At 41.4% G+C, this 130,000-nt stretch overlaps 4 protein-coding genes across 7 annotated transcripts; 3 read left to right on the top strand and 1 right to left on the bottom strand.

Moving 5' to 3' along the window:
- The first annotated feature begins 36,873 nt into the window (after positions 1-36,873).
- acvr2aa (activin A receptor type 2Aa) lies at positions 36,874-50,837 on the top strand. The gene is made up of 11 exons (XM_026376315.1): positions 36,874-36,928; positions 38,725-38,953; positions 40,306-40,436; positions 40,936-41,069; positions 43,455-43,598; positions 45,247-45,390; positions 45,840-45,985; positions 46,076-46,190; positions 46,551-46,689; positions 49,416-49,546; positions 49,627-50,837. Exons 1-11 carry the CDS (start codon positions 36,874-36,876, stop codon positions 49,819-49,821), a joined length of 1,563 nt encoding a protein of 520 aa, XP_026232100.1. The 3' UTR covers positions 49,822-50,837.
- Positions 50,838-53,577: 2,740 nt separating this feature from the next.
- epc2 (enhancer of polycomb homolog 2 (Drosophila)) lies at positions 53,578-70,251 on the top strand. Of its 3 annotated transcripts, none has more exons than XM_026376411.1 (14): positions 53,578-53,933; positions 55,108-55,267; positions 57,296-57,441; positions 57,530-57,736; positions 57,907-58,055; positions 58,240-58,369; positions 58,789-58,992; positions 59,096-59,179; positions 60,735-60,868; positions 61,516-61,805; positions 64,073-64,203; positions 64,518-64,665; positions 68,446-68,674; positions 69,629-70,251. In XM_026376411.1, the coding sequence occupies exons 1-14, from the start codon at positions 53,781-53,783 to the stop codon at positions 69,696-69,698; spliced, it is 2,235 nt and encodes a 744-aa protein (XP_026232196.1). In that variant the 5' UTR covers positions 53,578-53,780; the 3' UTR covers positions 69,699-70,251. The 3 variants fall into 3 exon arrangements, with proteins under 3 accessions (XP_026232196.1, XP_026232197.1, XP_026232195.1); XM_026376412.1 differs by having other exon boundaries at positions 64,070-64,203; positions 68,446-68,706; XM_026376410.1 differs by having other exon boundaries at positions 53,579-53,933; positions 64,070-64,203.
- A 1,223-nt stretch (positions 70,252-71,474) lies between these two features.
- LOC113172917 (kinesin heavy chain-like) lies at positions 71,475-103,263 on the top strand. 2 transcript variants are annotated; one of them, XM_026376000.1, is made up of 26 exons: positions 71,475-71,781; positions 74,295-74,382; positions 75,992-76,065; positions 76,164-76,268; positions 77,011-77,059; positions 77,152-77,207; positions 77,349-77,436; positions 78,010-78,134; positions 80,537-80,641; positions 81,221-81,369; positions 81,579-81,727; positions 82,621-82,790; positions 82,907-82,975; positions 83,088-83,294; positions 83,461-83,607; positions 83,805-83,993; positions 87,050-87,167; positions 91,202-91,278; positions 91,943-92,052; positions 92,255-92,356; positions 93,008-93,068; positions 93,146-93,217; positions 93,800-93,904; positions 94,739-94,955; positions 95,193-95,345; positions 101,008-103,263. In XM_026376000.1, exons 1-25 carry the CDS (start codon positions 71,650-71,652, stop codon positions 95,336-95,338), a joined length of 2,910 nt encoding a protein of 969 aa, XP_026231785.1. In that variant the 5' UTR covers positions 71,475-71,649; the 3' UTR covers positions 95,339-95,345; positions 101,008-103,263. The 2 variants fall into 2 exon arrangements, with proteins under 2 accessions (XP_026231785.1, XP_026231784.1); XM_026375999.1 differs by having other exon boundaries at positions 71,650-71,781; positions 97,878-103,263.
- Positions 103,264-103,399: 136 nt separating this feature from the next.
- Positions 103,400-121,486, bottom strand: arhgap15 (Rho GTPase activating protein 15). The gene is made up of 13 exons (XM_026376001.1): positions 121,383-121,486; positions 117,423-117,597; positions 117,283-117,348; positions 113,927-114,070; positions 113,754-113,843; positions 112,662-112,760; positions 110,033-110,165; positions 109,196-109,330; positions 108,711-108,809; positions 108,453-108,530; positions 105,940-106,074; positions 105,074-105,179; positions 103,400-103,719 (listed from the first exon to the last, which is right to left on the bottom strand). The coding sequence occupies exons 1-13, from the start codon at positions 121,394-121,396 to the stop codon at positions 103,536-103,538; spliced, it is 1,458 nt and encodes a 485-aa protein (XP_026231786.1). The 5' UTR covers positions 121,397-121,486; the 3' UTR covers positions 103,400-103,535.
- Positions 121,487-130,000: the final 8,514 nt, after the last annotated feature.

The raw sequence follows: 130,000 nt of genomic DNA, 5'->3' as shown, positions 1-130,000 counted from the left end.
ACCAATGGCCCTGTTTGGTCTGGACTTGTTCCTCTAACATAGGCGTGTCAAACTCACAGTGGGCCAAAATTAAAAACTGGAACGAAGTCACAGGCTGAACTTTATATATACTGAAAAATTTAGTTTTCCCATCTCTCCAGATCTGTAATGTTGAACCTTTTCGAACGTTTTCCGTAAACATTGAATCTGGAGCAAGTAAAGCTTAATGTTATAAACAAATTAGAAATTTAAAATAAAACACATCAGTGGTATTCGCTTCTTATTTAAATGAATAAAATAAATTATTATGTCTGTATCTGTAGTCTTTCCAGTTCTATTTTAATGAAAATCTTTTCTCACAGGCCAACAACAAAAGAACAAAATAATAATAATTTACTTCAATCTTTCAACTATTACCAGTCCATGTCTTGGAGTAGAAAAAGTGTTAAGACAGCATCATTCAAACTGTGTTTGCTTCACTCTGATGCTCATTGGATCAAGTCAGATACCTGGTATCTCTTTTTAGATGTCTGGGGTTTGGCTCTGAGCTGATTTGAGTGAAGGTGTTCATCTTCATCAACATACATATGTAGAGAGCATTTGAGCACCTTGGACACGGAGTTGAGGAGGAAACATGGAAACTGGTTGGTTGGTGTGCTCTCCTTCAAAGTCGGCAAATTGCCGGTAAACTCGGAGAGGAGTACCCTGAGTTTTTAGAGAACTGAGCACTTGGCTTCTTTCATTTGAGCATTTTTGGGGAGGGGTGGATTTCGTTTGTCCAATGTGACTGGTTGCATGGATGCTAATGATTGTCAACAGAAAAGGAGGGGGTGCTTACCGGTCTCGTCTGACGAGCCAACGCACTAACAAAACATTCTGGGATTTGTAGTTTAAGCGGTGTGTGCGCTGTATACTGGGGGTCCAGCTGTAAGTTGAGTTTGACACCTCTGCTCTAACACCTGAAGTTACACCTGCTGCTCACATCATCTGTCTGCAGACAGCACGTGTGTAAAGACCTGGACACCTAGGATCAAAAACTGACTCCAAGGATCATCTCAACTCTAAACTAAGCTCCTGCCCATAGTGACTGTGACGTCACAGACTTCAGAGACAACAAACAGGTCTGGACTTTAAAACCATCCATCCATCCATCATATAGAGACTCACACAAACCAGAACCGGAACCTGTGAAGACACCAGCGTTTAAGCAGCAGTGAAGGAGTTGATGGAGTCGGTCTGAAGACGTTTTAATAACACAACACTTTGTTCGTCCAATTTTTAATCCTGAAACTTCAGAAACGCAATCAGAGAAGAAAGATTGAGATTCAAATTGTTCTGTCAATCAACCTGTTTGCAGCAGAACGTTGCTGACTCAGCAGAAACAACAGGACTATGGTCCAACTGTGGTCCTAATCAGGTCAGAGTCACGTTATGGTGGACTGGGAGTTTTTAAGGAGGCAGAACAGGACTCAGACCGAGTTTGTGGAGACTGGATCAGTTTTATTTAGTTCAGAACCATCAGAAAATCAAATCTACAGAAAAACAGCTACAGCACTGATTCAACTGTCAAAGGAAGGCGGTGTAGTCAGGGTCTCAGAAGACACGTCCTGATCTGTGGTGGGAACTTCTCTACAAACAGGTGTGTCTACAGGTAAACACAGGTGCAGCCCCCCCACTACATGTTCATCATGAGAGCTGACAGTTCATCAGCTCTACCTCCTGTCAGATATCTCTGATCCAATAATCAGAAATCAGCGAGCTGCTGCTGATCTGTGTGTCACATTGTGCTGTTTCCTGTGTACAGATTATTTCTGCTGGATTAACCCCTGGTGTCTCTGCGGGAAGTGAATACTGTGATGCGGCTGCAGGAAGACAATAAAGCTGCAGAGCTCTTTGTGTGAGCGTGTTTACGCCTGAGGAGGAATTAGAGGACGGTCGGAGGAGGAGGAAAGCAGGAGGTGACAGAAACAACAAAAACACAGCATTACAAAAAAACTGCTGATGGGTTTCATCCAGGAAGAAAAGACATAGAAAAGACCTCACAGATCAAACCCACACACAGTGATCCACCATGATATCAGCACTATACATTACTCCACAGTACACCACAGTCCTTTCCAGGGTATCACGGTGCAGCACACTCTACAGTGCACGTCTGACATGTGTGTACTTTTCACTCAGCTGATCTCCATTTGACTGATTGCGAGACTTTCTAAACTGACTCCTCTGTGTTTTCGCATATTGTTTGAATTGGTTTAGAGGTTTTTGTCATAAAACCATGTAGCCAGAAAAGAAAAATGTCCATGTGGACGAATACTTCTACTGTACTGTATAGTCTGAGTTTACTAAGTTTCCTATGAGGGTCAGCTGAAATCCCAAACAAAAACAGACTGTCCTGTTGCTCAGCTGCTGACGGCCACATGAGCACAATGAAAAATACCCTTTGAGCTAGTTACGGGTCTGTAGCTGCGGGGCTGTAGCTGCGGGTCTGTAGCTGCGGGTCTGTAGCTGGCTGGATCTCCAGGCTTCACCTGGTCTCACCTGTTAGCAATTTGGTGAAAATTCCCAAATCTGCAAATTAAACTGCAGAGAAATTTCTGCAGGTTAAAGGTCGGCGTCTGTCCCCACTTGACCATCTTCAACCCTGAGAGATGTTTGAGAAGAGTATGAAACTCATCAAGTGCCTGAAAAGAAACTGAACTGCAGAAATTCAACATGGAGAAGGAAACTCTCTAACAGCTGTGGATCATCTATCTATACATCTGTCGATCTGTCTGCCTGTCTATCCTTCTGTCTGTCTGTGTCTTTATTGATCTGTCTATCGATCTGCCTGTCTATCCTTCTGTCTGTCTCTTTATTGATCTGTCTATCGATCTGCCTGTCTATCCTTCTGTCTGTCTCTTTATTGATCTGTCTATCAATCTGCCTGTCTATCCTTCTGTCTGTCTGTGTCTTTATTGATCTGTCTATCGATCTGCCTGTCTATCCTTCTGTCTATCTCTTTATTGATCTGTCTATTGATCTGCCTGTCTATCCTTCTGTCTGTCTCTTTATTGATCTGTCTATCGATCTGCCTGTCTATCCTTCTGTCTGTCTCTTTATTGATCTGTCTATCGATCTGCCTGTCTATCCTTCTGTCTGTCTCTTTATTGATCTGTCTATCGATCTGCCTGTCTATCCTTCTGTCTGTCTGTGTCTTTATTGATCTGTCTATCGATCTGCCTGTCTATCCTTCTGTCTATCTCTTTATTGATCTGTCTATTGATCTGCCTGTCTATCCTTCTGTCTGTCTCTTTATTGATCTGTCTATCGATCTGCCTGTCTATCATGTCTCCACCCCTTGTGTGTGTTGGACTCTGGGTCCAGGTCCCGCTGACTCACCTTAGGTCTGCCTGGCTGTACTTGTAGCAGTGGTTCAGGCTCAGCTGCAGCTGAAATTGTCCAGCAGCTTATTGGTGGAGGGCTTCCGGTCTTCCTGGCCCGGTGTGTCTGTGGTGCTGCCATGTCTCACCTTGTTGCTGTGACAGGTGGGGAAGAGGTGGGAAACAGGGACTTGGGAAACAGCTGCTGGACTCAGTTTGTGTTGATTCAAAGTGCAGACTCAGCAGCTGTCAGCACGTCGTCTGTTGGCAGGTAACTCAAACTGTCAGTGAAGTGGCAACCGAGACTTTCCCTCCAGTCTAGTTTTGATGCTGCACATCCAGGAACGACTTTCACTTACACTGATCAGCAGTGGCCTGAAAGGGCCAGGATCTGGCCTCCACCCAGACTCTTACTCCCTGGTGACTCAGAGTGGACCACTGCCTAGTCAAAGATTGACGGATCAATGTTAAAGACCTAAGGCCAGAGTCCAGCTGCTGATGCAGGGACGCAGGGTGTCAACAACCTTTAACTAGATTCTGCCAGACTAGAAAACTAAACTCGGCATGCAGATTTGCCCTTTTAAGCATCAGAAAGATCAGACCCTACCTGTTGGACCTACCATAGTTCAGTCTTAGTCTCAGTTTTCAAAAACCTGCTGAAAACAGAATTCTTCGGAATCTTTCTCTGCACGTGACTAAATGTAAAAAAACTACTAAACTCTGACGTTGTGACTGATGCTCCTGCTGCTCCTACAGTTATCGTATCACTTCCTGTTGCCAACACTAGCTTGTTAAACAAATTCACGTTAGCACTTTAACTCGTTTTACCACTAAATACTAATATTTATTATATAGCGACTGAAGTAAGAGCCGTAACATCTGCTTGTGTTACTCCAGAACCTGTTTATAATTCTGTTAAATTCAAAATAATCTTGTTCTCTGAGGTCTGCTAGCTTATCGTTTAACTAGCTCTTCAGTTAGCCATGGTTTCTTCTTCTTCTCCCTCAGCTTCTCCTGCTCTCACCTGCTCTGTGTGTCTTATGTTTAGTTTCTCTTCGGCCTCCTTTAGTCATAAGGGGATCTGTAATAAATGTAAGTTATTTTCAGCAGGTAATGATTACATTACGACAATCAGAAGTCACTAAAATTACATTTACATTTAGACGTTTTTATCAAATGCAACTTACAACCATGCCAGCCAGGATCCTGTAGTTGTGGTTCCTCCTCTCTGTCTCCCTCTCTCTGTTCTCGTCTGCAGGTATCCTCCTCCTTGGAGCTGTATATCTCCAGAGTCCAGTTACTGATCCAGTTACTGGTCCTACCAACCTGTCCAGTGTTTTTGTTGCTTGTTGTTGTTTTTGTTGCCTGCTGTTCTTTTCTCTCTCCTCTTTCCACTCACCTGTCGTGGAAATGCCTCACAAGAAATAAAAACTAAGACAACAGCGTGAGGATTCATTTCAGGTTTACATGCAGCATGGAGAGAAGACATCGTCAGTGTTCTCTGACTTCCTGAGATCCTGAAGATCTGGTATCTCATGTCACTGATCATCCGTTACATTCTTAAGGGTCGTAAATACACAGATGGTGTTTTGAGTATACCTGATCAAAAGGTTGTCCTTTCTGTGACTTTTCTTTCCCTGGGCTAGTTTGTTTGTTGTCTCTTCACCTAACAAAACATTTTCACCACATTCCCCCCTTTTGACACGAAGTGTCAACCAAATACAACAAAGACAACAAAATAAGCAAATGAAATGTATACAGAAGTAATTCATTCATCTCTGTCACTTTCACTGTAAGAGTTTCCCATTCTGAAATATCATCCAAGAGTGTAGGAAAGCTGAGCGGAGATGGAAGAAAACCGGATTTCAAGTGCATTATGAAGCTATGAAAGAAGCATTACTCCACTACAGTACGATGGTAAAGAATGCCAGATCTAAATACTTCTCAGACCTGATCACTGCTCACTGCCATAATCATAAATTTTTATTTCAGACTGTTGACAAGTTAGTAAACCCAGCCCCTCCTAGCATCCCAGCTGAAAGTGATGCAGATTGTGAGAAGTTCTTAACCTATTTTAATGATAAAATAGAATCAATCAGAGCTTCTGTCATCCCCAACTCCTCACCAGTCATAGTTTCACACCCTTTTAGAGAATGCACTTTAAGCCAGTTCCCTCCCATGACCGTATTTGAGCTACTACAAACTGTCTCTAAAATGAAACCATCTTCCAGCCCAGTTGATGTCATCCCAACTAAGTTCTTAATCTCGATCATTGATTCGCTTGCTCCCTCTCTCCTTAATATTTTCAATACTTCTCTGTCCACTGGGATTGTGCCAGATTATTTTAAAATTGTATCTGTGCAACCTCTTTTGAAAAAACCTGGTCTAGATCCCTCATCCCCCGAAAACTACGGACCAATCTCCAAACTACCCTTCATATCAAAGATTTTAGAAAAGTACGTGTCTAAACACTTATTTCTAGCTGCAGACAACTATAACATCTTTGACGAATTGCAATCTGGTTTTCGCAAACACCACTGCACAGAGACCGCCCTACTGAAGGTAACCAATGACATTCTGTTGGCTTCTGATGCTGGTTTGTGCTCTATTCTTGTCCTCCTTGATCTTAGTGCTGCTTTTGATACAGTAGACCACCAAATTTTGTTAGACCGGCTAAAGCACTGGGCTGGAATAGAAGGCACTGCACTGGACTGGTTCTCCTCATACCTGTCCAACAGATCGTTTTGTGTTACAGTTAATAACCACAAGTCGTCTTTTTTCCTGTAAAGAGTCCCACAAGGTTCAGTGCTGGGGCCAATCTTGTTCTCTTTGTATATGCTCCCTTTGGGACATATTATTCGCAAACATGGTGTTTCTTTTCATTGCTATGCTGATGACACTCAGCTGTACTGTCCCTTTAAGATATCAGACCACGGGGGACTGAGTTCCTTACATGAGTGTATAAATGAGATAAAAAACTGGATGGCTCAAAATTTCCTGCAGCTGAATTCTGACAAAACAGAAATAGTTGTCATCAGTCCACAACGTGTAGCCAGACACATTCTGCCCTGCACAGATTCTCTCTTAGATAATTCTAAGCCCACTGCAAAAAGTCTTGGTGTTTGGTTTGATAGTAAACTTAACTTCGAGCATCATGTCACAAAGCTTGTCCAGGCATGTTTTTATCATCTTAGAAATATCTCCAAAATACGTTCAATTCTTTCTTTTCATGACACTGAAGTAATCTTACACGCATTTATTTCCTCACGCCTTGACTATTGCAACAGTCTGTTCACCTGTCTCAGCCAGAAATCTATTAATCGGCTCCAGATTGTTCAGAATTCAGCTGCAAGACTCTTAACTAGAAAAAGAAAATACGATCACATCACTCCTGTATTAGCTTCCTTACACTGGCTGCCAGTATGTTTTAGGATTGATTTTAAGATTTTATTAATAACTTTTAAAGCTCTGCATGGCCTTTCCCCCAGCTATTTATCCCAGCTTTTAAAGCCTTATGAGCCTGCACGTAGCCTGAGATCCTCTGGTAGAAATCTTCTGTATGTCCCTGATGTCAGAATGACTACTAGAGGTGACAGAGCCTTTTCAGTTAGAGCCCCTAAACTCTGGAACAGCTTACCCGAGGATATAAGATCAGCTGACTCAGTAACATCTTTTAAAACTCTCCTTAAAACATACCTCTACCGGCGAGCCTTTTGCGATCTTCTGTAAGCTAAAACAAATCTGTCCTTGGGAAGACTCTCCATTAGATTACAATGTCTTTACGTTGGAACTGGTCTCCCCAAGGACCGATGTGGTAGTTGTTTGTATTATTGTTTTGTTTGTATAACTGTTTCCTGCTCCCCAACCGGTCGAGGCAGATGGCCGTTTAACTTGAGCCTGGTTCTGCTGGAGGTTTCTTCCCCTTAGGGGGAGTTTTTCCTCTCCACTGTTTGCCTAGTGCTTGCTCAAGTTGATCTTGTTGGGCTACATGTGTTTCTTGTCTGTCTTGTGAAGCACTTTGTAACATGTGTTTAGAAAAGTGCTCTATAAATAAATGTATTATTATATTATTATTAATTCTACTTGAGCTATCTCTAATGAATCAGGTGTTTTTACACACAGGGATGTTTGATCACCTCCCTTGATTCCCAGTCAGTGTTGTCAAATAGTTGTCTTTTCTGTTTTAAATAGACTTGTCCTTTGTGACATGTGATGTCTTGTCTTCTGTCTGATTTCCTGGTTTCGTTCTTTGCTGTGACGATGGATGAAGATGTATAGGAGCCGTTGTTGTCTCCTTGATGATTTTGTTCTCTCCTTTGCACCATAACGCCGGTTATTATGATAATGAAGGTCACCAGACACGTCCATCGTAGTATTCTCTCAGTCCCCAGCCATCGTTGTAGTGGAGGCATCAGGTGGAATAGGTTTACAGAAGGATGCATGAATTCACAGATCCCTTTCTCCTACCCGGACTGTGGTGGGGATGGTCAGCAACACCTGGTATGTTCCTGTCCACCAGGGCTGCTGCCAATGCTTTCTCCTTAGGTCCTGTACCACAATCCAGACACCAGGCAGGACGTGGTGGATCTGCCCCACTGCAGGCTCAGGAAGGGCAGCTTTTCCCTGGAGAAAATGCTCTTAAGAGTATGGTTAAGTGCACAACAACATTACATCTCATCATCAATGCCTGTCAAAGTCAACCTGTTTGGGGAAAGGGTGTATTAGTCAGTGGCATAGGCAGACCAGTAAATATTTCATATGGAGGGAGTCCTTTTGTTTTAGGTGGGTGAACCCTCATCAAATTTTGGGTGTGCTGACAACAGCATCTTGGTTGTTCTGCCAACATTATTTGTAGCAGAAATTATACATTTTTTACAAAGATTTTTAGCAAAGACTGAAAACCCTGGCGCATACCACAGTCTATTTACAAAATCCGTCATCCCCCCTTTTTACACATGGTCAGGACCATGAGTCAACTTTGTTAAGAAAGGGAAAATGGATCTTCGTAGTACTGGGAGACCCTTTGGATCTACTCAGACACCAAAGGACAAGGTTTTGCAACCCTTCTTTTTCCAGGATGCCTGTTCATCAGCATCAGTCCCTGCTTGCAACAAAGAGACATCATTGAGGAAAAAACATCATCCTGGAAAGAAACGGGCATTAGCAGAACTGGGGAGACAGGAGAGAGATTGACGTTTGCATACTGCTACTGATGTAGGAAGCAGTAATGCAATCCACAGGTTAATGACAAGAACTCAGCTATGGGTTTACCTGTAGAAATTAGAAAACTATGTTTTTAGACAAGTTATGACACATTAAAATCATATTGTGAACCTGTGTACACTGTGATATTTTTTCCAGCTTCTGGAATGAAAACACGAGTTAGGACAAACAACTCAGCTGCCTGAGCAGACAAATTAACAAGCAATCTTTCAATGATCTCCATGTTGCTAGATATGGCAGAAGCAACACAAGGTGAACCATTTGAGTGATTCCTCATTGCGATCCATCTACAAAAAAATACAGTCAGGATTACACAAAGGTGTATCAAACAAGTTATTACATGGAGTTGTCATAGTTTTACAACGTCCATACTTCCATAGGAATGTTGTTCTCCATCAGCTATGGAAAGAGAGTTGAAGGATTAAGAACAGTACATCGTTTAGTGTGACATGAGACATGGTTATGAAGACATTTCCCACTCAGTAGCCTAGTGGGTGTTAGATGAACATTTGCTTGAAGAATTGGTTAGTGAATTTCATGCAGAACATGCACTGTGAGAGGACACATAGCAGCAATGTTAGTTGTAGCTAGAACAGCTTACATAGCAGCTGCTACTGCTCTCAAACATGCAACCATACCTCTCTCTGTTGTTGAGAGGCGTTTAGAATAGTTCCCTACAGGTCTTTGTTTGTCATCCTGAGATTTTGTAAGAACAGTTGACATGAAGCCTTCACATTCAGACAAAAAATTCAATGGTTTGGTGTGGTCTGGAAGTCTGGTGTGCAAGAGCATGTTTCAAGTCATTAGATATAGTCTCTGTGTCTTTAGTCCAAGTCAGATTGTCAGTCATGGCCATATGTTTTCCCCCATTTGTGATGTCTTACAGGGGTTGGGAGATCTCCGCATAATTTCTGAGTCCATGGACAGCAATAGCCTACTAGGCCTAAAAATTAAAAATCTTTAATTTAAATTTTTTTCACAATTTTACCACATCCATAATTTCTTGGATGCATTAAAAACCCAATTTACCCTACCCGGAGTTTATTAATTGGCCAAGATAGCGCACAGATTACGAGACAAGTTGTCTTTAGCAACATTGTGGCCGTTTTCTGCCAGAAAACTAAATCACTGACCCACGTCTATCACTTACCATTGAAAATGAAAGCAAACCAGAATTGGGAATCAGGATAACAGGAATACTAAAATATGCATTTGCCAGATCAATGAAATAAAAACCAACAAGCAGTTCCTGGGACTTGACACATTGTTGGAGCCGAATGTTGAACTGCTTAATTTATAGCTCTTGGACTGGCCTCTATGACCCATTCAGTTTTTTTTCACAGACAATATGGGGGTGTTGCATTGTGACTGAGGACATTCCACTATCGCACCTTTCTCTATTAGTGATTGAATGATAGAAATACCTGCACCTGAATCTACAAAAAACATCACAATTTTTCCCCTGTATGTTGAGATTTAATCTTTATGGTGTTTTGTAATCTGATGTCAACTGCAAATACTGACTATATGTTATAACTGCCTTATCCTTAAAAGGTGTGTCTGTGGGTATGTCAAAATGCTGCTTACTGCTCTGACCTGCCCCCTCTGTCTCCCATTGCTGGAACGAGTTGAATCCTGGTGAATGCACTGCAATGCCCTGGGGTGGTGCATATCGCCATGACTCCTCTGTGGTGCTGTCTTGATGGCTATTTCTCCCTCTACTTCTCGTTCTTCCTCCAGTCCCTCTGTTTTGTAGAGGTCTACGTCCAGGACCCTTTCCAATATCCATCTTCCTTTTGCTGGATATTGTGAATCTCAGGCCAGCAGACTCTCAAAGGGAAAACAACCTTCACAGCATCACACAGGGTGTCCATCATAGTGCTGAATGCTAGTGAGGCCACTGATGCTGTAGTTGCCCAGTTAGCAGGTTGGAGTTTTGTCCACCAAAGCTTGAAAGACCAGCCTCTTGAGGATCAAGTAGCTCCTCAGCCACCTCTTTCAGTTCATTCTGAGTTGCCAAGGTCTGTACACCAACACCTCTGGATTCTAGTTAGCCTGTGCGTGAGCACCTTGGAAACATCATCATTGGTATTTGATTTACTTCTCTACTGCCATCTTGGCATCTTGTGCCAATAATCAAATAAAGCTGCTAGCAGAGACAGGGTTTTACTAGAAGAAGCAGATAGAAGTTTAGTGTCTTTCTTAAACAGTCAGTTGATGAAACAGGAGTCTTTTTTTTTTTTTTTAAACAGAAGAAAGGTCAGGGTAGATCTTTCCTTGTTCCTCCTCTCCTGAGTCCTCCTGCGCCGGGGCACTTGCAGAGGCTCCAGCCTGACTTGATGGAGGAGGGGCAACAGGTATGGTGACAGCATATGGTGGGGGCAGGACTCTATCGCTTTCCCTATGTTTCTGTTTTCCCTTCTTTTTCTCCTCTATACTTTAATCTCCCATTGTAACCACTACTCTAACTACTCTAACTACTCTCTTTCCCATTTTTTTTTGAAAACCTGTCAGTTTTATTCTTCCCTACTTACTTTACTTTTCATTTCACTTACTCTTTCCCCTCTTCTTATACAATCCTGCAGCGGTCTAAACAATCTGTGTAACATAATGCCAGAGTGGAACATCCTCAACCCCGCTCTGTCCCCATTTTTCCTACCATTAATTTAGTAGGGCCTGTAAAAAGGTTGGCCAATTTAGCTAGTTTTTTTCTGTTTATTCCCCATGTTCATTAATGTATTGGTACTGGTGCTTATACTTTCAATGGGCTTATCAATCACACACAGATAATTCATTCACACTGATCTTCCCATCTCATCGTATGGTCGATCTTATCACACATTCACTAACTCTGGACGACCCTTTCAGCCAGACAGTCTGTACGACACATTCGTTCTGTGAGACTGTCCTATGGAATGCAATTGATGCAAACTGGACACTGAAGTGGTCGTCACAAAGCTTATTTTCAGTTATCAGTTTGTTTGTTTTTTCAGTCACACGCCCATTTTATTCACGTGGGGCCTAAAACTAGACTGTTATATATGTTTCGTTAATTATTCAAGTATCTATTTTCTAGGATGATATTTATAAATAGTATACAAGTATATATTTTCCCCTTTTTCCTTAATTTTCCTATTTTCTCATAAGACATAGACAAACATATACTCAGTCCACAACCGGCATTACGCGGATCCGATTCAGTTCACTACCAGGCTTTACGCGAACAACATTGTTACTGTGATGCCCACAACTGTGTGATCACATTTATGTGAATAGGAATAGATGATATAGTGTTTTCTTTGGTAAAGACCTATTTTCCTACAAAGGGTTAAGTGGTATAGTGTCTACGCAATTTAGTAGTTACGACAGGTGACTGTGGTTTACGGCAAAGGTCGCAGCCTCTAGCGTGTCTCGCGCCGTCTTTCCTCATAATGGCGGAGAGCTCAGCGGAGGAAAGCCACGTCTCCCTGTCTCACTAATTCTTTCCTGTATTACAGGTCAGTAACATGTATAAACTATGCAAAAGTTCAGATTAACAATGTACAAGACATGATGGTGATGAACAGTTTGTTTATTTGCATATATGAGAACTAGTATTTACCGCAAGTAGTGGCAATAGCGGCCGCACATGTTTAATCGCTAGTTAGCATGCTAGTCGGCGATAAACGATTAGCTTGGGCCACATGTCAATGCTAATAGTTGTGTATTTACACAGTGATTACGGCTCCTTATTATTATATATATTCATTCTCATGTTTGAATTCAGTTGTGTAAAGTGTAAAAGTTTGAACATGGTTAAGATTTGTTTATGAATACTGTGTACATGTCCAGGTAATACTTAATAGTATTTTTGTTGTAATGCCTGTAAGAGGTAAATAGAGCCAAAAACTTATTTGGATAGCTGAGAAATGGAAAAGTGAAAGAAGATTAGTTCCACATGAAGTTATGATTCAATTGTGTTTGTTTTAGGAATATGGAAAATGTATAAAAATACATAATGTGCAGTGAGAACACTGACAATGGACAAAATGTACAGTGTTAAGTGAGAAAGTTGTATGAATAAGTGTGTGTAAATAAAGATAATGGCGGAGAGCTCAGCGGAGGAAAGCCACGTCTCCCTGTCTCACTAATTCTTTCCTGTATTACAGGATATATATAGCTGCTTACAGGTGCTGCAACCTGGTACCTGTAACATTACTACCAGGCTTTACGTAACATAACTTGTTACAACCAGGCTTTACGCATTCCCATTCAACACTACCTGGCTTTATGTAACTTAACTTGACACTACCAGGCTTTACGCATTCTCATTCAACACTACCTGGCTTTACGCGTCCACCTAGGAACATTACCACTCCAGAAATGAATCATAACGCTGTACTCACTTATCAAGTTGAATGGAGCGTCTGCTGTCCGTCGCCTGTTTCCAACATCAGTCGGGATCCAGTCTCCGTTTGTCGGAGCTTCCCTGGGCCGGCAATAACCTTCAGTCTGGATTCAAGCGCCGATCAGCAGAACGTCCATCTCGGTGGGACCTACAAAAATGTCGTGGAAATTTCTCACAAGAAATAAAAACTAAGACGACAGCGTGAGGATTCATTTCAGGTTTACATGCAGCATGGAGAGAAGACATCGTCAGTGTTCTCTGACTTTGTCTTCTACAGTTCCACTTTTATAGGCACAAAGAAAACAACCCCCACACAAATACAAATACTTATCACATGTCCTGAAGATCTGGTATCTCATGTCACTGATCATCTGTTACATTCTTAAGGGTCGTAAATACACAGATGGTGTTTTGAGTATACCTGATCAAAAGGTTGTCCTTTCTGTGACTTTTCTTTCCCTGGGCTAGTTTGTTTGTTGTCTCTTGACCTAACAAAGCATTTTCACTACACACCCCAACCAGTCGGGGCAGATGGCCGCCCACCCTGAGCCTGGTTTTGCTGGAGGTTTCTTCCTCTAAAGGGAGTTTTTCCTCTCCACTGTCTCCTGGTGCTGCTCAGTGGGGTTGTTGGTTTTCTATATAATACTGTATACAGTTAAATTTCCCTTGAGATGACTTCTGTTGTGATTTGGAGCTTTCTATAAATGAACTGGATTGAAAGTTTAATTGAAATGTGGCACAACTTAATGGAAAGAACAGCAGCAGTGCAGAGTTTCTCAGGTTATAAAGGTCATCAGTGGTTTGGAGTTTAGAAATGAGCTTGACGTTCAATGACATACAGGAAACTTTCCACAGAGAACTTTTCATCTCTTTATGGATTTCTATCAAGTTAATGACCTCCATAAGCCCCCCCTAGAGTTACAGCTCTGCAGCTTTGTCTCTGTGCAGCAGCAGCAGCTGGATGGAAACATCTGTCTCCCTCTCAGCAGCTGTCACGCCTGATTGCCTTCCACCAACAGGCCCACAAGGAGGGCTGGGCAAGCACCACCTCACACCTCCCTGGGTGAAGAAGTTGGGTGGAGTGGCTCTGGCAGACATGTTAGCCGGTGTCAAGTGGATCCAACCTGCAGTAGAGTTGATGCTGTGTGCAACGTGACCGTAAATCTGCAGCTATCAGAAAAAAACTGGACATTGACATGACAGCTGCAGCATGTTCAGCTCCAGATCCAAACTCCAACTGTGTTTACAAGATTGAAGATTCAAAAAACTTTATTAATCCCAGAGGGAAATTGTTGCCTTATTAAATTTGCTCTCAGCTCAGACAGAAAGAAAGGGAACTACATCCAGAAAAGATCCACACCAACACAAATACAAAATAACATCACTACAGAGAACTCAGTATATACATAGAATATGTCAGAAGGATGAAAACAGGTCAATAATTAAAGTACAGGGAGCAATGACAACGATTGATTGAAGACGGGGGATGAATTGTAAAGTTTGATGGTCTCAGGTAGAAAGGACCTCCTGAGGCGTTCTGTGGAGTAGTAGTCAAGCTCAGGGTGAAACTGAACTTTGTTGCTGTGCGGCCCGTCTCATGTTGCTGACTGTGTTGCTGCGAGGCCTGTCTCATGTTGCTGACTGTGTTGCTGTGAGGTCTGTCTCATGTTGCTGACTGTGTTGCTGTGAGGCCTGTACCATGTTGCTGACTGTGTTGCTGTGTGGCCCGTCTCATGTTGCTTACTGTGTTGCTGTGAGGTCTGTCTCATGTTGCTGACTGTGTTGCTGTGAGGCCTGTACCATGTTGCTGACTGTGTTGCTGTGTGGCCCGTCTCATGTTGCTAACTGTGTTACTGTAAGGTCTGCCTCATGTTGCTGACTGTGTTGCTGTGAGGTCTGTCTCATGTTGCTGACTGTGTTGCTGTGAGGTCTGTCTCATGTTGCTGACTGTGTTGCTGTGAGGCCTGTACCATGTTGCTGACTGTGTTGCTGTGTGGCCCGTCTCATGTTGCTAACTGTGTTACTGTAAGGTCTGCCTCATGTTGCTGACTGTGTTGCTGTGAGGTCTGTCTCATGTTGCTGACTGTGTTGCTGTGAGGCCTGTACCATGTTGCTGACTGTGTTGCTGTGTGGCCCGTCTCATGTTGCTTACTGGTTTTTATTGCCTGCTGTTCTTTTCTCTCTTCTCTTTCCACTCACCCCAACCGGTCAAGACAGATGGCCGCCCACTATGAGCCTGGTTCTGCTGGAGGTTTCTTCCTCTAAAGGGAGTTTTTCCTCTCCACTGTTGCCTAAAGCTTGCTCAAATGGGATTGTTGGGTTTTCTCTATAATTTTTTGTATAAATATTTTCTGTAAGGTCTTAAACCTTACACTGTAAAGTGCCTTGAGATAACTTCTGTTGTAAATTGGCGCTATACAAATAAAATTGAATTGAATTGAATTGAATTGAATTGAATTGAATTGAATTACTGTGTTGCTGTGAGGCCTGTACCATGTTGCTGACTGTGTTGCTGTGCAGCCCGTCTCATTTCGCTGACTGTGTTGCTGTTAGGTCTGTCTCATGTTGCTGACTATGTCCATCTAAGATGGCGGCGCACAGTGTTGCAGCGGCTCGGTGCTCCTCCAGTCAGTGCTTTTTCGTGTTTTTGTTTATGTTTGTACTATTTTTGTCCATTAGACCTTGCTATGCAAGAAACATCTACTGTCATCAAGATCTCCTTAAAATAGGAGTTTGTTGCGACTGGAGTTTTACAACCGAGTTTCTCCATTCACAAAATATCCCGGAGGACATCGCAAGGAATCCCGGCCTAAGGTGGTTTACGATCCCCACGGCGAGGAGGCGAAAGCGGAGGGACAGGAAACAAAAGAGAGGTTGCAGAGCCGGAGCGCTAGCTAGGCTAAGGAGGCGACCACAAAGACCACCGCTTCCCAGCCTCTTTCTGACGAATGCCAGATCACTCGTCAACAAAATGGATGAACTGAGACTAAGGATTAATAACAATTTCCTAAAGGACAGTTACATTTTGTTGATCACAGAGACCTGGCTTCATCCTCTCATCCCAGACTCTGCTACCCAGCTAGCAGGCTACACTGCTCAGCGCCACGACAGGACAAAGGACAAGCAGGTAAGAGCAGATGAGGGGGGCTCTGTGTTTATGTCAACAATAACTGGTGCACAAATACCGAGACTGTAGAGAGTCACTGCTCTGGACCTAGAGTTTGTGACAGTTAGATGCAGGCCTATCTACCTCCCGAGAGAGTTTACTGTCGTCATGGTCACGTCTGTTTACATTCCACCGGATGCTAATGCTAACTCGGCTATTGGACATTTACACGGCAGCATTAGCAGGCAGCAGAGCAGGTATCCCGACGCTGTGCACATCATAGCAGGGGATTTTAACCACACGGACCTAAAGCCAGTGCTTCCTAATCTGCACCAGCATGTTAAGTGTACCATCAGAGAAGCAAACACTCTGGACAAGGTCTACACAAACATTAAGCTAGGCTATAGGGCTAGACCACTACCTCACCTGGGCCAGTCTGACCATGTGTATCTGCTTCTAATCCCTGCATACGCCCCCCTTAGGAAAACTGCTCTTACAATCTCAAAAATTGTAAAAACATGGCCTGATGATGCCACTCAGCAGCTGCAGGACTGTTTTGAGAGGACCAACTGGGACATATTTGAAGATCCAGACCTGGAAGTGTTCACAGATAGTGTGCTATGTTACATTAAGAACTGCATAGACACTGTTACAGTGGACAAGCACATCAGGGTGTACCCTAACAGGAAGCCCTGGATGAAGTGGGAGGTCCAGCAGCTACTGAGGGAGAGGAACACTGCCTTCAGGTCTGGCGACAGGGCTCTCTACAGCTCGACACGAGCCAACCTGAAGAGAGGCATCAGGAAGGCTATACTGGATTACAAGAGGAAAATTGAAGGCTGCCTGGACAGCAACAACAGCAGGGAGGTGTGGCAGGGAGTCCAGCATCTGACCAACTACAGGACGACCCTCTGTGCCGCCGAAGGCGACTCCTCGTTGGCGGAGGAGCTGAACCTTTTCTTCACTCGCTTCGACATAGAGCAACCAGACACACCCACACAACCACATCCTGCAGCCCACAGTAGCCTCAGCCTCACAGTGAAGGAGCACGAGGTGAGGGGAGTACTGAGGTCCGTCAACTCGAGGAAGGCTGCTGGTCCAGATGGTGTCTCTGGACGAGTACTGAAGGACTGTGCGGACCAGCTGGCTGGAGTGTTCACCAGGATTTTCAACCTGTCCCTGGCCCGGTCTACTGTCCCACCGTGCCTGAAGTCCTCCACCATAGTCCCCCTGCCCAAGAAAACGCACATCACCAGCCTCAATGACTACCGGCCAGTTGCACTCACCCCAGTGATGATGAAGTGCTTCGAAAAACTGGTAAGGGGTCATATCACTTCACTACTCCCAACTTCCTTCGACCCACACCAGTTTGCGTACAGGGCGAACAGATCCACAGAGGATGCCGTAGCCACTACCCTCCACACGGCACTGTCCCACCTGGAGCAGCAGGGGAACTATGTGCGGATGTTCTTTGTGGATTATAGCTCTGCATTTAACACAATTCTTCCCCACAAACTAGTTAACAAACTGTTGGACCTAGGACTCCCACACTCCACCTGCTCTTGGATCAAGAGCTTCCTCTCTGATCGCAGTCAGAGGGTGAGAGTGGGCCCACACACCTCCAAGGTCCTTAGTCTCAGCACTGGCTCCCCACAGGGCTGTGTGCTGAGCCCCCTGCTCTACACTCTTTACACCTATGACTGTACTCCGGCTCACCACAGCAACACTATCGTCAAGTTTGCAGATGATACCACAGTGGTGGGACTCATCTCAGGGGGAGATGAGTTTGCCTACAGAGACAAGGTGGAACAGCTGACATTGTGGTGCAGGGGGAACAATCTGCTACTTAACACCTCCAAGACAAAAGAGGTTGTCATTGACTTCCGGAGGACGAAAACTGAGGTCCCTCCACTGTACATTGGTGGGGACTGTGTTAAGAGGGTGTCTGACTTACGCTTCTTGGGGGTCCACATAGAGGAGGATTTAACCTGGGGAGTACATACCTCTGAGCTGATAAGAAAGGCCCAGCAGAGACTGCACTTCCTAAGAGTACTTAGGAAGAACAACATCTCCCAGAGACTGCTGGTGTCCTTCTATCGATGCTCTATTGAGAGCATCCTTACATACTGTGTTTCTGTGTGGTTCAGCAGATGTACAGTGGCTCAGAGGAAAGCTCTCCAGAGAGTGATCAAAACAGCACAGAGGATCACCGGTTCCCCTCTCCTCCCTCTAGAAGAACTTCACAGTTCCCGCTGCCTCAAAAAAGATCAAACCATTCTCAGGGACACTACACACCCTGGACACTCTCTCTTTGAACTGTTGCCATCAGGGAGAAGGTTCAGGTCCATCAAAACTAGAACTGACAGATTTAAAAAAAGCTTTTATCCCATTGCAATAACTACATTAAACACTGTAAAGAACGGACTATAGAAACTAGTACTGTAACTGTGACAGTATGCTCACTTGTGGGAGTGAGAGCTGGTCCGGAGCACAATGTGATGTTCTTTCTTCTTTCTTATTCCTTTTCATTCTATATATATATATGGCACAGACTGGTTGGCACCTTAATCTCGTTGTACGATATTGCAATGACAATAAAGTTTATCTTTATCTTTATCTTTTATGTTGCTGTGAGGCCTGTCTCATGTTGCTGACTGTGTTGCTGTGCGGCCCGTCTCATGTTGCTAACTGTGTTGCTGTGCGGCCTGTCTCATGTTGCTGACTGTGTTGGTGTTAGGCCTGTACCATGTTGCTAACTGTGTTGCTGTGCAGCCCGTCTCATGTTGCTGACTATTTTGCTGTGAGGCCTGTCTCATGTTGCTGACTGTGTTGCTGTTAGGCCTGTCTCATGTTGCTGACTGTGTTGCTGTGCGGCCTGTCTCATGTTGCTGACTATGTTACTGTGAGGCCTGTCTCATATTGCTAACTGTGTTGCTGTGGGCCTGTCTCATGTTGCTAACTGTGTTGCTGTGCGGCCTGTCTCATGTTGCTAACTGTGTTGCTGTGAGGCCCGTCTCATGTTGCTAACTGTGTTGTTGTTAGGCCCGTCTCATGTTGCTGACTGTGTTGCTGTGCGGCCCGTCTCATGTTGCTGACTGTGTTGCTGTGCGGCTCGTCTCATGTTGCTGACTGTGTTGGTGTGCGGCCCGTCTCATTTCGCTGACTGTGTTGCTGTTAGGCCTGTCTCATGTTGCTAACTGTTTTGCTGTGCAGCCCGTCTCATGTTGCTGACTGTGTTGCTGTTAGGCCTGTCTCATGTTGCTAACTGTGTTGCTGTGAGGCCTGTCCCATGTTGTTGGCTGCCTGGACTGGACTGGATTCAGTGATAATCTGTTCCAGGAGGGAGGAGGTTGCTGACTCGCTACATCCCCCAGAGGACGCTGGGAATGAGGAGAGAGAGTGCCTCCTCCACCCTGTTTCTCTCTTCCTCAGTTGCTCTCTTTGTTGCTGTCTCTTGCTCATGTTTGTTTGCAGAGACGGGAGCCAACCACAGCCTTGATCCAGCAGAGTATGGAAGACCAGAGCTGCCTGATGAAACGTCAGGAACAATAGTTAAAATATTTGTGTAAAGTCTGAATTTTACTGTGAAATAAGATGAGAATAATAATAACAACTAGTTTGTGGAAAACATTTTTGACTTTGAGTTAAGTTTGTATTTTTGTAGAAATTAGAAGTCAACATTTTGACATGAAACATTTTGGCCTGTTCAACATATTTTAAGTCAAACACATTTTATCGTACAACGCGTTCCTGTTCCTTTAGAAACAACAGAATTGATCTTAGAATTAATGGAAGTGATAAAAACCTATTTAGAAAATATGAACATAAAATGAAACATTTCAAGTGAAGAACCTTGTCTCCTCTACCCTCTCCTTGTCTCCTTATCTCCTTGTTTCCTCTCTCCTTCTGTATTTCTATTCTCCTTTTTTACTTCCTCTAGCCTCATCTTGTCTCCTTGTTTCCTTGTCTCCCCTCTCCATTCTCTTTGTCTCCTTGTCTCTCCTTTTTCTTCTTTCTTCCTATTCTCCTTCTCTATTCTCTCATCATCTTGTTTCTATGTCTCCTCTCTCGTTGTCTCCTGGTCTCCTCTTTCATCATCTTGTCTCCTCTTTCCAATCTGTCATTGCCTCCTCAGTCTGACTGAAGAAGCTACTTGGATGAGTAACGAAACGTTTCAACTAACTAAAGGAAGTCCAGTTGCCATGACTCAACTTCCAGATAACTTCACCTGGACGACCGAGAATCTTTACCGACATATTGCTGTACATTTTGGGGCATAAACCCTCAAGTTGGTGCGGGAATATGAAAGGACAGCTTCTCCTTCTCTACTCTCTCATCATGTTGTTTCCTTTTTTCCTCTTTCCTTATCTCCTGGTCTCCTCTCTCCCTCAGGACTGGTGCTGGTTTCCTGACACTAAAGATCTTCCATAGAATCTGAGAAGAATAGGAGACGTGAGGAGGTGATGGACCAGTTTGCTGTGGAGGAGAACAGCTCCACCTTCAGGACAAACACATAATCTCTACATTCATCTGAAAACGTTAACGTTTCCTGCTAAAACTTCAAACTCTGCCTTCTCAGTATCGAAGGAAACTCTGGACAGATGGAGACTGTGGACAGGGTTTCCCCTGTTCTAGTAAAGATTTGGTTCTTCAGTGTTCTGTCAGAGTTCCGCTGGACTCCAACAGATTATTTCTGTTCAGTCTCAGCAGGTGGAGAGTCCTCCTCAGTCTGATCCAGGTTCTGTTTTTTTGAGTCCTGATCCTCCCCAGCTGTAACAACAGGCAGAGATGACAGTACTAAAATCTGTAATCAACAGAAATTACATCAGCTTTACGAGCTACAACTAAAATCAATTAAAATTTACAGAGGCACAAAGTGAAGACAATGACATCTAAATTAATTAATTATATCTTTAATAATTTATTTAAATGTATATTTTAATTGTTCAAATAATACATTTATAACACTGTTGATAAATCATAAGTAAATTAGTGATCAGAGTTTTCTATAAAATATAAAACTACATAAATATCAATGTGTAGAGCGTCAGCTTTGTACCTGCGTGTTGGGGGGATTTAACTCTTCTCTCATCAAATCCTAACCAGCAGAAGACTGAGCTGTTTATGTTCCCATGATGCCATTAACCTGGGGGGGGGGGGGGGGGGGGGGGGTTGTGTTAATCTGGTAAAAGGGTCAGATTAGGTGGAATAAAAATGTTTTGAGCTGCTGGATTAGAACATTGTTAGGGGGTGAGAGGCAGAATGGGGGGGGGGGGGGGGGGGGCTTACAGAGATACATACATTTACAACTGCAGTAGATAAAGTAGAAACAGAGTCATTGTCAGTATATTCATTTTAAATGAGAGGTTTTTATCTGTTATATTCAGGTCCAACACTCGTCAGCTGCAGATTTTATCCAGACCTCATTAGAGGTCTGTCTGTCTGTCTATCTGCCTGTCTACCTGTCTGTCTATATGTCTATCTGTCTGTCTGTCTGCCTGCCTATCTACCTGCATTTCGACATGTCTACCTGTCCGAACCTCCGGAAGTACTCCAGGACAGTGTTTTGGATCCACTTGATTATTAGTGTTCGGAATCTGAATCCAGTTTCAGATCTAAACTTCTTAACTACTTGAGTCTGGATCCAGTCTAGGCTCCACCGGTTCAGTATCAGGGCTTTATAGTGACTTGTCACAATGAAACATTGTTTGTAAGAACATGTTGCTAAAGAGCAGCAGAGCCTCCTGTGATCTAAAATCCAGCTTCCACGCTGAGGCTGGCCGTTCAGACGCTAACCTCCTAATTAAAACCTGCAGGGAGCCTCGCTCCAGCTCAAACGGGACCAGTTGCTCTTAAACTGTTTCCAGGTTAGCTCCAGGTCTGATGAATTTATTAAACTTCACTCCACACAGTTCATCCTCGCTTTAATTGCTACCTGGTTCTGGGCGTGCCCACTGATCTGAAAACTCCTTCCTCTGCCGTGGTTTTGAAAGTGGAAATCGATTTATTGGAATTTCCCCACTTCCCACCACTTCCCACCACATCACATGGAGAAGCTGCAATCCTTATCCCGAGTTTACAGCTTTAGTATCCTGCAGGTTTGCTTTTTAGTCATGGTCCAAGTTCACACCTTTTTAAAGTGAGCATCTACTGTGGAGACTGGACCACTACAGTAATCAAACAACACAGACCAGACCAGACCATTGGGTGAATTCAAATTTGACACATTGGTTCATGTCAGAAGGTCAAAATGAGAAGAAACGAGCAGCTGCTGACATTTCAGGGGCTTCACACAGAAGATAAATGTTTAGCAGCAATCACAGACCTGCTCCCATTGGTTGGTGGTTTTCCCTTTGCAGGACACAGAGCCTTATTGTCAAATCAGCATCACACTGAGTTTCCTCCAGCTGCTGCAGACACATGAAGGATAATCCGGTGTTAAACCCTGGTCTCCAGTGTGTGCAGATAAAGACCCGCTCATACCTCAGGATCTGGCTGAATGGATCTCATCCTGAGGTTTCATATCCACTTCACTGTCAGGTTCTGAATTCAGAAGTTCCATTTATGAATTTCAGCATCTTGAATTCTGGACTCAGGCAGTCACAGTAGTTCCGAACCTTCTCTCCCTGTCATTGGATTAGTGAACGAAGGTGAACTCTTTCTGGATGACGCCTTTGAGTCTGGTTCATTTCTGAGCTGCGACACTTGTTGGTTCATGCAGTTCTGACATCAGATGATTGACAGCTTTGACTTACTCTATTGTGAACCCAACTGGACAAGTGCTAATCCTGAAACCTCATCTCAAATATACCTAGAACAGTTAGAGCTGATATCTGGATCACTAGACCCGATCCAATATGTGGTGGACCAAGGCAGACTTGAGACTACTGAATATATTCTGGACTAGGATCCTAGGTGGGCTCTAGGTTTACAGAGGACCAGTATTATGGTTTGAGTCTGCAGAATGAACACAGGCCACACTTGGATCAGTCCTGGTCTTCAGTCCACACAGGAGACAATTTTGGCCCCAGAGAGTCAGAGGCTAAGAGCAGCTTTCAGTATATTAGAAACACAGCCCTTTCTGCTGTCTGAAGGTGTAATAACCATCTGTCAACATGTCCTGCAGGCGCCCTGCTGGGTGAAATCAGCCATCACACTCCAACTAGCAACCTGTAATCCATCGGCCGCCTTAAAAAGCCCCTGAGTTTATTGTAAAGAATTGGAGAATGATACAGGGATCTGACTGGGAAAGCAGGGAACTCAAGAGACACGTAGCAAAAATAAGTTAACAAAAGGACATGGTTCAGTCCAAAACGAGAAAAAAACAAAAAAATGCACAAAGTGGCAAACAAAACTCCAAAACCAAGTAACTAGAATGAAAACTAAGGACGCGATGTAAAACCAGAAAAGTACCGACAGAAAATCACTGCCAATATGGGCAGACTAAACACTCACAGAGGCAAATGTCCGAAATCCAAGGCCTGATCCAAGAGAGAGCTAAAGTCTGAAAACACTGCGCAGGCAAAACACACAATAAGTCAACAGACGACCTGCAGGGCTGCAGAGCTGGGTGTAGAGAGCATGGCCAGCATGGAAACTGATTCAGGGATTCAGGTTCAGACTAACTGTGAGTCAAACTGTGAATTATAAGTGAGTCTGGATCCTGTCTGCTCTTGTTTGGCCCATTTCTTTGGTTCTGCCAGCACCTAAAGCCTGAGCTGGGTGGTCAGAAGCTTCAGTAGCAGTTACGTGACTGAACAGAAGCAGACACTGATCTGAGGCCAACCAGAAACTTAACATTAAAGAGAATGAACTAATTTCACTCATCTCTTCTGCAAAATCATCAACTTGTACATTAGACCCTATACCGACACACCTTTTAAAACAGATAGTGCCAGAAATAATAGAACCCCTGCTGAAAATCATAAATTCTTCACTCAGCAGTGGGTATGTCCCAAAGTGTTTTAAATTAGCAATTATTAAACCGCTAATTAAGAAACCTGATCTCAACCCCTGCCAGTTGTCCAATTACAGACCGATATCAAACCTCCCCTTTATCTCCAAGATTCTCGAAAAGATAGTAGCGGGGCAGCTATGCTCGTATCGTCATCGACCTCAGTGCAGCTTTTGACACCATTGACCATAGTATTCTCCTTCACAGACTAGAAAATGTTGTAGGAATTAAGGGAACGGCCCTCTCCTGGCTTAGATCCTATTTGACTGATCGTTATCAGTATGTAGATCTAAATGGCGATTACTCCACATGCTCTCCCGTGGAGTTTGATGTTCCACAGAGTTCCGTTTTAGGCCCACTGCTTTTTTCCCTCTACATGCTTCCTCTGGGCAACATAATCCGTAAGCATGGTAATAACTTTCATTGTTATGCTGACGACATACAGTTCTATGTTTCATCAAAACCAGATGAGATCAAACAGCTTAATAAAGTTGAGCAATGTGTAAAGGATATACGAGACTGAATGTTAATTAACTTCTTTCTGCTTAATCCTGATAAGATAGATGCTGTCTTCCCAACTCTCACTGATCACTCAGGTTTGTTGATGGTGAAGTGTTCGGTTGCTCTACATCCCAGGGAGCCCTCATGTCTGTGTTTCCTTCTGGCTCACCCTTTTAGTTAGGCTGTCATAGTTAGTCCTGGCAGAGTCCCTGCTGCACTCTATACTAAATATACATTCACCTCAAACTTTATCTGACTGTGATCATAACTAACTGTTATCTCTCCTCTTCTCTCTTTTTCCCTCTTCCTGTCTCTCTGTCGAGTTACACTTAGTTCCACCCTTTGCCCTCTGGACCTGTCTGACTCGTCCTGGTGCCCAACTTCTGGTCGGCGATCTCGTCACTTGGATCCCCCGTATGGCCCCTATGGGATGCGTGTGGTGACTGGAGTTGGTTACACGCTACTATGAAGTCGGTCTTGGCCTCGGCGGACATGGAAAGCTGTTTCTCGGAGGTTTCAACTCAACACTGCATAGTCCAGGACTGGAACAAGTCTGCCTGCAATAACTAACTGGACTCCACATTAACTTATAGACATGAACTGTTATACTGGACTGCCTGCTGCCTACACAGCATGTAATCACCCATATGAGGATGGGTTCCCTGTTGAGTCTGGTTCCTCTCAAGGTTTCTTCCTGTTGCCTTCTCAGGGAGTTTTTCTTTGCCACCGTCCCCCTCGGCTTGCTCATCAGGGACAATCTGATTATTATGATTTATACACATTCACTGTTAATGTAAACTTTGGTTGTGTAAAGCTGCTTTGCGACAATGTAAATTGTTAAAAGCACTCTACAAATAAAATTGAGAATTGAGTACAATGTTAACGTGTCACCTCCGCACAGCTGTGAGTTCAGAGAATCTCACACACCAACGATGAACTGTCTCCTCTGCTTCCTTTAATCTCTCATTATAAACAGATCCATCTCTGATTGGACAGAACCACAAAGAGTGTCTCGTCCTGCAGTAATGAGGCTCTGATTCACATCAGCTGGGGACAATGGGTTTGGGATGGGGGGGTCAGCAGGTCATTGATAACGCCTTTGTGTCCAGGCAGTTCAGGAGGTTATCAGAGTGTCTCTGAGAAAAGGCTTGACCTTCGAAGTCGCCGTCCTGTGGTTTGAGTCCTGCAGCAGTTTGTCAAACACTCTGCATTTATTCTCTGATAAGAAGCAAAATGGAGAATCAGGTCTCACAGAAAAAACAGTTTGTATCAGCTTAGAAATGTTGCTTTGGTTTGTTTTATCTCAACTTGACACAGAAAGAGTCATTAGGGTTTTACAGAAGGGTTGGACTGTGACAGTTCTCCCATAACTGACCAAGTTTGTCCAGGAATCTGCTAATTTGAACTACAATAAAAAGAATGACCACATCATCACATTGACTCCCTGCTTAATTTATAAACCCTCATATCCAGACTGTTTAAATGAGGATCACTTCAGACCTCTGTCCCTTAACTAAGTCACTGCTGGACTCCTGAATAATGAAGAGACAGACAGATTTAACCTGGTTGTTGTCCTGTTCATACAGAAAATGAATCATCATCAGTTTTGCAGGACTGAAAGCAAACTCTGTTCTGACTCAAGTGTGTTGATCACGTTTTTCTTCTTGGTGGAGCAGATTTAAATCATCGTTTCAGCAGCTTTTAATGATCAGACTCGTGTTTCCTGAACCCTGCAGGCTGCTGTTTACAGGCCAGATTCCTCTTTATTCTGGAACAAAGATAAACCAGCAGCAAGACTCAGACAGGAGCAGAAAAGCAGAAAGTTTGTCATAGAGAAACAAAGACAAGCAGCAGATGGATGTTTAAAGTCACAGTGTGCAGTTCTCTGACTTGGAGCCAGTCGTCCTCTGGGACAAAGGCTCCACATGATGTCCTCTCGCTGCCAGCTCTGCTAAACAGACACCAGGTCACTTCTTTTCTCCTGACTCACGAGGAGGACAGTGTTAGCAGCTGAAAGCTAACTAAAGATCCCCCTTAGCGCCTGGACACGGGAGCAGGAAGCTGCTCAAAGTCAAGAATCAGTGTTTACAGAGCCCTCAGTGCGTTTGGTTTTAATGTTGGCCGCAGAAGCCGACGGACGGCGGGGAGGAGACACTTCCTCAGCTAAGGCACCATCACTTAGCAACAGCACCTTTTAGTAGGACCATATGAAAGCTCAGGAAGTCCCCGGACAACAGGACAGACCAGAACCAACATTCAACATTCAATTCAATTTAGTTTTATTTGTATAGGGCCAAATCCCAACAGAAGTCTTCTCAAGGGACTTCACAGTGTTTAAGGTTTAAGACCTCATTAAATATAACTGTATACAGAATTATATAGAAAACCCAACAACCCTACTGAGCAGCACCAGGAGAGAGTGGAGAGGAAAAACTCCCTTTAGAGGAAAAACCCCCAGTAGAACCGGGCTCAGGGTGGGCGGCCATCTGCCTCGACTAGTTAGGGTGAGTGGAAAGCGGGGAGAGAAAAGAACAGCAGGCAACAAAAAACTACAACGAGCAGCAAAAATACTGGACAGGTTGGTAGGACCAGTAACTGGACTTTGGAGATATACAGCTCCAAGGAGGAGGATACCTGCAGAGGAGAACAGAAAGAGGGTGACAGAGAGGAGGAAACATGTATTAAGGGTTAACAAACTAAACTAAGTTGTAATTTGTTGTTGTAATTAACTAACTGATTAGTGATTAATAACATTTTAATGTGATGGGTTCTGTATGGTATGGTATACTTTTCTAGCTAGCTGGTATTTCTTTACACTGTGTTTCCTTCATACATTTGAGCACACACACTGGCCGATGGCAGAGCTGAGTCTGCAGTTGACCTGACTCACCTGGGGCAAATTGGGATTAAGTTAAATTAAGTCAAGTCAAGTCAAGTCAAGTCAAGTCAAGTCAAGTCAAGTTAAGTTAAGGGAGTGATAAGGGCATAAATCATCAGTGATAAGAGCTGCAGTAGGATCACACGTATGTCTGATGTTCGTTTCGAAGAGAACCACCATGTCCATGGTTACGTCAGCCTCCTGGTCCTGGTCTCTGCAAGTGGACAGGCAGGTGGATGGATTAATATTAATGGGCAGTTAAACCTTTATAACCCTGAGATTACAAAGAAGTCTCAGTTTACAGTCTCGGTCTACAGTCTTGGTCTACTATCTTCGTATAACCAAGGCTTCAGGTCTGTAATCCAACTAAACAAAACATGAATAAATGACAAAATAAAAGCCTCCGCATGAAGCCGGGGACAGAAAACGGCCTCCCAGTGGTTCCCACAGTGCACTGTGTCATAATGTTGGCACCTTCAGACAGTTCAGCTCACAGTCACAGCTGGACACTTCCTGTCAAAACATCAACCAAATATCATGAAAACACCAGTTCTGGACAGGAGCCAGGCTTTTATTTTGAAGGAGCAGAAAGGGAGATAAATACTTCATGTCAGTGTCAGGTTACATCAGGATTTCTCCACTAGCTGATTCCTTAGTATCGTGTAAATGAGGAACATGGTTTCTAGAGTCAGGGTAGTGGATCAGAGAGACCGGTTTCCAGTTAAATTTTTTGTAGAAAATTCGGGTGTCTCTGCTACGTTTAGATAACCAGGTTTCTATAGAAGTCTGCAGACAGACAGAGTGTCAGAGTGGAGCAGGAATCACCTGTCTTTCTCTCACTGAGCTGATTCTTGGGCCATTCTGTCTCCCCTCACTCCATTATCAGGAGTAATCAGATTGCTGCTACCAAACCTCAGATGATGACGTTTTCTTCTGATCATGTTCTGATGCTGTGTTTCTAAACACAGAGTGAGAAGGAGGTGGTTGTAGAGGATGGGGGGGTTGAGACCTGAGTTTGACTCCTGCATGAACAGCACTTTGATTAAGGTTGGGGAAAGATGGTGCTCCAGTTTAAAGGGGATACACTTAATATTTATGTCTCTTAGGGAAAATCAAGTCCGATCTATGTATGTGAATGTAAGGTAAATGTAGATCTACAGCGTCTTAAAATCTCTGAGCACATTTTACTGATCCATTCTGTATCATTTTGACATGTTCGGAACCTGTCATGGAACTGTTAAGGAACCCTGATAATCTTCATAGGTTCTCGATAGATAGATGTCTTCTGATCATGTCTTCTATGTCCTGGATTTTGATTGTGTGCTGCCTGTCTGTTGTTTATTGTTCATACAGCTGACAAATACAGACCTGTTGGATGATGAATGATGCTGTCTCCTGGTTTCTGTCGAGGTTCCAGGGTTTAATAGGAACCTCTGGACTTTGAGGTGGGTCCTGGTAGTTGTCGTGTGGTTTAGGTGGTGTTTCTGTAAATCATCACTGAATCTGTTATTAATCCATTAAAACAGGAGATGTGCTCTGATTGCAGTTGGTCTCTAAAGTCCAGTTTTTATTTCATCCACACTCCCTGCTCACCTGAGATCTGTGCTGTGCAGCTCAGGCCGTCTCTCAGCTGAGGTGTGATGCTTTGACTCCCTCTGCTGGAGAACCTTCACTTACACAGTTCCTTTACACAGCAGAGTATGGGGATTTACGGGGACAGGGATTCAGGTTATTAAGTGGTCAGCAGACAAAGAGGTCCACTAGGAGGTAGTAGTTATTTAAGGAGTTAACAGTGATCCAAAATGAGAACCTAAATGAAGGGGTTTCTGTTGATCTATTGGATCTCTCTCTCCTCTGTACCTGGCCGTCAACCTTCCGTCTGTATGTCAAAAGTCTTGTTCCATCAGGAACAGGTCTGTAGTTCAGTGATGATGTAGGGCAGGAGGTTCAGGTCCACTCTTCATTTTTTTACAATTGTTAACATTGTTCAAAACCGAAACTACATTTTCAAAACTCAGTCTGCATTCCAGTGAAACAGTTTGTCTCACCTCCAAAAGTCTCTGTCATCATACGTGTGTCAGGATAAACTCATTCCTCCACAACATGACAACAAGTCTCAGTGACAAACCAAACAATCACACACAAAGCTTTTTTTTTTCATTTAAATCAGTATTTCATCACAGAATAAGATCTTTGCACTTTATTGTGTGTATTTCTGTGTTTAATATTCTATTGTGTATTGTAAAAAAACAATAAATCAGCATTGCAGCATTTTGCTTCAATTCTATTTATAGATTTTGTTGTACGTTGCTAGTTTGGCTGTAGCCTTAAACCGGCCTTGATTCACCACATGATCAGTAATTGTGGCCCTTATCTAATCAGAGATCACTGCTCTTGGTCTTCCCCTCCCTCCCTTCTTCCTCTCCCTGACACCCTTGTCTCCCCACAAACTTGTCCTCTTTGATCCATATTTCTAATAAGGTCATTCAGAAGCCAACCCCTTTTTTGTTTTTGCTGCTGGTTGTTTATTGCCCCCCCTCCCAAGGAAGAACTAACCTTCGTCATATTTCCTCGTCTTAGCTTTCGGGTGACTTTCGTTTCTCTCATTACCTCTCTCTCTTTCTTTTCATCCCCGTTAAATATTTTTCGTGCTGTCTCTTGAGGGTTTGTTCACTACTTTTCTTCAAACCTCCCGCTCTGTGCAGTATGTGCGCATGCAATAACACGATAGAGTTAATACTCTCTGCGCACACTCGGACAATCAGAGCACCACTGCCATCTACTATGCTGGATGTGCAATTACACTTTATTCATGTACAGCCAAAAAGCATGTTTCCTGGGTTCACACGCGCCCCCCCCTACCCTACCCCCCCCCCCCCCCCCCCCCCCCCCTAGTGTCACACCCCAATATTTGAGAAGCACTGCTCTAAAAGAAGTTTTTCCTCGCCTCTGTCTCCTGGTGCTGCTCAGCGGGGTTGTTGGGTTTTCTATATAATTCTGTATACAATTATATTTAATGGACACTGTAACACTATAAAGTGTGTTGAGATTACTTCTTATAATGTATTGCTATATAAATAAACTGAATTGAATTGAATTCTGTTTTCATAGTAGGTGATGGGTCTTGGACTGAGAGAGGAGGTCATGAATTTTGGTGATGGTCGTTACTGAATGAATTTAGTGTAAAAAATTTAAAAAGTGATTGACAGTTTACTTCCACATTGATGTCTCTTCTGCCTACTGTGTAAAGAGGTTTGATCAATGCTTGTTAGCAACTGAAAAAAAAAACAGTAATGTAACTGTTTTCTCAGTTTCTGCTCCTCTCCTGATTTTCTTCTTTATTTTGGTCTCCGTCAACTTGTTCCTAGTCTCACCTTGATCACTTTCACCTGTTCCTCCTTGTTCTCCTCTTCCCTTTTCAAGCCCTTCCTCACCCAGTGCTCTCCTGACAGGTTGTAAGACCTTGTTCTTCTCTCCAGCCTTGTTTTCTTGTTAATAATAAGAAACCAGTTTTTTTTTTTTTTTATTCATTCTCACTTTGTTTTTTCATAGTTTCATTTTGGGAGAGACCTCTTTCTGTTCCTCTTTGCTCTTGATTTGTGGTCTAACTCTACAATGCCACTTATTGCCATGAGGAGAACGCCAAACTAGCATCTAGCATCTTGCACAGTGGTACCTACACTTTCCAGAGTTCATCGAAACCAGCCATCACTAATCAAGTAAGTCTGCACAGTCTGAACCATTCACTTTTACCATTGACCTTGATACTAACACTCCTCTCGCCTCTCCTCCTAGATCCCCAGAGCAGATCACCTAGCTTGCACCTTTCATCTCTTGAAAAATAAACTTCTTTTTTAAGCAACCTCTGGCTTTTTAATCTGGTCCAGTTTTTCCAATCCAAAGTATTTGGATTTTACATTTACATTTACATTTAGTCATTTGTCAGACGCTTTTATCCAAAGTGACTTACAAGTAAGGAACAAGGCAAAAATCTAAGTCAAGGATAAAGTGCCATCAAAAAAGTGTTTCTGTTTTATGAGATGCAAGTATAAGAGAGCCGAAAAGTTTTGTTTTTTTGTTTGTTTTTTTAGTTGCAAAAGATTGTCGGATTTGCAGGATCTCAGGCCTGTTATAGAGGTTCTCACAACCACTGGGGCCCTAGATTGGTCAAAATGTTCCTTTAGGGGGAAGGAGGTTAAATTCTAGCAGTCTTTAGGGTTACGGTCAGGGTCTAATTCTTGTAGCAGATTCAATTGGGCTACATGTGCTCTTTTAAGACACTGTAGTAGCAATACAGAAGGTTCCAATGTCACTTTATTGGTTCTACTGGACATTTTTGAAGGTTTTGTGTGGAGGTTCTGCTGGTGATTTAGATTGGGTTCTAAAGCCTCCTTTTCTTGTTAAACTCCTGAGTTCAGTCAGTGAAGCTATGGATTCTACTGATCTTAGACATGCTAATGTTGCAGACTCTTAGACAATGACATAGTAGTGTGTTTTTAAACTGGAGCAGAACCATTAAAAGCTCGCCCACTCTCTCAGTGGGGAGACACGCAGCAGGGAACCTGTCAGAAAATTCACTTAACTAGTAGCAGAGTGTAATCCAAATGGTTCATTCCTCCACTAGTCCTCTGTCTTTCTTTAACGTCTCTGTGCTGACAGCTGATGGGTTTTATGTTTCAGGTGGAGCAGGCAGATAGGGATGTTGTCAGTCCATCTATAGCTTCTGTCATTTACCATTGATTTATTTGTACCTTAAAGAAAGACTTACTCTGGACTATGGCTTTGAATTAGTTAGAATGATCATCTAATATTCATAATTTCCTTAGAAACCACAAACCAGAGAGGCTACAACTACAGGCTACATTCTGAATCATGTTTTTAAGTTTTCTTCCATATCACAGTAAGTAACAGTGATGTGAACACCCATGATACACTGCAGACAACAGCTGATAACAATTAATAAGTGAGTTTGGTCAAAAGTGAACAAACAGGATAAATAAGTTATAGCCCAGAGCTAACATGAATTCACAGCAAATCACATCTCCCCAAAGTGTTACAGTAAGACCTCCACCTCTCTTTGTTTGATTAAAAATTAATGAGCTGAGGAATGTGGAGCAGCTGCAGAGATACAGAAGCTGTATGTTCCTGTTGCATCTAACCCAGCTCCTCCCACAGCAACTCCCACTCTAACATGCTGCTGCACCCATAGTACATTTACTAACACTTTACTACATGAAGCTGATAATGCTTTTATACTTTTAAATGGGATTATTTGTTACTGCAGAACTTTTCTTTGTATTTTAGATTGCAGTGTGAATATTTCTCTGGCCAATGTCTATCTGTACTTTAGTGTTACATTTACAGCTCACTGTCTGCTCTTTATTCTGTTTATTATCACTAAAACTGTGCCTTCAAGAATGTGGATTTCTATCCATTATCCTAACCATGTTTGTAAATGTATGGCTTGAAGTTGAATGTGCTATAGCAAGAAATGTGCATAATACCATTAGTGATACCATTAGGCATAGTTAAACTGTTGGAGCGGAGGTCTACACTGTCTGAATATAGTCATTGTACAGGGTGATGGCTGTTGGCAAAATGACTTTGTGTACCTTTCCTTATGACAGCTGGAGAAGTCTCTGACTAAAGGTGCTCCACTGTTTGACCAGCAGTTGTGGAGAGGATGTGAACAGTTCTCCATGACTTTTAACAATTTGTTCAGCATCCTGCTCTCAACAACCTAGTCCAAGGCTTCCAGTGAAGTCCCCAGCACAGAGCCAGCCATCCTGATCAGTTTGTTTATAATAATGCATTATGTGGTGTTTTTTTTATAAAAACACTGTATCAGCGTATCCATCTTTCTTTGGATATGTTATATAGACAACATATCTAAAGATCTGTCTTTGGATATGTTGATACAATGGACATTACTGCATGTACACAAATAAGACAAAACCACTAATAAACAGTAGGTTACACTGTTGAAGCACTGAACATTCATTCTGGATTTAGAAGTTGTAGTTGGTAGCCCATCTAATCTAAATCTAAATCTAATTTCAGAAGGCACTCCAGTTGAAATTTCTAACTTTGAACTTGAACATTCCAAATCAATTCAAAAAGAACACAGAATCTGTTCTAAAATGGGCTCAAGAAGTCCTGGATTGTTTAATTATTTTTACATTTTCTGTGTAGGTACTGTAACTCTGGGGAATGTTGACCAAAAACCCCTTTTAAATGGAGCCAACTAGACAAATCCATTTGTGAGTATTGGTTGTATTGTATCCACTCCATCCAATCTGCAAACCACCTATTCTTGTCAGTTGAGACACTTTATGTCAAATTTAGTTCTACCACACAACAGAATGTTGAGTTTTTGAGAACTATTGATAGTGTGCAATGCTGGAGACCAGCTGGGCTACGGATCAACTAGGGCCAACCTAATGAAACCAGGCCATCAGGCACAAACAAACATACATACAGCCAGAAAATCACTTTTAGGAATACCAGATGCAAATGGCAGTGAATCCAAACTAAATTTCTCCTCCATCATGCAGTGACAACATCAGCCTCCTAAACAGGCTCAATAGCTAGTTTGGACATTTTGATGCATGAAAAAACACACCTGCCACCAAATCCACTCCACACCGCACTGACCAGTATGTCTGAACCAAACTGATGTAAAGAGGAGCCTGAACAGGATCAACTCATAGAAGGCTGCAAGCTCTGACAATATATCAGGTCACAGACATTTACAACACCCCCCTGAGCCAGAATGTTGATCCCTAATGCTTTAAGGCTACAGCCATCGTAACAGTGCCTAAGACATCAATGATGTCAAATGTCATATCCAGGCTCGTCAGAAACCAAATAATCTCTTGCCTGCCTTCCTCACTGAAATAATTTCAATTTGCATACCACCCAACCCGTTCTACTGAGGATGCCACAACCTCTGCACTACACCTGTGTTTAGCACATCTGGAGGAAAAAACACACATATCCGAGAAAAATTCAGTTCAGTTTAACCCGATCATTCCCCAGCACCTGGTAAGCAAGCTGAGCACACTGGGCCTAAATACCACCATTTACAACAGGACTCAAGATTTCCTAACAGACAGATCCCCTTGGAATTAATTACTGGTTGATCTCCCCAGGCAGCAATAATCCTAACCAGGCGCTTCCTGTAGCTATGATTCAGACCTACACATTGTTCAGGAGGAATTTTAGCTCATTCTTCCTGCAGAACTGCTTTAGCTCTGTCATATTCTTTGGATGTCTCGTGTGTGGCTCTCTTCAAGTTGTTTCATAGCATCTCTATTGGGTTGAGGTCTGGGCTCTGACTTGGCCTTTCCAAAAGGTGGATTTTGTTTTGTTTTTTTTTCTGTTGTGGACTTGCTTTTGTGTTTTGGGTCATGGTCCTTGTAGCATCACCCAACTTCTACAGAGTTACAGCTGATTTACAGACATTCTCACATTATGCTGAAGAATTTTTCAATACACTTGGGAATTCATCTTCCCCTCAATCACTGCAAGCTGGCCAGGCCCAAATCATGATGTTTCATCCACCATACTATGATTCGGATGATGTTTTCATGATGATGTGCAGTGACCTTTTCATATCAGATGTCAATATAGTTTCATCAGTCCACAAAACATTTTGCCAATATTGCTGTGGAGTATCAATGTGCTCTTTGGTAAACTTCAGGAGCAATATTCTGCATTATTCAAGACTCAACCCACCCCCAATGTGGACTGGATGACAAGCAGGAACGCAGCATCCGCAAAAGAACAGTGATTCCACAGATGCTTTCTTCATTAAGCTATCAGACTTCTAAATTCATTTAAACGCATAAACTTACAGTTTAACTTTGATTTCAAGGACAATATATTTTGCACACAAAAACTAAATTTAGATAGGGTTCATTTGTATCCATTCTACTGAACCACTGTTGTGTATATATATATATATATATTTATTTCATTTATTCATTTTATTTCATTTTTTTTATTTCATTTAAATGTAAATGTAAATGTCATTTACATTAAGTAGATGCTTTCATCCAAAGTGACTTACAAGGGTAGGCAGGGTAAGCCTAAGGAGGTCTTGCTTAAGGAGCCCTATTGGAGGTAGGCCACAGCTGGGATTTCAACCCCAGTCTCCCACATGGAAGGTGGTGATCTTACAACTACACTAACCAGCCAACATTTTCACTTTTTATTTCTATTTATTTTATTTTTATTATTTTATTGTCTTATAATGTATATATAATATATAGATATATAATTTCATTCTACCATGTATAGGCCTGAATGACAATACACCTGAACCTGGATTTAATGTTTGGCTCCGTTCAGTGGTTAATCCGGGTTTTCGGTGTGAAACTGTCCGGAGCAGCGAATCCGGATTTTTCTGACATTCCAGCAGTCCTGCGTCATGACGCCGCCCGGGATTGGTGGAGAACAACGGGACCTCGCTTTTTATTGGTTACCGCTGCTGTCCGTCACGTTGCTATGACAGTCGACTTTGGAAGAAGGTGAAAATATAAAAACACTCGGAGCTGGCGGCCATCTTCCCGGGGAGCGCTCCGGCAGGGACAGAGTGGAGCAGAGGACGGAGGCAGCCGAAGCGGGGAGGCCAACCCGGCTGTTTGCCTTTATTGATTCCGGGAAAATTTCCACGACAGGCCACCGCAGCCCTGGGAAAAATCTACATGGTTGTATTTGCAGTCTGCGGTTTTCCTTTCTCGGTTCTTAGGGAGGAACACGCTCCTGTCAAACCAGCCGGACTAGTTCCGGAGCTAAGCTAACGACTAGCCGGGCCAGCTCACTATTCGGTGCCCGAGCCGAGATCCCCAGTGGCGGATACTGTGGCCGCTCGTGGAGGGCTGCTTTCCCGGCTTGGACTGTAATCCCCGATCACACCACCAGGACGCTGTTCGCAGCCAAATGCTTGTGTTCGTGTACATAGACATGTTCGGGTTGAAGTTGTGCTTAGATGAAACTGTCAGTCTGGAAGAAAGTGGAAGGTTTTGTGTATAAAAGGAGTTTGGAGCGACTTCACCGCTAGCTAGCTAACGTTGACGCTAACGCTAATCCCGCTTTGGACGGTTGTGAACCCAGTGAGGGGATCAAAATCTGTGTCCCTGCTTGGTTTTTAGCCAGATGGACCTCATGCACGCCAGACACAGCCATTTAATCACACTGTTTTGATCCAGATGAAGAGACCTGAAACCCGGAAAATATCCCCCGCTGTGTCGGCGGTGCAGCCCCTTCTCTGACCGGGCCTGTCCTCTGATCTGCAGCTCAGGGTTCGCGTCAGTTCTTGGTGGTTAAATGTGTCATATTTTAACCACGGTCCACCGTTAATACCCGAACAGTGTCACGTCTTTAGACCGGAACATGGTGGCGGTTCTCGGTGCCCACCGTCCCATTCGGAGGTAGTTTATTCTTGGTTTTCTAAGGGATTATAGCTGTTCACGATCCACAATGGAACCAGCGTCCAAATTGGCTTTGAGTGTTTTTCTCATCTCCTGCTCCTCAGGTGAGTGTGCTGTCATCACAGGTAACACTGTCTGCCACAGATTAGAAGCATTCATGATTCAAAGTGTTTATTGTCAGGTTCACAGTGAGGAAAACATGTTTCTCTGTACAATTAAATTCTTCATTTGCTATCCACAATGAATGATAAAAATATTCAAGCAATTAAACAAGATATAAACTAGTTAATGAACAATAAGAAAGTGCAGAGCTATACTGAAATAAAAAAGGGACTATGTAAAACATGCAAAGAGAAACGGACATGATTGTTCAAGCAATAGCAGCAGCAGTAGTATTAAGTAATATGCAAATTGTAACTAGTCGAGTAAACCACATGAGAAGGATAATAGCAGCAGCAGAAACATTAACAAATGTGCAAATTAGGAATTCTGTCCAACTGATCTGTGGGATAGATAAAGACAGTCTATGTCAACTGGCTTCTTGTTTAAAAATCTAATATCTTTAAAAAAGAATTATGAATATTTTTAATTGTATTAATTACAGGAGAAATTACAAAAGGGAATTTCAATTACAGCATAATTAAAGCTATAGTGGTGGAAATGATGTTTTGGAATCATCTGTCAGATAACGATAAAAATAAATAATGAGATAACACAGTAAACCAACAAATAAAATAAAAGAATAATAAACGTAACAAGTTTATTTACTATTTTTGCTATTGAACGATTAACTGGTGATTGTTGATCGATCAGTTGATTGTTCATCTGTAAATTTAAAATAAAATGACATAATTTTGACATTTAAGTAACCAACATGATCAATTTTGTGTCAGCAGAATGACTCAGTATTGATTAATCAGCCAAATATATATTTGTTGTGGATCAACAGTCGAAAGAGTCTTCGGACATCAGACTTCTTCTGTCTTCTTTAACATCATATTGAAATGCTGGTACAGTCCATGAAAAGCTGCATTCACAAAAAAGCTGTAGCTGTTTAATTCATACAGCCTGCACATTTTTCACAATAAAATAAAGATCAGGCTTTTAATCTGACACAGTGTGTATTAACTGTGTGCAGTCTGAACATCTGGACATGTGATGCTGCCGTAGGAAAAACATCTGTAAGAGAAACGGTAGCTTCATGTTCTGCTGCATATTTCGGTCTATAATGCTGTGTGTGAGTGAGATCATACATGTTTGGTAAGACAGCTCACAAAGGACAATTCCTCTGTTTTATTCCTCTGCCGAGTGCAGGTTGAAGTGTGACAGGTGTCTTTAGGGGCCATATGTCAGACCCACCTGTGTACAAACAGAACACCTCCAGGTGGAGACAGCAGAAATTCATCTCAATCTTAATTTTGTATTGATGCATCATAGTGTAACAGTCACACAGCAGATGTTTCTGCACTGACTACTTTTACTTGATAACACTTACTGATATGTTCAGTGCACAACTTTTACTTGTATTCGAGTACCTATACAGTGTACTGTTAGTACTTTTCCCGAAGTAAATGATATAAGTAGTGCCTCCACCACTGATACTAAAACTCTTGTGTTTTCATTCCTTTAAGAATCGTTGTAACTCATGCAGATAATAATAATAATAGTAATAATAAATTCTACTAATAATAACAATAATAATGGTGTAATACTGAGATATTTTCTGACATGGCATATTATATTCATGTGTATAGTACTGTGAAACTTATACTGTGATACCATAGTATCCATATTATTATCGCATTATAGAGAATCAGACATCCTGTCGCAGGTCTGTGACACAGCTGCAGTTGTCATGGTGACTTTGCATGTGTTTCTCACCTGTCTGTCTGCTCATCAGGTGCCATCCTGGGCCGCTCAGAAACTCAGAAATGTGTCCACTACAACTATAGCCCTTCATCCTCCTCATCATCAGTGGTGGATGACCGGGGCAATGTCAGCAGGGTGGTAACCTGCTCCGGAGAGAAAGACAAGAGGCTGCACTGCTTTGCCACCTGGAAGAATGTGTCGGGGGTGGTTCAGGTGGTGAAACAGGGATGCTGGCTGGATGATGTCAACTGCTACGACAGGTAAGAGCACCTGGTTTTGATATTAGACACACTAACATCACAGCACATGCTGGTTCACAGATTTTAACTGTATGGAGACAGAAAAGCAGAGTAATTCGAGTTCCCTGGAAGAAATCTACCTGTGAAATCTACCTCTAATCCCCTACCCCAATTTCAGAAACCAGCTTCCTGTTTACTTAAGAAATCAGCTTAGTGGAGATAGTTAACTGTAAACTGGTAACTTGATTGTGAGTAAACACACTAACCGACCCACTACAGGACAGTCTGATTCTGTGTGTGTCCTCCTCACAGTCCTGAAAACACAGGTGTGAAACACGTTGGTCCGATTCAGTGTGATTTCACTTTCCTGATGACATCATTGTCTCTGATGTCTCTCTACAATAAAGCACCAGAAATCAGAGAAGATGGGCTGCAGAACCTCATTCAGAATCTTCCTAACTTTAAGATTCACAGCAGGCGGGAGGTGATCAGCTTCAGCTACTGATAATAAGATTAACTGAATGTGAACCAGATAAACTACACAGAGCTTGTTGCAGGTTGTGTGTGTAAATCTGTCTGTAGCTGTTGGAGCTCTCAGTGTGATTTCATGTTAGCTACCTTCAGGTGGGTTGGTGATGTTTGTCCCCTTAGGGCAGGTGGATTCATCTGTGCAGCTCGGGTTGGAGGTGCTGGAAGTGTGAACAGTTGGAGAGCAGCAGACAGATGTTGTGACATGTTTTATATTCAGTCTACTCAAACTTCAAACCTCCCCTGTATCTGCCTGCAAGTCGTCATTGTGTGGGATGTCAGGGTCAGCATGTTTTTACCTGCCCCACCTGCCCCCGCTCAGTCTGTGCTGTAGCGTGACAGCAGAGTGTTTCCTGTTTCTGCATGTTGTTGAACCCGTTTACCTGTACCTCTGCTGACGTGATTCTGCAGTAAACAAGTTTAGGTACAGGAGCTGTTCACATTAACCATTTATTGCTTGTCTCTGTGATTCAAAGTTTTTACTATTTATCAAACCCTCACAGTGTCATCCTAGAAATACGAGATAAAAACATTTTAAACATCATACAAAATGTATCTGCAGTTCCTAAAGTGAAGACAGATGTTGGTTTTAAAATGTCTCTTGTGTTAATCTGTAGTAATAAGGGACGGTATAGCAGCTCATCCAGTGCACTGACTGGATGTCTGGAGATTTGTCTCACTGGGATGATAATCCTTCAACCAAACTGCTGTGCACTTCTAAGGATAATATTAATTCAATTTAATTAAATTTTATTTGTGAGAGGCCGGAGGAACAAAACTAAAACGAGCCAGGTCTCTAAATGACTTGTAAAAGCTGCTGTGTGTTTCTGTTCTCGTTCTGACAGGAGCGAGTGTGTGGAGAAGAAAGATGCTCCAGAAGTTTTCTTCTGCTGTTGTGAAGGACGTTTGTGTAACGACAAGTTCTCCTACAGCCCCGAAAGCTACAACTGCACCATCAGCCAGCCACCGATACTCAGTAAGACTCACCTCTGTTCATCTGTCTGTGGTTACGTCACCTTTGAATTAGTTGTTTATCGTGTATCTTGTGTATTCTCAGAGAGGAGTCTTTTTAAGAACTAAACCCAGTTTGACACCAGTTCAGTTGACTCTATTACTGTACGGTACTTTCTCTGAAGTCACGGAGCAAGAATAAAAACTGCTCACAGAATTAGAGACTAAGATAAGTGTTCAAAATCTGTCACAGAAGCAGAAACCAATTTTTACTAATGTTCCCAACATGATCATGCATTATCTTAGAGTCTTTATCATACTATGTATTTCTTTTTTTGACTTTTTTATCAAAATAACAACTGAATTCTCTAGACATGTTGAAGTTAACACATCAAGACTTTGTGGTGAAATTATCAGTTTTATCCAGTATTTCTGTGGATTAGTAATGTTATTGATACTTAATTAGTGTCTTTCTGAGTTTATAAATTGACGTTTTTGTCCCTGTGTGTTTCTTGTGTTAACAGCGAAGCCTCCGGTGCTGACCACTCTGATGTACTTACTGGTTCCCATCATGGCCGTCATAGCTGTTGTCCTCTTTTCCTTTTGGATGTACCGACACCACAAACTAGCCTACCCACCTGTGCTGGTGCCCACACAGGTGAGAAGCACTCAGTGTTCTTGTGTTTCTGCACAGAAGTAGCTTCATATCCAGCTAAAGCTAACAACCATTTATTAGCTGCTGAATAACAAACAGACTCAATGTTAATTCAGCTCATCACACTGAATGTATCTGTAGATTCATTCATTCATCCATTCACCTGGCATGAACGAAGGTTTGATGTAAGCAGGGAGGCTGTGACTGTGATCATTGCTCTGGTTGCAATAATCTGCATTTTTTTAATCAACAGTGGTGAATTATTATTATTAAACTAATTTTACTTTCTCTGAGCCTCAGAGATTATGTCAGAAATCATAAATGTCGTAACAGGTTCTCTTCATATTTACATTTATTAATTTGACAGCTGCTTCTGTTTAAAAAGCCCATATTATGCTAAATCCACTTCTATAATGCTCTATGATGCATGTAGACACTAACAAGTATGTGAGGAGTTATTTTTTTGAGTTTTTTTGAGTTGCAGATTTTTTTCTTTTATGGAAATCAGTCCTTGATCGGTCTATTTGAAAGTTGTGCTTGGAGTGACATATTGTTGAGTCTTAGCGACCCAGTGGAAGCTCCACCTCAAAACTGGTCACTTTAGAGAGGGTCTGTTAGCACACATTTACCGACTTACGGCTCACTATAATCTACACTGCTTTTCAGTATTAAAATGTACTGTACATATACAGGCACACTTTGGGGATTTCAGGGTCCTGTTTTTCAAGACCCAATAGTGGTATAATATGGCAATTTTAAAATGAATAAAGATTGTGAACTTAACATATGATGTCCGCCCTTAGTGCTTTGGACATGTTTGCCTCTGTAATAAAGAGGTATGAGGTTGAGTGTCCTACAATAACTGTAACAGTAACAGTAAGTGCTTTATTAGTTTATTGGTTTTCCTCTCAGTCTGTCTCTTTCCGTTTCTCCTGCTGGTCTATGACTCTGTGAACTTTCTCTCTGTGTCTCAGCACGCTTTTCATATAATGGTCGAGGTAAGAAGATCAAACATTTAGTTATCTCAGCTTCATCTCTGCTTTTATTTTTTCTTCATTTGGGTGTAATTTAGCATCTCGTAGTTCTTCTCCAACCTGAGAACCTGTCTTTAAACTATAAACTTTGTTTATACACTGATACACAATGATATTAGTCTGTCAGAAACCAGGCCGTCCATGACGTCAGGACCAGACTGTGACAGAGTCCCAGCGGTCCAAGCACCAGTTTAAAGTGGTCCCGTTCCCCTCACAGAGAACAGATCACCTTATTTAGAGTGGTCACATTTTACTAGAGAATCACACTTTCATTTGAATGTGAAGAAAATTAAATATTTTAAGTGTAATGAGCAGTTGGAAGTAAAAATCCTTAACAGGTGACAGGAGAGTTGGTGCGTCTTCAGCACTGATATACAGAACTGCGAACTGAACCAGAAGGCAAAACTCAAAATTGACTATGTTCCAGCTATCACCTGTGATCCTTAGATCCGGGTTGTGACTGAGTGACTGAAGTGGAGAGCACAACCAGTAGTGTCCTTTGTAGGGGTTCTAGCCTTACCCTTAGAGATTGAGTACAGGGCTCGGAGTAGAACCACTGCTCCTTCATGATGAAAGAACAAGTTGGGGTGGTTCAGGCAACTGATCTAGATCCTGCTGGGTATCTTCCACTGGAGAGTTGCTACATATATTACCTGGGAACTCCTTAGAATCCCCCAGGAGCAGCTGGGAAGAACAATGTCTGAACTACCTTACTGAGTCTGGACTCTGGAAAAAGAGTACAAAATAGATGTAAGATCTCAACACTGAAGTCAAATGTCTTAGAGAATTTTACAGTTGTGTCTAGTCTCAGAACCTTTAAAATATCAGAACATGAGTAGGATTAAAGCTGCAATAACTAATATTCTACACATTATCCAAGAAATTTAATGAATGGGGCAAGATGCTCAAGTCCATTTAATGTTTTTTAGTTAGATACAGGCCTTCTGTTTTTATTCTGGTGATGCTGAGTTTGTTATTGTTGATACTGTTCTCACCTCACATCGGCCTTGTCTGCCACCGAGCGAAACCTCTGAAAAGATTAGGCCCAAGTGCTAATTCTCATTTTGAATGAAAATGGAGGGAGGAAGTCACAGAAAACCCTGCTGCAGCCACACACAAGATGGAGTAAGAAACAGACAAAACCTAAAATGAAAGACTAGGCTAGGGGCAGATTTGTACAGGAGACTGGCTATGTAGAGGAAACCATTACAGAAACAGGACAGGAGGGGCAAAGAATGGCAGGTGTTTGTTTAGAGATACAGGGCCTTTAAATGCACATTTTTCGACATATTCAGTTGCAGGAGCAGAAGCACCATGTTCTTTACTTTTTTTGTTGTTTCTGTGTGTTCTCCAGGACCCTGGTCCACTGCCCCCGTCTCCCATCCTGGGCCAGAAGTCACTGCAACTGCTGGAGATCAAGGCCAGGGGGTGCTTTGGCAGCGTGTGGAAGGCTCAGCTGCTACGAGAACACGTGGCCGTCAAAATTTTCTCCATTCAGGTCTGTTACAAAGTGCTTTGTTATTCAATTCAGTTGAATTTTATTTGTACAGCACCAAATCACAACAGAAGTCATCTCAAAGCACTTTACAGTGTGTAAGACCATACGAAATATAACTGTAAACAGAATTATGTAGAAAACCCAACAACCCCACTAGGCCGCACCAGTAGACAGTGGAGAGGAAAAACTCCCTTTAGAGGAAGATATCTCCAGCAGAACCAGGCTCAGGGTGGGTGGCCATCTGCCTCGACCTGTTGGGTGAGTGGAAAGAGGGGAAAGAAAGGAACAGCAGACAATAAAAACAACAAGCAGCAAAACCCCTGGACAGGGTTAGGGTTAGCTAGGGCCAGTAACTGGACTGGAGATATAGAGAGAGGAGGAAACACAACTACAGGAGAGAGAAGACACAAAGATGACTTTGAAATGGTAGAATTAGAATGGATAGAGGAGAAAGGAGAGGAGCTCAGTTTAACCTAACTAACTAACCTATAGCAGCAGAACTAAGAGATGCTTCAGAGTCACCTAATCCATCTGTAACTATAAGCTTTATAAAAAAGGAAAGTTTTAAGTCTAGTTTGTAGAGAGGGTGTGTGCCTCCAGAACCTGAGCTGGGAGCTGGTTCCACAGGACAGGAGCTTGATAGCTAAAGGCTCTGCCTCCCATACTACATCTGGAAACTCTAGGAACCACAAGTAAACCTGCAGCCTGAGAACGGAGAGTTCTGGGGAAATACGAAACTATGAGGTCTTTAAGATATGTTACTACCTTTTCTATCTGTTTCCTACCCCTAACTTTTCAAATCTGTGGTTCCACGATGGTGGAACGACCTACCCATCTCGGCACACTCAGCTGCCTCACTCTCAAAGATTTGCTGAAAACAGAACTCTTGCACAACTTAAAAAACAACACAACACAATAACAGAAACAGTGTAATTTACTAGTTCTTCTTCTTGACTTAGATATTTTGCTTTGCACCTCACTTGTAAGTCGCTTTGGACTAAAGCGTCTGATGAATAACTAAATGTAAATGTTTCTCCTCACTGATGTTTCTCAGGTACCAGTCACTGAGAGGAGTTTATTGCTATTTTGTTAAATCTCACCATTGTTTCTCTTCCTGGAGGACGAGGATCTCTCTGGTCCTGGTCCTTGATCCAGGTTCAGATGCATGAAAAACATCATATTTCAAACTTATTGTGTTTCTTGGACATTTGATGTGGTTCCAGTATGGAACCAGTAGCAAATATTAAATACCTTCCCCACTCCTCCCAGCTGTCAGAGCATGTTCAGACTTTAAGCTCAGAGCTTTAACCCCCTGCAGGCTGACGGTGTCCTCGACCAATCAGCAGCCAGTAAACCCCCTTCTGACCTGGATTGAACACTGATTCCAGAGGTTTCAGTTTGTGGATCAGTTGTGGAACTGAATGAAGCGGCGTCACTAAAACTGAAATGAGAGCAATAAGGCCAGCTTAGAGAGAACAGGAACTGACTGTCTGATGGTCTGAGGTCTTTTTCCATTGCCTCAATTTCACCTGAAACTCGCTGAATAACATTTGTTAGTAAAATCAGCCTGAACCTGTTCAGATCTCAGCGTGTAACTGTCATGACCTCTGATTTCTGTATTTACCCGTTTTCACCTGTGCATGTTCAGAATAAGTCGTCATGGCAGAACGAGTATGAGATCTACACCCTCAATGGGATGAGACATGAAAACCTGCTGCTGTTCATTGGAGCTGAGAAGAGAGGAACCAGCTTGGACACGGAGCTTTGGCTCATTACAGCCTACCATGAGAAGGTAACATTGCCCACTGCAGGCTGGAGGGGAAACTGCAGCGCACAGTCACTGAACTGAACAAAGATCGACTGGAATTTATTTCTCTTAAATGTTTTATCTATTTTATCCTGTTGTCTCACTGTTCGGTCTTTTAATAATTCAAACTTAGATTCATGTGATTTGTTAAAATGATAATGTGGATAAAGGTTGATTGGGGGGGCAGTAACTCAGGTGGTAGAGTGGTTTCCTTCAAACCCCAGGGTGGGTGAATCAATTCCAGGTTCCTCCAGGCTACTTGCTGAGGTGCCCTTGGACAAGACACTGAAACCCCATAGTAGCGCTGACATGTCTGACTGACTGTCTGGCAGCTGTCCAACCACAATTTCCCAAGGGAATCAAAAAGTATTCATGTTATTATTATTACTATTAAATATTAACAATCTGTAATCTAACTTGTTCTTTATGTTCAGGGTTCACTGACAGACTACCTGAAAGCCAACACGCTGTCCTGGTATGATCTCTGTGTCATTGCTCAGTCCATGTCTCGCGGTCTTGCCTACCTGCACGAAGACATACCTGGGCACAAGGACGGACACAAACCTGCCATTGCACACAGGTACACGCATGTACACATGTACACAGGTACACTCAGGGATCCCAGATAGCATGTTGTCAGAGAGGAGGTGTCACTGTGTTTGTTTTTCAGAGACTTTAAGAGTAAGAATGTCCTACTGAAGTCTGACTTGACGGCCTGCATCGCTGACTTTGGCCTCGCTCTCAGGTTTGAGGCTGGAAAATCTCCAGGAGACACACATGGACAGGTGAGTTCACCTGAGATAGAACACTGTACACCATTATAAAAAAATGACTAAAAAAAGAGAGAAAACTAGCTTTCCTTGTACCACTCTGTGAAGCCACATATTCTTTAAGCCGAACGTTTGTGTATACTTAAGCTTATACTGTGTAAACTGTCAGAGTTCAGTGAAGTAAAAGTATACATTAATATAAGTACTTAAGTTGTACCTGCATACAGATATTTAGTAAATGTTTTTAGTTTCTTCACACATCAGGTAGGAATATTATTAGATCTGATGAAGAAAGACCTGTTTAATGGACTACTTTCTAAATACTGCAGACTGACCGATCTGGGTTTTAAACATGCTAATGTTTGGGTGTGTCAGGTGGGGACTAGGAGGTACCTGGCCCCTGAGGTCCTGGAGGGGGCCATCAACTTCCAGAGAGATGCTTTCCTGAGGATAGACATGTACGCTATGGGTCTGGTTCTGTGGGAGCTCATGTCCCGCTGCAAAGCTGCAGACGGTGAGAAACATGTCACAGACTCAAACATGCAGCTTGTGGTGCTTTTTACAGAGCAGCACACCCAATGATTTAACCCAGAGGTGTCAAACTCAGGCCCATCATATCAAATGTGTATTAGAGCTGGCCCCCCAGTATACAGCGCACACGCCACTAATACTACAAATCCCAGAATGATTTGTTAGTGCGTTGGCGCATCAGTCGAGACCAATCATTAGCATCCATGCAACCAGTCACATCGGACAAACTTAATCTACCCCTCCCCAAAAATGGTCAAATGAAAGAGGCCAAGTGCACAGTTCGTTAAAAAACTCTTGAAGTTTACCGGCAATTTGCCGACTTTGAAGCCCAGAAATGCAGATTTGAACTGCTCAGTAATCCATTTGCTGTTGATGTGGAAAGCTCACCAGCCAACCTCCAAATGGAGCTGAACGCCAGTGTAGCAACACGCTCAAGTCAAAGTATGACTCTGTGGATCCTGCACAGTTTCCTTGTTTCCTCCCCGACACACTGCCCCAACTCCGTGCCCAAGCTGCTCAAATGATCTCTATGTTTGGCAGCACATATCTATGTTGAGGAAAACACCACTCAAGAGTCGTCTCACTGATGAACACCTTCACTCAATCTTGAGGATTTCCTCAGCTCAGAGCCAAACCCCCAGCGTTGATGCATTTGCATCTAAGAAGAGATACCAGGTATCTCACTTGAACTAAGGTGCATCAGAGTAAATCAGAGTGTAGCAAACCCAGTTTGAATGATGCTGTCTTTATGCACTTTGTCTACTCCAAGACATGGACTGGTAATAGTTGAAAGATTAAAGTAAATTATTATTATTTGTTTTTTGTTGTTGGCCTGTGAGAAAAGATTTAAATTAAAAAGGAACTTGAAAGACTACAGATACAGACATAATTTATTTTATTCATTTAAATAAGAAGCGAATACCACTGATGTGTTTATTTTAATTTAATTTCTCATTTGTTTATAATATTAAGCTTTGCTTGCTTCAGATTCAATGTTTAGGCAAAACTAAAGTTTGTTTCCTTATGAAAACGTTCAACATTACATATCTGGAGAGATGGAAAACATGCACAATTGCAGTTAATTTTTCAATAAAGATTGAGTTTGACCCACGATTCTTTCCCAGTTTTTAATTTTGGCCCACTGCGAACTTGAGTTTGACACCCCTGGTTTAACCCCTTTGTTCGCATTTCAGACTGAAATCATCTGACTTCAAAACAATAACGGTAAATAGTAAATAGTTTAGCTTAGTTTGTTTCACTATAGAGTTGATATGTAGCTCACATTCATAGATACTCATCAAAATCTCCCCAAGAAACGGGTCCAGTACTGGTTACAGTTCTTAATTTTAAACTAGTTCTTTGTGTTTTAAAATAATCTGCTAGGAAAACTGGTTCCAGAGTGGAACCAACTCTTTGCTGGTCTAGAACCAAGAACTGCTTGTGTGAGGGGCTGAAGGCTCGACTATTGTGACCAACAAGATTAACTACAATGTTGTAAACATAAAAAACAGTGTGATTTTTTTATGTGCTTGTGTGTGACAATTACTTGTAAAATGGTGAATGGGTGAATGAGATGCAGTGTAAAAGTGCTTTGAGTACCAGTTAGGTAGAAAAGCTTTGTATAAGTGCAGGACATTTACCATTTAAAGGCTAAAGCTAACATAGACATATGGACACGTGTATACTGATGTAGCATGTGTAATGACGTGGCTCTATGGTGGCTCTGTAGCCTGTGGAAAAGAAAACCGGTTCTTAGGTTTTCAAATTGAACTCTGACTAGCACCAAGTTCACTGTAGTTAAAAAGGTAACAGAGGCACAGAGTCTGATCTGAAACCTTAATGCTGCATTAGTGTTAATGAAGAGTTAAAAACATGCTAACAATGTACTATGACAACAATGTAATAATAACAATTAACTATGTGTTGGTGTTAATGTTGTGTTAGATTTGACATAATCCAGGTTCAAGTTTAGTGTCCAAGCCATCTCTGGTCTAGAGTCACTGTCAGGAAGCCAGGTTTGTCAAAGAAAATGGTTTTTAAAAATGAGAAATTGAGAGTCAACATGTGTGTGATCCTGCTGCTAGCCCTGATCCTGGTCTCACGTCCTGCTGCTATCCTTGAACTTCTGACTGGAATTAATAAGAGAGATCATATTTCTCCTGCGTTAGCTTCTCTCCATTTGCTCCCTGTAAAATCCAGAATTGAATTTAAAATTCTTCTCCTCACTTATAATTCACTTAAAAATCAGGCTCCATCTTATCTTAAAGACCTCATAGTTCCAAGCAGAACTCTCCGTTCTCAGACTGCAGGTTTACTTGTGGTTCCTAGAGTTTCCAAATGTAGAATGGGAGCCTTTAGCTATCAAGCTCCTCTCCTGTGGAACCAGCTCCCAGTTCAGCTTCTGGAGGCAGACACCCTCTCTACATTTAAGACTAGACTTAAAACTTTCCTTTTTTATGAAGCTTATAGTTACAGATGGATCAGGTTTCTTCCGTTAAAGGGAGTTTTTCCTCTCCACTGTCTCCCAGTGCAGCTCCAGTGGGATCAGTGGGTTTTCTATAGAACTCTCTGGACAGTTCTGGTGTTTAAAGTCTTAAACCTTAAAAACAGTAAACACCTCACCTCACAACTTATCTCAGTAAATAAACTGTATTGAGTTTAATCATAGACTCAGTAGTGAACTCTGACGCCCCCACTCTCCTGATCCAGGTCCAGTGGATGAGTACTTGCTGCCATTTGAGGAGGAGGTGGGTCAGCATCCGTCTCTTGAGGACATGCAGGATGTGGTGGTCCACAAGAAGCTCAGACCAGTTCTTAGAGAGTGCTGGCAGAAACATGCAGTGAGTCAGACTACAAAACCCATGATACAATGCTTACATTAAAAGAAACCTCCCCCAAAATACTGTCCTGGTTTCTGCAGGGTCTGGCTCTGCTCTGTGAGACCATTGAGGACTGCTGGGATCACGAGGCAGAAGCTCGGCTGTCAGCCGGCTGTGTGACCGAGCGCGTTGTACAGGTGCAGAAACAAACCAGCGTAGCAGCAACTGACGACATCATCACTGTTGTCACCATGGTAACAAACATGGACTACCCACCTAAAGAGTCGAGTCTATGACGAGGACCAACAAAGACACAGCAGGGAGTCTTCATCTGTGAGCACAGACTCAGATCCCAGACTCAGTGACCTCAGTGACCTTCAGGCTTCAGGTGAGTCTCAGAGTGAGTGACTCTGCAACATGGGCGTCAACATGATGGACCCAGTCTCCCTTCCTGTTTTTTTACTGCAAAATAAAAGACTTTTTGTACGATACTGTGAGGATAAAGTGTAATTTCAGTATAAAAGTCAATAAGCTTCTAAATGTCTGTGTCACTGCTGTACATTTACACGTTATTACTACTATTACTGCAATACACACATACAGTGTGAATACTGTCACAGAGCCTGATTATCAGTCATTGATGAAGGAAAAACTGGTCGCGCCTCATGATGATTGAGACGTTTCACAGAAATAAAGTTAAATTGACCTTTTCTTCATCTGAAAAAGTGAAGATTTAATGTTTATTCAAAGGAATTGTAAAGTTACCAAACTGCTAAATTAAATCTGTTAATTAATTAAAGAAAGAAAGTGCTGATTGATTAAGTAATGAGCCTACAAACAGTTTCTTTTTTAGATTTTGTTCTCATTTTAAATCTGACTCAGAATATGGTTTACTTTTGAGAACATCTCTGTAGTCATGGACCAGTTTATCTATAATCAGTAACTGATCAGCGCCTGAGAATTGAACTAAACTTTTTCTGTTTTCTGTGAGTCCTCAGTTGAAAATAAAGTGAAAACACTTCCCCCGTCTGTCTGCAGTGAACATGTATTTTAATTTCTCCTTCCTGTTCCTGTGGATAGAGCTGCAGAGAAATCTGTTCTTTAATGAAGAAGGAAAAGCAAAACACTCAATATGGTTTGATAGACTTTACTACCCAGCATGACTCTCTCGGCTCGGCCACGAGTTAAATTCATGTCTCGTTCACATTTTTTCTTTCTGTTAAAATATTAGAGACAGACTTTCAGTTTGTTCAGACTTGGTTTAATTGTGCTGGTTTTCCTTGTTCTGAGACAATAAAACTTCATCTCGAAATTTGTTAATAAATGTTATTTCGCAAAGTGACTCTGAGCCAACAGAACATTTACTGTGGTCAATAATCACATGGTTTAAATTGATAATTTTAGAACCAAAGTAAACATATTTTAGAGATGAAAATGCAGCCTCGTTAAACATTTAACGTTATATTATAATTCAACACACATACAGAAAAACATCAATACATAAAACTCGATATATATACAGAATATGTAAGATGGATGAAAATAGGTCAATATTAATAGACCGAATAATGATACTGATAATAATCAGATCAGTTCCCCCTCCCCTTACAGAATGGAAAGGAACTGTAAAGTTTGTAAAGTTTAACGGTCTCAGGCAGAAAGGATCTCTTGAGTTCTCTGATGTTAATAAGTCTCTGGCTGAATGTGCTCCTCTGACAAGCCAACACACTGCAGTGGGTGGGAGGGATTGTCCAGAATTGAGAGGAGTTTGGACAGCATCCTCCTCTCAGCTACAACATGTAGAGGGTCCAGCTCCACCCCCAGAACAGAGCCAGCCCTCCTGATCAGTTTGTTCAGTCTGTTAGTGTCTCCACCTTCATGTTGCTGCCCCAGCAGACCACAGCATAGAAGATGACACTGGAACCACAGACTCATAAAACATCTGCTGTATGGTGCTGCAGACGTTGAAGGACCTGAGTCTCCTCAGAAAGTAAATCAGACTCAGCCTTTTTGTACAGTACTGATGAGTTCTTAGTCCAGTCCAGTTTGTTGTTCAAGTACACTCCCAGGTATTTGTACTCAGATACGACCTCCACCTCCTCCCCCTGTATAGAGAGAGGGATGACAGGACTCTCAGATTTCCTGAAGTCCATCACCAGCTCCTTTGTTTCTATTGACGTTGAGTTGAAGATGGATCAATCCACCACTCCCTGGTACTCTGCGACTTCTCCACCCTGAATACATCTGACAACTGCAGAGTCATCAGTGAACGTCTGAAGATGACAGGACTCTGAGTTGTACCTGAAGTCTGAGGTGTACAGGGTGAAGAGGAATGGAGACAGAACTGTCCCCTGTGGAGCACCTGTGCTACAGACCACAGTGTCAGACACAGTCTGTCAGTGTTATTTGATCTCTGAAGGGTTCAGTCAGCTGCAGATCCATTTACCTGGGGTGTGTTTGATCAATATTGACCAATCAATAACTACTGAATAGCTTGTAGAGAAACAACAGAAGCAGCACTCTGTCATCACTAAACTAAAAGCTGAGTAAGTGTGTGTGGCTCTGTGGAGGGGATGGCAGCTGTACTTCACTTAGTAACTGATGTAGGAAAGGTCAGACGGGCTGATTAATGGAAATCCTGTGATTTTACCAACAACCAATTTATAAAATGTGTGGTGTCAGGCTAACAACCTGATCCTGAACACCACTAAGACCAAGGAAATCATCCTGGACTTCAGGAAGCGCAGAGCGGACCCACCTCCACTCTACATCAACGGTGACTGCATGGAGAGGGTCCACAGCTTCACCCTCCTGGGCACCACCATCTCGGCCGACCTCACTTGGTCCATCAACACCAAGACTGTCATCAAGAAGGCACAGCAGCGCCTGTACTTCCTGAAAGGGCTCAGGAAGAACAATGTAGGTCAGGAGCTGCTGGTAACCTTCTACCGCTCAACCATCGAGAGCATGCTGTCCTACTGCATCACAATGTGGTTTTCCCACTGCACTGAAGCTCCAGAGGGTGATAAAGACAGCGCAGAGGATCATCGGCTGCCCTCTCCCCTCCCTGAAGGACATTTACCTGTCACGCTGCCTCAGCAGAGTGGCTAGTATCACCAATGCCTCCCCCCGTTTGACCTGCTACCCTCTGGCAGGAGGTACAGGTCCATCAGAACCAGGACAAACAGAAACAGCTTCTTTCCACAAGCAATCACCATACTGAACACACACATACACTAACTACACCCCACTCTGACTTGACTTACATAAACCTCTACATACTGCACTATACGGCAGGACTCATTCTACACCCAATGGACAACTTCTGTGTGCAATAACTGCAATGTGCAATACAGCTCTACCTTCATGCCATACACAATATTTATATTAATGTTAATTATGTTTTTCTCCACCTACTGCACCTTATTCTATTCTATTCTATTTTTTTATAAGAATAATTTTGTTTTTTATTGTATACTTGTACATATTTAGTTTTAGACTTATACTACCACCACTCCTAGGCTGCTACAATTTCGTTGTATTCTGTACAATGACAATAAAGGCTTCTGATTCTGATTCTGAAAAGAAGTTCTGTCCAGCACTTACCTTGTCAGCAATAGTTCTCACTGAGCTGCTGCTGAACACAGCATGTATTATGAACGTATCCACAGACGGTAAGATGACAACAGATCTACGTCAGTTACTAAACTGTATAAATAACAGCTCAGCTCCCAGGTTACAGTCTAAACGTGTGTACAGCTACAGCAGTATTACAAAACGTAGCCTGTAAATCCAGTTAAGTTACTAACTAATATCACTTCGATCCGTTTTTACTGCCACAGTTACGGTACTGATGGTTTGGAAGTCGTCAGTCCTCTTGGTAAAACGTATGTGTTCACGTTTGACGGAGTTGTGTGACGTCAGCACATGACGTCAGAGCTGTAGTTCACTTGGGACAGAGTTGCTTCAAGCGCGCGCACCTTCGTGTTTCGCGTGTGCCGCGGTGGCTGCTGGGATTGTTCCGCCGCTGTATGTGGACATGTCCGCCATGTTTTTCGCAGAGCAGGGAACAGAGCAGCCCGGAGGAACGGCCCCCACATCTCGCTAAACGTGCTCACTGATGAGTCGTCCCGCTCGTTACCGGAGCAGCGGACACCGATGAGGTCTACGGTGGCGGACACAGTCGCGTCCGGAGCGGATTCTCGTCTGTATTGGTGCGGGTTTATGGCGCTTTGTCGCTGATTAGGCGCAAACAATGAGTAAACTCTCGTTCCGGGCGCGGGCGCTAGACGCCGCCAAACCGCTCCCGGTTTACCGCAACAGAGACCTGCCGGACTTGAGAGACTGCGTGTCCATTAACCGGGCCGTCCCGCAGATGCCAACCGGGATGGAGAAAGAAGAAGAGCTGGTAGTAACATGTTTTCATTTAAACTAGCTGTTAGCATTAGCTACGGGTTGGGGCGGGATTCACAACGTTTCTACGTACAATTCTTTACGTAGCCAGGCGGCCGGAAACGTCAATATACGCAGTGTACGTAAGGTTACGATTGTATACGCTGCTAACGTAGCGCCAAAGACGTTTTTAAAGGTTGTGACGTTAGCCATCGTACGTAATTCCCATGGAAACGGGTGATTAGCTAGTCGCTAGCTGCGTTAGCTTCAGTCCGCTGCAGTGAGCAACATTTCTCTGCTAATTATTCATCATTAATTAAACAGCGTTACCAGGCTAAGATTTTTAAGCTACCAAGCAGTTCACACTAAACAAGGTGAACTGGAGCAAACGAACATAAAAACGATCTAATTAAGAGAGTTCAAACCAAATTCTAACAAAATATAAAACAAACGCATCACTCAGTGTATAACTAAAAGTAGAAACCAGAGTCCAGGTGGGTTTACTGCACTTGTCTGTCTTTGAAACCCGAACTTGTGCATGAACAAAACAGTTTTTCACAGGGATCCAGTCACAGGAGAGTAGTATTTTTTTGTCTGTTTTGTCTTTACTCACAACAACTAAAACTGCAAAGGAAAACATATCAAACTTGCACCTTTTAGACATTTTACCGGCTTTTGCACTGAACTAAAAAGGTGAGCCAGTTGTACTCATCCATTCCTAACATTTAACAGTGTCAGTAACTAAAATGTTTCATGTGTTTAACATGTGGTCAGAAAAAAAATCAGCTAAAATTTCTCATGTATGAAATTCTTCAGACTCTGCTCTGGCGCCAAATTGTGCTCAGCTTCATCGTGTTGGCTTTAATTTTTAATAATTTGAGATGAGTCTACAGCTTTCCTTGAGTCCATCTATGGGAAAAGACCAAACTGTTAAAAGACTTTACTGGAACCTCCAGGAGTCTTTTTGGAGTCAGCCAACTCTAGGAACTAGATATTGAACTGCGATTTCCAGTGTGAGGACTGTAGTCATGTGTCGGTGCTTCTCTAGCAGTGAACCGGCTGTGACAGATTTCTTAATTACCTGCTGCTATAACCCTGACAAAATCTGAGTCCAGAAAGTTTCCAGGTCCCCAGTTTTTCTAGGACCAGGCTTAACTTATGGTGTTAATGTGTTTATGGTTGTGTTTCAGGAGCACCACCTGCAGAGGGCGATCTCGGCCCAGCAGGTGTTCAGGGAGAGGAAGGAGAACATGGTGATCCCTGTACCTGAAGCAGAGACTAACACCACCTACTATGACCGTCTGTACAAGGGAGAAGTCAAAGTCCCCAAACAGCTCATCCACATACAGCGTAAGTACGCTGTATACTGGGCTGTACTCTTACTATGTGCACCAAATGCGTACTACGTCTCACAGTGCTGAATTAGCTCACCCAGTCTTCACATGACCACATCAAGTATGACTCACTGCAGACCATTATTCTTACTAAGAGTTTGATCGTCACAGAAGGAGGTTTGATAGTTCAGAGAGTTCATAAAAACAAACGGCTGAATGTTTGTACCTTTACGAAAAATCGGGTGGTAACTGAAACCAGATTTGTTTTATGATTTATAAAGACACAGATGACTACTTCCTAGTAAACAGTAGTAATTCCAGTCTTGTTTAGTTGTAAACAGTAATATCCAATAGTGAGACTGGAAGAAACTGAAACTGGTTTTAGAATACCGAAATATGTTTTGTGCAAGGACAAGGATAATTTGTGTGTGCTTAGTTTTCCAGATTGTGTTAAAGTGTTAAAATAATCCTTTGCAAACCGGTCATATCTGAAGTCAGTATCAGATTAGTGATAAAATTAATGTGATGCAATAATTTTTAAATATAAAGACAGCTGATTCCTTAGCCAGAAAAGCTGTGCAGACCTTGAGAGGAGGTCTTGCCTAAGGATCCCTACTGGGATTTGAACCCTAGTCTCCCACATGGAAGGCAGTGATGTTACCACTACACTAACCAGCCGCCATACACAGCAGTAAGTCAGGAGCAGGAGTGAGATGAGAGAAAATGATGACAGAAAACATTAACGGAAACTGGAGCAACAGCGCTGCTGAAGAAGACACATTAAGTCATTTAGCAGACGCTTTTATCCTAAGGGACTGTCAAGGATTCAGTTTATGTATGTAATGTCTCACAAAATTTGAATGCCACTTTAACATGATGATACTGCTGACCTATAAATGAGAACATTTTCCCTATCCGGACCTCCTTAAATCATTCATCAATTGACTATCCCTGCTCTGTGCTGCCTATATACATATTTTTGCCTCCCTCTTCCTCTTTAGTTACTTCTGCACAGCTTGAAGCTCCTCCCCCTCTATTGCTATGAATAATCTCTCCATCCTGATACAGAAACCCTTCATGTTCTTGTTTACCCATTCTTTATTATTAGTTAAACTGACATTTTTATATTGTCCTCAGTCAACCAGCCTCACTCACAGTGAGTGAGGCCTTTGATGTCCTATTCATGAAAAGGTCCCACTTACACTTTGTCCTGTCTCTGGAGAATTAGGTCTGGACATTGTGCAGAGTTGTGCATTCACACATGTAGCACACAGCAGAAGAAAGTCCGAGTGACATACGTTTCCACTTTGGAAATAGTCTGTTTGATTTCGGGGTGGCGGGGTGATCGCTTTGTACAGTATTCAGGAGGAACAATATTACAATCAATCGTGTTTTGTTTACAGCGCATCCGTATAACAAGTCACATGATGCTTTATGTTTATTATAACTCTGGTTTCCAACAGAAAGCTGTTTTTTAACTCCTTAACGTTCTGGTCAGTGGACTCCCCTCAATCGTGTGAATCTTCCAGACAATTACCTGCTGTATTCACGCCTTGTTTCAAACTGACATTTGTACTGTTGTCCCTGCAGGATAAAGTCTGGGTAATGTCTGATCTGAATAAGTCGGATGTTTGCGTTCTCACATGCAGCTCATCTGGGTAAAGTCCAGGGTTCCAGTGCATGTGTGAAAGCAGCTTTTGTAACACTGAAGCCTCCTCAGCCTTCTTGCACCAAACCTGCAGACTCCTCTTGATAGCTGACCGCTGTCTTACTATTTGCTTGTATGCTGGTACCAGGTGTATTAGGTTGCGGTCTAATCCAGTAGGGAGAGGGCTGAGGAGCTGTATGTACCCTTCAAGTTGGTATCAAGAATCTTATTTCTTGTTGCACAGTCCACATACTATTAGAAGCTTTCTTTCTCCACTAAGCTGATTTCTTAACTGTCATGTAAACAGGATTCTAGTTTCTGTATTCGGGTTATTGGATTTGAGCAAGCTGATTTCAAAAGTTTTTATTTAATCACTTCTCTGTACATGGTCTCCAGCTCTGAGTCTAGACCTAGAGCAACCAGACTATGACATGGACTCGGAAGACGAGACACTGCTCAACAGACTGAACAGAAAGATGGAGATCAAACCTCTGCAGTTTGAGACCATGGTGGACCGACTGGAGAAGGCCAGCACACATCAGGTGAAACACCAGAACACACAGCAGGTAACTCTGAGCACACCTACTCCACGGTTTGCGATTACGGTGTTTCTCCTGGTTCTGATTTCAGCTGGTCTCTCTGTCGGAGGCAAAGCTGCTGTTGAATGAGGATGACTACCTGCTGAAGTCAGTGTATGATTACTGGGTGAGGAAAAGGAAGAACTGTCGGGGTCCGTCCCTGATTCCTCAGATCAAACAGGAGAAAAGGGACGGGTCCACCAACAACGATGCCTACGTGGCCTTCAGACGCAGGACGGAGAAGATGCAGACCAGGAAGGTCAGTATTGGTTTATGGTCAGTGCTGCTGTCAGCAACTCTAGGTGAACTGTTACCTTCCAAGTGACTCAGTTTAATCTACGTTTAGTATTTCCCTTATTAGAAACACACAGAAGGTCTCAGGTGGTTTTACGTTGATGATTTTGCCTGACAGTGGTCTTGTTTTTGTAGAACCGAAAGAACGACGAGGCGTCGTACGAAAAAATGCTCAGACTCAGGAGAGAGTTTAGTCGAACTGTCACCATCCTCGAGATGATCAAGAGGAGAGAAAAGTCCAAGAGGGAGCTGCTGCACCTGACACTGGAGGTGGTGGAGAAGAGGTAAGGAGTGGGAGGTAGCTCAGTGGTAAGACCAAAATCCTGTATGAGTCTGAGCCACATAAAACAGACTAGCAGCTTAAACAATACTAGGATACTGGAATACACCAAGCCTGCTGTGTACTGCAGACACTGGACTCACTGTGAATCACCTGAACCTGCCTCTGATGTTGTTTCCTGTGTACAGGTATCAGATGGGAGACTTCAGTGGAGACGTCCTTAGAGAGGTTTCTCTACCTCTAGTGGAGAAACCAGCAAACTGTGTGGCTGTGAGTCTGTCCAACGGGTTCAGGCACAAAAGTGATGTCAGGGTTAAGGTACTCACCGTTTACAGTACTTGTTTATTTTTCCTTCAGAAACAGGGTAACAACTGAGACCTTTAGTTTGAGTCTGGGCTCCAAAATCTCAAATTTAAACAGAACTAGAACTTTCAGAGCCAGACTTGACTCTAATCAAGTCTTACTATTAACTAAAGCATCAAAAATGATTGGGCTTTGGTAATGTTAGCTTTTTATCTTTTGTCTGAGCTTTGCTGGTTCACATACCAAACGTCAAAATTTTCAGCTGTGAATGTTATGTCACACCTTTGTGTCTGAGAGGAAGAGGAAGTCCTGCAGTGAGCAGCTCCGTTCTGTTGAGTCACTGTAAGATCAGCTAGTGGAGCTGGTTCTCTGCGGGAGAACCAGGATAAACAGATCTGATGTTTATGTCTCAGTACCTGGTGGTTCTGTTTCAGACTCAGAGGAAGTTGCAGTCCTTCAGAGACGAGCTTCCCTTCCACCTGAGCAGACCGAAAAACACCATAGTCAGACGGGACAGACTGTGTCCTCCACAGAGACGTCCCGGATGCTCCCCTGGTCCCTACACCGTCAACCAGGCTGACATCAAACAGTATGACTTCCACAGCTCCGGAGAGGACGAGTGTCCACTTCCACTGCTGGTCAGTGATCTTCATGTTGTTAATGCTGTGAATTCTGGATCCACTTGTTGTTATACTGCAGTAATACTGTGAATCTGCAACAAGTCTGTCTCTGTCTCCTCAGTCTCCCCCATCTTCACCTGATGAGGAAAATAATCCTGACGGAGTTTTTGTCTTCAGAAGAAAAGCTGGGTGTCACTATCTGTCTGTGAGTTTGATTTTAACCTGAGTCGTCCTGTACGGATACATCAGTAACCACTCATACTGTCTGTGCCACTGTTATCATGTACTTTTACTGCAGTACTTTTATCTGACACCTGCAGTTTACACACACAGCAAAGTCAATTATTAATAGTTAAAAACACCATTTTGTTCAAGTCACATGTGGTTGTCAAAAAAACTGTATTTTCTGGTGCTTAGAACAGGGCATTGTTATTTCTCAGTAGTACTCTGTCATCACTACTTTATACTCGTACACTATCAGACGTGTAAAATAAAAACGGGCTGGTGTAATTCAGAGGCACTAGCCCATTTGTTGAGTAGAGTTAGGTGTGATTAATTATGCATGAAACCCATTGTTTTTTAATGGTAATAGAAACAGAAAAATATTTGGTTATTAAAAATTATGTCATAGTTGTTCTCAAGTAATATTTCATCAGTACAAATTAATAAATGAAGGTTGAACAGTCTGTAAGTATTGTAAAGCTTCAGCCTGAGCAATAAAGTCTATGGGGACATTTTATGTTTTTGCAGAGATGTTGTGCGATTTATTTTTTACAGCAACCATAACATAACTGGTGTAGCGGCCTTACTGTGTTTGTTGTAGAGTCATTTAAGGCATGGTTGTGAGTTTACTCATCTCTGAACACTGAATTTTGAACAACCCTCCTGTTTCTCTCACTTGCTGCGTGACTGTTTGTGTTTGAAGCTGCTACTGTTGTTCTGTTAACGTGCTGCTCATACTCGGCTGTCTATGTAGAGATGTCGTTAGATCCTGCAGCTCCACAGCTGCTTCTGGTGTAAGTGAAGTCTGATTTTCCATAGATTTATTTCCCTTTTACCTTAACCTGAATTTATCCAGTGGCAGTTAATTCTGACTACTGCCAAAATAGTATCCTTGCATGGAAATCTGAATATACATGTAGCAGATGAGTAATCTGATTTCTCCTCTAACTTGGCTTGATTTTGAAAGCCTGTTTCACAGATTGTAACTGTATGGAGACAGGAAAAAAAGGTTCTGTAATGCTTTTTTTTTTTTTTTTTTTTTTTTTTTTTTTAATACGTGTTGGTGGATGTGAAAGACAGCTCTGTGAGAAAGACAGACACAGCTCTAACTGTCTAAAATAAAGAAACACTGTGAAAAGTTAGTCTAAGGGAAATTTTGTGTTGGTCTTGATTTTAAAAAAACGAGGCAGCATCGCTCCGTGTATTGATCTCTGCTTTCATCCAGTTGCTCTTCTCAGCTGATAGTAGTAGGGTGGTGAGTGTCTGCAGCCTTTGTCCTATCTCTAGTAAAAAGCTCATTAGAAACGTTTACATGGCGGTTAATAAATCTGCTTACTGGAGAAAAGCCAACTGTAACCAGGTTACAGGTAACCGAACTCATTAATTTCGAATTTAACTTCACATGAGCTCAGATTAACTTCGTAATTTACATAGAACCAGATTTAACCTTGTTTTGATGAGGATGTTATCATCCAGTCTGAATGTGTGGCATTATTAGACCTTTTTAAACTTCCTGTTTTGTGTATTTGTTTCCTTAGCCTCGGACAGAGCAGACAGGTGGAGACGATGTGTCTATCTTCATCCCACAGTGTCCTCGTCACTCTCTGACTGAACTGTCACTGCCTCCTTATTGGACTGGACTGAGCCGCCGTAGGATGGGACGTGGCGGCAGGTAAACACTGACCTGCTTATCTTGTATCACCTCCAACACACATCTAATTTTTTTATTTATGTGAGGCGGATAATCTTAACTTGTTTAGTATGGCATATGCAGTTCGGGTTCTAGGTTTAATAAGTGACTATATCAAACAATTATTCATCAAAACATGACATCAAATTAGTAAATTGGACTGAAACTATTGAATGTCATTCAGTAGTAGATTTATTTATGTTTAGGATCATTGTCCTGCTGCTGCATCACCAGCTTCTTCCAACTTCATCTTGCAGACAGACACCCTGACATTATCCTGTAGCACCCCCTTATAATGTCATAAGTGTGGGAATTAATTTCCCCTCTAGCATGACAAGCTGTACAGGTCTAGAGGCAGCTAAACAGCCCCAAATTATGACTTCACAGTTGAATGATGTTTACATTTGTTAAATAAAAACATGAAGGATCAGAACTGTTGGTGTTTTATCAGAATAGAAATGTTGTGTTTGTTGATATTTGTGACTGGTGACGATTGGATCACAGTTCACGACCAGATTAGGCAAAAAACAGAAAATAGCAAAGGTAGCTTTTCTTACCACTGTGCTATTCAGATGCTGAGAACCCCACACCAGAGGCAAACTGGATAATTATTTTCTCTCTATGTCCAGGATCATCCTGGACAGAGCCTTTTCAGGTCTAAATCCAGTACTAAATCACATGGAGTCTGTTACACATCCAGTTGTCAGGACCACAGCCAATGGCCAGAAACCTCTGAACTCTGGAGCTACCCTTCCCTCCCTGACTGAAGTCCTGAACAACATCCAGAATCTGAGGAGGTTCTGCTTCAGACCCAGACCAGCTCAGGACCAAAGGGAAGTGGGCAGCAGGATCACAGGGTGCATGCTGAATGACAACAGACTCACCTGTCGCATGTCACCTGACAACAACTGTGGACCAGGTCAGTTCTCAGATGCGTCCTAGAGCCTTGACTGTTTTCTGATCTCACAGCGAATCCACCTTTTTATGGTCTGCTCTCCAACAGGATCCAACAGGGATCATGTCCTACTTAAATCAGTGTAGATTAAATAAGCAGTTAGCTCATGAATCTGACTTGCTGTGTTTTTCAGCTCCTGGCTTAAACATATGAAGTTTGTCTTCTTTAGCATATCTTTTGCTTCACTTATTGGTCTGATCCGAATGAAAGAAGAACTGGGAAGACGTATCACTCTGTTAGAACCACAGAAACCTGAAGTGTTACAGAGTGGAGCATCATCCCTCACAAACAATCTTTGTTTAAGTCCAGACTCCGGCCACAGAGATACTTGAACCAGAAGGTTCCTCACAGAGTTACTGTTTGTTAGTGAAGCTGAAACCACATTTGCGTGTGAAGAAGTAAATGCAGAAATGGGGGAACCTACTGAATGTTTTCTACTCTTGAGAATTACTGATGACAAACACAGTTTAGAGAGTCACTGGATTTTCCCCAACCTCAGTATCAGTCATGGCAACTGTTGTTTTGGTCAAAAGATTTGACTTCTTATCCAAGTAGCTGTTGGATGCAGAGGAAAGTTTGTATGAGACCAACAACTTCACACGTCCATTAGGAAGACCATACCTGCTGATTAAGAGTAGAAGAGGTTCTAAGAGTTGTGACCGTTAGATCGTAACAATTCTAATCTACTCGTCCCTTCCATCGTTTCATCTGATGAGCTTCTTCAGGTCAGATGAGAAGTGAAACCAAACAGGAGGATAAATCTGAGGTCTCCTACCAACTTTCCTCGGACGGAGGTAGCTACTTACCTGAAGTAGCGAAATGTTTCATTTGCAATGACTCAACCTCCAGATAAGCTCACCTGGGCGACTGAGAATTTTCGCCAACAACTTCAAAAGTCTTTCTTTGCTGTGTCCAAATAATTTTTTTCATCCACACAAAACACAAAGCTGCTCTAGAGGCCAGCTGGCTGAGACGACACAAGTTAGAGTTCAGTAAAGACAGAATCAGATGAGATTTGTTTTAGCTGATACTTATTCTACTTCACTTTCGGCTTTTCCCATCAGGGGTCACCACAGTGAATCATTCTTTTCCACCTAACTCTATCACGGGCATGTTCTACCCTAACACCAGCCAATTGCATGTCCTCTGTTATAACATCCATATATCTCCTCCTTGGTCGTTCTCTTGCCCTCCTGCCTGGCAGCTCCATCTCCAACATCCTTCTACCAATATATTCACTATCCCTCCTCTGCACATGTCCAAACCATCTTAGTCTGGCCTCTCTGACTTTCTTGCTAACACCGTCCCTCTGATGTACTCGTTCCTTATTCTGTCTAACTTGGTCACTCCTAAGGAGAACCTCAACATCTTCATCTCTGCTACCTCCATGTCAGCCTCTTGTCTCTTTCTCACTGCAAACCTCCAACTCTCCAGCTATTCCTCTACCTGCTCTCTACTCTCACTGCAAATCACAATGTCATCTACAAACATCATTGTCCAGGGAGATTCCTGTCTGACCTCATCTATCAACCTGTTCATCAGCATAGCAAAAAAGACGGGACTCAAAGCTGATCCTTGGTGTAGTCCCACCTCCACCTTGAATTCCTCTGTCTGACCTACAGCACATCTCACCACCGTCATACTTCTCTCATACATGTCCTGGACTACTCTAACGTCCTCCCCTCTTTCTTCGACCAACAGTAGTCAGATTTCCACCGGCACCCTGTAGGTTAACAGCATCGGTGGCGGTCGTTGTTAACCCGGGCCTCGACCGATCTGGTATGGAAGTCTTATGGATGATTCGCATGGTTATTTTGGCAATTTTTACGCCAGATGCCCTTCCTGACGCAACCCTCTCTATTTATCCAGGTTTGGGACGGCACAGAAGTCACTGGCTTGCAACCCCTGTGGCTATATAATTTGTTTTAGCTGATACTGATTTATTAAATTATGCACTGTTGTGACTCAAATCCTAATGCCTGTCACTAATCTCATTTATTCCTGTTTGGCTTTGACTTTATTGTCCCCAAGTGGAAATTCTTATCCACAACACTGCACTCGTGTGACACGAGTACAATATACACAACAACATAACAGCAATGATAACAACAATAGTGACAATGAACGTTTGATCACATTGTGTCTATAAAAACTTGACAGTTGTGTGTAAATGAGAAAATGTGAGTCCACTCTGACCACCTATGTTAACATGCTTCTGTGTGAACCAGCAGGGGGCATCACAGAGGAGCAGTACCACAGTCATCAGCAACAGCTGGTCCAGATGCAGAAACAACAGCTGGAACAGCTGCAGCTACAGAACAACACAGCTGGAAACAGACTCACAGCACAGCACACAACACAGGTACCACCTGTAAAATACAAAATATGTACCAGGTAAACTGATACTGCACATTAACACGGATGAAAAGTTCTGTACTTGTTCACCAGCTGTTTTAACCACATGCTACACACACGGTAAAAAATTGTGTCTTCTGAGATTCTTTCTAACACTTTCTCTCTTATATTTTTGTTGTTTCAGTTGTAACTGAGTCATGGTTCAGGTTTAACTTTTTTCTGATGCAGCAGACATTTGTGTTGCTATGTAATTACATCTGTTTAGTCCTTGTATCTTTCTTGTTCTCATCTTATCACTGTGTTTTCTGCTCTTGTCTGTAGTCCAGGTTAGGTGCATCTGGTCCGAAGACTTTGGACTCAGCCAGTGCTCAGTTTGCGGCTTCGGCTGTGATTAGCACTCATGCAGCCCCTCAAGGTTACAGCGAGAGCAAGCCGTACAGGACCAGTGTGAATGGAGTCCATCGTTCAGGTGAGCTGCTCACCTGTTGGAGCCTTAAGAGTTAAAAGTTAATTTTCCTTAAATGTCAAAGAATGCAGCATCAGTCACATACAGCACAAAGACTAAAATCCAGCCAACATGGGTAGTGGGTGGGAGGGATTGTCCAGGATTGAGAGGAGTTTGGACAGCATCCTCCTCTCAGCTACAATATGTAGAGGGTCCAGCTCCACCCCCAGAACAGAGCCAGCCCTCCTGATCAGTTTGTTCAGCCTGTTAGTGTCTGCCACCTTCATGTTGCTGCCCCAGCAGACCACAGCATAGAAGATGACACCACAGAACCACAGATTTGGAACATCCGCAGCTTGGTGCTGCAGACATGAAAGACCTGAGTCTCCTCGGAAGATCTGAGGAGTAATCTGACATCTTGCTCTGAGCCTTTTTTTTTACAGTGCAGATGAGTTCTTTGTCCAGTCCAGTTTGTTGTCCAGGTACACTCCCAGGTATTTGTACTCGATACGACCTCCACCTCCTCCCCCTGCATAGAGAGACAGGTGACAGAACTCTTTTGTTTTACTGATGTTGAGTTAAAGATGGTTTAATCCACAGGGGGACTGAGGAGCCTGTAGTGAAGTGCAGTGCAGGGGGTTATGAGACTCAGCCTGGAATCTATTGAAAAAAATAAAGTTTGTTGGCCTGGTCCACAGTCCACTCAGCTGCTGGACTTGTAGCCAGTGATGGTTCTTAGCTTCAGCCACTTAGCATCAAGGAACACGGGGTTCAATTCAATTTTAGTTGTGTAGGTGTTTAAGACCTTACATAAAAGATAACTATAACTGTATACAGAATTATATATAAAACACAACAACCCCACTGAACAGCACCAGGACACAGCGGAGAGGAAAAACTCCCTTTAGAGGAAGAAACCCAGAAGAACCAGGTTCTGGGTGGGCGGCCATCTGCCCCGACCGGTTGGGGTGAGTGGAAAGAGGAGAGAAAGAAAAGAACAGCAGGCAACAAAAACAACAACAAGCAGAAAAACACTGAGCAGGTCTGTAGGGCCAGTAACTACAGTCTGGAGACATACAGCTCCAAGGAGGAGGATACCTGCAGAGGAGAACAGAGAGAGGGAGACGGAGAGGAGGAAACACAACTACAGGAGAGAGAAGACACAAAGTTAATGACATGTAATGGTAGAATTTAAATGGATAGAGGAGAAAGGAGAGGAGAGGAGCTCAGTTTATCAGTAGAGTTCCCCCCGCAGACTAACCTATAGCAGCAGAACTAATAGATGGTTCAGAGTCACCTGATCCATCTGTAACTATAAGCTTTATAAAAAAGGAAAGTTTTAAGTCTAGTCTTAAATGTAGAGAGGGTGTGTGCCTCCAGAAGCTGAACTGGGAGCTGGTTCCACAGGAGAGGAGCTTGATAGCTAAAGGCTCCCATTCTACATTTGGAAACTCTAGGAACCACAAGTAAACCTGCAGTCTGAGAACGGAGAGTTCTGCTTGGAAGATATGGAACTATGAGGTCTTTAAGATAAGATGGAGCCTGATTTTTAAGTGAATTATAAGTGAGGAGAAGAATTTTAAATTCAATTCTGGATTTTACAGGGAGCAAATGGAGAGAAGCTAACGCAGGAGAAATATGATCTCTCTTATTAATTCCAGTCAGAAGTTCAAGGATAGCAGCAGGATGTGAGACCAGGATCAGGGCTAGCAGCAGGATCACACACATGTTGACTCTCAATTTCTCATTTTTAAAAACCATTTTCTTTGACAAACCTGGCTTCCTGACAGTGACTCTAGACCAGAGATGGCTTGGACACTAAACTTGAACCTGGATTATGTCAAATCTAACACAACATTAACACCAACACATAGTTAATTGTTATTATTACATTGTTGTCATAGTACATTGTTAGCATGTTTTTAACTCTTCATTAACACTAATGCAGCATTAAGGTTTCAGATCAGACTCTGTGCCTCTGTTACCTTTTTAACTACAGTGAACTTGGTGCTAGTCAGAGTTCAATTTGAAAACCTAAGAACCGGTTTTCTTTTCCACAGGCTACAGAGCCACCATAGAGCCACGTCATTACACATGCTACATCAGTATACACGTGTCCATATGTCTATATTAGCTTTAGCCTTTAAATGGTAAATGTCCTGCACTTATACAAAGCTTTTCTACCTAACTGGTACTCAAAGCACTTTTACACTGCGTCTCATTCACCCATTCACCATTTTACAAGTAATTGTCACACACAAGCACATAAAAAATCACACTGTTTTTTATGTTTACAACATTGTAGTTAATCTTGTTGGTCACAATAGTCGAGCCTTCAGCCCCTCACACAAGCAGTTCTTGGTTCTAGACCAGCAAAGAGTTGGTTCCACTCTGGAACCAGTTTTCCTAGCAGATTATTTTAAAACAGAGAAGAGAACAGAGAGAGGGAGACGGAGAGGAGGAAACACAACTACGGGAGAGAGGAAAGACAATGAGGTAGTGTTTGAATGGATAGAGGAGAGAGGAGAGGAGCTCAGTGTATCGATAGAGGTCCCCCAGCAGACTAATATATATCAGCATAACTAAGAGATGGTTCAGAGTCACCTGATCCATCTCTAACTATAAGCTTTATGAAAAAGGAAAGTTTTAAGTCTAGTCTTAAATGTAGAGAGGGTGTCTGCCTCCAGAACCTGAACTGGAAGCTGGTTCTGCTGGGAAAATATGGAACTATGAGGTCTTGGAGATAAGATGGAGCCTGATTATTAAGTGATTTATAAGTGAGGAAAATAATTTTAAATTCAATTCTGGATTTTACAGGGAGCCAATGGAGAGAAGCTAACGTAGGAGAAATATGATCTCTCTTACTACTTCCAGTCAGAACTCTGGCTGCAGCATTTTGGATTAACTGGAGGCTTTTTAATGAGTTATTGGGGCAAACTATTAATAATGAATTACAATAGTCCAGTCTGGAAGTAACAAATGCATGGACTAGTTTTTCAGCATCACTTTGGGACAGGATGCTCCTAATTTTAATTTTAATGTTTCTCAGGTGAAAAAAGGCAGTTTTAGAGATGTCTTCGATGTATGAAGTGAAGGAGATATCCTGATCAAAGATAACTCCGAGATTTCTTACAGTATTACTTGAGGCCAGTGTTACATCATCTAGGGTAAGAATATGATTGAGGTTAGCTTCAGCCACTTAGCATCACAGTTGAATTGACTGATTGATGACTGGTTGTCAGGAACACTGTCTCTTGTCCAGTCGATCCCTGTCTGAGTTGTTTTCATGAGAACGGGTTTACGTTTGTTTTATTTTACTTTAGGGTAATGCATAATGTCAGAATTAGATTAGGTCATTTTACATTTCAGAGGAAATCACAAATTCAGTAAACTAAAGAATCTGAATTTCGTGAGTCACTTTCAGGCAAAATTGCAATTTTACAAAAACATCATTAAAATACAATAAATATGTTTTACAAGAATCATAAAAGTGGTGATTTTACAACAAAGACATTGTAGAAAAGATTTTAAAGAGTTCTAGTTTCAATACAGGAAAGTGAAATTTATTTGGTTTTGTTTTTTCCCAATATGTAGAATATTTACTTGATTTGGAAAAATTGTGTTGCGAATTTTTCATGAAAATGTTGAGATGTGAAAACTGTATGTTGCAACCCTGTTACTGCAGTGAAGATGTGACACTGTACAACTCTATAAGCATCAGCTGATGATGATTCGATTATCACAATGTTTGATTTAATATTTGTATCTTTTATTATTTATAGTTTTAATTTGAACATGTTTCAGGGCCCTCCAGGCTTCCATACTCCTCCACACCTCTCAGCAAGTCTGGGCTTTCATCTCAGGGGTCATGGTCATCCTCGTCTCCTCAGTCCCTCCCCAATCAGAGGAGCCAGGTTGGGGCCATCTCTCCTGTACACCTACACACCACTCGACCTTCTGCCCCCCCAACATCTGCCTTAAAGCTTGCAGCTGCTGCCAGCTGTGACCGAGTGCACAAAGTCTCCACCACCAGGTGAACACACACTCGTCCAGGGGAACACCACGGTAGGCATGGGCCGGTTTACCCCTTTGGTGAGAGCTGTTGCTCAGCTGATGGCACAGAGGTGAACTGCAGAACTTTTACCGTCAAAATAAATGAATTCAGCTGTAGCAGACAGACGTCATCTGATACAAACAACATGCTTGTTGGGAGGGGGCGATACTAAAAATATGATGCCTCATCTACAGGAGCAAATTAAGGGCAACGCTGTCTTGAAATGAACATCTACCCCCCAATTACTAGAGTCGGTGTGTCTAATATTGGTGGAAATATAATATAAATGCTAAAGGATTTGTAACTGAGGCTAAACAACAAGCTACCATCACCTAGTTACATTCCATTAATGGTTAATCCAGATTACATATATTATTATTAATCAGACACACTTTCTCACTGTCATTACAGATACTGCAGTTCCTCAAAACTGTGATATCATATAGATATATAAAAAAGACAGTCACACAAAAACTCTACTTCCTTACAGTAATTACAGTAAATTTAACTTGCTATGTCCAGCCGACTTAGTTGCTTCTCGTCGCCTTTGTCGGGGCCTAAAAGCAGCAGCCAACTAGCACCTCCGTTCTGTCCCTCTTTGATAACCAGCAGGTGGAGGTACTTGTCATTCAGTGGAAGAAGATGTCGGACTGCAGATAAACCGTTAAGGATTAGGCGTTTGTTTCTACTTTCTTTCCACAGACATTTGTAGCTACTGCCAACGGAGAACACTGTGATCTTTGTGTCGACCTGGGCGCGGTTAAGGCCTTTATAGTTGTTGTCTAGTGAATGCCATGTTGGTGTGAATCTGAAAATTTGTGAAAATATGAAAATTTTACTCAGATTTCTGCAAATAAGTTGATGATGTAACTATGATTTTTTTTTTATGTCATGAGTGAGTGATATCATAACTGATTTTCTGTTTTTCCTCAGAGACTCGACTGAACCGGAGAGACTCTTGAATGGACTGTCAGAGACCACACTACCCATGGAGGTCACATAGCCCCTGGTGCTCCTCCTTCCATCAGCCCCTGCTCCTCCTCAGTGACGGGTGAATGTGACACACCGCGACCTCCAGAAGAATCGGAACATTTTGCTCAGTGTGAATATTCTCGTTATTATTGTCGTTGTTGTAATAATTAATTGTACAGTTTGTAAATGTCTCTGGTGTAAAATAGGTTTTGTTTCATCATGTGACTGCAGCATCACCTCTGAATGGTCCACAATAAGTTGGTATCCTTGCTCTGATTGGTTATTTATTCCTCATGTTTACATTTTGTATTTTTTCACAGATTGAGTTTGACAGGTTGAGTCTCTCTGAATCTGGATCAGGATTTAGTTTTAATATTTTAAATGATTCTGATGATTGAAAGCAGTTAAAATAAAAATATGCAGCGTGAAAACAGATGTGATCTGCAGCTGGAACAAACATTTTTATATTTTTAAATGTGAGACAGGTGAACCGAGGGTTGTTGTTGTCGTCTTCATCGTGTAGAGAAGAAGAAGCTGGTTCCCTCTGTTTGTGCTTCAGAAAAATAAAACCACATGGACTGTTACACTTTGTTTTCATTGGTTCTGTTGACTTCATGTTAAATCAGTCTGGAAACACTAAACACACACTAAACATGGAAGAAACACATTGAGTAACCGATACAACAGTCGATCATTGTTAAAAAGTAGAAAATTAACTTGCAGCTCAGCAACAGCAGAAGGTCTGGGTGCTGCTTAGAACAGGGCATTGCTATTTCTTAGCAATGAAAGTAATTATCACTCCTTTATACATGTATAGTCTCAGACATGTTTGGTAAAGGAAAATGTCTAATTGTTGAGAGTCTGTTGGTTAATGAAAAATGTTTGATCGATCTATTTAAATGATCTTATGCATTCTCGTGTTGTTTGAATTCTACCGTACTAATGTGACATCGCATCACCAAATTCCTACAACAGTAGGCAAAAATAAAATTCAATAAAAAAAAATAGTGAAATGTTAAGAAAGCTGAAAATAAATTCAGCTTGCTCAGGATTACTGAGTACTGCATTAGAAGTCCTAATGCAGAGAGGTGTGTGTGTAATTGTTTTGTAGTATCTGTTTGTCATTTACAGCTGATTTAATCAAGATAAGTGCAGATTGTCTGGAAACGTGCACTGCTCAAATAACGAAATTAACACTTTTTAATCAGAGTTTATATTAATAATCTGGTCAGTTGAGTAGCAGAGGGGGTTGTTAATCAGTTTCAGCTGCTTTGGTGTTTATTAAATTAACAACAGGTGTCACTAACCCTCTGACCACTAACCCACAAGCAGCAAGTTAAGGCCTGGCAAATTATCTCCAGGTAGGAAACTGCAAATGAGATGATGTTCATGGGTTAATGACTGCAAAGGATTTTTCTTACAGTTCTATTATTTATGAAATGAGACAATGAAAGTGTCTGAACGGTTAATTACAGTTTTGTCAAACCAATTCCAAAAAACATCTCTTTGTTTTGTCATTCTTGGTCCTAACTACTGAGCAGTTTGTAAAAATCAAATCTGCAACATAAAATACTGATCAATAACTAATGATCCATAAATGTTCCTCCGCTTCATCAGTACTTGTGGTACTTTAACTGTGATATGAGTACTTGCACTGCGGTAAAGATCACAGTAAAGCAGGTTTTCGGTATTTATCTGTTGCTCGGTTCCCATCAAGGACTCCATGTCCCAGAATGCGCCGCGGCTCGCTCGGTGGTCCAGAGTGGACCTGTGTGAGGTGGGAGTGTTCAGTCAGCATCAACCGGAGACCAGGTCTACCTACCGCAGCCCCCGACGGTGGACTAGGGTTTTTTCTGTGCGGTGGATGAGGACATCTCTCGGTCTAGTCTTTGTGGATCTGGACCGTGTAGATTTGCACCGCGGCTTCCTGTGGCTCGTTTGTGTTGACTTGTGTCTGTGGCATTTACCGGACGGTGTCGGCGATGGACGCGGCGGAGTGCGGGGTGTGCGGGGTGAAGGTGATGTGTCGCTTCAGGCCGCTGAACAACGCGGAGCGGAGCCGCGGAGACAAAGAGATCCCGAAGTTTAACGGAGAGGACACGGTGGTGGTGGCGGTGAGTGTTATAGCAGTGAGACCGGGACTCACCGGGTCCCGGCGTCACACCCTCCGTCCGTCTGCAGCAACAATAGAAACGAAAACAGCCGCTGTAGGTCGATTAATCGACGATCGGAGATTCTGCTGAACAGTTGTGTTGTTAACAAACTAAGCTCACGGTTTCATACTATGTACATGAGAATTAAAGGATTCAATCTCTGACAGTAATGAATTCATGTGAAAATCTGTAGACCACAGCATGAAGTTAGTGTTTCCTTCTCCTCAGGATCATCACTGAGTTTACAGCAGAACACTGAACATCACATCACATCACATCACATCACATCACATCACATCATCATAACAATCATGATAATGAGCTCGTTGTTGGATCCAGTTTGCAGTCAGAATAAGAATCTTAACGAGGTTCAGCACAAAAGTTCCAAACTGATTAAAGTTACTGAAGGGACCAGAACTCAGTTCTTCTACTGTCATGTTAAAGGAGAAACACAACAGGGGGATGGAAATGGGAAATATTCTGTATCCATGGCAACAGGTCGTATGACTGACAGCAGAGGGGCAACATACGGCTCTCAGCCCAGATCTGGCCCTGTCAAAATAGGTGAATTTTGTTCATTAGTGCAGGTTCTTTTAGGACTTTTATTTTGAAGTAGACACCATCCAGGTTCAAAAGATTCCGTTTTCGATGGAATAATCACGTTCGGCCAACATTTTAATAACCAAGAGTTTGTTTCTGCTGAACATCAAAACAAAACTGAAAACGTGATGATTCAGATCTTTTTAACTAAGACAATAAATAGTCAATAATAGATCTGATCAAATTCTGTTGTTTCATAAACAAGTGAACAGACTGAGGAAGGAAGAGAGTGTGTCCTGCATCTCTCAGCAGCAATCATCTTTCTTTCGTCTGATTGGTTCAGTCATCTCCCTGTGGAATGCAGTTACCGTGGCGACAGGCGTCTTATTGAAACAGACCTTCTTGAATTAGTTTAAGTGCAGCATCAGAGACACTGACGACTGAGTCAGCAACAAGTCTGTTCATAGCCACCTGAGAGTCACGTGAACGTGAGCTTCACCATGTAGCATCTGGAGTTTCAGTCCCACTCGAACACTAAATGAACTAGTAACAAAATCATTTTAAATTAACAAAAAAAGTGTACATCAAATTGTCACACAGCTCTTCAATCCACATGTGAATACAGCCAGTAGACATCTTAGATTTCAGCCATGGCAAGTATTAAAGCTGCCCAGTCCCACAATGGGCCAGAATAGAGCCAGGGGCAAAACAGACCAAGCACTTAACAAAAGGAAAAAAAATAGTCCGCCCTCACAAGACGCACTGCCAGGTCTTTTTGTCTACTGATTAACTACATTTAGTCATTTATCAGACGCTTTTATCCAAAGTGACTTACAAGTGACACATGATGCAAAAAATCCAAGTCACAGAGAATCAAGTGCTGTAGGAAGAAATGTTTTCTTAAGGAAAACGTTGGTTACGTATTGTAACCCCAGCTTCTATGAGTATAGGCGTAACCCTCTAAGAGCTGTCGCTATTGGGTTTATCCCCGTGCGCATGCGCAGTCGTAAAGAATTCTTTTGCACCCTGTACCAGCACTGGGCTACCTCACTCAGGTCCGCCCACAGAGTATAAAGCCCTGCGTGACCTGAGCACTGCTCCCAAAAAGCCAACTTTTACTTCAGCTGACACAGGGGGAGCCAGTGAAGCCCGCATCTTAGAGGGCTACGCCTATACTCATAGAAGCTGGGGTTACAATACGTAACCAACGTTCTATTTCGTACAGGCTTCGCCTTCTAAGAGCTGTCACTATTGGGGTAAGGAGGAGGATGTAAAAAACAGATTAAGACAACACAGCCCTCTGCAATCACGTCCTGTCCAACACAGGCGGCGTCATTCATAAGAGACTGTTGTCCTGGAGAGCAGCGCCGAGAGCTCCACGCTCGAGCAGGGCTGTAAACATCCTGTGCAGAGGCAGTGTCAAAAGCACCCATTCTCATAGAGAATCAACACACATCAGAAAAACACATGTTGGCAGGATGTGCTATGTGGATGTCCTTATTCACACAAAAACCACGTCATGACAGCATGTGTCCGAGCAGTGTGCGCTCTGTACCGACATAGCTCCACTGGTCATCATGCACGCTCATCACAGAATGACATAAGGAGGATACTGACGTATCCCGCAGGTAGAAACGTATAAAAGGGCACGGGGATGCCCACGATTCCGCTGTACAAATATCCTCCACCGACATGCCCTTGAAAAGAGAAGCGCACATACAGTGAGGAACAGAAGTATTTGAACACCCTGCATTTTTGCAAGTTCTTCCACTTAGAAATTATGGAGGGGTCAGAAATTCACTTTGTAGGTGCATTTTTCTTCTCTGTAGTTTCTGTGGGTAACCGTTTGGCTGCTGTGGTGGCGGTGGTGTATTGTAATATTTGTTACCTGAGTTCCAGAGGCTTTTATTTAGACAGTGTTTCCTGTGTTACAGGGGAAGCCATACGTGTTTGACCGTGTGTTTCCCACAAACACAGAACAAGTTCAGGTGTACGACACTTGTGCCAAGCAGATCGTCACAGGTTAGTTCACCTCAGTGTCAACCCTTATTTTGCGCTGTATAAATATAAATATCTTTGAATGATCCACAGTGGCAAGAAAAAGTATGTGAACGTTTTGGAGTTTCACGGTTTTCTGCATTAATTTCTAATAAAATGTGATTTGATTTTCATATAAGTCAAGAGTATTAACAAATATAATGTGTTCAAAATAACACAAACAAAATTCTGATCTTTCATGTCTGAATAACCATAAAATCACTGTGGATCAGACCTGCACATTGTTCAGTAGGAATTTTAGCCCATTATTCCTGCAGAACTGCTTTAGCTCCGTCATATTCTTTGGACATTATATTCGTCCTATTCTCATGTGTGGCTCTCTTCAAGTCTTTCCACAGCATCTCTATTGGTTTGAGGTCTGGGTTCTGACTTGACCACTCCAAAAGGTGGATTTTATTTTTCTGGAGCCATTCTGTTGTCCGTTTTGGGTCATTGTTCTGTAGCATCACCCAACTTCTACAGAGTTTCAGCTGATGTACAGACATTCTCACATTATGCTGAAGATTTTTTTGATACACTTGGGAATTCATCTTTCCCTCAATCACTGCAAGCTGACCATAATTTACAATTAAGATAATGTTTTCACAATGATATACAGTGACCTTTTTTTACACCAGATGTAGTGCTGTGTGTTCTTTCCAAATAATTCATTCTTAGTTTCATCAGTCCAGAAAACATTTTTCCCAATACTGCTGTGGAGTGTCAGTGTGCTCTTTGGCAAACTTCGGCATTCAGCAATATTCTTTTTAGTAAGCAGCAGCTTCATACACGGTGTCCTGCCATAGACACCCTGCTTGTTCAAATGTTTGTCTGTCACTCTGGGTTGTTTCCTTACCTCATTAATGAGTGTTTGTTGAGCCCTTGCAGTCATTTTGACTTTTATCAGTGAAAGTAGCCTTTTTGAGGTCATTATTCCAGGCTCACATACTTTTTCCACTACCACTAATATTTTTTATGGTTGTCCTCAAAAAAGACATGAAAGATCACAATTTTTCAGAAGTGCAAAACATCCCCACCTCCACAGAAGCCTAATTGAAGGAAGACGGACATCTCAAGACAGTTTGTTTTAGAAAACAAAACAAACATGTTGGACAGAGAAGGCGAGAGGTTTGAGAGATGGGTGAGGGAGGCCCTGCATGTGTAAATCAAGACCCCCTCATTCAACAGAGGTGGAGGACTTAGACACAACCTGTGTTCAATTTATCATGCTGCCCTTTCATCCATCCCCAAAAAGATCATGACCAGTTCACACCTGAACTAGGTTGGACACACTTAATGACCTATTTTAGGTGTTAAGAGGGGGTGGGCAGAGGTGTGACTAGTGCATCTTTTCACAACCTCCCCTTCCAAACCTAGAGCATAAATTAGTGTCTCCAACCAACTATCTTCAGACTGAAGAAGCTACTTGATGAGTAGAGAAATGTTTCAACTTAATAAGAAGGAAGTCCAGTTGCCATGAAGTGTAGGAACAACTATGTGTTGTTTGTTGTGTTGTATATTGTGTCGTGTGTATGTTGTGTGTTAGAAAAACATGTACACAATTAACATATTTTTTATATGTTCTTTGTTTCAGACGTGTTGGGAGGATACAATGGGACGATTTTTGCTTACGGTCAGACATCATCAGGAAAGACTCACACCATGGAGGTCTGATTCACTTTTAGATTTCATTTTGATGAACTTGTATCTGAGTGTGTTGGTGCGTTCAGTGTCATGCTTTCATGTTTGAATTGTTTCTTTTTCAGGGAAACCTGCATGACCCTCGTCTGATGGGCATCATTCCTCGAATCGCCCGAGACATTTTCGACCACATTTACTCGATGGATGAAAACCTGGAGTTTCACATCAAGGTCTGAGTCAGTTTATAAAGAGTTATATCTGATCCTGACAGAAACCAGCGATGCGTTCAGTGACTCATCTGTTCTCCATATGGTCGTTGATCGCCTGCTGGCTTTTAGCATTTTTTTCTTCCCTTGTATCACAGTAAACACATTATATCATATTATTATAACATATTCTACTATTATTATTATTAGTAGTAGTAGTAGATTTGACAAATAAACTGTTGTATTTAGGTTTATAAAAAATAAAGTTTGACATGTTTTTTAAGTCAGATTTTCATGTTTTATTAATGGTTTTATTTATCCTATTTGAATAATTATAAATATAACACTTATCCTGTTGATGTTTTTATATATTTTCAATAATAATATCAAAATTACAACTATATTAAATGTACAACTGTTGTTTATAACTGACATATTTCATCAGTCATGCTGAAACTTCATAATTTAATAAAATTCTATTTAAAATACATATAAAAATCATTTTTTAATAATTTGTCCTAAAATATGAAGATTATACATATTTTGACAGATCCTGTATAGTTCAACTTAGCTTATCTTTAAGTTGAGTCATGACAACTAATTACACAAAACTACTTATCCAAGTAGCCTCACCTGGAAAACGCTTCTCTGCCATTTTCTCCATAGCTTGTGAAAGCATTTTGTATCACAGTATTTTTAGTGATGTATAGTTTTGCTGTGTGTTGCATGTTGATGCCATGGAAACTCTGTCTCTCCGTTTCTGCAGGTCTCTTATTTTGAAATTTATCTGGACAAAATCAGAGACTTACTTGATGGTGAGGATATATATGCACAATATTTGAATACAGTATTAAAACTTATGAGTTTTGGTCCAGAAGTGAACTGTGCACATTTCTTTATTTTTCAGTGTCAAAGACGAACTTGGCCGTTCATGAAGACAAAAACAGAGTTCCCTTTGTTAAGGTACCAGATCTTTAATATGTTAATTATGTTGACGTGGCTATGCTGTATCAGTATATAAAGTATCTACAGTATCAATATCTTAAATATCACATTTTTAGTCCTGCAGTATCAGCAGTATCAGTACTGTGTGTTTTGTGTCAGGGCTGTACGGAGCGCTTTGTTTCAAGTCCTGAGGAAGTCATGGACGTCATTGATGAGGGTAAAGCAAACAGACATGTCGCTGTCACCAGTAAGTCTCTAAATGTACCACTGATACTACTGTGCTACTTCTGAAACTGTAATACTGCATTTTGCTCTCAGAAAGTAGTTGTTAGTTTCTTTGGTGTCCAGAAGAATAATACTGCTTCTGCTGTCGCTTCTACTACATCTGTACTATTAATGAGTTTTCTGTATTGATGTTATTTTGCATTTTTGTTTCTGTGGATCTTTTCTTTCCTTTTGAATTGAGAGCAGCTGGAACAAGCTTTTGAATCTTGAGTTGCTATTGTTAATACTACTCAATCAATAATATTTCAACAGTTACTACTAGAACATTAGTTCTACTAGAGTAGTGGTATATAAGTACAAGCTATTGTTCAGAGGAAGAACCTTTTACATTGAAATGACTCCACAATATCTTCTGTGTCACCACCTGCAGGACAAACTGCATTTTAGTTCTACTCTGGTTCAGACAACAACAGATCAGTCACTGATTGTTCTTTTGTGGCTGTAATGAGTGCTCCATCCTCTAGAGGATGTTACACTTGTGCACTGACTCCTTTTCTATTTGATTGTCATCGTTTTTCCTGTGTTCTCCCTGCAGACATGAACGAGCACAGCTCTCGCTCTCACAGCATTTTTCTGATCAACATCAAGCAGGAGAATGTGGAGACTGAGCTGAAGCTGTCGGGGAAACTGTACCTGGTCGACCTAGCAGGGAGTGAAAAGGTCACAGTGCTCTATCAGTCTTTTAGTTATCTAATGCACTAATGCACTATCTAATAATCTGTTGCATCTTAACACTACAGTTATTGTGGTATTACTGTGGTTATTTTAACTGGTTTCCAACAACAATCTCTGCCATCATACCACCACAGTTTTCAATAGATCGTTATCATTGACTACTTGCATGTCTCAGCTATAAAAAGCACACAAGTCTAACACACGCCTAACTTAGGTCTCTTTGATCTTGCTGTTGACCTGGCCATTACTGTAGGTTGATTGTGCCATAATATTCGTGTTTAGGTTCTTTACTTTGCTTGGATGTGGGGAGGTAAACGCATTTTGTGTTAGTGTTTGTCAAGCTGCCTGTAACAGAGTGGGTCAGAGTGCATTTTATTGCCCTCTAAGGCTGTGGTTGGCAGCTATCCTACCTCTTTTTTCTATCTTAGGGTTTCCCAAGCATCCTTCCATTTGGTGTGGCTGGCTCACTGGCTATATTATAATAATACATTTATTTATAGAACACTTTTCTGAAACATATAGTGCTGTGCAAAAGTCTTAGGTACCATTACATTTTTCTTTGGTTTGGCAGTGCTATTATAACTATATATATATATTTATATTGTAGTCACTTGATTAGAATACAGCTAGTGTACACAGGAAATATGTTCACAGTGATAAAAAACACAAACATATCAGAATAAACATTTTTGTTTTAACATTATGTGGCTAAAGTGACAAATAATAAGTAACCTCTGTAGAGGAATCTGGAAAGGACAAAAACAGAAGTAGAAGATCTGATGAGAAGTTTCCCAGAGTTTCTTCTTTGAGAGATCAGAAGTCCAGCAAAGACTTGGTTCAGCATCTGGCAGCTTCATGTAGATGCCAAGTTGGTCCTTCCACAGCCTAAAGAAGCTGGACCAGAAATGTTTTTGTGGAAATACAAAAGCCAAGAAACCACTTTTTGTAAAAAAAAAAGAAAAAAAAAAGAGAGAAATAAATGCTGGTCATCATTCACAAAAGAACAAAGCAAAACGTGCCTAAGACTTTTGCACAGTACTGTATATTGCAAAGTCCTTATATGAACTTTCTTAAACAACTGACTGTGATAATAAAATCTCCCAACTGCTGAAGCTTTCCACTGCAGACTTTGGTTAATCCACAACTCTAATCTGGAGGTCCTTGCAGCATGGCCCTATAAAAGGTTTGTTAGGACATAAGGTGTCTTGCAGCTAACTAAAAATCTGTCCTCTCACCGGGAATTGGAAGCCATAAACACATTGCTAGATGTTCTGATCATGCGGGCGGCACTGTCAGATCCATTAATAGTAGTATCCTGACAAGTTCTGTGAGGCAAGAAAAGACTGTTTCAGATGGAAAGCCTCCTATTCAGAGATGACCTCGCATGCTCCCACTCCTCTCAGGAGGGTAACTGTATTCCTAGATTCAAAAGGGTGAGGACACAGTTCCTCCTACCAGGAAATGAAAGCCTTAAGAGCTGAAATAGAACAGCTGAAGGCATTGATGCAGGCTTCTCCTGCTCTGCCCACCCATATTTTTGTAGGATCTTGAGTGTGTGTTTAGCCCCAGATCCGATCCATCTCCTGAGCTTTCAAGCCAGGTAGCCGAACCAGCTAACATGCAGGCTTAGGATGAGTCACACCTAACTCTAACCCTAATCCTAACACTGCCCCTAGTCCTAGTATTATTTTAGGCACATTATATTTGTTAATACTCTTCACTTAGATGAAGATCAGATCACATTTTATGACAAATTGTGGGTGAGCTACCTGCCTTAGATGTAAAGCAGTCAGCACTGATGTTACAGTGTGTCCAAGTGTGTTTTGTCACTAAATGTCCTATTGCCAAGCTATGGCAGTGAGTCTAGGCATACGGATGGACCAACATGTTGTGTCCAATTATATCACTATGCCTCTACATCGACGCAACACAGAGTTTCAGGTGTGCTGAAATCCTAAAAACATTTAAAGCAGATACGTCTATGTCTAAGAAGCACAGAAACAGTTTATGAATAAACATGAATGAAGTAAAAAAGGCAAAGACCCATTTCAGGGCTGGGGGGGTGGTTGCTTTGTAGGAACGACGTGACACAGAAAGTACATGATGGAAATTACAGTGTTTTGTTTACAGCACATCGAAGTAAAGTCCGTTACATGATATGTTATGTATATAACTCCGGTTTCCTGAATGAGAGAAGTGTGAACCAACAAGAGAAAGGTAAATATCTTCTGTACTTTCTGGTGTGGTGCTGAGCAGACCAACCAATAATATCTAACAACACACAAGCTTGACCTGAACCTTTCCCCCCCCTTTCAAATGTCGTTCTTGAGCCTGACATTGATGATGATGATGATGATGATGATGATGCTGTTAATAATGATGTTCAGGTGAGTAAGACCGGAGCAGAAGGCGCTGTGTTGGATGAAGCCAAGAACATCAACAAGTCTCTGTCTGCTCTGGGAAATGTCATTGCTGCTCTAAGTGAAGGAACGGTGAGTTTTCATATCTTTACTTTACCAAAAATAAAAAAATAAAAAAATAATTAATTGAATAAATGTTGTTTTATAGTGACACCTGTTAGCTGCAGATACAGCAGCTCCATTCTTTGTGTTGTTAAGTTGTTGTTGGCTGTCTTCAGTTGATACATGCTGTGTGTTTTCGTGAGGTGATGAAAGATGTGCATTATTGGGGTCTTTCTGATCGCTGCATTTGTTTTTAAACCTGTGTCTGGTGGCACAGGCTAAAATGGAAACCGCATTGTATACACACAGCAACAACTGGCTTGATTATTAGGTAATAGCCCAGGCACAAAGCAGGCCTGGCCACTAGAGGGAGACCTGAAATCCACCAGGAGCTGAGGAGGTGGAGATACAGAGCTGCAGTGAAGATGCGAAAACAGACCACAAGTATCGCCCAATAAAAGAATCAACTCCTCATGGGCTGACATTATGTTTCGTTATTTGCCTTCTTGTTTCCAAGTTGAAAAAAAATCCAGCGTCGACATATGGGTTAGGGTTAGTGATATTCATTTTTGATATTGTGTGTGATCATATCTTATTTGTTGTATGTAGAAAACCCACGTCCCATACAGAGACAGTAAGATGACCCGGATCCTGCAAGACTCTCTGGGAGGAAACTGTCGAACCACCATTATCATCTGCTGCTCGCCATCCATTTACAACGAGGCAGAAACCAAGTCCACTCTAATGTTTGGACAGAGGTGCAGAAACACACAACAAAATAAAAGAACCCTACTAGTTATCAGCTATACCTGATGATCACATTGTCTGTTAGCCAAACAGATTATTGTGATAAACTTTTTGCTGATGTGGAAAGTTTTTAGACTTCATTTACAGACTGAACTGACTGACCTGAATCCCGCAGGAGGTCTGAGTAAATGTTAAAACCACTTCTGTATTGTGATTGCAGAGCTAAAACCATAAAGAACACAGTGTCTGTGAACCTGGAGCTGACTGCTGAGGAGTGGAAAAAGAAGTATGAGAAGGAGAAAGAGAAGAACAGGAGTCTGAACATAATGATGCAGAAAATGGAGAATGAGCTGAAACGCTGGAGGAAAGGTAAACTTGTAGAATACAAAGCCTTTAAAGAGCATTATATCAGATGCTGAAAAGGTCAGATCATGACAAAGTCAGATCTGGTTCATATTGGTGAAATTGTAGTCTTCTGAATTAATCCTCTTATAAGACTTCACAGTGGTCCCACTGAAATGAAGGGCAGCATTTCTCACGCACCTAAAAAACCACTTCACCAACATTAAAGACGGATTTGGGTTTAAGCTCAAATGTGGATATAAGATAGACGTTCAGAATTTCAGTTTTTATTTATCTGTTCACCTCGATACATTAAACACAGAGAACCATGTGATTTTTGAAGAGTAAAAGTATTGTATCAGATCATTTTAAAGTAAATCAGGTCAATAAATATTAATATATGTCCTTTTTTCTAATAACTGCTATGAGAAGTTTAGTTTTGAGGACCCAGGAAGGTCAGGAAAGTTGATCTGTAGCAGTGATCTGCAAAAGAGAGCCAGGTGAGTGATGACCGCAATACTGCAACTGAGGGAATGATTATCTGAATGTGTTCACTTATGATTAGTGTTATGGGGGTAGAGCAGTCGTCTATAAACCCCAGGGTTACTGGTTTGATTCCTGGTTCCTCCTGGCTATATGTAGAGGTGGACAAGACAGCGACACCTCACAGTAGCGTCGTAACATAGCATTAAATAAAGCTACTATCGGAAAGGACTGTATCTCCCGGTACCTTCATAAAGATTCATCAATTTGAATGTGGAAGTGGTTTGTGATTGGCATTTCTCACATTTACCTAAGAAGCTTTTACAGAGTTCAGTCAGAATTGACAGCAAATGCAGTGTCCAAAAATCAAATAAAAACCGGCTAATTGTATCTATACTGTACATCAGTTCAGTTCATAGAGTTCAATCTTTCTTCAGGTGAGTGTGTACCTGTAGAAGAGCAGCTCAGCAGCAGGAACAAGAAGAGCAGCAGTGAGATGACAGCAGTGATGGACAGCTTGGCCCCACCCCCCATACCTCTGTCTGATGAGGAGAAGACACAGTATGAGACACTGATTACCGAGCTGTACCAGCAGCTGGATGACAAGGTGAGCTTTCCCTGTACCTGCATATGGTCAACCAAATGAGTCTCAACCCGACCAACTCAGACCTGATGTTCGTGTTCATACCTGTAAAACATTAGAACATCGGATTTGTGTTTCAGGATGATGAGATCAACCAACACAGTCAGACTGTTGAGAAACTGAAACAGCAGTTGATCGATCAAGATGAGGTAGGACTGATCTGTGTTTTGCAGCCTCTGCTGTGAATAGAGAGACTGTCCAGTGAATCCATCCATCTATTAATCTCCTCTCCACCTGTTCATTTCCCCTCCACCTGTCCAGCTGCTAGTGTCCAGCCGTCAGGACTACGAGCATCTGCAGGGGGAGCTGACCCAGATGCAGAGAGACAATGATTCAGCCAAAGAAGAAGTGAAGGAGGTGCTGCAGGCGCTGGAGGAGCTCGCTGTCAACTATGACCACAAGAGCCAGGAGGCAGAGAACAAGAATCGCTGCAATGAGCAGCTGAATGAGGAGCTGGCACACAAAACTGTGAGTCCACAAACAGAAACACGCGTCAGGATGGTAGAGGTTAAAATATCTGTAGACCATAGAAACTTAACCAGACTGAGTACTGACCCCCATGTCACAGAATAGTCAGTGGTGGTTACAGAACAGCTGACTAAGCAGCTTTTCTTATTCTTTACCTTTGTTCCAGGTGAGTCTAGAGGCGGTCCACAGGGAGCTGTCTTCTCTGCAGGAACTTAGCTCTCATCATAAAAAAAGGTCTGCAGAGATCATCAGTCTGTTGCTCAGAGACCTCAGTGACATCGGCAGCATCCTCGGAACCACTGACCTGAAAGCAGTAAGGCTCCAACTCTTCTTCTATTGACAATAACATTCAATCATTTATCAGACACTTTTATCCAAAGAGAATTACTAGCTAAGCAAGTTTCCACCTTTTATTTTTGTAAAAACTTAAAATGAAAAATCTAAATCACAGCTCTGTTAGTGTATAAAATCACTGTACATATTGACTGACGACTTCTTTTGCCTGTTCAGATGACGGAGACAAGTGGTGCGATGGAGGAGGAATTCACCACAGCTCGTCTCTACTTAAGTAAGATGAAGTCTGAGGTTAAGTCTCTGGTGAACCGCAGCAAACAACTAGAGGTTAACCTGACACAGAACAACGGCAGGATGGAGGTCAACGAGAAAGAGCTCAATAGCTGTCAACTGCTCGTCTCACAGGTAAAGATATCAAAAGACATCAACATTTTAAGGTCAGAACAAGAAATAGGGCTGATGACTGAAAGTTCTCACAGTGACTTAGATTGGTTCGACATTTAGGACCAGAATTCAGTTCAGTTTAATTCAATTGAATTTTATTTGTATTGCGCCAAATGACAACAGAAGTAATCTCAAGGCACTTTACAGTGTTTAAGATCTTACAAAATATAACTGTATACAGAATTATATAGAAAACCCAACAATCCCATTTAATCTTTGCCTAATACTAATATAGGCAACAATGGAGAGGAAAAACTCCCTTTAGAGGAAGAAACCTCCAGTAGAACCAGGCTCAGGTTGGGCGGCCATCTGCCTCGACTGGTTGGGGTGAGTGAAAAGAGGAGAGAGAAAAGAACAGCAGGCAACAAAAAACAACAACAAGCAGAAAAACACTGGACAGGTTGGTAGGACCAGTAACTACAGTCTGGAGATATACAGCTCCAAGGAGGAGGATACCTGCAGAGGAGAACAGAGAGAGGGAGACAGAGAGGAGGAAACACAACTACGGGAGAGAGGAAAGATAATGATATGTAATGGTGGTGTTTGAATGGATAGAGGAGAAAGGAGAGAGGAGAGGAGCTCAGTTTATCAGTAGAGGTCCCCCAGCAGACTAACCTATATCAGCATAACTAAGAGATGGTTCAGAGTCACCTGATCCATCTCTAACTATAAGATTTATAAAAAAGGAAAGTTTTAAGTCTAGTCTTAAGTGTAGAGAGGGTGTCTGCCTCCAGAACCTGAACTGGGAGCTGGTTCTGCTGGGAAAATATGGAACTATGAGGTCTTTAAGATAATATGATTATTAAAGTGATTTATATGTGAGGAGAAGAATTTAAAAATTCAATTCTGGATTTTACAGGGAGCCAATGGAGAGAAGCTAACGTAGGAGAAATATGATCTCTCTTGCTAATTCCAGTCAGACTTCTGGCTGCAGCATTTTGGATTAACTGGAGGCTTTTTAAGGAGTTATAGGGACAAACTATTAATAATGAATTATAATAGTCCAGTCTGCATCACTTTGGGACAGGATTTGGCTCCTAATTTTACTAATGTTGGAAAAAGTCGGTTCTAGAAATTTCTTTTATGTATGGAGTAAAGACGATATGCTGGTCAAAGCTAACTCTGGGATTCCTCACTTCCTTCCTCACTTGAGGCAAATTTTATGTCATCTAGAGTAAGAATATGATTAGATATAGTGTCTCTGAGATTTTTAGGACCAAAATTAATAACATCCCGGCCTTTATGTCTTTTAAGCAACTTGAAGTTTGACTAATTGATTAGTTTCTTCTGGTTTCATAGATAGGTATAGCTGGGTATCATCTGCATAGAACTGGAATGTGTGTTTCCTAATGATATTGCCTAAGGGGGACATATATACAAACACAGAACCCTGTGGAACTCTGTAGCTAACATTTTTGTGCATGGAAGACTCATCACTAAGAAGCACAAACTGGAATCTATCTGATAGATTTGATTTAAACCAGCGTAGTGATGTTCCTTTAATCCTAATGACATGTTCCAGTCTGTGTAATAAAATGTTGTGATCTATAGTGCCGAATGCAGCACTAAGAGCCAACAAGACCAATATAGAGAGTAGTCCATTGTCTCATGCTAATAGAAGATCATTAGTGACCTTTCCCAGTGCTGTTTCTGTACTATGATGTACTCCTAAATATTGACTGGAAATCTTTATACAAGTTATTCCTGTGCAGGTGGTCACATAATTGCTTTGAAACTACCTTTTAAAGAATGTTAGCAATAAAGGGCAGATTGGATATTGGTCTATAATTTACCAAATCCCCCAAGTCCAGAGTAGGCTTATTGAGTAAACGTTTTACTGCAGGTAAAACATTTTTGAGCAGTCTAGTCGGGATGGGGTCTAAGAGACACGTTGATGGTTAATTACTGAAATAAATTCAGAATGATCCACGAGGAAGAAGCAGAATCTAGAGCTGTTGTACATGAGTTCATCCATGTCGTTTGCAAGGAGGATCTGATGATTTTTTTCCTCTAATAATTAGGATTTTATTAGTAAAGAAATTAATAAAGTCATTACTACAGAGAGTTAAGGGGATACTAGGCTCAACAGAGCCATGACTCTTTGTCAGCCTGGCTACAGTGCTGAAAGAAACTTGGGGTTGTTCTTATTTGCTTCCAATAATGAATGAATAATATGTGGTTCTAGCTTTATGGAGAACTTCTTTATATATTAATAAAACTGTCTTTCTATGCAAGATTCATCTAAATTACTGGAATGCCACCTCTTTTCCAGCTTACGTGATCGCTGCTTTAAGCTACAGATTTGTAGACTGTACCATGGAGCTAACTTCCCCTGATTCACTAGCTTCTTTTTCAGAGAGGCAACAGTATCGAGTATTGTTTGAAGTGGGCTGCAGTATTATCAACAAGATAGTTGACTTGATAGTCGACTTGTACTGGAGTAACGTTAGGATGACTGCCGTCCTCTGTGTTGGTACATGGCTCTGAAATAAAAGATGGAATCAGTTCCTTAAATTTGTCAATAGCATTTTCACATAACCATCTACTGTAGTGAATCTTATTTGTAGGTGAAGTAAAGTTTGCTACTGTCAATTCAAATGTTATTAAAAAAATGGTCAGATGAAAGAGGGTTTTGGGGAAAAACTATCAAATGATCAATTTCAACACCGTATGCCAGAATAAGATCAAGGGTGTGATTAAAACAGTGAGTGGGTTTATTTTCATTTTGGGTAAAACCAATGGAGTCTAATAGTGATTTAAATGCAGTGTTGAGGCAGTTATCATCAACATCTACATGGATATTAAAGTCACCCACTATAATGACTTTATCTGCACTAAGAACTAAATCAGATAGAAAGTCTGAGAATTCAGTTAAAAACTCAGAGTAAGGGACAGGAGGACGGTACACAATAACAAACAGGACTGGTTAAATTAAATTAATTTAATTTACTTTTGAATTTAATGAAGTGAAAAATGTTTTTGACAACACTAATTCCCGCTATATTGCCTGTTTATAGCTCCAAGCAAAATTGGCCTCTCTGAGTGACGACCTACAGAAGGTGGAGCAGAAGAAGCGTCAGCTGGAGGAGACTCAGGATGCTCTGCTGGAGGAAGTTGCCAAACTCCGCGCTCAAGGTGAGTGTCAATATGTTTACAAGAAAGGTGACTCTCTGATTCTATCAAAAAATTAAAAAGTTGAGAAAAAGTTCTCCATATATATTATGAAAAAAGATTCCCTAGTTGCCCCTGTGAGCAGTCTTTTTTCCTTCAAGCTCAGGTCCTCTAACAGGGTCTGTATCTGGAAGTCCCACAGGATCGTGGCTTGGTCATTCTCAAACACCTTTGGAGGTGGATCTCATTTTGGCCTTGGGACTTCCAGCCTATACTTGGCACAGATGTGCCTGTACACTATGCCAGCCACTTGGTTATGGCGTTCCATGTATGCCCTGCCTGCTAGCATCTTGCACACTGTTATGTGCTGGATTGTTTCAGGGGCATCTATGCACAGCCTGCACCTAGGGTCTTCCCTGATGTGGTAGACCTTAGCTTCTATTGATCTTGTACTTAGAGCTCATTCCTCTGCTGCCACGATTAGAGCCTTTGTGTTGTCCTTCAGTCCAGCTTTGTACAGTTACTGGCAGGATTTTTCAATATCAGTCAGTCACTTCTTCTAGCCCTCCATGCATTGCATGGAGCTTCCTTGTCATAATGTTACTGTCTTTGATCTAGTTTTTTGGCCAGCTCGTTATGTCAGGCTTTCTGCAGGTATTTTTTAGTTGCTGCTTCCTGTGGATCAGTGAATTGATGTCTCGTTCACTCCTGGCATACAGCCTGATGTCCTTGTCCATTTAGAGGAGGTGGCTGATTTTGGCTCCATTTTGTATTCAGTATCTGTAACCAGTCTCGTCCATGAACTAGCTGAGTAGGTTCAGGCCTATATCCATCCCGGGATCTATGTGTGAGGCATGGAGTCATAAGCTTTCTTGTGGTCAATCCAGGCAGTGCACAGGTAGGCATGTCTGGTCTTGTATTCTCAAGTGACTGCTCAGTCTACCAGTAGCTGGTGTTTTGTTTCTGTGATTCTAGACAGGACATTGGTATTCTTGGCTTCCATGTTGTGCATAGGCAGCTTATTTGGCATTAGTTTGATGGGACTGTTCCCTTCTGGGTGTCCTTCATTTAAGATTCAAAACTTTATTAATCCCAGAGGGAAATAGTTTTGCCTCATTACAGTTGTTCTCAACACAGACAGAAAGAAAGGGAACCACAACCAGGAAAGATCCCCACCAACATAAATACACAATAATGTCCAAACAGAAAACTCAGTGTATGTACAAAATATGTAAAATAGAATGAAATAAAAAATGGGTCAATATTTATAGTCCATGGTGGAATGACAGCAATTATAAGACATACATTTTCACTTCCCACCTCCTGTGGTTCTCTTTGGACTAAATGTTAATAAGTTTTTGGCTGAACGTGCCCCTCTGTCCAGCCAACACACTGTGCAGTGGGTGGGAGGAATTGTCCAGTATCCTCCTCTCACCTATAACAAGTAGAGGGTCCAGCTCCATCCCCAGAACAGAGCCAGCCATCCTAACCTTCATGTTGCCGCCCCAGCAGACCACAGCATAAAAGATGACACTGGAACCACAGACTCATAAAATATCTGCTGCATGGTGCTGCAGACATTGAAGGACCTGAGTCTCCTCAGAAAGTACATCCGGCACTGAGCTTTTTTGTACAGTGCTGATGAGTTTTTCGTCCAGTCCAGTTTGTTGTCCAAGTACACTCCCAGGTATTTGTACTGATCTCCACCTCCTCCCCCTGTATAAAGAGAGGGGTGGCAGGACTCCCAGATTACCTGAAGTCTGAGAAGTACAGGGCGAAGAGGAATGGACACAGAACTGTCCCCTGTGGAGCACCTGTGCTACAGACAACAGTGTCAGACACACAGTTCTGCAGGAAGACGTACTGTGGACGGTTAGTGAGGTAGTCCATGATCCAGGAAATCAGGGGAGTGTTAACCTGAATGTTTTTTAATTTGTCTCCCAGCAGTGCAGGCCGGATGGTGTTGAATGCACTGGAAATCAAAACAAATTAGCCTCACTAAGCCTGGGCTTAGTGACTCCATCTGGACCTGCAGCCTTTGTGGGATGAAGCCTGTTCAGCTCTCTTCTCACCTGCTCAGCTGAGATCATTTGGGTGGTGGCTAAGTCGTGTGGGGGAGGGACTGAGGAGCAGGTAGTGAACTGCAGGGGGCCCTGCAGCTCAGCCTGGAAACGGTTAAAAATTATTCAATTTGTTGGCCCGGTCCACAGTCCCCACATTCGCCTGGCTGCTGGACCTGTAGCCAGTGATGGTCCTCATGCCCCTCCAAACCTCCCTGGTGTTGTTATGTTGAAGGCTTTGTTCCAGTTTTCTCCTGTAAGCCTCCTTCCCCTCCCTGATCCTGACAGGCAGCAGTATCTGGACCCTTCTCCCTGTCTCCTGATCTGAATGCTTTCTTTTTGTCATTCAGGATGGCTTTGATGTCTTGAGTGACCCAGGGCAAACAAACTGTGTAAAAATAGGAAGTCTTATTGAGGGTGGTGTGATTAAAGTCTCCAGAGATCATAAAGAAGGCGTCAGGGTGTCTGGTCTGCAGACTGGAGGTGACCGTTTGAATGACGTCACACTCAGCAGGGGCGTTAGCGGATGGAGGAACGTAAACAGTTTAATATGGTGTAAGAAAACTCTCTGGGTAAATAATATGGATCAAAGTCCCACAGCCAACAGTTCAATATCAGGGCTGCAACCAGCTCTTTCACAGTCACATCACCAGGATGGCACCACCTGGATGGCACCACCTGTTGTTAATGAGAACGGCAAAAAGGCAGGCAAAATACAAACTACAAAACCCAAGACACACAGAGAACCGACTAACCTAACAAAGGACGACACAGCACACACTACAACTCACAAAATAGGTAATACAAAGTAACAAACAAAAATCAGTGCCGAAGGCAGGAAAACGAGAACAAATATACAAACGAAACAATACAAAGTAACAACGAAAAAGGCACTGCAGTGGCAGGCAAAGGACAAACTCACAAAAAGGGGAAAACAGACCAACGAACCAAAAGAAGAGTCCAAGGGGATCAAACGATCAAACGTGAAGATACTTCATGGACGGACAAACCTGATTCATGGAGGGACAACAAACCAGCAATCAACGATAGACTGAGGGGAGCTTATAAAGGGATGGGGACAAACAGGGGAAATGAATGAGTAATTAGTCTGGTTAGTGGAGAGTGGAGGAAGAGGGAGTCCATATGTGGTGTGGCAGGAGAGTGAGCAATGAAAACAAAAACAAAAACCAAACCCACAGACAGGGGCGAAATAAGGAAGTGTAACAGTTCTTTATTTCCTCCTTGCTGTTTTTTTTGCCTCCCCTGCATCCCTTGTTGTCCTCTTTTTGATCTATTCGGGGACGTTTAAAGTCCCAGACAAAGTTTGAGCTTTTATTCCGGCCGTCCTCAGTAAGATTAGCTGATCCCGGGTGTAAACAAACCCTGCAGCAGAACCAGGCTCAGGGTGGGTGGCTATCTTCCTTGACCAGTTGGGGTGATTGGACAGTAGCTACACTGGAATACTAAGTTTATTAATTAATTGAGACTAAAACCCACCCACCAATCTATTACTGCTAACACGTACAAATCCCTGTCACTAATTAGATGTTAGGGTGTATAAATGTGTTTTATGTTTTGATTTAAAAACCTCTACAGAGTGGGACTATCAGTAGGAAGGTAATTCCAGAGTATCGGGGCAAAGTAGAAATAGGCCCTGCAGCCTGCTGACTTCTTTTTAACACTGGGGACCAAACAAGAGCCCTGCATTCAGAGAGCGAAGGGTGTGAGGCAGAATATAATGCATCAGGAGATCAGACAGGTATGAAGAGGCAATCATCATCAATGTCAGGGCCCGGTGTTGTCCAGCTCTTCATTCATCTTTCTTGAATGTCTGCCTTTTATTATGGTTACTGAAGCCTGTTTGCAGTTGTTGCTGTACTCTGCTCTCAGATCCACTAGCCACTGAGAATTGTCGTTATATGATGCCCCCTTCTCTCATATGCTTTTTCACATTTTATATATATATATGTGTGTGTGTGTGTGTGTGTGTGTGTGCAGGGAATATGCATGAGCTGACAGTAATGGACAAAGAGAAAGAACACATGAGCAGACTGAAGGATGCTGTAGAGATGAAGGTAACATGTCACATTTTGTTACTGATCGGGTTCAGAATTTATGAAGTTACAGATCAGAGTAATACAACTGTCTGTTAATCCCCCCAACCCTCAGCCAGACCCACCACCCAAGAAATGCTAAAACAAATACCCACACAAAGAATTTCAGCAGGCAGTCAGTTGTTGGAAATTAGTGAGGAAATTACTGAAAATATTTATTTGGGAAGTTTTTATTGAAACCCGATTAACTAAGACACGGACAGAACGTCAGAAAATGTTGACAAACGAACACATTGTTGATTTCAATCAAAAGATGAAATTTGATGATGATGAAAATAATGTTAGTTAAAATTAAAGTATCTGTAATCCCAGCATGTCAAAGTCAAAATGAAGAATTTTTACTTAATCAGTAGAAAAAAACTGTGGTCTTGCAGTAGTGTTACGTTCTTAAATTTGTTACGGTTAGTTGTTAAGGGAGTTTTTCCTCTCCACTGTTGCCTAAAGCTTGCTCAAATGGGATTGTTGGATTTTCTCTATAATTTTTTGTATTTTCTGTAAGGTCTTAAACCTTACACTGTAAAGTGCCTTGAGATGTAAATTGGCGCTATACAAATAAAACTGAATTGAATTGAATTGAATTGAATTACGAAAGTACTGAAACTCAAACAATGTGTTTGTTCTTTAGAGAACCCTGGAGGAACAGATGGAGAACCACAGAGAAGTTCATCAGAAACAGCTGAGTCGACTCAGAGATGAGATTGAGCAGAAACACAGAGACATGGAGCAGCTTAGAGAGTATTTTGCTGGACATTATTATTATTGATCAATACGACTGATTAGTTGTGGCTCATTTCCAACTTTGACCTATTTTTTTTATCATTTTTTCAGTTGTTAGTTTTTTTTTTATTACACATGTTTTGATTATTTAGAATTTTATGTCGTGAGCATTTTTAAGCTGCATATTAACGGGCCAGTGACGGATGATTAAATGTTTCAGTGTGAACCAAGCTCTGCAGCTGGAAATAAGGAAGCTTCAGTCGGACTTTGACAAGCTGAAAACTGAGGATCATAATAAAGACCAGAAACTCCAAAAACTGCTGTAAGTTTGTCCCTCTGTGCTGAGTGTAGACTCACATTTAAAACAGCAGTCACTGTGTTTCCATTCATTTACAGCCAAACTAAGTAAAACACACTGACTAAATAAGCACTGATAAACTTAAATCATGTGATTAAGCCTGAGATGGGTGAAGCGATAAGGAGACTGAACCTTCCTCACACTTATTATCTCTGACTCCTAGCTCTCTGTGGCTGTTTTGTAACCTGAAATTGTAGTTTTCCCTTCGGTGTGTTTCCTTTGAGCAGTTCTGGAGACAGCAGTGACTCTCAGGTTCATACAAAAACAACCACACTGAGACACTGTAGCGGATGTGGTCTAGGTGCATTTTTCTCTTTGTCAAAAGAAACTGAATCAAATGTAAAAGATTGAAAGCTGATGTATGGATTTAGACCAGACTATACAGGTTTGAAAACATTTAATCACTTTATTTCTAATTTTACAACAGCTGGAGAATCAGTGCCACTGGCTATCTATCTTGCTCTATTAGATCCACCAAAAAAGAGGGAAACTAGACTTAAAGTTCAGGAAAGAATCTTACTTTAGATTCAGTCAACGGACACATTTTTTTCATATTCTTATTAGTATAATTATGGTACAGTAAAAATAATAATCACACTCTTTGTGTTGGTCCAGGTTACTGAATGAGAAGAGAGAACAGGCCAAAGAGGACCTCAAGGGTCTGGAGGAGACTGTGGTAAGTGGGTTATTTTTACATCTTTACATGCAGCTCTGACAGATCTGAGATCCACTGAGGTATGTTTCACCCAACAGGCAAAAGAGCTGCAAACACTGAACCACCTTCGTAAAATCTTCATCCAGGACCTTGGTGCTCGAGTCAAAAATGTAAGAAACCATAATTTAGATCTGAAGTGATCAGTCAAAGTTTCATTCTCTCCTTCATGATTTCAGTGTCTGAATTTTACTGATCTTATCAATTTGCAAGTCCTTGAAATTGAGTCCCTGAAACCAGTCCACATCATCCAAGCAGTCAACAGGATGTGCTTCTAGACCAGAGTGTCTTAGTACTGTATCTGAGAGTGAACTGTGTCACAGTGTTAATCCTGACAGCAGACTACAGGCTCTGGTCTGGTTTTATTAATGCAACCGTGATAGATGTGTTTGGGAATTTCAGTTTATCCAGGTCATGGTTCTCCCAGAATTGCTGTTCTGTGAACAATTCAACTTCTATCTAGAAGCTTCAACAGTTCTGAACAATAGAACTGAGCTGATGAAGCCTTCTGAATGGACTCAAAACAATTCCAGTTTCCACAGCAAAAATTTTAGATGTGAAACATGTTCTGGTTTGCACAGGTGTGTGTATAGAACAGAGATTCTAGTTAACACCAAGTCACCGTCTTTGTCACAGGGAGGAGCTGGTAGATGTGTTTAGTAACATCAGTGCTGCGTTTCTTCTACTTTGGACAGAGCTCAGAGAACGACAGCGACGAGGCTGGCGGCAGCCTAGCTCAGAGACAGAGGATCATCTTCTTAGAAAATAACCTGGAGCAGCTCAGCAAGGTCCACAAGCAGGTCTGTGATTCAAAGCCCACCTGTACCTGTTGCTCAGCTGTCACCTTCACAGTTTATGACAGGGACCCAGACCACAGGTCCTGTTGGGGGTTCATCTTCTGCCCAGTTTGAATATTGCATAATGCTGCATGTTGTGTTTTAGCTTCATCTGTTAAGAAAACGTGAAAACGTTTTTTTGTTAAAAAAAAAGCATATGCAAACAGGAGCTAGTGTCAATCAGTCAGTGTGTAGTTGTTTTACAGTTCAGTGCACCGTGGGTGATGGATAGCGTAGTTGTAAAATCGCCACCTTCCATGTGGGAGACTGGGGTTTGAATCCTAGCTGTGGCCTACCTCCAGTAGGGGTCCTTAAGCAAGATATCCTTACACTTAATCTTCCTGCCTTTGTACCTTGTTTTCCCACTTGTAAGTTGCTTTGAATAAAAGCATCTGTCAATTTACTAAATGTAAATATAGGTTGGTAAGATTTCAGAACCACTGTTGAGTTTTTCAGATATTGGCTTTGTTTGTAGCATTTATTATATTTTACAATTAACACATTACATTTTACAACCATTTCTGTTTGCAGAACTGACTGAGCTCTTTAGAAATTTGTGTGCTCACTTTTCTTAACTACAGCCTCCTAGCTCAAGTTTGATCTTGACAATGTTTGAGTTGTGTTGAGGAGAATATGATCAACTGTTACTGACACGTCTGCACTTGTTAACAGACTCAGAAATCACAGTCACTCCAATCTGATGTCTCATAAAGAGACTATCTGAGCCAGTAATCCCTGGTTTATGTCTGAAAACCACACAGATGAGCTCAGGTAAATTTAACCTTTTGTGTTATCCAGCTGGTGAGGGACAATGCAGACCTTCGCTGTGAGCTGCCCAAGCTGGAGAAGCGTCTGCGGGCCACAGCAGAGCGAGTGAAAGCTCTGGAAAGTGCCCTGAGAGATGCCAGAGAGTCTGCTGTGAGAGACCGCAAGCGCTACCAACAGGAAGTGGACCGCATCAAAGAAGCAGTGCGCTCCAAAAATGTGTCCAGGAGGGGACACTCTGCTCAGATTGGTGAGAATGTGTCTATTACAGGGCAAGCAGGAGCTTTGTCCTAGGGTGGGGTGGGGGATATTACACGAAAGTCATTACAATGTAAATGGGTTTAATGGGTTTACACTGATCAACCGCTAAAGCCAAATTTATATCAGAACCACCTTGCGGTTTTAATGCAAGTTTGTGTCCGTTTCGGGATGCTGGTTGAAGCATCAATGTTGTACAGATATTCACCTGTCACCTGTCTTCTTACAGCCAAGCCAATCCGAGCTGGACATCAGCACCACCAGCATCCATCCACCTCTGCACCAATTAGACCAACTATTAGAGGAGGGGCTGTGACCCCTAGTCCACATCACCATTCCCCCCGACAACAACCGCATCATAGCCACAGCAAGTAGGCTCCAGGTGAATCACAACCACAGAACTCTCAATTCAATTCAGTTTATTGTGTGTACGTGTTTTGTCACTACTGGTGGACGCAGAGCCCGCAGCCCAATCAGGTTACACATGTAGTCCAGTCACTCCAAGATGCCACATTCATAGTGTCACACAAAGTTTCGCAGTGTCTCGCCATTATACCACAAGAGCTGGACAGAGTCATAGAATGTCAACAACCCAGCAGCAGAATTGGTATCTGCTCCTTTGACCAAGGAGGAACAGGAGGACCACTGCAAGAGCCCTACAAAATGACAGAAGGCTACTTGTGTTCATGTACACAGACTCCATGAGAGTGGCATGAGGGTTAGATCCACCACTGGCACCCCTTTCTCTTCACAGATGGAACCGGTTCATACTGAGCACGTTACAGAGTCTGAACACACTGTGGTAAGCATTTTGCTGCCTGTAATATCAGCAAGCATGACCAATTTGATGGCGGATCAGTCAAGGTTCTGGCAAGACATATCCTTGCGGGTGTACAGTTTTGACCACAACCAGGTTGAAGGAGGACACAACAGGCTACAACTAGTTAAAACAAGTTTTGTTTGAGTGAATGTGGTGACATCTTTAAGAACTTAAAGTTAATCCAGTTACAACTGAACAACGATTCTGGGGATACAGTGGCAAAAAAAAGAATGGGAACCCTTTGGGATTACGTGGAGTTTTGTATAATTTGGTCATACAATGTGCTCTGATATTCTTGGGATGTCTGGTGTGAATCGCTCTTAAGGTCATGACACAGCATTTCAATCGGGTTGAGGTCAGGACTCTGACTGGGCCACTCCAGAAGGTGTATTTTGTTCTGTTGAAGCCATTCTTTTGTTGAATTACTATGTATTGGGTCATTGTCCTGTTGCATCACCCATCCTCTGTGGAGCTTCAGTTGGGGACAGATGGTCCTACGTTTTCCTGCAAAATGTCTTGATGTCTCCGTGGTGTCCTCCCATGTACTCCATTCTTGTTTAATATTTTCCTTATTGTAGATGTGTTTTTGCACATGCAAAAATGTTAGCATGTGCCAGAGATTTCTGTAAGTCTTTCTCTGACGCTCTAGGATTCTTCTTTACCTCATTAAGCATTCTGTGCTGTGCTCTTGCAGTCATCTTGACAGGATGACTACGCCAAGGGAGAGTAGCAACAGTGCTGATTTTTGTCCATTTGTAGACGGTCTGTCTTATCATGGACACATGAACATCAACTACTACTTTTGTAACCCTTTCCAGCTTAATGCAAGTCAACAATTCTTGATCGTAGGTCTTCTGAGAGCTCTTTTCTGCGAGGCATGGTTCACATCAGGCAGTGCTTCTTGAAACCAGTAAACCCAAAACTGGTGTGTGTTTTTCATACATACTTTTTCCACCCTGCACTGTGAATATTTACATGTTCAATGAAAACATGAAAACATATAATGTTTAGTATTATTTTAAGCAGACTGGGTTTTTGTATTGTTGTGACTTAGATGAAGATCGGAGCACATTTTATGACCAAATTATGCAAAACGCCACGTAATCCCAAAGGGTTCCCATACTTTTTTCTTGCCACTGTACATTAGTAAAGATTTACAACTTCAATAATTCTTTCCTCAAAATCTGTTTTTCATTTAAGTGTCCCTTAATTATTTTGAGCAGAAATATGAACATTGATGCTCTGGTAAATGGTAAATGGTAAATGGTCCGCACTTATATAGCGCTTTTCTACCTAGCAGGCACTCAAAGCGCTTTACACTGCTTCTCATTCACCCATTCACACGCACAAGCACACACACATTCACACACCGATGGCAGAGCTGCTATGCAGCTGACCTGACTCACCGGGGGCAACTAGGGGTTCAGTATCTTGCCCAAGGACACTTTGGCATGTGGCGTGGCAGCCGGGAATCGAACCACCAATCCTATGATTGGCAGTCAACTGCTCTACCTATTGAGCCACAGCCACCCCGTACTGGTACTGCTTAGTGTTGACAAAAGTCTACTTTCTCAGGAGCACCTTGGTATCTGAATGGTTAAAGCGTATGCCATGTAACCACATCATCCCTGGTTTCAGTCTTGCTGGGGACCTTTGCTTTCCTGCATATAAATCTCCCCTTGTCTTCCCTCATGTGTCCTGTCTGTCTCTTATCAACACTATCTATTAAAAGAAAAAGCCAAAAAAAATTCTTCATTCTCTGATGGCACAGATGTGTGTCTAACCTCATCAGTTACATTAACAACACTGCAGAATTCCTTGTTCCTGAATAGTACAGGAGTTTGTGTAATCAATGCTGATTGAAGTTTGTGAAGGACAAAAGACATCTTTGCTGCATCATATTTTTCTAGTTGCCGAATATCTTGTGATCACTCATTTTTAGTGGTATGGTATGGCACTGTTGTGAGTGCCAACCTTGATTTCTGGGGTCAGAAGGGTTTCGGTTTCAGTTCAGGTAATGCAGAAACCCTGAATAAAACCAATTTGCTAACATCTGGCAGTTTGATAAAGTTTTCTCACTTCCTGTCTTCACAGGTAGTACAGGACTTTGGATCAGTTTCCTTTTCTGTGGATCTCTTCTGTGGATTTTTGAACTGTCCTATTCTCACCACTCTGCCTTTACTGGGACCAGACTCTTCACTTCCACTACCCACCTTAACTACCAGCAAGTGCTTTCTTTCTTGCCCTGACTGTTGTTTCTTTCTGTGACATATCCCTTTTTGACCAATATAAATGTGATGCTAGTTCTAGGCTGGTGCCAGTGCTGGTTGGAAAGTGTCTAAGAACCGGTTTTCTTTTCCACAGGATAGGGAGCCATTGTAGAACCAACACAAATGTGCTGCTCATTGTGATCACTATGTAGAATAATTACGTTACATTTTGATCGTTGTTAAAAAGAAACGTTGTCTGTTATTGCTAGCCATTGTTAATTATTAATTAATTTTAGCAGGTAGCTCACCAACAGTATTAACTCAGTTTTATCAATCACACTGCAGTTCAACTAATAAATGATGCACTAATTTGTATCCTTTCAACAGAGCTTTAGTTGAGCCATGAGTCATGATTTTCCAGCCACCAGCCCCGATGCAATTGGTTTTTAGTTCTAGACAATGGTTATATACACCTAGATGCAACCTGACTGGCTTCTGTCAACTTGGCCGCCATGATGAATTAGGGAATTCACACCTTTTGATGCATGTATATGTATGGAGGCAAAGTTTATCTACAAATTACATTATCGTAACCCACTGATTTTACAGGCAATTGTTCAGCAGTGGGGTTTGTTTGCCAGAAATATATTTATGACACAAGCTATGAACAAAAATGTATCATAAGTGAGTTATTTGTAGCTCACATTTCAATTCCTACATAATATATACTATATCACATTAGTGTCATGAAACACCTAAGGAAACACTTTAAACTAATGTAGGGGGTCCATACTAGCAATATGTAACACTACAAACCACAGAGACATCTCTGGTGGATAAATATACATTTCAACATGTTATTTTTACATAAAACACTAAAGCTGTTTTCTTCATCTGACAGCTTAACTTAATATTCATTGTCACCTATTACTTATCTTGATGTTCTATATCAAATTCAATATGTTCATAACAGTAAAATATTCTAAGATCACTTCTTACCTGTGAAAAAATATTCCTCATTGCTTTGCTTTGCCTTTTTGTTTCTTCAGAGCATCAAAAAATTACAAACGGCGTTTTCTATTACTTGAACTTCAGAATAGAGTCCTTATTTGACATGGTGGCAAGGTAGATGCATTTCAGAAGCCTTGATGCAGCATCTACATGTATGTATCTATAGTTCTACACCTGCAAAAAGTTGGAGCCTGTCTAGAACCAGTTTTCCTGGCTGAAATTCTGTTATTTGGCTGTTAAAATGCAAAGAACTGGTTTGAAATTTAGCACTAGCTCCAAGTCCTCTTACCTCCTCCAAGTTCAATTAACATTACTCAACAAGTAAATTCAAAAACAATTTTAAGTTAATTTCTAACTCAAGGTAATTGAACCAATAACGTACAATAATGTAAACTAATGTGTTTCATTCTCTTATTGATTCTTTTGTTATGACAAAACAAAAGGTTTGTGAATCATGAAAAGTAAAGATAAATTAAAAATGACATTTGCTGAACTTGTACATAACTCTACTGTAAATGTCATCTTTTCTGGTCCTATTTCTGGATCAACTAATTTCATGCTCAGAAACAAAGATATAAAAAATAATTTCCTCTGCAGAAAGAATAAATTCCACATAAACAGATGAACAGTTAACACTAATACTAAGCCTAACCCTAACCCTAAATAACAACATAAAAAATGTTCCTGCTGGGAGACTGACATGAAATAAAAATGATGAAAAACTCATAATAAGGGAAATAGAGTCTTAAAGAGTCAAATGTCTGCAGTGAAGTCAAAATTTAGAGAACAAAGATTTATTTTTACAAAAAAATAACATTTACAATAAAATATGCTCATGAACCCCATTGTTAGTGGTTCAACTCACGGCTCCTCCTGGCTGCAAGTGTCCCTTCACAGGACACTGACATTGAACCCTCGGCACCTTAAATGTTGCCGCCTGTCCACAAGGATTTCTCCAAGGGGATGAATAAAGTCATAAAGACATAAAGTCATCTCTTTATAAGTTGTGTAGTAAGCTATAATCAATACTGCAGCTTTCACAATTTTACCTTAAAATACATTTTAAGGTAAAATTTGAATCTTCTGTCAATATTTATACTTTCTTGTTGCTGTGTATCATTCATAAGAAGCGGAATCTCATATTCTTCATAATAATTTGACATTTTTATTATAACATTAAAATAATAATAAAGTTAAATAAATTATCAAATAATTAAAAACAAAATTTTATGTAACCCACTGTCTCAAGAAGAATTTATCATTCCTAATATTCAAAATTAACATTTTTAAAATGTTCTTGCATTGAATGTTTGTTTTTTTAGAATTATCACAGAACATTTTGATGGATGTAATTTCTGGATTTCTTCTGTGTTGGTGCGGTATTGTTTGGGCACTTCTGTGTTAATACTTCTACAGCGTTGAGCTGCTGATGAATAAGTACAGTGTGAGAGCAACAGCGTTTGTGTGTCTGGGGCCTCATGTCGTATTAAACGGTCGTTGTGTTTCATGCAGTGTGTCGACTAAGTCCTAAGATGATGAAATGTTTGGACAGTAACACAGTGGTGAGTGGATATAATCCAGATCACTTCAACTCCAATGTTAATTAATTTTGTTTCCCTATAGTAATAGTATCTGTAATAACTGATTGTATACTTGTGATAAATGTGATTTTGGGGATAAAATAAATGGTTACTGGAATTATTCCAGTTCCCCTTCCCGTCCTGTGCCTTTATTTTTTTCCCTCCCAGTCTCACCCAGCTTTACTATTTATGTTTATTGATTTCATCTGTGTACTGTTCTTCCTTTTTAAGCACCACTTTGTTCACCACTTTCCTGCCATATTGTTAGACTCACTGTACTCTCCAGCCTTGTTGTATCCTACTTGGTTCTAGACTCGTGAATGACCAGTTTTTTGGACCCGGAACTTGCCTTTGCCTCTGCCCCTTCAAAAAGTCTAAGTTTTTGTCTCTTGCCTTTTTTTGTATGTCTGCTTGCCTCTCTAGACCTGCCTGTCTGGATGCCCTTGGACAACTCTGTTTACCTGAGACTTGGAACTGGCTCGCTGGATACCCCTTTGGATCTTGGATCTCGGACCTCAGTATCATGGGATTTGTGGAGCTTTTACCTGCATTCGCAGTGATTTGTTTTGTTGTTGTTTTTTCTGGTAACCCCCCTGCTGCTTGTTTTTAATTTTACTAAGCTTCTCTTAACAATATTTTTGGTTTTGGTTGTCAATTTGGATTCCCTGACTAGCACTAGTTGCATTGCCTTGTGCTCACCTTCACTGTTGGCATATATTTATATAAAAATACTGTAGTATGTAGACCCAGTAAAATTAATAAGAATAAATTCTCTTACACTTACAAGTAGAAATAAAAAAAAAATCTAATATAATAATGGCCAAATGTGATTGTAAATGAAGTACATGAAATGAAACACTTTAAAAGTCAAAGTAATGATACATAACACTAAAAAGTGTAGTTAATTCACAGAAAGTTAAAGGTAAATCTAATTAAAGTTATTACATGTTTACATGGGCTAATAATGTAAATGAAACACTGTAAACCAAAGTAAAAGTTTATGTAATACTCTGCACTCTACACTAAATATACATCCACCTCATACATTATCTGTGATCACACCTAACTGTTATCTCTCCTCTTCTGCTCTCCCCTCTCCTCTTTCTTTCCCTCTTCCTGTCTCTTTGTCGAGCTACACGTCGTTCCACCCTTCGCCCTCTGTACCTGTCTGACTCGTCCTGGTGCCCAACTTCTGGTCGGAGATGTCGTTGCTTGGATGCCCTGTGTGGTCCCTATGGGTTGGGTGTAGTTACTGGGGTTGGTTCCACGCTACCAAGAAGACGGTTCTGGCCTCGGCAGACGTCAGCAGCTGTTTCTCTGAGGTCTCAACTCAACGCTCGATAGCCCAGGACTGGAATTTCCTACAAGTCTATCAGAGCCTACAATAACTAAATGGACTCCACATTAACTTAAAGACATTAACTATTTTACTGAACTGCCTACTGCCTAACACATAGCATATAATCACCCAAATGAGGATGGGTTCCCTGATGAATCTGGTTCCTCTGAAGGTTTCTTTCTGTTGGGAAGAATTCCCAGTCACCAGTCAGGGGACATCAACCCACATGACCACATTCCTTGCCACACCAATCTACTACACTGGCGATGTCTGCCTCACCCGTGACCTGGGTCAGAAACCCCACACAGATGCTATACAACAGCACTATAAGCTGCTCCTTCAGTGGTGGGGTCAGTTTTAGCTATGCTCCTGCTGCCTAATGCAGGAACTCCTTCATACTACTATCAGTATTGCAGGAGCCGAATGCTTCTCCCAACCTCATAAGATCCATAAATTTAGAGGTCTTTACAGAGTCCCCTTTGAAAACGAAATCCTTTACCCTACTCCTACACCAAGACAGGCAACTAGCAGAACAGTAATACATTGTTGAGGAGTGCTTGAAGCTGGGCATGTGAAAAATTAAAGTGAAATTCTTCCCTACACTCAAGTAACTAACTTGTCAGTAGATGTGAATGTGAGTGTAAGTGTTTGTCTGTCTCTGTATGACAGCCCTGATAGGCTGGCGACTGTTCAGGCGTAACCCCACCTCACACCCAATGACAGCTGGGATAGGCACCAGCAATCCTGCAATTCTTGAGAGGAGAAGCGGTTAGGGTAAGGGGTAATGGATGGATCAATGTTAGACCACAAGGGTAGATGTCTGTAGAGGTAATAGTAGCACAACATTAGGCATTCTTTTCCTTCACCTATGTAACATAGCTAAAATTTAACCTTTTTTGTTCATAGTAGATGAGAATTCACACCTTTGTGTCATCCAGACCGGATTATTGTAATGTTCTGTTTTCTGGCTTGTAATGTCAGTAAACTGAGATGATTTTAGATTTACTGTATCTTGACATAGTTCCCACTGCCTGTGGCATTATATGGGCCTTGGTATGGTCACATTAAAACCAGTTCTCTGCAGGGAGCCAGCAATGTTTTCACTGTCATCTAGTTCTCGCTTAGCTCCAATGGCTCCCTGTGCGCTACTGGATTATTTTTAAATTATTATTTGCATGTTCTGGCACCTTCATATTTCAGAACATTTACATCCTCAAGAACCACAAGGCTCTGTTAGATGCTCCAACCAGTTTCTTCTAGATGTATCTAGGTCTGCTTAAGGACACTACAACCGCTCCCGACCATGAGAATTTCTACAGACATCAACCTAAAAGCCAAACACTTCTGTTAGCAAGTGACAGCAGTGTTGACACCATGCTTATCTATGAGGTACATCCGTAAGTTAATAACATCAATTCAATGAATAATAGATTTTGGATCTGCAATGATTAAAGACATAATATTCAATATTTGCTATCAGTCCATACATTTATTTTTATACAGCGCAGTTCCATCTAGGCAAAGCTTCTGCTTTTTATTTAATACATAAAATATCCTAGGTAATTTAGTTATTGCTGGCTGTGGTGTCAGTCCATCAGATGATCCAGTCCATTTACTTCCTGTTCAGGTTGAAGATCTCCTGGCTTTCAATGAGGATGAATTCCACAATCTGGTTCTGGTAGACCATGTTTACAGCCATGTTCCCTGCATCAAGTTCAGGCCACATCAGTGTAGGGCCAAACACAATACCAATGCCTTGAGTGGACATCAGGTTCTTCCTGGAAAAGGCCAGGACCCTGAAAAACACCAGAGGAATAAAACTTAATTGGAAACATTGAGGGATTATAAAATCTATAACCCTCACACCAACATGCATTAAGAATATATACAGTATCTAAACAACTGAAAACAGACCCCCATTTTTGGGGATCATTTGAGGTGAGGTGATATGATCAGAGCCTGGACAATAAGTTGGGTTGTGTATCCTGAAAGGTAGAGTCTGATCCTTCTGATGTTGAAAAGGGCAAATGTGCACGATGTGGAGACAGAGAAGATGTGGTCGGTAAATCTCAGCTGATCATCAATGATCCCAGGTTTCAGATTTAGTGGGGATGATGCTGATGCAATTAACTAATCTATATAATAATTAACCGCTTAAATAATGGATCATTTAATGGAGAAGCACAAATGTCAGGTTGACATATTTAAATACCTTCTTTTGTTCAAACACAACAATATTGAGTTGACTGTCAGATATTTGTGTCAGGAGTGATCTGTGATAAAAGGGTATCTACAAGAGTGAAAAGGAATGTTTACAAGATAGTGAGACCAACTATGTTGATGAGCTGGAGGTGACAGGAGTTGAGGTTGCTAATATTTTTTGTTAGGAGTGACGAGAATGGAATGGGATTATGAATTTATATATTAGAGGGACAGCCCAGGTATGACAATTCAGAGGCAAAGTAAGAGAGGGGAGACTTAGATGGTTTGGTCAGATGCAGATGAGGGTGTAAAGAATGCTTACGATGACTGACATTGGAGAAGAGAAAGAACAAAGAGGACGTTTATGCATGTGGTGAAGGAGGATATGTAAGAAGTTGGTGTGACAGAGGAAGACACAGAGAACAGAGATGGAGACGAATGATCCAGTATGCAAGACCCCTAAAGGGAGCAGCCAAAAGCAGACCTCAGTAGATATGTTGTTATGCCTCAGCGTGTGTGAAAGACGGCTGAGGGGCATTATGTTTTCGGCAGGAAATTCCTTCCAATTTGGCACAGTTAACTTGGACTCAGTGATGAACTGATTAGAATTTCATTGTCAAAGGTCTAAGGTCACTATGATCTTGTGTGTGCCATCCTCATCTATGCTATATCTCAGAATTGCCTGGAAGGAATTTCATTACATCTGACAAACATCCACTTGGACTCATGCAAAACATTATTAGACTGGGAGTTAGACAGGTATGCATGTAAACAACGTCACTGATTAGTGGAGGCAAACAACCACAATGTGGTAAGTCTAGTTTGATAATATGTGTGCAACAGATGTTTTCCAAATGTCTAAGGAAACAACATTTGAACTTATTTTTGTCAAGGTGATTTCATTTTACACTTAAAATATTGTTCAGGTGTCTGTAGGTGTACCTGTACCTGTGCAGGTGGCTGAAGAGCAGCTTCATGGTGTCCTGGTTTGGTTTGGGCAACTCCTGGATCAGTTTCTTCACAGTCTGAATTTTATGTTTGGATTCTTTAATTTCTGGTCAAAGAAACAGAAACAGTTGAGTGTTCAGGTACAATAGAGTACCTAGAATAGAGATTAATAGTAGTCTTGTTGAACATTTAAAAGGTTGTGGGTTGTTTGTACAGTGTAGTGATACATATGTACAGTTGCAAGAAAAAGTATGTGATTGGGATTGGGATTACATGGAGTTTTGCATGAATTGGTCATAAAATGTGCTCTAACACACAACTGGTGTGTGTTTTTAAAGGGCAGCACAGCTTTCAGCAACACGTCCAATATCATCACACTGACTGGAGAGGTCATTAGGCTAGGGGTTCACATACTTTTTCCACCCTGCACTGTGAATGTTTACATGTTATGTTCAATAAAAACATGAAAACATATAATATAACATGTTTTTCTATTGTTGTGACTTAGATGAAGATCAGAGCACATTTTATGCTCACTTGCATGCAAAACCCCACGTAATCCCAAAGGGTTCACATACTTTTTCTTGCAACTGTCAACTGTCAACAAACACAATACTTTTACCAGTCCATGTATTTTTTTTAACACACACAATAAACACTCAGTGATAGTGGAAAAAGTAAGTGAAACAATGTTTAATAACTAATGAAACCATCTTTGGCTGCAATAACCTCAACTCGCTGTAACAGAGGATTGGACCTGCACGATGTTCAGGAGGAACTTTCAACCATTCTTTCTTAAAGGTAGAAACAGGATGAAATCTGTAGTAAAATAGTGACAGTATGTGTTTAGTGGTGGATATACTTACTGACAGCGTCCACGAATGGCTGGAAGAACCTGAAGGGGAAAAGAGGCTCTGGCAGTTCACGGAAAAACATCTTCAGGGCTCCAGTGACAACATGAATGTCCTCCCACTGACTGTGGTCCAGGTCTAGTTCCTCCTCTAGTTGGAAAGACCAGAACAAACATTTAATATTTTCTTTGATGTTTACTGACAATCCTTTAAGAATATGTGCACTGGAGAATCTGTTTTTCAGTCTGTCTGCTGGGCTGAGCTCAGATCAGGTCTTTTACAGTACGTTTTTAACCACAGTACTAACCACCAGTGTGCTGTGGTATATTCAGGTTCTTCCTTGATTTTTTTCCCGTTTCTAGTTGTGTGCTGCACGCACACTCTCACTCCCCTGTTCATCCACCACTCTTTTGTTCACTTAATCTCCTTGCCACTTAACACACCTCTGCAACTAATCAGCTGATCAGGCCAGAGTACTTTTGCACACAGACTGTCTTTTGTCACTCCTTACCAAGATCCTCATGTCAGCACTTCAGCACCTTTGCCAAGTACAAATTGCTCCTCACCCTACAGCCTGCTCACCTAGCCATGGATCCAGCTTGTTTTCTGTTAACTGAATTATTGGTATGATTATAATTGTTTATTTCTGTTTCTTTAGTTCCTCAGTGTACCCTTGTTATTCCTTATTTACAATGCTTCTTAGTCTTTACACAGCAGATGCTTTTATCCAAAGAGACTTACAAGTAGGGTACAATGGTAGGCAGGGTCTTGCCTAAGGACCCCTACTATTGCCTTTGCCTTTTTAGCCTTTTGTCATATTAATGTTTGCTTGGACATTGTGATTTGCAGTGTGAGTAGAGAGCAGGTAGAGGAATAGCTAGAGAGGTGGAGGTTTGCTCTGGAAAGAAGAGGCATGAAGGTCAGTCGAAGTAAGACAGAATACATTTGTCTAAATGAGACTGATCAAGGTAGAACCGTTAGGTTACAGGGGGCTGAGGTGAAGAAGGTGCAGTAGTTTAAGCACTTGGGGAAAAGAGGTAAAGAGGCGAGTGCAGGCAGGTTGGAGTGGGTGGAGGAAAGTGTCAGGAGTGTTGTGTGACAGAAGAGTGTCAGCAAGACTCAAAGGAAAGGTGTACAAGACAGTGGTGAGACCAGCTCTGCTCTATGGGTTAGAGATGGTATCAGTGAGAAAGAGACAAGAGACTGAGATGGAGGTAGCAGAGATGAAGATGTTGAGGTTCTCCTTAGGAGTGACGAGGTTAGACAGAATAAGGAACAAGCACATCAGAGAGGACGGCTCACGTTGCCTGTGTTAGTGACAAAGTCAGAGAGGCCAGACTGAGATAAATATTACATCACAGGGTTTCATTTAGAGACATTAGGATTCTAATCAAACAAAAACAATTTCTAGCACTAGTGTAACCAGTTGAAAAGAAAAGACTGAGTGTACCTTAGAATAACTGGGTGTACCATAGCTATTCTTTCTGCAACACAAAGTAGATAACTAAAGCTAAATACTAACTTCGAAAAGTGTATTCAACCTTGACAATAGACCTGTTCTCAGTGTAATTATGTAGAATGGCTTTCTACAATCTCCCTCTAGAAGTAGTGAAACAATACAGCTAATTTGTTTTTTTCTACTGCTGTTTAAAGAAGACATTTGGGTTCAAAATCATGTTATGATCCTGTCACTGTTTTCTGTTTTGTTTTTTTTATTTGTTTTTCTCGCTGTCCATAGTGTCCAGGATCCCAGCTTTCCCACCTAAACGCCTTTGACATTCCTGTCTGCCTGGCTCGTTGACTTTGGACTCTTTACCTGGATACAGATTTCGGATTGTGGACCTTGGATATGTCAGTCGTGAGTTTTTGCCTGCTTCTTTAGTTCTTTTGTTCTTTTTTTAATTTTTATTAACTTATTCATTTTTTTACATTTTGTTGCTACTTTGTATTTTGCCATGTGCTTTCTGTTACACTCTTCCCCTGCCTTAATCTCTCTCATTGGTCCAGCAGCTCTTTTTATGGATCATTTACAGACTTTCATGGACATACATTTCCCCTAATGATGGTGACATGATAGTTTTTTGGATGCATCCTGCCAAACTGCAGCCTGAAAGACAGTGTAGCTAGAGCTTGATTCAGTTATTTTAATATCCTCTAAATTCTCTGTTCACTCAATTTTCAACACCAACAATGACAGACAATGTTTTCAGTGAGTGTAGTTATCTGTTGCTGAATTTGGTCCTCTATCAAATCTAGGAGACAACAAAGTCCCTCAGTTTCTTAAAATGCATTTTCTTTTACTGCTAACAGATCCGCACGGATCACACAGATTCCTTTCTGCCTCCTCTGAATTATGAATCGGAACATCCTCCTTAGCTCCTGCAGGTTTTGTCTTGACAGTAATGCTGGGGTTTTGAGGAAATTTAAAAGGAACGTGGGGCTGCAGCTGTAGTTTACATCAGTGGTTTATAGGAAACTGAGTTGTGATAATGACATTTGGAGTGAGAAAAGGTTTGTGTTGAACTGACCTTGATCAACAAGGAAGCGAAGTTTCTGGATTGTTGCCAGATTTCCACTGACTCTGTAGATCCCATCAACTTCAAGACCTGAAAACACAAACAGAATTTATTAAACAGCATTGAAAACAAAGCAGAAATTGATGTTAATGAGTCGATTCACATGTTCAGATTTTTTCTGGTTGGTTGTGCTTGATGACAGAAAAGAAACCACTCGTATAAATTTGTGAAGATTTTTAAAGTGTGATTAGCAGCTTTTGTTGAACACACCTCGTTTGTCAACAGCATCCACACAGATCTGAACAAACTTGGGCACTGTGGTTCCTTCACGCTGACAGAGAGTCAACAGGTGGCAGCCGAACACTCGATCTAAGACACAGACTCAGGTTTAATTGCTGTCAGCCATATTTAACCACTAATTTTACAAAAATCATGACGTGATAAAGATTCTTAATGCCCACATTTTAAACTAGGGTGTGAATTACGGTTTAACCCTTGCAGTTAAGACTTTAGAACATTTACACATATTTCGTAAATGAACAGATATTTTGTAAATGAAAAAGTTCATATACATCTGATACAGTCTCTATCACACATGAAGGAAATTATATGGTTTCTAGTCACTAATGTGAGCTGCTTCAATAATTAATTAAATGAAACAAAAACCTAAATATCTTGGAGGCAGAATATGACAGTCGTATAAAAGGCTTTACAACCTTAAAGCTACATAAGGAATACAAAGAAAAAGCAGAAACCTTTGATGAGGCCTTTCTCCTGTAACGTCTTCATAGACGGACGTCTGATGATGAACTTCTTCAGTCTGTTCTTCACTCCATTCTTGTCAGCACTGTCTGAGGTGCTGTGTTTCAGCTTTGAGCTGCTGAACATGTCTGCAAAAAACATTAGTTCTAAGCACAGGAGAAAATACAACTTGCACATTATTTCTATTTCCAGCAGGTGCACAGCACCATTACCGTACATGTGGGATGGTGTTTAAACAAGTACAATATTCCTTCTGTTAACTCTGGTCTGTTCCAGCTCATGAGGGTTAATCAATCAATGTGTCACAAATTACTACTAATACTACATCTACTCCTGCTCTTCCTCCTCCTATTACTACTATTATAAATAATAATAATAATAATCCAGAGGTACATTCAAAGCATCTGGCAGCTGACATACAACAGAAAACCAACATCTAGGAGCTAGGAGCACAGGAAGCACAGAGCAATAAAGGGTATTTCAAAAAAAAAAAAAAAAAAAAAACCCAGATGAGGGATAAGTTGACAGTGGCAGAAACCTACATCTACGTGACAAAAAGCAGTAGAATAACTTAGAGGCACCAGGTGTCTATCCATAACAACAATAAACTTTTACAATAAGGAAGCAGCCTCCAACAGTCACACATATATATATATATATATATATATATATATATATATATATATATATATATATATATATATATATATATATATATATATGTATATGTATATATATGTGTGTGTGTGTGTATGTATAAAAAAACATAGAATGAAATAAAACATTGAATAATATAAATACTTATTGTAAAATAATAATCAGTTCCTTACTGATGGAGCGTCTGTGAACTGGGTTACACTGTTTGGTGTTAGAGGTGGATCCATATCCAGGTAGGGAGCTGTGTCTGGGCAGGTAGTCTGTGCTGTTTGATCTCCTCAGAGGAAAACCTCCATCTGCTTTAGTCTGAACAAAAAAGCATAGAACCAATGACAGAAATGGATTTTCTTTCTAAAAACAGAGAGCAGACCAGAGTTTTTATTATCTGAACTGCTGTTTTTATCTGATAATGCTGTTGACAAATTTAATAAAGATTAATAAAGATTCCATCTTTTATTTCAGAGCCATGTAACAACACAGAGGAGGGCAGCGTCTCTGAGAAAGAAGGTAGTGAATCAGAGGAAGGTAGCTCCATGGTACAGTTTTCAAATCCATAGCTTAAAGAAGGGATCACGTAAGCTGGAAAGGAGGTGGCGTTCCACTAATTTAAATGAATCTTGCCTGTCAAAGCAGTTTAATAATATTATAAGAAGTTCTCTGTAAAACAAGAACCACGTGTTATTCATCATTAATAGAAAGAAAAAAAGAACAACCCCAGGTTTCTTTTCAGCACTGTAGCCATGCTGACAAAGAGCTAGTATCCCCTTAACTATCAATAGTAGTAACTTCATGAATTACTTTACAAATATTTGAGAAAAAAGTTGATCAGATCCTTCCTATAAACGGCCAACAACGGCGGACTATTTAAAGATGTTTTACCTTTGATCAGCAACTTTACTAACAGACTACAGACCCTAGGATTTAGGGTTGATGTAGTCAAACCTCTACTCAAAAAAGCCTACTCTGGACTCAGGTTTTAGTAAATTATAGACCGAAATCCAATCTGCCCCTTATCGCTAATAGAGTACATCATAGGACAGAAACAGCACTGGGAAAGGTCACTAACAATTTTCTGTTAGCATCAGACAGTAGACTTCTCCCTATACTCGTCTTGTTAGCTCTTAGTGCTGCATTCAACACTATAGATCATAACATTTTATTACACAGACTGGAACATGTCATTGGGACTAAAGAAACAGCACTACGCTGGTTTGAACCATGCCTGTCAGATAGATTCCAGTTTGTGCATGTTAATGATGAGTCTTCCATGCTCACAAAAGTTAGTTACGGAGTACCACAGGGTTCTGTGCTTGGACCAATTCTTTTTACTCTATATATGTCCCCCCTTAGGCAATATTATTAGGAAATACATTTCCATTACTATGCCAATGATACCCAGCTATATTTATCTATGAAACCAGAAGAATCTAATTAATTCATAAAACTTCAAGCTGCTTAAAAGACATAAAGGCCTGGATGTCCTTCAATTTCCTTCTCCTAAATCCAGACAAGACAGAAGTTATTTTGTTAGGTCTTAAAAATCTCAGAAAGACTGTCTAATCACATTCTTACCCTAGATGACTTGGCATTGGCCTCAAGTAATACTTTGAGAAACCTCTAAGTTATCTTTGACCAGGATACGTCCTTTACATCATACATAGAAACATCTCTAGAAGTGTCTTTTTCCACCTACATTACAGTCATTTAGCAGACTGTAATGTAGGTGGAAAAAGACAGGTGTCTTTTTCCACCTGAGAAATATTGGTAGAATTAGGAGAATCCTGTCCCAAAGTGATGCTAAAAAACTAGTCCATGCATTTGTTACCTTCAGACTGGACTATTGTAAGTCATTATTAATAGGATGTCCCGATAACTCATTAAAAAGCCTCCAGTTAATCCAAAATGCTGCAGCCAGAGTTCTGACTGGAATTAGCAAGAGAGATCATATTTCTCCTACGTTAACCAGCTCCCAGTTCCTCTCTACATTTAAGACTAGACTTTAAGCTTTATAAAAAAGGAAAGTTTGTAGTTAGAGATGGATCAGGTGACTCTGAACCATCTCTTAGTTCTGCTGCTATAGGTTAGTCTGCTGGGGGACCTCTACTGATACACTGAGCTCCACTCCTCTCTCCTCTCCTCTATCCATTCAACTGCTACCATTACATGTCATTAACTTTGTGTTTTCTCTCTCCCGTAGTTGTGTTTCCTCCTCTCTGTCTCCCTCTCTGTACCTTTCTGCAGGAATCCTCCTCCTTGGAGCCAGTTGCTGGTTCTACCAACCTGCCCAGTGTTTATGTTGCCTGCTGTTCTTTTCTCTCTTCTCTTTCCACTCACCCCAACCGGTTGAGGCATAGCCGTCCATCCTAAGCCTGGTTCTGCTGGAGGTTTCTTCCTCTAAAGGGAGTTTTTCCTCTCCACTGTTGCCTAAAGCTTGCTTGAACGGGATAGTTGGGTTTTCTATATATATATTTTTTATACAATTATACTTTGTAAGGTCTTAAACCTTAAACACTGTAAAGTGCCTTGAAATGACTTCTTTTGTCTTTTGGCGCTATACAAATAAAATCGAATTGAATTAAATCTTGAAATAAATGGAATTCCCCTGTATGCTGTATTTTCCTGTTTTTCTGTGTTTTCTATCACAGTAAACTGGATGTCTTTGGGTTTGCACTGCTATCAAGCTAAAACAAGATATTTGAAGTTTCTGAGAAAGCAGATATAAAGTTTGCTAATCACTAATCCACAAAACAATTCAGAAAAGTATTGGTAAAAGCAAGACATTAAAAGGAAGTGACTTCTTACTGATGAATCGATGGCCTTTCTCACTGTATCGTACCATTTGCTGGCGGTGGAGTAACTATCAACCTGGAGAAGGTACTCACTTCCTGTGTTCGTTGTCACCTGGAACAGATAAAGGTCAAATTATTGATGGAAAAAGATAAAAGTCCTATCTGTAGATATCTGAATATGATCTCTGACGACAGAACATTATCTTTCAGAAAAAAAAAAAAAAAAGAATACAGATCTTTTTAACATTTATTGAGCAAGTTAATTTTGTCGTGGTTTCAAATAAAACTATACTACTTAAGGTCTTGTATAGACCAGACCAGTTGACATGAAGGAGGGTATTCAGAGATTGAAAAGTTGAAATTTGGTTTAAAGTCCTGTCCGTTCATGGGTTTTAGCCAGAAACAGAAGAAGAGAGACAAGTGTGTAACTTTTGTGAGAGGCGAAGACAGGGCTTCTTAAAATGTGGCAACCTGGGCCTGTTTGTGGTGGTTAAGGTGCCAATTGTAAGAGATGTTTGTGGTAGGATGGAAAAATCTGGCAAAGGACTAAATGTCTCCTCTCTGCTGTAGTTGTGCTTCCTCCTCTCTGTCTCCTTCTCTCTGTACTATTCTGCAGGTATCCTCGGCCTGGAGCTGTAAATCTCCAGAATCCAGTTGACCTATCCAATATTCTTGCTGCTTGTTGTTTTTGTTGAGCCTTCTGTTCTTTTCTCTCTTCTCTTTCCACTCACCCCAACCGGTCAAAGCAGATGGCCGCCCACTATGAGCCTGGTTCTGCTGGAGGTTTCTTCCTCTAAAGGGAGTTTTTCCTCTCCACTGTTGCCTAAAGCTTGCTCAAATGGGATTGTTGGGTTTTCTGTATCATTCTTTGTATAATTATTCTCTGTAAGGTCTGAAACGATGCACTCTAAAGTGCCTTGAGATAAATTTGTTGTGAATTGGCGCTATACAAATAAAACTGAATTGAATTGAATTGAATTGAATTGCATTGAATTGAGTTGATCTTCAACTTTCAGTGAAGACAGAAAATACGAAGAAGTCCAGACAAAGTTAAACTCACTCGCTGGCACAAGACCCAGGTTCAATCTAAAGTGTTTATTGTTACCTGGAAGACATTTTTCCTGCTTGATTTTTCTGTTGTCCACTCGATAACAGCTCCACACAGCTGCACCACTTCTGCCTTAGCTCCTGGTTTCTGAACAAAATAAAAACATTACCTTCTTTAGACAGACTCATGATAACTCTGTTAAAACACAGTAGAGCTGAGACATTTTGTACCTGACTAGTTTCTTGTTGTTTGTCTTTATAAAACAGCAGCTGGTCTGCAGTCAGCATGGTCCACATTGACGTCCAGTTCTTCCTCTGCTTCTTTCCACTCTCTGAGATTTTAGCCACATTCAGGTTTTCACCTTTCAGCTCCACCTGGAAACATTTAGTTAACATTTAGATTGTTCACAATAATAATGGGAGGTTGGGCAAGTCATCCACTAACTGCAGGATCAGTGGTTGAAACGTTGGCCCAGGTCTTTCTGTCTAATTGTCCCTGGATGAGACACTAAAACCCATCTTCTGCCTGTGTGTGTTCACTTTTTAGTTACTTTGAATAAAAGGATTAAATGCAAATGCTGATTGTACACCTTATATTTAGGAGTAAAGTTAGAATGACTGCCCTCCTCTGTGTTGTTAATTGGCTCTGAAATAAAAGATGGAATCAGTTCCTAAAATTTGTCAACAGCACTTTCAGATAAACATCTACTGTAGTGACATTTATTCTTAGTGAAGTAAGGTTCAGTACAAAAAAATTCAAATGTTATTAAAAAATGGTCAGATAAGAGAGTTTTGGGGAAAAACTATTAAATGATCAATTTCACAGGCTGAAAGCCTGTGCTCTTTAGCTATGTGTTGTTCTCCAACACATCTTCAACCTCAGCCTGCAACTGGAGAGAGTTCCTCTAGGGTGGAAAAAGTCTTGCCTGGTTCCTGTGAATAAGACACCACGTCCCAGAGTCCTCAATGACTACAGACCAGTGGCTCTGACATCACACATCATGAAGGCTTTTGAGAGGCTGATCCTGGAGTCTCTCCAACCTCTGGTTAAACCCTCACTTGACCCCCTCCAGTTTGCTTACCAACCCCTATATTGGAGTGGATGACGCCATCATACACCTTCTCCATCGCACCTACACCCACCTGGACAAGCCTGGGGGCTTAGTGAGGATCATGTTTTTTGATTTCTCCAGTGCATTCAACACCATCCGGCCTGCACTGCTGGGAGAGAAATTAAAAAAACATGCAAGTCAACACTCCCCTAACTTCCTGGATCATGGACTACCTCACTAACCGCCCACAGTACGTCCGCCTGCAGAACTGTGTGTCTGACACTGTGATCTGTAGCACAGGTGCTCCACAGGGGACAGTTCTGTCTCCATTCCTCTTCACCCTCAGACTTTAGGTACAACTCAGAGTCCTGTCATCTTCAGAAGTTCTCTGATGACTCTGCAGTTGTAGGATGTATTAAGGGTGGAGATGTCACAGAGTACTGTGGAGTGGTGGACAGTTTTGTTGACTGGTGTGGACTCAACCATCTGCAACTGAACATCAACAAAACAAAGGAGCTGGTGATGGACTTGCTGTCCAAACTCCTCTCAATCTTGGACAACCCCTCCCACCCACTGCACAGTGTGTTGGTTGGACAGAGGAGCACGTTCAGCCAAAGATTTATTAACATTAAATGTTCCACAGAGCGCCACAGGAGATCCTTTCTACCTGTGGCAATCAATCTGTACAGAGGAAAACTCAGAGTAAGGGACAGGAGGACGGTACACAATAACAAACAGGACTGGTTTTTGACTTTTCCAGTTTGGATCAAAGATGGCCGCCCTCTCTGAGCCTTGTTCTTCTGGAGGTTTCGTCTATTCTTCCTCTCCACTGTCTCCTAGTGCTTCTCAAGGTGGCTTTGTTGGGTCTTCTATATAATTATGTAAGGTCTTAGCCTTACTGTACTCATGTAAGGTGCCTTGAGGTGATTTACATGTAATTTGGTGTTACTGTATATAAATTATTTGAATTTAATTAATTCTTAAATGTTTGTAGCCCCTATACTACTATCTTAGGCACCTAAATAACATTACTTGTTAAGTTTACAAAACTATGGATAACCAGTTCTTTTGTTTTGTAAAAATGTTACAGATGTGTTCAGTTTCTTTATTTCTTCATTTGGTATTGATGTCAATAGAAATATTTTACATTGGGGTTAAAGTGTATATTGTAGTTTGGTTGCAATGTACTATGTAAAACGTGCTTGTTCTTTGATCAACTAATGCTGTTTAATCCTGTTATTGTGATTGGAAAATGAAGTGTCATGACAGTGGTTCTGTAGTGTGATTGGCTAAGGGGCGGGAGTGAGAGAGGTCAAGGGGTCAGCAGCGAGAAAGCGAGCTCGCGCTCGAAAAGAAAATGTAAACGAGAGAAACAGAGACATTTAGAAGGAAAAGTACAGTTTTTACGGTAGATATTGTGCTTGTTACTCCGACTGTTGCACCTGCTACAGCACAGTGGACTACAGTACGTAAAGTATCCGATTTAACGTGCACCGACCCTGCAAACAACGCTGAGGAGGACGGTGTTGTTTGATTAGCATCCATCCAGATAGCGCTCCATGTGACCAGGAGAAAGCCTGACAGCTCCTCTGGCAACGAGGGAGAAGGACACGGTTCACCTCCCCGATGAACTGACTCCTGTTGCCCACTGCCGTTAGCTGTGAGCTAACCTACGGACTGCTGCTGGATCGTCTGGACACGGACACGGACATTGACACGGGCTGTATGTGAGTACTACAACTTTGATTTCTGCAGCTAGAGTGAAAAAGGCTAAAACGTTTTTGGCCACTACGTTCCCAAGCGTCGACGAGGCCTGCAACATGGGGTAGGGTATTTTTATTTTTGCTTATCTGTTTTCTATTGGGTCGCTGGTGTGTGTGTGTGTGTGTGTGTGTGTGTGGGCCCACAAAATTTAGTTAAAATAAGAAAGTCATACTAATCAACGTTTTCTTTTATTTCAATACAGACTTTTGTTACTGTGTTTCTTGACTGTGAGATATATTAAGAATTTTACACCTATTTTCAAAGGTTCAATGCAGTACCTGTATCAGTGAATTATGTAACAGCTAACTGGTGATATTTTATTTGGCTCAATAAAAGTACTTTTTTATTTTTTTTCTCTTTTAATAAATAGATTTTGCTATAATTTAGGGGACATAGTTGTTTTGGTGATCTATAGGTTGACACTAACTTATTTCATTCTGTTGTTGCTTAAACTTAAAGGGGTGTTCATAAATTAACTTGGGGAAGTAAAGTTTATGAGCTCAGGGCGCTGTCCTTCTATTAGAGGGTGAAGGAAGCGTTACATGTTTACTAATGTAATTCAGAAAAAGATAAACATTCTCTCTGTTAATAAAACCCATATGCACTTACATTCATCTTTGTCAATTGATGAATATTACAATTATACAAAATAAGAAAAGTCACAGCAATTAAATATCGAGCTTGAATTAAGAATATTTTTCGGATTCAGATAGCAGTGAAGTAGGCGGATGGTTGTTTTTTCAGTGTTTGGAGAAATGTTCTTATACTCACATATGGTTCCAACATAGCAGTGACAGCCACATTGTGCTGAGATTGATTCCTGCGATGCCTAGAGATCTACAAACAAAATCCATCAGTTAACAACTGCACTTGTTTTTCTGCACGATGGAGGTTTTTTAATGTCAACGCACTTGTTTTTGAGGAAGATCTGCATCTTGCAGCACCATGGATTTAGACTGACTTAGGCGGTCTCCTGAGTTCTGTGAGCTCTTGATGCGCATCTGCACAGCTCCCTGCCCTGGTGTGGTTCGCTGAGGAGATTGAATTAGTGGCGGCTGTTTTGGGGCACTCTGGAGGTTTGTGATTCTGTAAAAGTTCAAAGTCAACTTTTCACTTAGTTATTCAGAATATTTTTCCTTGACAGTGTGAAAACACACAATTAAATGATCCATCATATCTTCTGACAAAGACAAAATGTAGATGGAAATTTCAAGCTGAAAATTATTTGAAATCTTTCTTTATTCTCTGCTGCTCTGTAGATACTGGTTATCTCCAGCTTTAGTTGTTTAGGAGAGTTTAGAGTTAAGGTTTAGAGTTTGGCACAAAATGTCCACTGTGTCACAGTTACATTTCTGTTTAGTTTCTTTTCTGTTGTGTACTTATCCATCAATTCTTCTTTGTGCCACCAGATGTCCTCTTTGCTCCTTTCCTTTCACTCCACATACACACCTGCCTTGGATCAGCCATTCACCAATTCTGCCTCAACACACTCACCTCTTTCCTATTGGACCATTAGCTCATCAGGTGTTTTCCCAGTGTTCAAGATATTTTCTGAGTGAACACACACCAATCCCACCTGACTTTCTGTTAACCTGTTTGTGAACAGTGGTTTCTTAGATGCTGTTAGTTTCTGGATTTTAAGTCTGTGTTCCTGTTATTGACCTGGTGTGGGATCCGTCTTGGTTTCCTTGCCTGGATTTCACAGTAAGCCTTTCTTGTTCTCAATAAACTATTTTAAACTACATGTGTCACTCTGTGTACATATTTTACACATTTCTCACATCAATGTCAGACAAGTTTAGTGTCTTGTCAGACATTTTAAGTATTAGATTCTTGATATATGGCAATTTATCCTTTTTGAGATCTGTTTTTATCAGTAATTTAAAGAAAATCAGATTTCAATAAGGAAAATAAGCATGCTAATCTTCCTAAAGATGGAAGTTTATGAATAAAATTACAGGTTTCCTGTGGTTAAATAAACAAAACTATTGCATAACATTTGTTATTTATGTGTTTTTTTTATTCTGTGGGTGACCATTCAGTTAAGGTTGAATGTAGAGAAGCATTTAACTTTTTCCTGTCTGGGTTCCTGTTTTCAACTGTGGTTGCTTCACTGTGGTTACACAACATTTGTCCTTGTGCCACCAAGTAGCAGGGAACCCTCATCTAAAAAAGACTAGATTTAACAAAAGACCACAGCTCCACAATTAAGTAACAAAACCAAAGAAGATAAATTTACGCATGCAACCTGCATTTTAAATAAATACAGTAAAAATAAAACACTTTAGTGCCACTGTGGCTTGAGATGGAGTGGTCATTAACTGATAGTTTCAACCATTATTTTGTGCTTAAAAAGTAATTATTCCTTTTTGTGTTTTGTAGATTATATAAAACAATTTAATTTAATAGAACCAATAATAGATATTTATGACAATTGTGTGTTTCCAAACATTTTCATGACAATGTTTATAAATGTAAAAACCTTCATCTCACATCTGTTTTTTTTATTTTAAATCCAGATGTTCTCAGTGAATACCAAATGCATATCACTGAATGTAGACTGTACATAACCAGTTTGTGTGGGAAAATTTGTATATGGGATTTTTGTGCAAATGCAGTATTTGCACGTCTGGCCTTTGGTAGTTTTGCCTTTGTGGTGATGCACAGGAGTCAGCATGGAAAATGTGAGCAGTGTGCAACTACACAGCACAATGCACAGAAAAACATCAAAAGCACCATGTGATGTTATTGCTATGGCTGACTGGTGATAGATGTTGGTATGTCAGAAATATACAGAAAATAACACGGCTATGAAAATGTGTAGTAATCTGCTTTATATTAACTTTATTTGTGTCACAATTCACTTAGTAAGTTTGTGGGTTACAGCAAGTGTTCCCATAGTGATTCCACTTGGTGAAACTTTCTGCATCAGTTGTAGTCACATTTTCTATTATGACGGAGCAACAGCCCTTGAATGCACCATGGGATTCAGACATTAGCCTTGCCTCTTCCTTTCTGTTTGCCCTTGCTCCCCTCTTACTTGGAAGAGATTGCCATTGAGCATATAAAAGAGCTTAACCCTAAGGCAGGGAGAGAAGTTAACTTTTAGATACAAGCAGAAGAATGCTACTGCTGGTTCTGTTCTGAAGGTTTGAAACTACTGTTGCACTGAAACTAAAAGGTAAATGAAAACAGTTTGTGACTTTTAACAAGCTGCACAAGAGTTTTATTTTAGAAAGGGCAGCTTTTGTTCATTATATCTCGGTTTAATTTGTTTTGTTTTTTATCATTGGCATTTTAGTAGCTATTACTATTTAAACAATTTTAATCTTTTAAGCATATGGCCAATTAGCTTCTAGCATTGTTGAGTATTGTGTGCTTTTGGTTTCTGTCAATAAATACTGATTCAGTGTGAGACTACCAAGACAAGATACTGATATTTGCCTGTAGAGGAAGAGTTAAATTACTGACAGCAAGAAAGAAGTGTGTTCTCAGTTAATTCACAGATGGACATTTAAACTTAATGACCATCTGCACCTCTGATAATTTATTTATACATGCCATTATTTTCACCAGCTATCAGAGGAGTGAGTCTGTAAAGAGCTTAACTAGCTATTATTTCATCCAATCAACTGACATAAGTGAAAAATGTAAAACATGTTCCTGTCTGAGTTGAGTACTGACTCCAGATGCAATAATTTCCCTCAGTTCTTTACTCTGTTTGTGAAGTACTCATCATTAGCATCCCATAGCAAACTTTAACCCCCTCGAAACTTTCTCAACAGCGTGCTTCTGCTTTCTTCAGTGAAAGGAGTTTTCTCTGGACTGTCACCTAATGCTGCTCAAGTGGTATTTGTTTGGTTTTCTATATACCATAATATCAGAAGACTTATGCTTATAATTTAAAATGTCTTGATGATTTTAGTTATGAACTGGTGCTATATCAAACTGATCTGACATACTGTGGTAAGATTGTCACCCTCCATGTAGAACACTGGGATTCAAATTCCAGCGGTAGCCTCCAGTAGGGGTCCTTAGGCAAGACCTCCTTACGCTTACCCTGCCTTTGTTTTGTACCTTGTACCTCACTTTTAGTTGCTTTGGATAGAAGTGTCTGTCAGATGACTAAATGTAAACATAATTAGGCTAGATAAGTAGGAATGAGCCATATAAATCTACAAGGGTCAGGAGCATCTCTGAAGGAAATCATTCCTAAGTCATCAAAATTGTCCAGGTGACAAAATTCGTACCTACTTTTAAAAGTTAAAGTAAGAACAATTTTGCTCAAATATATGAGAGCTCTCGAGATGTTCCACAGAGATGAGGGAGAATTCTATCAATAGGCATTAGATAGATTTTTGAGACAAAGCGCTCTAGTTCTGTGGGATGGAAATGTTTCAGAGTCTGTGAAATAAAACCACAATGTGCGCTAGTGTGTGTACAACAGCTGTCATCACACTAAGCCTGAAATAACATGATGAGCATTAAAAGCTTCAGTAACAGGAAGCAAATTAAAACAACGGAAGTTAAACTTCAGTCATGCATGAAGTCTTATTTTCTTCTCCTTTACATTATGTGAACAACACAATAGACATTTTAATCTCTAACCAGAAGATCTAGCTAGAGCTTTAACCATCACATTTCTAGCTTACATACATGTTTACACATATACACATACACGTCATTTAAGTTTAGTTTATCAGCATTGAGAAAGGTTCAGCCAGTCTATAGTTTATCTACCACACATTGGTGAGCGTAGCCCTTCAGACGAATAAATCAAACAAACAAGTAAAAATGTGGAGAAACCTGTTTGGTTTGACACCAACAGAAACCAAGACAACTTTTAATCAAATTATTTTATGTGATCTTACCTTGTACCTGCCATGTCTGTTACTGAACACAAAAGTAAGACGTAGAGATGAGACAGTTAGAGGAAGTGTGATTCATCACGTGGTTTCTTCAAATCTGCTGTCTTTCACAGTTAGAGTGCTGCAACCTCCCCATTTCCTGAAAAAAAAATCTAACCTTATTCTCAGAGCTGAGACTTTTTTAGTTTAGTCACTATAGTGCAATATCTGCAGAGAGAGAGCAGCTTTCTTTTATGCATTCTGTGGTTCAAACAGTAATTAATCTTTGCGTAATTAACAATAAAAGTTGGATTGTTAAGTTTAATAAAAAAACTAAACAAAACTTTAGTTATATATCCTGGCAGTCAAGACACAGGGTGGCAGTTAGCTCAGTTGGTAGAGCAGTAGTCTATAAACTCCAGGGTTCCTTGTTCGATTCGTAGTTTCTACTGGCTACATGTTGAGGCGTCCTTGAACTAGACATCAAAACCCCACAGTAGCTCTGTCATCTTCTGCAGCTGTCCAAGCAAAGGGGGTAAATTAATTGGTATGTTATTATTATTATTATCAGTCCTAGAGCTGCTAAGTCACTTTAAAAAAATCCACTGCAGATGAATCTGGACTAACAAGTTGCTCCAGTAGGTGGCAGTAACCTGAGAAGAATCATTGCTTGTGCGCACACAGCCCTCTATTCTTTTTATCAGGAAGTGAGCAGATATTCATCATCAGTAAAAGTTTGTGCATACCATGCTTCTTGTCTTTGGTTTAAGGTTATGGGAAAAATTTTATCTCAATGACTTTCCCCGACCACTGAGTGGTTTGGTGTGGAGAGCCAAAATTTTGTCTTATTTTGTCTTACTGAAACCTGGCTGCAGCAGGAAGAACATGTCCGTTTCATTGAAATGGACATCTAGAGAGGTGGAGGTGTTCTCTGGAAAGCAGAGGAATGAAGGTTAGACATAGCAAAACAGAATACATATGTGTGAATAAGGGGGAACCAAGTGGAACAGTAAGGTTACAGGAAGCAGAAGGAAAGAATCTGCAGGACTTTGAGTACTTAGGGTCAACGGGTCAGATGTTGTACAGTTTTTAGACAGTGGCACTGAAGAAAAGAAAGAAGGCAGAGCTGGAGGTAGCAGAGCTCAAGATGTTGAGGTTATCTTTGCAAGTGACAAGGGTGGACAGGATCAGGAATGAGTCCATCAGAGGAACAGCCCTTGTCAGATGTTTTCGAGATAAAGTCAGAGAGGCCAGATACAGGCCAGAAGAGGATGCAGAGGATAGGGTTAAATGGAGGCAGATGATTCCAGTTTTATTATTATATTGTAGTATTTCAGAACCATGTACCAACAAAGAAGACAGCAGTCATCCTAACTTCAGTACGTCGACTATCTTGTTGATACTACTGCAGGCTCAGTCCGAAAATTACTCGATACTGTTGCCCGTCTGAAAAAGAAGGTAGTAAATCATAGGAAGATAGCTCCATGCTACAGTTCACAAATCCACAGCTTAAGCTGGAAAGGAGGTGGTGTTCCCCTAATTTAGATGAATCTTTCCTGAAAAGACAGTTTAATGGTATATAAAAAAAAGTCCTTGTAATGCTAAAACTACATATTATTCATCATTGATGGAGACAAATAAGAACCATCCCAGATTTAGGGGTAGGTGTTAGGTGAATTAGTTAGTTGAAAAAATAGTGAATAGTATATAAATAGTAAAAAGTTTTTTTTTTTTGATCCAGTATTGAATAGATTTAATAGTTGTTGTTCAGAGTTAGGTTTCGAGATCAGGTTGGGATAGTTGTTTAACTGTCTACACTCTATCTGGAAGTTAAGTGGCAACTGAACTTCCTTCTTGTTAGGTTGAAATGTTTCACTACTCATAAAATAGCTTCTTCAGTCTGAAGATAGTTGGTTGGAGACCACAAATTTGTAAAAAAAAATTTGGACTCCAGGTTTGGTTTCACTACACACTCCTTCACTCCAATTATTGTAACCAAAATGTGATACATATAAGTACCACAAAGTGAGGAATTAACAATTGTGTTTTTTATCCAAAAGAAAAAACTAAAAAAAACTAAAAAAAAAAACTAAAAAAACTCCCAAAAACTATAAATCACAAACTATGTGCCCGTCGCAACGTTTCGACCAAAGTGGTCTTCTTCAGGCAAAGGCACAAAGTGTTTAAAAGAAGACTGTAAAAAGAGCTAAGGCAGGCAGAGATGTTATCCCTTCAGGAGTCAGAAGCGAAATTAACTAGCTTTGCAAATTCAATCCTTATATACCCTCCCACTTTATTTTACTTTCCTGATTTGTTTTTTAAAAATAAATTAAGTTTAGTTTTCATTAATCCTATAAATGCCAATTTGTTTTTCTTATACCCCACTTTCCTATATGTAATGTAATAATAATATTATGTTATTATATTATTTCATTGTTATATTATTATTTTTTATTTAGTTTTATCTTAGGGTTAGTGGTAGGAAACTGAACCCCCCTCCCAAAGGAGAGGGGACGTGCACACTCCATCCACCCATCAGGCCCCCTGTACCCGTCCCAAAAATGGGCACGTTGGCGTCTCCGGCCATAACGCACCATGGTCCAGCAGTCATCCATGGCGTGGACCTCCAATGTTGGTTGTTGTTATAGTATGTATTTATTTAATGAAATGAAATTATTTATTTATTTCGGGACTCAGACACAGACTCAGCGTTCGGGACTCAGACACAGTCTCAGTGTTTAAGTCTAGGCTGAAAACCTACCTATTTAGTCAAGCATTTGAGTAAATAGATCTGGGAAGGACTCATGGACGTAGAGCATTATGGTGAACTGGTTTGTTTAGATGCTGTCTTCCCAACTCTCACTGATCACTCGGGTTTGTTGATGGTGAAGTGTTTGGTTGCTCTACATCCCAGTGCGCCCTCATGTCTGTGTTTTCTTCTGAACCCACCCTTTTAGTTAGGCTGTCATAATTAGTCCTGCCGGAGTCCCTGCTGCACTACACTAAATATACATTCACCTCAAACTTTATCTGACTGTGAATACAACTAACTGCAATCTCTCCTCTTCTCTCTCTTTCCCTCTCCCTCTCTCTTTTCCCTCTTCCTGTCTCTCTGTCGAGCTACACGTCATTCCACCCTTTGCCCTCTGGACCTGTCTGACTCGTCCTGATGCCCAACTTCTGGCTGGAGATCTCGTCGCCTGGATCCACCGTTTGCCCTTTGGGATGCGTTTGGAGACTGGATTGGTCACAAGCTACTATGATGTCGGTCCCGGCCTCGGCGGACGTCGGAAGCTGTTTCTTGGAGGTCTCGACTCAACGCTCGATAGTCAAGGAATGGAACTAGTCTGCCTGCAATAACTAACTGGACTCCATATTAACTTAAAATACTTTAACTGTTATACTGGACTGCTGCCTACACAGCATGTAATCACCCATATGAGGATGGGTTCCCTGTTGAGTCTGGTTCCTCTCAAGGTTTCTTCCTGTTGCCTTCTCAGGGAGTTTTTCCTTGCCACTGTCGCCCTCGGCTTGCTCATCAGGGACAATCACATTATTATGACTCATACACATACACTGTTCATGTACTGTTCTTTGGTTGTGTAAAGCTGCTTTGTGACAATGTCAATTGTAAAAAGCGCTCTACAAATAAAATTGAATTGAATTGAATTTATTTATTCTTAGAAAAAAAGCCAAATTTTTAACGTAAATATCTATATTTATGATGAAATAAGGAAGGTGTGACAAAAAAAACATAAAAACAAGACAACGTTTCGACCTTAAGCGGTCTTCTTCAGGCCAAGGCACACTGAAAACTATTTATGGCTGGCTAAGAACAGCTATCAAACGTGACATGTGTTCTGTTCGATGCTCCGACTAGAAATGAGCTTCCTTCTGTGTTTCTCCTTTTATATGTCCCCCATTAACTTTCTATCGTCTTTTTAAACTTAACTTATAATATGAATTGTTTCGTCTTTTTACCTAAATGTTCTTATTATCCCTACTAAATGAATTAAACCCAATTTGAATTTAACCCTGTAAATACTTTTTAACCCTTTAATTACTGATTCCCTACTATATCACTATCATTATATGGATTTATATTTATGAAATTTTAATTATTATATTTATTTATATTTATTAGGGTTAGGAGTTAGGGGTTGGTTTGGGGGTTAGGGGTTGGGGGTTGGGTTTAGGGTTAGGGGTTGGGGTTAGAATTAGGGGTTAGGAGGAGGGAACTGAACCCTTCTCCCAAAGGGGAAGGGACGTGCACGGTCCATCCCTCCCATGGGCCCCCTGTACCCGTCCCAAGAAAAACGGTCACGCTGGCGCCTCCGGCCATAGCGCACCACGGTCCAGCCGTCCTCCATGGCGTAGACCCCAAAAAAAAGGTAAGTCTTCTTTATTTCTTTGTAAAAATATTTATTTTTAACAAAAAACACTTTCCAAAAAAAAGGAAAGGATAAAACCCTGTATTTTTTAAAAAAATAATGAAATTCAATAAAATGAAAGTAACAATCAACAAAGGAAGATGTGCCAATAAAAAAAAGACAACGTTTCGACCTCAAGCGGTCTTCTTCAGGTCTAGGCACACTAAAAACTAATTATGGCTGGCTAAGAACAGCTGTCAAAAAGGACATGTTCTCCGTTCGAAGTTCCAAGTACAAATGAACTGCCTGCCGTGTTTCTCCTTTTATATGTTCCCCTATGTTTTAAATTTTAACTTTTTATCGTCTGTTTTAACTTAACTTATAAAATGAATTACCCCTACTAAATGAATGAAGCCCAATTTGAATTTAACGCTGTAAATATTTTTTAACCCTTTAAGTACTGCTTCCCTATTATATCCCTATCAATTTATGTATTTATATTTATTAAATATTTATTATTACATTTATTTATATTTATTAATTTTTTATTTAGTTTTTCAATTTTTATATCTTTAGGGTTGGGAGTTAGGGGAATGGAGAAACCAGTCCAGGGCCACTAAGTGGTCCCGGACTGGCCTGGACACGGTCCATCCCCGGCCGCGGTCCACACACTCCCCTTCCCCAACTGGGGTTAAGGGTGAGGGTCATGGGTGAGGGATAGGGGTCGGGAATGGGAAAGGTTTAAGAGTTAGGGTTGGGGGAGGGGTGGGGGGTGGAGTTAGGGTTAGAGGAAGGGGTGGGGTGTTGGGATTAGGGGAGAGGTTGGGTATAGGGAAAGGGTTTGGGGTTGGGGTTAGGGTTAGGTGAGGGTTAGGGGATAGGTTGGGGTTAGGATTAAGGGTTAGGTTAGGGTTAGGGGATAGGTCGGGGTTAGGGGTTGGGTTTAGGGGAAGGGGTTGGGGGTTAGGTTAGGGTTAGGGGTTGGGGTTAGGGATAGGGGATAGGTAGGGGTTGGGGTTAGGGGATAGGTTGGGGTAGGGTTAGGTTGGGGATAGGGGATAGATTGGGGTTAGGGGAATGGAGAAACCAGTCCAGGGCCACTAAGTGGTCCCGGACTGGCCTGGACACGGTCCATCCCCGGCCGCGGTCCACACACTCCCCTTCCCCAATTGGGGTTAAGGGTGAGGGTCATGGGTGAGGGATAGGGGTCGGGAATGGGAAAGGTTTAAGAGTTAGGGTTGGGGGAGGGGTGGGGGGTGGAGTTAGGGTTAGAGGAAGGGGTGGGGTGTTGGGATTAGGGGAGAGGTTGGGTATAGGGAAAGGGGTTGGGGTTAGGGTTAGGTGAGGGTTAGGGGATAGGTTGGGGTTAGGATTAAGGGTTAGGTTAGGGTTAGGGGATAGGTCGGGGTTAGGGGTTGGGTTTAGGGGAAGGGGTTAGGGTTAGGTTAGGGTTAGGGGTTGGGGTTAGGTAAGGGAAGGGGATAGGTTGGGGTTAGGGGTTGGGTTTAGGGGAAGGGGTTGGGGGTTAGGTTAGGGTTAGGGGTTGGGGTTAGGGATAGGGGATAGGTAGGGGTTGGGGTTAGGGGATAGGTTGGGGTAGGGTTAGGTTGGGGATAGGGGATAGATTGGGGTAGGGTTAGGTTGGGGATAGGGGATAGATTGGGGTTAGGGTTAGGTTAGGGATAGGGGTTAGGTTAGGGTTGGGGTTAGGTAAGGGGTTGGGGTTAGGTTAGGGTTAGGGGTTGGGGTTAGGGGTTAGGGTGGGGTTAGGGGATAGGTTGGGGTTAGGGGTTGGGTTTAGGGGAAGGGGTTGGGTTAGGTTGGGGTTAGGGGTTGGGGTTAGGGGATAGGTTGGGGTTAGGGTTGGGGGATAGGTTGGGGTTAGGGTTAGGGTTAGGGGATAGGTTGGGGTTAGGGTTGGGGATAGGTTGGGGTTAGGGTTAGGGGTGGGGTTAGGTTAGGGTTAGGGGATAGGTTGGGGTTAGGGGTTGGGGTTAGGGTTAGGGGTTGGGGTTGGGGTTAGGGGTTGGGGTTAGGGTTAGGGGTTGGGGTTGGGGTTAGGGGTTGGGTTAGGGGATAGGTAGGGGTTAGGTTAGGGTTAGGGGTTAGGTTGAGGTTAGGCGGATTAGGTTTAAGGTCCATGGACATTTTTTGTTAAGTTTCCTCATTAAGGCCTTCCGGAAATTTTGTGTTTAATTTGTTAATCCATTTTCTTTCAGTCAATTTGCGTTCCTTTGTGGACCAAAACACATTGCATTGTAAGCCCATGACCCTCAGGTTGGGGAGTCCATGTTGTAAGAAATGTTTAACAATATGAGTTTGGGTTTCTTTTTTGTTTCTAATGTTGTATCTATGTTGAGTTAACCTAATTCTAATTGTGTTTCCAGTTTCTCCCACATATTTGTTATTACATTTTGCACAAATAATACAATATACACAATTTTTAATGTCTGGGTTCTGTATTGGGTTAATTTTATGTATTTGTTTTGTTACAGGGTTTCTGATCCAGGAACATGAGAAGAAACCCGGACAAAGGAGCCGTTTCGGGCTTGGATTGAGGACGGGGATCCTACTCCTGACCAAGTAGTCCTTGAGATTTCTGTTTCTCCTATATGCCGAAATTATTTTGTGTTTTTGTAAGTAAGGTGTGTTTTTTAAGAGGTTATGAAAATTGTTCTTAATTTTGTGATTCAGTTCCAGGGCCATTTGTGAATAGGTGGAAATAAACGGAATTATCCTCTCTGAGTCCTGTGTTTGTTCTTTGGGTTGTAAAAAGGTTTTAAACGAGTTCCGGAGGAACTGTCTGGAGTACCCTCTATCCCTTAGGGCTTGGAACAAAGTCTTAGTGGCTTCTTTGAAGTCTTCCTCCCTAGTACAGATCTTATTGAATCTTAATAGCTGGGACTTAACAATCCCCCTGTATGTGTGTTTGGGGTGAAAACTAGATTTATATAAGAGGGCATGTGTATCTGTGTCCTTGAAATATACTTTAGTGTCTAATTGTCCCGTTTCATCAAAATGTGGTCCTTTGAATGTAATTGTGTCCAGAAAGTTCACCGATTGGCGATCAATTGTGTATTTAATTTTAATTGATGGATGGTGCGAATTTAAATGTTTGGCAAACTCCTGAAATTTGGTCTCCGAATAGGTCCAAATTCCCCATATATCATCAAGGAACCTATAATAATATAGTGGTTTTAAAGGGGCTGAGGATAGGGCCGATTCCTCCCAATTGGCCATATAAATGTTTGCATAAGATGGTGCAAACTTTTTGCCCATGGCAGTTCCCTTAATTTGAAGATAAAATTTGGAGTCAAATTCAAAGTCATTTTTGGTGAGGCTCATTTCCAATAGATGTAGAATATATTTATCCGGTCTTTTTGGGTTGGGATACTTTGAGAGCCATAATTTCACTGCCTCTAATCCGGACTCGGTCTCAATGTTGGTGTACAAACTATCTATGTCAATTGTGAATATGAAGGAGTCCGTTGGAATTGATTTGTTTCGTATTTTGGCTAAAAAAATCATAGGTATCCCTGAGATAACTAGGGTGCTTATTAGAAATAGGATTCAGAAAGTATTCCAAGTACTCCGCTATATAGTAAGTTTCACTGTCTGAGTCTGAGACAATCGGCCTTCCTGGCGGAATCTCGTAAGGCTTACTCCATTCTTTTGGGTCTTTATGTATTTTAGGTAACAAATAAAACCTCCTTGGTCGAGGTGTGTCATTTCCCTTAAGGTATAAATATTGTTTTCTGTTTATAAATCCGTCCTCAATCATTTTGTTTAGTACTTCTTTAACCTGTTTGGCTGTGTCTAAATATATAGGTTTTTCTAATGGTTTGTAATAAGTTGGGTTATTCAATTGTCTAAGTCCCTCCCAGATATATTGATTTCTGTCCAAAATCACAATGGCACTCCCCTTGTCAGCTGGTTTAATAATAATGTGTTTGTTTTTTTGTAGTTCCCGTAGTGCCTTAACCTCTTTTTTTGTGAGATTTTGTTTGTCCTTTTGACTCCATAAGAGTTTTTTGTAAGCATATTTGTCCGCTAAAATGATTTGTTTTATAGGTTTTGGCAATTGATTAAGGCTAGGAGTCCAGTCTGACTTATTTATAAATGGAACTTTCATCGAACCCGGTTTCCCTTCAAAATAACAGGCCAATTTGAGTTTCCTATGATAAATTTGTAAATCTAATTCCAATTGTTTTCTCCTATCCCCAAATTGTCCCAAAGTGGGAATGAAAGTTAATCCCCTCAGCAGTAACGAGG

Source organism: Anabas testudineus, chromosome 21, assembly GCF_900324465.2.
Source record: "Anabas testudineus chromosome 21, fAnaTes1.2, whole genome shotgun sequence".
Taxonomy (NCBI): Eukaryota; Metazoa; Chordata; class Actinopteri; order Anabantiformes; family Anabantidae; genus Anabas; species Anabas testudineus.
This window is presented reverse-complemented; position numbering and strand designations above follow the sequence as displayed.

Coding starts and splice junctions, on each gene's coding strand:
- acvr2aa (XM_026376315.1), top strand. CDS start 36,874: ATGGAACCAGCGTCCAAATTGGCTTTGAGTGTTTTTCTCATCTCCTGC. Junction 36,929..38,724: donor TCTCATCTCCTGCTCCTCAG/GTGAGTGTGCTG, acceptor TCTGCTCATCAG/GTGCCATCCTGGGCCGCTCA. Junction 43,599..45,246: donor TCAAAATTTTCTCCATTCAG/GTCTGTTACAAA, acceptor GTGCATGTTCAG/AATAAGTCGTCATGGCAGAA.
- epc2 (XM_026376410.1), top strand. CDS start 53,781: ATGAGTAAACTCTCGTTCCGGGCGCGGGCGCTAGACGCCGCCAAACCG. Junction 59,180..60,734: donor CTGGGTGTCACTATCTGTCT/GTGAGTTTGATT, acceptor TTGTTTCCTTAG/CCTCGGACAGAGCAGACAGG. Junction 64,204..64,517: donor CAGCACAGCACACAACACAG/GTACCACCTGTA, acceptor TCTTGTCTGTAG/TCCAGGTTAGGTGCATCTGG.
- LOC113172917 (XM_026376000.1), top strand. CDS start 71,650: ATGGACGCGGCGGAGTGCGGGGTGTGCGGGGTGAAGGTGATGTGTCGC. Junction 87,168..91,201: donor TGCCAAACTCCGCGCTCAAG/GTGAGTGTCAAT, acceptor GTGTGTGTGCAG/GGAATATGCATGAGCTGACA. Junction 93,218..93,799: donor TTGGTGCTCGAGTCAAAAAT/GTAAGAAACCAT, acceptor TACTTTGGACAG/AGCTCAGAGAACGACAGCGA.
- arhgap15 (XM_026376001.1), bottom strand. Junction 117,349..117,422: donor CAGATCTTCCTCAAAAACAA/GTGCGTTGACAT, acceptor TTTTGTTTGTAG/ATCTCTAGGCATCGCAGGAA. Junction 109,331..110,032: donor AGTTCACAGACGCTCCATCA/GTAAGGAACTGA, acceptor TGTTTTTTGCAG/ACATGTTCAGCAGCTCAAAG.